The following is a 144,179-nucleotide window of genomic DNA, read 5'->3' on the forward strand; positions in this document are numbered from 1 at the left end:
GTTATAATTTGACTGTCATGTAAACTTATGATTTGAAGTTTAAGAATAGCACAAACAAGCATTAAAAAGTAACAAAGACTTAGAAATGCTAACTAACATTCTTAGTGAAGTCATGGTCTTTAAATATATTCTTAAAACTTTTGAAAATCAAATACAATTACTTAGCGTTCTTCCTTCCCCTTTCTCCTTCCAACTCTTTCCATTTACTTGCTTGTTCTCTTTAAACACATAACCTCTATTTCTTTGTACATATCTGTATATGTATAACATATAATCCAAAAAATATAAATACTACCTGCTCAATCCATATAAAGTTATTTGTGTGTATATGATTTCAGGGTTGACCACTTGATACTAGATAAGTAAGGACCAAACACTTATTATTTCAGTTTGACCAATATTAATTATTATTCTCTAGTATTTCTAATAAAGAATTCATGTTACATTTTTCTAAGGATTTATTATTTATCTATCTACATATCTATCACTTATTTGCAACGTTAAATCAATTTCTGAAAAGTTCCAAGACTAGTTTGTTTCAACGTTTTGATGGTTAGTTCATTTCATGAAGTTACTGCTATGTACAGGTAACTAAAACAACAAAAATGGATCACTGCAACAATTTTGATTTATAGCTAGGAGTAAGTAAACAGTACTGGGCAACTACCACCATTCCCCCCCCCCCCTTCTGAGTTCATGGCAGACAGTGAAGTGGAAGTGTTTCCAACTGGGTATGAATATTGAGACATTTGGGTTTTCACTTGAGTTAAACACATTTATTGGTTTGATGAGAACCACAAATCTCATTTCCAACCCTGGTCAAAATCTTGCTTAGGGGAGAAGTCTAGTAGGGTTTAATGCAGATGAATTGCTACTACTAAGAAATCAATTATGAGAGTAAGTTGTGTGTGTATAGAGTCAGACCTGCAGCTGTGTGTGTAAAGGACACAATATTATTAATGACCCAAGTCTTATCAGAACCTAATGATGCATGAATCTAACTTATAGAAGGCTCTTAGCCAATCACACTCCACTGACATAAGATTATTGGAATGCCAGGGGGCGTGGATTCCTTAATTTCTCACATGAGTTTGCTCAGATTTGAGGCAAGTTATTGAAGTAGAAGAATAAAGAATCTTTAGGTCAACTAAAGAGAATGGTTGAGGTCTTCTAGCTCCAAAATATAATCTGAAATTTCTGCCAATTCACTTATTAGTTAGCACTGTGTTATGATGATTGCTCTAGTTTGTTAGCTGTCTGTGCCTTTGATGTCTGGTACCCCCATCACAGACCAAAGAACAATGGTTTTGCCAACTGTGGACTGAAATATCCAAAGCCAAAAGAAACATTTTATCTCTAGCAGCTATGCTATTGGATATTTTGTTAATTAACAGAATACTGAGGCAGTAACTGCATCATTATGCTTATACTAATTAGCATAACACCATAAACATTAGGTAATTGTTAATGTTTTTAATTTTAGATAAAAAAAACCATAAAACTAATAGCTATCTAAGATTCTGCTACCATTGTATTCCTGTCAAAATGCACTTCTTGGTGAAAACTGTGCCAGTTATCATGTCTGTCTGGATGTTGGCACACTGATTACTTAATGATTAACAGTGAAATGGAGGCTTGAAGGAAATGGGATCTCTGGGCTCCTATTGTCTGTTGCTTTTTTCTTCCCTTAGCAGGAAGTTTCTTTTTTTTAATTTATTTATTTATTTTTTTATTTAATTTTATATAACAAAGTCCAATTAAATGAAAACAAACATTTATACACAATATTTGGGAATTTGGGCGTCGTTCTTTCCAAACTACTTCCTGCTGGTAAGGGGCGCTGTCTTGGGGGATTCGAAGAAGATTCAGATATCCTAGCTGTAGTCTGTAGGGCTGTTTTGTCCAGCTGTTTGGAATGTAGGATCAGCTTGTACTCTGTTTCAGGCGGTCTGGTGTGATCGAACCACATTAGTCTGTAAGGAATCCACATCTTTTCATTTTCTGTGGAAACAAAAATAGAAATACTTTTCCCCAGTAACTTGTTCTTCAACTTAAATTTTGGAGTCAAAGCGTTTTTTTTTTTTTTTTTAATTTATTATTTTACATGTCGATCCCAGTTCCCTCTCCCTCCCTCCCTCCCTCCCTCCCCTCCAGCCCTCCCTCCCTCCTTCCCTCCCTTTTGCCCTCTCTGCCCTCTCCCATGCACTCTAAACATCCTCCCCTCCCAACCCCCCACCACAATACCATATGTAGGGGAATGCCATCCAGTTGGGATCATGTAGATCTGACAGGTCATGTGAAGTAGGGACTAGGGCTTCTCTCCTATCTTTAGAATAAGGCAGTTATCCCTCCATAGGGGATATGTTTGCAAAGTCCTTTTGTGCACCAGGGATACATCCTGGCTCCACTGTCTGAGGTCTCTTAGACTGCTCAGACCTTCTGGCTGAGACCCATATTCAGGGGGATCCGAGTCAGTCCCCTGTTGGCTTCCCAGCTATCAGTCTAGTGACCCTTAGCTCCTCCTTGTTCAGGTAAGCTGTCTCTATGTACTTCTACCGCATGGTCTTGTCCTCTCCATCTGCTTCTGGGTTCTAGTTCGGCTCAGTGTTTATGTATGGATGTTTGCTCCTGTTTTCAACAGGCATTAGTTGAGGACTCCATGGAGAAGTTAGTTGTTGATCTCACTCTCCGGAAAGGGCATTTATGATAGCCTTTCCACGGAAGCTGAGATTGTTAGTTGGGAGCAGTCTTGTAGTTCCCTCGACCTTTCTTTGTGTTCAACTTTATCTTCAAACCAATATTGGCTCCCTCTTTTATGTTCTCTCTCTGTGTCTCTGTCTCTCTCTCACTCTCTCTCTTTCCTATTTTCCATTCCTAACCAGGCTCAATCTCCCTGGTCGCACATGCCTTCTTCTCCTCCCTCTCATTTTCTCCTACTTCTCTCTCCATTAGCTGTCTTCTCCCACCTTACCTGAGGTCTGGGGGACTTGTCCCTTCCCAGTTCTGTGAGGGACTTTATATGAATCTCTTAGAATACAACTTGTATCCTAGTTCCTCTGGTGATGTGAATTATAGGCTGGTGATCATTTGATCTAGTTCTAAAATCCATATATGAGTGAGTACATACTGTGTTTCTCTTTTTGTGACTGGGTTACCTCATTCAGGATGGTTTCTTCAAGTGCCATCCACTTGCCTGCGAATTTCAAGATACCATTATTTTTTTCTGCAGAGTAGTATTCCATTATGTAGATGTGCCACATCTTCATTAACCATTCTTCAATTGAGGGGAATCTAGGTTGCTTCCAGGTTCTTGCCATTACAAATAGTGCTGCTATGAACATAGTTGAACAGATGTCTTTGTTGCATTGATGTGAATCCTTTGGGTATATGCCTAAGAGGGGGATTGCCGGGTCCTGTGGTAAACTAATTCCCATTTTCCTGAGGAACCGCCATACTGATCTCCAAAATGGCTGTATGAGTTTGCACTCCCACCAGCAGGAGGAGTGTTCCACTTTCTCCACATCCTCTCCAACATAAGTTATCACTGGTGTTTCTAATTTTAGCCATTCTGGCAGGGGTAAGATGGTATCTCAAAGTTGTTTTGATTTGCATTTCCCTGATAGCTAAGGATGTGGAGCATTTTCTTAAATGTCTTTCAGCCTTTTTGATTTCCTCCATTGAGAATTCTTTCTTCAGTTCTGTACCCCATTTTTTAATAGGGTTATTTGGTGTTTTGTTGACTAGTTTCTTGAGTTCTTTGTATATTTTGGAGATCAGCCCTTTGTCGGATATAGGATTAGTGAAAATCTTTTCCCAGTCAGTGGGCTGCCGTTTGGTCTTGTCAACTGTGTCCTTTGCCTTACAGAAGCTTCTAAGTTTGAAGAGGTCCCATTTATTAATTGTTTCTTTCAGTGTCTGTGCCCCTGGAGTTATGTTCAAGAAGCGGTCTCCTATACCAATTTGTTCAAGGGTACCTCCTACTTTCTCTTCTAAGAGGTTCAATGTGGCTGGATTGATGTTGAGGTCTTTGATCCATTTGGACTTGAGTTTTGTGCATGGTGACAGACATGGGTCTATCTGCAGTCTTCTACACACCCTCATCCAATTGTGCCAGCACCATTTATTGAAGATGCTGTCTTTGCCCCATTGTATAATTTTAGCTGTTTTGTCGAAAATCAGGTGTTCATAGGTGCGTGGATTAATATCAGGATTTTCAATTAGATTCCATTGGTCTACCTGTCTATTTTTATGCCAATACCAGGCTGTTTTCAGAACTATAGCTCTGTAGTAGAGCTTGAAGTCAGGAATGGTGATGCCTCCTGAAGTTCTTTTATTGTATAGGGTTGTTTTGGCTATCCTGGGTCTTTTGTTTTTCCATATAAAGTTGATTATTATCCTTTCAAGGTCGGTGAAGAATTGTGGTGGGATTTTAATGGGGATTGCATTGAATCTGTAGATTGCTTTTGGTAAGATTGCCATTTTTACTATGTTTATCCTACCTAACCAAGAGCATGGGAGGTCTTTCCATTTTCTGGTATCTTCTTTAATTTCTTTCTTTAGAGTCACAAAGTTCTTATTATATAGATCTTTTACTTGTTTGGTAAGCGTTACACCAAGATACTTTATGTTGTTTGTGGCTATTGTAAAGGGTGATGTTTCTCTGATTTCTTTCTCTGCCTCTTTGTCGTCTGAAAAAAATAGGGCTACTGATTTTTTTGAGTTTATCTTGTATCCTGCTAGTTTGCTGAAGGTGTTTATCAGCTGTAGGAGTTCCCTGGTAGAGTTTATTGGGTCGCTTATGTAAACTATCATATCATCTGCAAATAGAGACAGTTTGACTTCTTCCTTTCCAATTTGGATGCCCTTGATCTCCTTTCGTTGTCTTATAGCATTAGCTAGAACTTCTAGTACAATATTGAAGAGATATGGAGAGAGAGGGCAGCCTTGTCTTGTTCCTGATTTTAGAGGAATTGGCTTAAGTTTCTCTCTATTCAGTTTGATGTTGGCAGTTGGTTTGCTGTATATTGCTCTTATTATGTTTAGGTATGTTCCTGTTATCCCTGACCTCTCTAATACCTTTATCATTAAAGGGTGTTGAATTTTATCAAAGGCTTTTTCCGCATCTAGGGAGATAATCATATGGTTTTTCTTTTTCAGTTTGTTTATATGGTGGATCACGTTGATAGATTTTCGTATGTTAAACCATCCCTGCAATCCAGGTATGAAGGAAGTTTCTTTACAGTCTTTTAGGACAACTAAGCAGGACATTTGCATTATCTATAATCATTAGTTTCTCCCTGATTCGCTGCACATAAATCCCATCACTACATTCAGTTAAATTAAACTGGGGGAGTGAACAGAGTAATGATTGAAAGTATCCAGTGAAGTGATCCAATTAGAGTGAGCAGAGGTTAGGAAGTGAAAGAGAATGGTTTGCACCAAGATCAGCAAGAGGCTTTCTTGTCAAGCACTCATAATTTTTTTTTCCTAAAAAAAAAAAAAAAAATTGCTTAGAAGTTTCCTTTTGTAAGCATTTTTAGAATTGAGTATTTATTATAAAACTGAGTCAAATTGGTTGTGACATCCATTTTTATTGATTTTGACAATAAATGGAGACAAGGCAGATAAAACGACTGTACCGACAAAGGACAGTGTCCCCTGACCAGTCCCCATCATGGTTTCTTTTTTCTTAGTGAAGCGCTCAGATTGCTATAGAAATGCTACCTTTGTTGGATTGGAACTGGTTCACAGAAAATTTACTCAATTGATCCATCTGTCCTTCCAAAGAAATATTAATTATAGAGCACAAGACAAACTTAATAGAGTATGATTTTCTACTTTGTTAATTTTCAGTGCTATTACCAATGTGCTGTATAGGATTGAAGGATATACTGAAGAACTATTTATGATACAAAATATGTATTCTTCCAAATTACCCATTAAACAACCTGCCTTTGCTATTCAGTCCTGCATTGCTTCTGTCTGAAGTTGTGATTGTATAGTAAGCCTCAAGATAGCCAAAGTGTTTTTATCTCTTGCCTTTAATTTTTCTCAACATATGTCTCTAAAAATTATCAGGTATGTTTTTTTATATTTTTATTTATTTATTTTTCTTATTTTACATATCAATCCCAGTTTCCTCTCCCTCCCCTCTCTCTTCCTCTCTCCTTCTCTCTATCCATCCCTCTCTCGCTCCTTCCCATGCCCCTGACCACCCTCCCATCCCACCCTGCCCCCTCCATAGGAGGGTGATGCCTTCCAGAAGGGATTCGACAAAATCTATCAAGTCATTTGGAGTAGAGACTAGGCGCTCCCTCCTGCCTCTAGGTTAAGGGAGTATCCTTCCATGGGGAATGTGTTTCCAGAGTCCTTTTGTGCACCAGGAATACATCCTGATTCCACTGACAGACATCCTTTAGACTGCCCAGGCCTAACGGGGACCCATGTTCAGAGTATGGGTTTTTGTATTGTCCATGGTTCTTTATCTTTCAAGAAGTGGCTCTATCCCAAAGATCAAGATAACTCTATCTGAGTAAATTGGAAAATAAGTATTTGAAATTTGAAAACATCCTGAAATTTGAAGTTCTCCTTCATATTCTTCTGCTTCTAGGATGTGCATTTGGCTCTGAGTTGTGCTGTTTTGAGACTAATAGTAGTCATTTAAGAAGGTAGTTACTGGGATCATTGAAACAATATAGGTGAAAGTGTTTCTGAAGAATTAAGGGTTACTGGTAGCAGCTTAGTAGGCCTTTTGATACAGCACATGCATATTTCCTCAACTAATCCAAGAGGACCGAAAATAATTAATTTATAATTATGTTTAGAGTTTTGTGCAGTTGTTTTAATATGCATATTTACTCAACTAAATCAAGAGGATTCAAAATAATTCATTTATAATTATTTTTAGATTTTGGACAGTTGTTTTAATAGTGGTGAGTTGATTTAAGGTGAGTGTCTTATCAAATAGTCTGATTTCTATATTTATTGACAATTTACTGATTATTCATAAATTGTGTTCCATGAATGGACCCAGAAACAACTGCAAAATTACACACAGCTAAGACTGGTATTCCTCAGCTCTGTGTCGGTTGAGAATACCTCAGTTGAGATGCTCCCTGTTGAACTGGCTATTGAAAATAACAGAATTGTAGATTTAGTTTGGAAAAGAACTGAAAGTCCATCTGTTGCTCTGGTTATGGAGGAGACTGATTCTCATTAGGGTTACAAAAATGCGTATGCATGTGTGTTCACTTTCTGCTCAGAGAAACACACGGGCTTCCCTCTGTCAAAGACGTCTCACTTCTCTTACCAAGGGCACCCAATTATTTCTTCCTCATTCTCTTGCTGCCATGATGTTCTCTAATGGTGCTCTGAAAATAATTTTCCCCATACATTCACTTTTTTAAATGTATTTCCTTTTGCACCCACTAAACTGTGAACACCTCAGGACTGAATGCCGTCTTCTCTTGCCTTTCTGATCCTTTCATGGTATTCATGTTCAAAGGGCTTTCATATACATATTTTAAACACCATTATCTGAGCTCTTCAGAGCCTATGAAATATTTTAATGTTACAGAAATAAATGCTGCCTTCTTTGAAGGCCACTAATCTTGCTTCTTTATGTAAAGAGAAATTTGTGCATTTACTCTGCTCATGAGAAGGTATTATGTGTATTTTAAAGAAATGAGGAATGCAAATGCTCTTATTCCACCCCCTGTGAATAATAAAATTCTATTGTAACTGCTACAAAAAAAAAAAAAAAAAGAAAAAAACCTAACTTTCAAAGGTGAAAGGGGGAATATAGGCCATTGGATAGTCTTCATTTACTATTCTTTATTCTTTGAACTTCAGACAAATGGTACGTATGACAGATACAGATTGTGGGACTCTTTATAAAATTAAGCAGGGTAAAATGAATTTATCTTAATGTCTTTGATTATTGTGTTATAAACATTAACTCTGCACCATTTTCCTATAAATGTGACAGTCAAATTTATTATTTTTTTACTTTATTGATTCTTTGTGGATTTCACATCATGCATTTTGATCCTACTTATCTTGCTGTCCCCTTGTATCTGTCCTCTGCCCTTGCAACTCACCTCCCCCCACCCAAAAAATAAAAATAAAAGAAAAGAAACACCAAAAGCAAACAAACAAAAAAGGAAGAATCTTGTCATGGAAGCCATGGTGTGCCTGCCACACAGTTTATCCTTTAGTCCATTCGTCTTTTCTTATAAGTGTTCATTGACAAGTGTCATTGGTCTGGTTTGAGGCTGGCTTCTGCCATACCACTGATAATGGGCTCTTGCTGGGGCTCCTCTTGAATATCCTGTTGTGTTCTCCTGTAGTTGAACTCCTCCCATTTTGGATCTGTAGGTTTGTTCCCTTCACATGCTCCAACAGTTCATGGATTCAGTGGATGTTGGGGAGGATCAACTCATAGCCCTGGTTCTGGGCCTGGGTGGTAGCTGGGTTGGCCATTTGCCAGACTTCCCTCATCTTCACCACCTGGGCGAACTCTCCAGCCCTGTCCATGCTAGCTCACCCAACTCGTCCTGCAGCAAGGAGCAAAGCCAGTACTCCTGCTCTCAGGGCCTCAGGTCCAAGTCACCCACACTCACACCACCAGGACCAGATCTACTGTTTTGCCCACTGTAGGGGCAGAGTATGTGGGGGATTGGGGGATCAGCTCTCCTGCTTCCATGCCCTCGGGGCTGATCGACTTGAGCATCTGACAATGAGGTCAGCTTTGATGTGAAGTGCAGGTGGGGTGCCTGGCCCATTCTCCTGTGTACTGCACTTGGTGAGAGGCAAGGCCAGTTCTCTCACTCTTGTGACCCTGGGGTCAGCTCTGTCACTTACCACAGGTAGTAAATGGCAGGGGCAGAGGGAAGAGGGCATCATTCCCTCACCCACGCAACCACATGGAAGATGGGGGGGGGTGGGCGATCAGCTCTCCTACTTTTATGCTCTTAGGGTCAGTTCACCTGCATCTGGAACATAATGTCAGCTCTAGTGTACAGCTGATATGAAATGTATGCCTGTGGTGAGGGGTCGGCTCATCTATTCTGAGTGCAGGGGCTAGCTGTCCTTTGAGGGGATAGACCAGCTAATCCAGGGCCAGTTAAGAGCAAGCCTGGATCAGCACAGATGGTTCCAATAACCCCTTCTGCTAACACAGGCCACAGACATCAACATAGTCCATAGCCACCTTCGAACCGTGGACCCAGACATGGTCCTCAGCAGCAGCTCAGTCCAAGATGTCACCATGGCCCTGGTGGCAGCACAGGTACCTAACTCAGTAGGGCCCCAGAGGCAGCATGACCCCTGGGCACCAACATGGTCTCAGATGACTGACCTGGGTCTCTGAGGAGCCAGGAGTAGTAACAGGAGCCATGGGCATCACCCTAGATCCCAGGCACTGTAGGGTCACAGACCCAGACAGGGCTCTTGGCAGCAGTTTGGGACTAGAAGGCACCATGGCACCAGGTGGCAGCATTGGCCACCTGGCTCAGTACTGCCCCAGCAAGACCATAGTCCTCAGGCACTGATATGTTCTCAGATGGCTGACCAGACCCTGGGCATCTGCATTGTCTTTGTTGGTAACAGCAGCAATGAACATCAACTCAGACCCTGGCTGCAGCAGCCCTTGCCTGACTATACCATGGTGTTCTGACATTCTCAGGGGCACAGATTATGGCCCAAGTCCTGGGTATCTGTATGGTCTTTGGTGGCCACATGGGCCATGGACATCAACACGGATCCCAGCTATGTCAGGGCCACAGACCCAGATATGGCCCTTGGCAGCAGCCCTGGTCCCAACAACACCATAGCCACAGGTGACAGCACTGGCCATTCAAATCAGATTGGCCCTAGAGGCAGCAAACCTTCCGACACCAACATGGTCACAAGTTGAAGCCCATATCCTGGGTATCTGCTTGGCCCCTGGTGGCATCACAGGCCAGGAACAAAAACTCAGACCCTGGCTGTGGTAGGACTATGGACATAATCTTCCATAGCAGCCCAGGCCAGGATTTCACTATGACTGTACATGGCCTCTCAGACCACAGGCCTCTGAATGGCTCTCAGTGGAGCCACAGACATCAACACAGGCTCTCTTGGATGCTTCAAGGTCTTAGATGAAGACTTGACCCTTGGCAATAGCCCAGGCCCAGGCATCATCTTGGACTCAAGTAGCCAGCAGGCTATTCATGTCATTATTCCTCACCACACTCACCTCTTCAGATCTGCCTCTCTACTCAGACCATGAGCTATTCTGCTCCTACCTCTCTCTGTTTCATTTTCCCAACCTGTACTAGCATACCATAATAGTGCTTGCCTGGTACCATGACTCTTGGTTGGGTCACAGATGGCACTTGGGAAAGTCCTTCCTGTCCCAGTCACAAACATGATATGGAGCTGTTGCTTTTCTTCTCTCCCATGCCCTAGCCTAGATGGTGTTAGAGGCTTTAGATTGGCCCGGGTTTATTGTAGTCCCCACCCCAGATCAAGGAGTCTGGGGAGCAATATCTGTGTTCTCTATAGGTTCAGGCCTGGAAAGTGCCAAGCTACTTCTTGTTGATTGTAACCCCCCCCCACCAAGAAATCTGGGGTGGAAGGGTAGGGTGATGTGGGTGGTAGTGGTGGTGGGAGCCATCTATGTCCTCTGCTGGTCTCAGACTTGGACAAATTTATTGTTTTGTTTTCAGAATAATAAGTATGATTGAGTTAACCACATACAGCTGCTGGCCTAAGTCACTATGTACGTAATGACTTAAGAGCACACACAGCTTCTCCTATGTGGCAAAAGGTCAGGTATCTACCTCAGGATCATGAACTTTTCTAAGGTAAACAATTTGCATCTCCCTTTGTCTTTTCTGGTTCTGGATCCCCTCATTCCCTTGCTCATTGGCTTGTATCACCTTGCCTCTCTTATCTCAGCTTTCTGCACCCTTCAAGTCCCTGGACCTGCACCTAAGAATAACCTAATACAATCTTACCAACTCCTGACCCTAACTCACATCTGCATACCCTTTCTCCGTGCAAGGCAGATATCCACTTATTCCTGGATTCTTGGTGCAGGTTTCTTTACTGCATGGTAATAAAAATAGTTGTTTATGGAAGATGTTTTAAAAACCTTCTGAAACTCTGTCTTTAAAGAGTAACTGGGACATAAAGAGGATCCCCTTTGCTGAGAGACCATTTTAGACACAGAAAATTTTATTTAAATCAACCCTATCCAGTGAGAGTAGGAAAATGAAGCATAACAGCTCATTTCAAGCTAAGCACACCACCAGGGATGACTCATTACTTCTTTTAGGTTTTTGAAACAGGGATCTCACTTGAATTCCCTCTGTTGTTGAGGCTGTCTTGAACCCATGATTTGCCTGCTTCTGCTTCTTGAGTGCCTGGATTTCAGGTGTTTACTGCTGCTCCTGGTTTTGTGTTAACTATTCCTTTTCTTATTTAAAAATTAATTTTTATTTAAATGAAAAACAGTCTTATTTCACATACTAATTCCAGTTCTCTCTCCCTCCCATCCTTCCATTTATCCCATCATCTCCCCATCCCATCCCCTATTCATTGTTAAGTTTTTAAACAATGACTAGACACAAAGAACATGTAGTTTCCAGGTGTAGAGGAAGTGTATGTGATTGAAGTCCTATAATTCATAGCTTTTATTTCTTACCCTAAGTAAGGCCAGTGAAGATGAACTGTCTTGTTCATGTAGGTAGGATTGCTGTCACCTGATTGATTGCTAAAGGAAGCACTTGCCTTGAGTAATTATGTGAATAAGAAAAAATATCCAGTTCCCTGAAAATCTTCCAGTGACATTTTTAAATGATTCAACTGTATCTTGCAATTTGTATTTTCAGAAACCTTGGATATTCCTGTCATTATGACTCCTTCCAATATTTGTAATGACATTTGGCAGAAGATGATTAATGAGATCTCCCCCCCCCTTGTCTAAAAGTAACATAGCCCAAAGCTCTAAATGTCTCTTTCCCATGAACACTTGCAGAAATGATTCTGTTGTCACTGTTCGGTTTAAAAGTGACATGATACTTGAGAGCAATAAAATAAATATTTCAGTAACTTCAGGTGACCAAATCTGAACAATTTAGCACAGACCTATGAATAAAAATCATAGCAGGGACATAACATTTTAAAAAGTTTAAATGTCTTTATCATAATATTTTAGCTACAAAGGGAGAAAAACAATTCAAGACACTTGAACTACTCTTTTACAGATTTTTGTAAAATCCTGGGATAATACTGGTTCAGTTCAGGGAAAAGAACTTCAGATTAATGTGCAGAGGATGTGAGGTCTATTTTGTTGAAATCAGTTATGTGGAAATTTCCCAGAGAGTGTAACATCTTCTCGCTTATGCACGATAACACCTGATTACACAGCTACTTTGCAGTGTGTTATAGTCTCCTATGTGACAAGAATGTAATTAACTTCACATGCACAAACACACATGAAGCTAATAATTTCTTCATACATATCTGAAGGAAGGTGTGTAAAATTAGAGCGTGGAAGCATCTAGAAGTTTTTCAGATTCGTTTCTCAATGTTTCTTGTATGTAAGTGAATTGAGATGATGCACAAGAAGGAACATTTTCAAAGAAATTTCACATGCCTTCTAATGCACCCCAGCATGCTTGAGTTACATAAAAATCCACTAATTCTCTGTATATTAAGTTTGCACATGTAGAAAACAGATCTTGAAATTTGAAAAGGTGAAATGTGTTTCAAATCATATGGTGGGAACTTGGAGTAAGAACAGTTCAATCACAGCCTTTAAAATGTAGGTGGGTAGGAAGGTGATCATCTGGGAGGTGCTGGGAGAGAAAAAGTATCAAAATATGTTGTGTAGAAAATTTAGTAAGCACAGCACCTAGGAATTCTGCATGTATATATGCATATATATAATATATATATTTGTGTAGCTTGGTCATCTTGTGATATTCTTAACAGTGGGAACATCAGCTGTCTCAGACTCTCTTGCTGGATTTTGGGACCCTATTCCTTGTATTGTGTCACCTTGCCCAGCCTTAATACATGGGGAGGTGTGTAGTCTTACTGCAATTTTATATGTCATGTTTTGTTACTATCCATGGGAGAACTGTCCTTTCCTAAATAGAAACAGAGAGGTAGTGGATTAGCGGATGAGGACAGAAGGGGTTACAGGGGAAGGACTTGGAGGAAAGGAGGGAGGGGAACTGTGGCTGGGATGTAAAATAAATCAATCAATAAATTTATTTTAAGGAAAAGAACTTTAAATAAAGTTTTTAAAGCAGGCAGGATTGTGGCAATGCCTCAGTCCCTTAGTCCTTAGGTAAAATGCTTGCTTTCAAGCATGAAAACTTGAGTTCAGAACCCTGGAACCTGTAGCGGCTGTGCAACAATCTGTTTCATTAATCCGGCAAAAGCCTAGAGATTAAAATAAAAGACAAGACAGCAGGTCATTCGTGCACCTGGAATGCTTAAACCATTTATTGAGAGGATGGAGTGGACTTATATACTGACTTATAGCACAGTGGAAATCAATCAAGGGTCAAGTGTGCAAATTCTCAGGCATAGTTCCTCCCCAGCAAATGTGTGTTAGCAAATCAAGAAGAGTACTAAGAACTACTCTGATGCAAGATGTTCTAGCCAACAGTGTCAGGCTTGCTCAAGGTGCCTCAGGGGTCCATGCAGGGCTCTACAGCTCCCCCTTTCTTTTAATATAAACCAACACCTGTCTTAGGTTGCAGAGGACGTCAGCATAATTCTTTACCCATCATTGGAGAGTTCACTTAGGCCTGTAAACTTCCTGTCTTAGGTTGGGTATTTGCCTCCTTCTGCCTTACCTGTCTCTGGTGATTAGTTTGTCTGTAAGTTCAGCCATACTTGGGCAGAGGCATTCTCTTGAGCTAAAAACAGAATCTGTCTTGTTTGAAAGTTGGCCTGGGCCTATCTAATGCTGTGGCGGTGTTGGCAGATGAGGCAGATAGCACCACGTGCAAGGGCTATGAGCTCGAGTGAGAGAGAACTTGCCCATTTTCTAATCTGACCTCAAGTTGAAGTCCTTGTAAAAGGTCTTCTGCACTGGCAGTTGGTTTGGTTCTCGGGTTTCATTGTTGTTAATGATCTGCATGGCTAAACTGATCACTCTAGGATCCCTGAAGAAACCTAAATACAACTGATGCATTCTCAACTTTAGCAGATATAACAGATATGTGTGAAAGAGAGAGAACAAGAAGCCATGTGGGTCTCCTAAAATAAATCCAATTGTTCCTATAGGAGGCTAGTTTGTACTAGATAATTGAGTGTTTTGGGTGGCTACTGCTTCAGCCAAATCACCTGATAGTTGATCCACTGTGCTTGCAGTATTTACAGATTGGGAGAGGGATATCCTTGAAACTGTTGCTGCAGTGGTGGAGGCAGCACTGGCAGCTGTGATCCCGAAATCTCCTTTCCTCTCTACTGCACAAGTTGGTCATCTGTAGAGGTCTCTGGCATAGGTACCACCTGAGGTACAGGGGCCACAACAGCTGTGACTTCATACATCCAGCAGCTAAACTTGACAGACCTGCTGAGAACAATTGAGACTTCCTCCAAAATTAGTAGCATTAGTTACAACAAAAAAGAAGGGAGCCAGAACACAAGTGCCTGAAATGAGATTGAAATTCTTATCCTTTGGACTAAAGTGTAGATTTATATCTGCTTTACCCAAACTATAATTAGTGGTCAGGAAAAGGGCCACACCTGTGAGCATCTGGGAACCTTCTGAGGAAAGGTAATGGCTAGCACCTGGCCCCCAGTCAGGGTGGCTCTAGAAAGCTACATCCAATCACTAGAGTTGCAAAATGCTGTGAAAGACTCAAAAATTGCCTGAGTGAAAGGAACATGAGGACTGTAAGCAGTGACAGCCTACTTAAGTTGTTTTGAATCCTTGAAATTTAGTAGGTTATGCTCCCTAACCCTGTTACCCTGAGGATCCACTGTCTCAATCATAGGAAAAGCTTATCTTTCCTTTCCTAATGCTTCTACCTTAGTTACTAAATATTTGACTCCCTCCCTCTGCCTCAAGGCACACAGTCTCTACTAAAGGGATCACAAGAAAAGGGGTTGTTTCTCAGTGGATGGCATTTGCACTCATCAGCTTCAATTTCTACTTCGAAAGCATCTTTTTCATCATTTATGGTAGGACTGTCATCTCTTAGGATCCCTCTTGTTCCCTGATTTTACAGTCTAAATCTTATACTTCCTCAAAAGTCCTATCATTCCTGCCATTTGTTCTTTTACTTTGACATTGTTGCTCAGGAGTGCATCTTTAACAAAGGGAAAAGGTGGCAATAGGGAAATTATCAGGCTCTTCTTCTGTATAAGCCTTTTAGAAATCTCCTTTTCTCTGTTCCCAATGGAGGCTGTTTAAGCCTCCAGAGCGTATAAAGCAGGACTAGGTTTTTCTAATACTGCAATGAATGTTTTAGCTGTCTTAATTTTAATCCCGGTGCCCTGTCTTTTCAATTGGGCCACTAATTGCCCACTGAGAATATCCTTAGATTTACTAGCACCCATCCTTCAATACACCCTCATTCATTTACTTTGCCGGCCGGCCTCCAAGGGCGATCTATTAGGTGCTCCTTTCTTTCTGATCTCGGTGGGACCTCCACTTGTAGTGTCCTGCCTGTGCTACAATCTGTTCCACTAATTTGGCAAAGGCCTAGAGATTGAAATAAAAGACAAAACAGTGGGTCATTCATGAAGCTGGAATGCTTAATGCTGAATGCCATTTATTAAGGGGATGGAGTGGGCTTGTATGCTGATTTACAGCATAGTGAAAAATAATCAAGGGTCAAGCATGCAAGTTCTCAGGCTAGTTCCTCCCTATCACTAGCAGATGTGAATGCATCAAGCAGAAATTAAACACTGTTGAATCCAATGAACAGAAGTTAGCACAGTTGTCCTGATGCTGGATTTAGGGTCAGCCTTCTAGTAGCTGTGTAACACCGACAGAACTAACTTTCTACACAGTCATCTGTGAGTTGGAGGTGGAAATATGTCCTCTCTCAGATGGTGGCTTTGAGGAACAAGTGAATTAAAAAGTAAAATTCTTGACAAATGCAAGCTTGAAAAATATTTTCTATAAATGTTTATCATGCATTTCTTCCATGAAAATATGCTAAGCTGAACCCATTGGGATTTCATATACTTATTTTTTCTCTTAAAAATGAGAGAGTAAATGCTAGTGTAGAATTTTAATTACACTATAAATTAAGTGAAATTTTACAATTTGGAATAAAATGCATGTAAAATACTTCTTAGCAATTTTAATAGTATAATAATCACTGAATAGCCAGGGTTGAATAAATTCACCAAATAGTTATCAGAGTTCAACCTTGGGCCATCTTCCTGACATTTGTACTATTCCTTACAATATGAAATTTTATTGGAACAGAATATTCACTTAAGAAATAGGAGAATATGGGCTCATTTTAAGAGTGTTGGGACTCATGTAGAGAACTCTAGTTCCCTAGCACCCAAGTAGGGTAGCTCTCAAACTCTTGAAAATGCAAGTCCAGGGAATCTGACACCTCTGTGGGCACATGTACTGGGGATACAATATTGCAAACATTCATGTAATCTCAGTAGTAATGTTGGCAGTACCTAGGCATATCCTTTCATATTTCTGAAGGCAGTGCTATCTAAACAAAGGAGAAAGTTATGGAGACAGAGGAATTGGTATATTCAGGAACACAGAGGAAGATAATATAGTGAATTCTTTTTATTCTGGCGATGGAGAACCAAATGGGGGTAGATTTGATGGAAGGAGTAAAGCACTAAGGAGAAATGACATTAAAAAGAGGACATTATTACATTTACTCCTAGTGTACGAGTAGACATTGGGAGCCCATTCCCCATAGAGGGATACTTTCTCAGCCTAGATACATGGGGGAGGGCCAAGGCCCTGCCCAAAGTGATATGACAGACATTGATGATCCCCCATGGAAGGCCTCACCTTTTCTATGGAGCAGAACAGGGGTAGGATGTGGTCAGTGATGGACATGGGATGATGGGAAGGAGAGGGAACTGGGATTGGTATAAAAACTATGATTGTTTCTAATTTAAATTTAAACAATAAAACTCTAAGCACAATGACTAGAAAAATTATTTTGATGCAAGATGGAAAGAAACCTAGGATTCATTATGAAAGGAAAGGGAAAAAGACTAATGCTAGGAAAATGTTAGAGTGAATCAAAGAGATGAAGAAATTAGAGAGCACAATTCATAAGGCCATGAAGAGTTTAAGTGTATGGGATTGTACACTGCTGGAGAGGCCATCATTCACATGGACTGTGATTGTATGACACTGCAGAGGGGTCTCAGGGCTCTGCTTTTGAGTAACTGAGAGCTCATTATTTGTCCACTGACTGGAGAAGACTTATACACGTGGTATGGGAGAAAATAAAAATTTCTGTTTGGGATGGGCTAATTATAAATTATCTATATGATGTAAAAACCTGACAACCGTAGGTAATAGAGTGGGAGATATGTGTCTGGAGGTCAGGATATTTTTCTTGGCATTATTTCTCTCTCTCTCTCTCTCTCTCTCTCTCTCTCTGTATGGGTATGGTAGCAATATTAACACATAGACAATAATTAAAGACATGGAGATGGTAGTATATTTTCCATCAGAGTATGTTAAGTATGGTCAGTAGAGGGTCTACATAGTATTTTTTATGTGCAGAAAGGAGGAATAGGAAAAAAAAAACAAACCTGCTACTGAGTTAGGAAGAACTAACTGTACAGAGGGGGACACAACACAATAAAGGAAAGAAAATGTTTAAAAATACATCTGTAAAGGAAAGAGTAGTTAATTGTGATACTTGCTGCCAAGACAAGGAGACTTGAAGTTAAAACCTAATTACAGCATTAGTCAAGAAGACAATTTATAATGAGCTTGATAATGGCTCCGTTTCTTAGAGATTTGCCAAGGTTAGGAGAAAGAACTTGGTGGGTACTTGATGAGAGGTACGGAAATGAGACAGTGTAGAATATGATTTGAAACATTTGGTCTATTAAGTGGGGGCAGACAGTGAGTGAGAGAAGCAGGAATCTAAGAAAAAAAATGTTTCAAGAAGGGTGGAGTTAAGCATATTGAAATATTGATAGGAAAGAATAGTAGGAACAGGAAGCATCTGAGCTGACTCAGTTCCTGAGTGGGTGGAGGGCACAGAACTGGGGGAAAGATTTACCTTCAATAGGAGGAGGCAGCACTTTTTCACTGTGACAGAAGAGAAATGAGATGATGTGAGCATAGACACAAATCTGGTTTGGGCAGCAGAATATTAGGGCAATCTCAAGTGGATGCCTCATTCCTCAGGAAAGACAAAGATAGTCCCCTGTTGAGAGGAGATGGTGGAAGGCACTTTTTGAATTGCATGACTCGGGTGACTTCCTATAACGTTTTATGAGAATTAATTCAGGCGATCCTCAGAACACTATGGCAAACTCGTCATGTGTATTCCAAGTTTAGAGATGAGGATGGGGAGTGGTGTTGTGGAATATTTAACTATATAAAGATGTGTGACATTTGTTTATGCTGTGGAATATCACTTTAACTGTGCAATAGCACATTACTTTTTTTCTGCATTTGTTTAATTATGAAAAGAAGTGTTGCTGTTTCACCTTGCCTGCCTAAAGCACGCGACTGGTCTAATAAAGAGCTGCCTGATCAGTAGCTAGGCAGAAGGGGATAGGTGAGGCTGGCAGGCACAGAGAAATATTAGGAGGAGAAATCCAAGAACAAGAGTAAGGAGAAGAGAAAGGAGAGAGAAAGAGAGGGATACACCCAGGGCCATCCAGCCAAGCAGCTACCAGACATTCTAGACAGAGTAGGACATACAGAAAGAAAAGTTAAAAAAGACTTGAGACAAAATCTAGATGAAGAGAAACAGGTTAAATTAAATTAAGTGGGGGAATTAGCCAGAAATGAGCATAAGCTAAAGATGGACATTTAAAACTAATAAAAAGTCCTCATGTTGTGATTTGGTTGCTGGCCCATAAGAATGTGACTGCTACAGTGTGGGTCTAAACTAGTTTCTGAAATGAGAGTAGGACAGATTGATGTTGACTTTGCTGAGGTCACAAATCTAAAGGATGTCATCTTTTCATGGCAGAAAGAGAAAAAACAAACAAACAAACACAGTAACAAAAGCAAACAACAACTATAATGTGACTTGGAAAAGATCTCTTCATATTTCATGTTAAAATCATCTTTATGCCCAAGTTTTCTGCAGAGGGAGAGACGGTGTATGCCTGGTTCATGCTAATAGTCTCACACCTAATGCATGTGACACGCTCATGGCAAACTTGTTTATGCTGAATCAGATTAAGAGCTTTGCTGTCTCAGTGAAGTATTGTAAATTCCTCTTACTTCATTCCATGATTTTACTCAGAATCTTTGAATGTTTCTGCTGTTTGATTTTAATTATGTGCATGTCTTTGATTTATAATTTCTATTAATGAATTAATACATCAGTAGTAACTGGAAACACCAAACTTTAGATTTTATAGGTAAGAAAACCATTTATTTATAAATTAATGAAAATAACAGCAGTCTATGGAAGTAATGTTTGGATAGTAGGTTATGCTTATTCACAAATATGTCTGTATTAGTTTCTTCTATTGAATTAATAGAAGCTGTTAAGCTTTTAGATGAATTTAACTATCAACAGTAGCATATTACCAATGTTTAGGCTAGATCTGGACCCTTCTGAAATTCAACAACTTCTCTCTTTGTCATCCCCATTAGTTTATAGTTGTTCATAAAAAGAAAACAACTCTCATACTAGCATAATGAATGCAGGAAGAGCTAGTTCTTGCAACAGCTTCACTTGAGCCCAGTGTGACCCATTTCAGAATCCTCACCCCAGGGCTTCTAGATAATAATGTGTGGACTTAGCCACCTAAGTTGTTGCAATTTGCTATAGCAACAAAAGAAATCTAGTAAACAGAAATGCAGTTTGGAATTACAGAATTAAGGACAAAATAGCAAAAATTTTCATAGAGATGACAATTTTATATGAACACTGGGTCACCCATAGAAGCAACTTAACTTTAATGTCTGCATGCCCATTCATCCCTGACAGACTTGGCTTAACTATTCATAGCACATTATCATTGCACAGATTATGAGCTGGTTTGGCAACACTTAGCAGCAAAAACACATGCTCAGAAAAAACGTTGGCTGGCCTGCTTTAAAAATTAAAAAAGAATATTTATTATTGCATATTTGATTTTGTGTGTGTGTGTCTGTGTGTCTGTAAGACATGTGCATGCCTAGTCTACAGCACCAGAAGAGAGTGTCCATATTCCCAAAACTGGAGCTATGCATGGTTGTGATTAACTCCACACAGGTGCTGAAAACTGAATTTGGATGTTCTGAAAAGTAGCAAGTGCTCTTAATCATTGAGACATCTCTCCAGCCTCATAAAAACAAAACAAAACTCAATTTTTATATTAGGTTAATAGAACTTCTATTTAATAGACAAACTTGAAGTTAATTGGCTGCTGTTACGGCTGTAAGACTTTTTAATCATGTAGTCCATGTTTGTCCTCTAGGAGAGTTCTATAATGCTTGAGCTCATCTCTTCAACTTTAAAATAATTGAGTCAGTTGTACCATAAGATATATATGTATATATCTGCATTTCTCCATAAGAATAACCAAAATCTAATTTTTCTTTTCTTTTTTCTTTTCCAGAACATGACCACATCTAGGGAAAATGCCCTTTTTGAAATTTGTACTTTGGACATTGAAATAAAATGGAAAATACAAACAAGGACAAAATGATTCCTGTAGTAAAGGGAGAATTAGATTGGGCATAGGTAAAAAAGAAAAAAAGGAATGAACAAACACATAATGTGGCTGTGAGGATTACTTTTGATTTTACTTTATAATGTAAAACCACCTGGAAGGGAATCTCAAGCAGAAATGTCTAGATCATGCTGGCCTGAATGTGGAGACACTCTCTTAGGGTAGGTGGCCCTAGACTGAATGAAAAGGAAAGAGTGTGCTGAAGACTAGCATTTCTGCATTAATCCAGGACTCCTGCTATTGACTGTGTTTGTAATGTGCTAGCTGCTTCTAGTTCCCATCTTCCTGGTTTCCACACAACAGGCAGTAACCATGATTGCAAGCCAAAGAAACTCTTTCTTTTATTAAGTTGCCTTTATTAGGCAACAGGAAATAAAATGACCAATTCTTTACAGTTTTAAAATAAGTCCGTTTTTTTAAAAGATGATGCTAGTCAAAATAATTATATTTGAGAAAAAAGGTTTTTTTTATTTTCATACAATTATAATTGTCAAAATCTAGATCTGAAAAAAAAAGCCAAAGGTAAGCAAAAGCATGCATGCATTATCCTTGGTACACTCACTAGTCTATTTCATTTCTGCCATACTCTAGGCTCTAGGATATCAAATACAATTATTTTGTTGGTATCTTTTCCCAGTGCTTATTTGTGGTAGAGTACTTTCAATATTGGCTTTCATTGGTTTTGTTTGATTACTAATTGAACCAGAGAAGGAAGAGAAGAAAAAAAAAAATAAGAGACATCAACAAGGTAAGTAGCAACATATCATAGATGACAAATATGGGAACTTAGTTACTAAAGTTTAAAAAGAATAAAACTTACTAAAGTTAGAATGAAATTTCAGAAAGCAGGGACAACTCCTTTTTTTTTTTTTTTTTTTTTTGATCTTGGTTTATGCTTTATCCAGCCTCAGGTTTGATAGTGAAATAAAGCCACAAATCATCATGCTACAATTAGAAAGTATTCTTGTTTCACATTAACTTTAAAGATTAGAAATACTGACCTAATTCCAATTGTATGAGACTTAGGATGTTGTGGCCAGATTTCTAAAATAATTTCTGAGATACCCTGTACTGGATGTGCACACATTTCTCCAAGTTATTATATTATACAATGTAGATGCTAAACTAAAAAGACTTTGTAAATGCAATTAGACCTCCAAGTATTAAAATGCTATTACAATAAAGACATGCCCCAGCTGGGGAAGTCACTCAGTGGGTAAGATCACTTGCTCTGCAGGCATGAGAACCAAAGGTCCCATCATCATCACCCACATAAAAGGCTTGGCATAGCTTCACATGTCAAGGGGTGGGAACTGGGCAGGTAGATTCTAAGAGCACACTGGATGTTTATCCCACCCAAAAGAGTAAGCTTCTTTGATGCAGTAAGGCCCTTATTTGAGGAAATAAGGTAGAATGTAATAGAGAGAGATATGGATGTCTTCTTCTGGCCTCCCCATGATTACACACAGTCATTCCATTTGGCCACTCACATGCTTGCAAACTTTCTACACATACTTGCACACTCACATGCTTGCACAGGGGTGGGGATAAAGAACCCCTGTGCAAGTCAGAGAAAACACAAAGAAAGAAAAAGACACAGAGTGACACACAATCAATCATGTGTGCAGAGATTCTCCACTGTTGGATTGAGGATGAAGAGAGTTATATGGAAGAGAATATGGGTAAGTTCAAGGTGCTGAGAGTGACTGCTAGACTCTAGCCATCAAGACGACTGGAACCTCAACCTTACTGCTAGAAAGAGCAGGGCTTTGGCAGGAATATGAGTGAGCTCTTTTCCAGAGCCCCCAGGTAAATCACAGACTGGCGTTCACCTTGACTGCAGGTCCCTGCCCAGGGAGTCCAGCCAAGCTGCTCCTGTACCTGACTCAGACCAAGGAACAATACATATTTGCCCTAAGCTGTCAATTTTGTGATAACTTGTTACACAACAGAAGAAAGGTAGCATGAATTTTAATAAAACATTGAAAACCTCAATCTTTTGTGTTCATTTTGATGTTCTTAAAAAAATTATGCAGAGAAAAGAGTGATGGTGATTTTCTACTCAAAACATCTTTTATTTTTCAATCCATGTGGTCACCACTTTGGAATTTGGTGAATTATTCATAGCACTCAATATGTTTGTTAAATCTTTGTATCTAGAAACCCAGGAATCCTAATCACACTGGTCTGTTTGAATTCAACAGGGTGCCCATCACCTTGATTATTTTTACTTGCTTTAAAAATACTTTTCCTAAAATGCAGTGATTAGACTTGTATACGAATGAATGTAAAAGACAAATCAAAATTCTGTAGGAAGGCAGGATTATCTTCAGAAGTAGAGACAGTAGACAAGGAGGCTTAGGGAGTTACTTGTTACATGAGAAGCGTCTACTTTGCCTTTATAATTGTGCTTCTGGCAGGAAGTGGTAGCTGTGTAGACTTTCTTCTCTAACCTATAGCATGACTACTTCAAATCAAAGGTTGTCATCAATGACAGATGCTAGAAGCCTCTATGATGGTTAATCTACATTGTCAACTTGACAATATTTAGAATCACTTAGGATCTTCATGAGGCACGTATCAAGTAAGGTGATCTCCAGAGTACCCCAGGGTATATCAGACTGCCATTACCTTGACTGCAGGTAAACTTGACTCACATGCAGTGAGTAGAGGCTTATGACTGTGAGAACATTTCCAGAGAGAGGAGGGACTGACATAGAAGATCTTCTGTGAATATAAGCATCATCACCTCTTGGGCTGGGATCTGCATAGATGGTTACAGAAGATAAAACAAACTGAATATAGCATTCTGCCTCTCTAAGTTGGTGACCACAGTGACACTTTCAAGAAACTTCTTAGTCACACTTTCCTCCCACTGTGATGTTCTGCCCAAACTGTTTCTAAACTGTTAGTGAAAATAAACCTTTCTTCTTCTACACTGTTTATGGTTTTTATTTTAGTCCTAATGACAAGAAAAATAACTAATATAGCCACTATTGAAATCTGTTCACTGTGTAAAACCGATACTGAATCTTGATACTCTTGGCTCTATTAGAGTCTATTCTTTTACTTATTTCTTTCTTTTTTCCCCTTTGTATTTCTGTCACTTGTTCGTGTCTTCCAAATGTTTTCTGATAAGGAGACAGCTCTAAGGAGGGAATCAAAGAACCAAATGCAGGCTGTTCCAGTTTGAGAACAAAACAACAACAAAACACTTTCTATCTTAAAGCAGAGGGAAGTGAGTAAATAAATAAACCTCATCGGCTCATTAAAACTAACCAGCTGTGAGGCACAATGTTAAGCACGAAGTAGAAATGCCCTGACTTCAAATCAGGATCCCTTATGATCCCAGACTTTCAAGGAGAACTCCCATAGCTGAGGACATAGGTATACAAATGGTTAATATTTATTTCAACAAAAGACTCAAAATCTGCATAGAGAAAAGGGACATGGAATGAAATATGGAGGGACCCAGGGACAAGGCAATAGAGTCCTTTTCTGAGTCTCTAATTATCCTAGGAGTGAGTTGTCACACGTGTGTAAACTAATGTTTACCGTTAGCAACTTCGCTCCAAGTAACATAGGCAGCCATTACCTAGAGCTGTAGATTGCAAGAAGGTAAGCCAGTATTCAGTGTCAATTATTGCACAGTTTGAGTGGGCAGGTGAAACAATCACATCACTTAGCTTAGTAAACACTCAGAGAATCCTTCAAAACCCAATTTTCCAAATGACAGTCAAGAACCAACTGCAAACAAACTTTTCTGTGGGTGACAATATTGTATTTATGATGTCAATACTTTTCTGTCTGTTACTAAAGTCAAGGATTAGGAGTTAGTAGCCTGCCCAGTATCTACCTGTCCATTTAACATCCTTGGGAATGTGGCATGTTGATAGAAAATACATCAATCACTTTTCTTATAGCTGTGACAAAGTTTTCTGACAAAAACAACTTTAGGCAGGAAAGGTTTACAGTTTTAGAGTAGGGATGGCAATAAGAATGTGAGGTGGCTGGTCATGTTGGATCTGCAACTAGGAAGTAGAAAGGAATGCATGCTAATACCTCATTTCTTCAATTCAATCTGGCATCTTAGTCACTCTGTCAACCCAGATTCAGGCTAGGTCTTCCCTGATCAGTTAAACACAGTAGTAGAAAAACTCAGAGATACGTTTCCATGGTGAACCTCAGTCTACTCAAGCTGACAATGATGATTAACCACCACAAGCAGCTAGGAAAATATTTTTTGTTTAGCAACCCACAACCAATCTATATATTGTTACATCTGTTTCAAAAGGAAAAACATGTTTTGAACTAGCCCTGTGGTTTCTAAAGACTTGTTCATTAAACTATTCAACACACACTCACACACACACACACACACACACACCAGAAGGCTGTGTGTCAGGCACATTCTTTGTGCAAAGTAAGGCTTATTTCAGAAAAGTATTTCTGTAATCTATAGCTCATATTATACTTGAAAGATGTAGACAAATGAAAAATAATATGCATCAAGAAATGCACATTCAATGGTTTATTGACATGAACGTAAATGCCATGCTCAAGGATAAATAGGTATGCCAAAGTAGCTGAAATAGCTTGAATCCAGGAGAAGAGAAATAAAATGAGGTACAGTGGATGCTAGGTATGACTGTAAATATTTGAGATTTTTATCTTGAATAAGATGAGAGACCAACCAACAGAGGGCTGTTAATCAAAAGGTTGAATAACCAAATTTGCTTTAAAAGACTGCTTTTGTGTAGAGGTAATACTTCAGTGGGTAGTGGTGAAGAATTAGACAGATGTAAATTCAATAAGATGATGACGATTTTGATTGAAGTCATAATTAGCATAAAGGAAGACGCAGTATCACTTTGAATATATGTTGAAAGAAAGGTCAACTTTGGAGATTGATTAAATATGAAATATATAAAGTCAGGAGCTATGTCATGATTTTTGGTGTAAACAACTGGAAGAATGAAGTCACTATTGATTTCGTGGAGAAGAGTGCAATTACACTTTGCATAAACACTTCAAAGTTCAGTTTGAACAGCATAACATGCTTTTAGATACATGTAGGTGGAGTACCAAGTAGGCAGTTAGAAATAAAAGACTGTGATTTGGGAAAATGTCTGAGCAGAGGGTATAATTTTGAGAGTTGTGAGCCAATAAATGAGATCACTAAATGAAGGAATGTAGATTTAACAAAAGACCAATGATCCAACCCTGAGTATTTCTTTTTTTCCATTTAAAGTAATTGAAAAAAAAGCCATTACATTTCCATATACAATCTCTTAGATGTTGATAAATTAATCAAAACAGAGATAAGGTAACCCGACTGCATTGCTTTTTGAACTGGAGTAACAGTGACTATATTATTTTATTTTTATCATTTCTGTGACAAAATATCTAGCAAAAGCTACTTAAGGAAGGAATAGTTTATTTGGCTCAAGGAATGAAAGTAGAGTCCATCAAGGCAGAGAAGGCATAGAGATAGTAGCATGAGAAAAATGGTCACATTGCATCCATAATTGGAAAAAATAAAAGATAAATCCCAGATTTCTATTTACTTTTTAATTTTTCAGGAGCCCAGGTCATGGAGGATGCTGCCTACATTTAGGGTGGGTCTTTTTTACTTCAATTAATCTTATTTAGATACAGGCTCATAGACACAGACAATCTGGCCCTTGGATGATTCAAGATCCCATCAGGTTGACATTAAAATTAAGCATCACAAGTTCACTATTGTCAGCTAACACCCAAACAGATCAGTTTTCAGTTGTAAATAGTTTACTCTGGTCTTTAAAGTCTCATGTTCATCTCATAACACAAAACACATAATAGTCCATCTCTAAAAGCCCCCAAATCTTACAGTTTGAAATTGTTCAAAAGTGTATTGCAGACTCTCTCTTGAGACTTGGGCAATCTTTTGAGAATTCAAGTAAAAATTAAAAAGAAGAAAAATGCAGGTTACACACTTATAATATGAAATAATCCCATGCTAAATGGGAGGAAATTGGACATCATAAGCAAATACTGAACTAAAACAAGACCAAGACCTGGCAAAGCAAGCACCCAATCCTGAAGCTCTGTGTCCCATATCTGGAGCTTTTGGTGATGCCTTGATAAAAGAGCTTTTATAGCTTTTCTACTCTTCTGTGACCTTTGGTGTATGTAACTCTATCTCTTTGGACAAATTCATCCTAACTTTCATCAGTGAACATACCACAGTCCTGGCATACTGAAGTTGCTTTGATTTCTCTATTACAGTTTCATGCATTGACCTGTCAGGGCCATCCTGCAAGGAATCTGACCCTTCCACACACTGCCTGACCTCAGCAGCTTTTTGAAAAGATGGTTGAAAGCATGTGACCTCCACATTCTTGCACTTTATTATTAAACCAAACCAGTATTCCACTTGAGACCATGATGTAGTCAGCCTGGCCTTTCCCCAGTAGTTTTAGTGATATATGCCTTGGCAGCTGAAGCATAGAAAACACTTGACACTTGTCAAGCAATTGCTTTTCATAAAGAACTTCTTCAGCAGTAATCTTAATTCTGTCCCTTCTCTCAAGTCTTCCAAATGGATTTATGTTTTTACAAGCTAGAATTTTTTTTGTTTTTTGTTTTTGTTTTTTTTTTTTTTGTTTTTTTTTTTTTTTTGAGACAGGGTTTCTTTTATTGCTTTGGAGCCTGTTCTGGAACTAGCTCTGCAGATCAGGCTGGCCTTGAACTCACAGAGATCTGCCTGCCTCTGTCTCTGGAGTGCTGCGATTAAAGGCATGGGCTACCAATGCTCAGCTACAACCTGGAAATATTTTAAAATCAGATTTTCATGTTAGCCTTTATTGAAAATCTTTTATGTATACGTATATGTGTGCACATGTGTGTGCACACACCCACACAAACACACACTCAGAGAGAAAGAGAGAGAGCTGATGAGTTAGATTTACATTTCTTTCCCAATGTGGATATTTATAGCTAATTGGATTGATGAGAGAGAGAATTTGGCTCACATACTTAAAACAAACATTTTTTATAAAAAATGGACATGTAAAGTGTACATAGTTGTATATGACAACTTTGAGAGGCATAAGGACAATCCAGGCCATTTATAAATGTTCATTACATGGTTCATATTGCTTGTTAAGCTGAACTGTTGGATAAAAATAACTCCTAATGCTTGCCCTGCCTCCATAATGACTCTGAAATTATAGGGTTGCTATTGATTTACTGATGAATACCATTTGGTTCTGTCCATCTAATCCTAAATTATCTCTGTTCATGTCATATATATTTTCTCAGATGTGGTTGTAGCAGATCTTGAAGGTTAGTAGAGCCTATGGTCTATCTATCACCATTCAGTCCACTTTAATTCAGAAGAGGCAAGAATTATTCACTACAAATATGTATACATAATATTCAAATAGTTTAATTCTTGTCTGAACTACACCAGATTGAAAATATAGCTATTTAGTAGAACTAATCTTCTAAGTTTAAGGATTATGCTGAAATTAACAAAAATGATTTCAACTTTTATGAGGCACAAAATTATAAGATTTTTTTCTTAATCATATATGCAACACAGACAGACATAGCCATGGACAAATGGCTGAAATTATCGGAAATAAGTTTACAGTTCAGTTAGTGATTGGAAGAGACCTAAAGATTTTCTATCTAATTTCATATCATAATAAAAATTTTAATGCTCTAAGAAGCTGTTTAGAAAGAGTTCTTTTTTTTAGTTACATTTATAAACGTTAGTTTTCATTATCAATACTACTTCCCATGCCTTCATTATTGGACTTTAACTGACTATATTATAGGGCTTCCTCTAAACTGTAACCTTTAATTATCACTGGAACATTGATTTCTTTAAGCCTTTAGGCTGTAATTGACCTTTACATTTCAAAGAGAAATTTCTTTACCTCCTAAGTAGAAGGTGATGGAGAAGAATATTAAACCTCGTGATTGAAACTGAAGCTTTAGGTTCATGCTCAGCAAGTACAAAGCGAGTTGCTAACATATGATACTGCATCTTTCTTGTACAGTATGGGCTACTAGCTTTTTTTCTCTTACTAAAGTTCAAAAAAGAAAGTGCTTTAAATATAAATACAGCCTGATCTCAATTTAATCCTAAGATGAAAGAGTCTTTACCTTTAAGGAAGAAATCCAACTATTTTCTGCATAAACATTTTGGATATTGGTCAGTGGAGACCTATCTGTGCCATATGAACAAAAAGCTGCTAGTATATTACGGCCCAGTAAATTGGGAAAGCCAAATAGTCTTTCCAAATTGACTAAACTGACAAACCAATATGACTTCCCATTTAAAGACTGAGCACAATTTAGCATTTCTCCAATAAGCAAATCCTAAATTTGAGGAAAAACATCTTTAATCTGAACAATTATGAACAAACAAGTTATTCCTATACAAGTATTGGATCCAAGCATTTTGGGGTGGAGAAGGCTTCAGAAAACATCTACTTGCTCAATCTCCTCATTTTAATTGGCTAAGTAAAGCCTCAGACCCATAAATTTCTTTTTGTTTTAAGTTAATTTTTTATATACTATTTGACAATTTCATGATGTATTTTAATCATGGTCACTCTGATTTCTCTTCCTTCTTCTCTTCTTGAAATCATTTGTTTCCAACACATTCCCCTCCTATTACACACACACACACACACACACACACACACACACACACACAAAGTGTGTGTGTTAGAGAATTATTGATTTATATTCACCCCCCCCATGCCTGTCTGTTAGCTTCTTTTCTTTCTCCTTTGAACTTCATCCCTCCTCCAAGTTCACTAGTCGCTATAGAGAAAATGATCCTTCAACTCAAGGAGTTTTTGATTTCCTATTTTCTATACTGAGAGTTGGATGCAGAGATTTACAGTACACATTTAGCTCTGACTTTCTATGATAGGGAATGATCACTTTCTTCCTTGTAAGTGTTTGCAGACACAGAACAAGGCAAAGAAAAGCAAACAGTAATGTACACAAAATAATGTGTAAATGTAAAACATTTATGAGGTAGTGGGAAGTTAATCCCAAACATTTGTTTATATTATGAATTTAATGTTATATTTAGTGCTGAAATTGTGGTATTAAAATTGGTCCTTATAGAGAGACAAGCTGAGATATTCACAGAAAAAATTAAAAAGAGATAGAAATAGATATATTGGGCATTTATGAGAAGCTGTTGCAGAAGAGACGCATCACACCTGACTAATAACTTGGCAGTTAGAACTGTATGTGGCTGTGTAGGCAGCGCCTCAAGGGACGTCACTGTCTTGGTGAGCTCAGCGAGAAGCTGGGATCTGGTTGTCAATATTACTCACTTGGAAAGAGATTTTTATATATCAGATTCTGGGGGATTGATTGAAACTAACCAAGCTTGCTGCTTTATTAATTCATGGTGGGGAACTTCATTTCCAATGGTAAAAGTGATTATATCTGCAGCTCAGAGCCACCTAACTCTGGCAATTTCAAGTTACTTGAGAAACTGAATTGGAAATCTGAGTTTCCTAATGAGCATGATGCTACATTCATATGAGTTGACTGGATTGTGGGGTGTGCCATTCATTAAGAAGTGCTGCCTGCTGACTTTCCTTTGTTTCCTCAGTATCTCTTCTCTAAAAGGGAAAGTTCATTTATGACAGTGCTTCAACTTAAAAGGTGCTGAAATACTTTGAAATAATCATACTCTAAATTCTTGACGTATGCTTAATAAATGCCAAGACCTCATGGTGACCTAATGCAAATACTTCAAGGTCACATATTTGATTGGTCCTTTGCAATTTAATCCTTGGTCAGGTAAAATTAATTTGGCATACACCTTAGTCTCAACAGCAGCACCTGTACAAAACTATTTTGCATGGTCTGGTCATCCCAATGCCTGACATGCAAAGGGCCAGATTGTAGTGATATCTTGTTTATACTCTAACAAATAAAGCTTGCCTGGAATTCAGAGGAAGTAGCTAGTCACTAGTTAACCATAGAGGTCTGAAGGTCTGTACAGATGGACAGGAAATGATAAGGCAGGAGCTCAGTCTGTTTTTGACTGGGAAGTTGAGCAGATAAGCTGACTGGTTTTGCTTCTTCATCTCTCATCATTTTCCTCTATATCTGACTCAGGCTTTTATTATTAAGATTAAAACTTGTGTTACACCAGATGGCAGTAGACTAATGTCCCATTCTGAATGTTGCTTACTTTGTATAGCTTGTGTACTATGAATGCAGTTTTTGTACTTTTCAAAGATTGGGGATAAAAATGGAAGAAAACTAATTGCAACGTGTAAAATTTATGTGAAATTCAAATGTCTGTGTATGTAAAGGAACTTGCCTTAGAGCAAGTTTAACACACTCACTTAGGTGAAAGTTGACTAGCTGCAGAAGGCACCATGCCCTAAAAAAGCCCAAGTTTATTCCTCCTTATAAAAGTTTATTAACTTCAAGTATATAATTTATATCTATTAAGTATAGTTAAACTATTTTGAAAGTAGGTTAAATTTCCTAAACAGCTAACTTCATTTAGATATTGATTAACATTTTCTAATTATAGAGTAGATGTATTTTACATTAACCAAAAGACTGCATTACTTGTTTTATTCGTGCATTGATTTAGTTACTTCAATAGTCATTGAATGCTTACCAGGCGTAGTTGTAATGTATTGTACCAGCCAGAGAAATAAAGGTACTAAATTACTTCCTGTATTTTGAAACTCGATGTCAGATATAGAAAAATTTCCCTTTGTAAATCATTCTGAATGTAACTATGAGAGACAGTATTAGGCATTCAGTAGGTTTGACTCTGCTTGCTTGCTTTAACTGGTTGACTGTCTATATTTTGAAAATTCCATGAGGAAACATATATGATTTGCTGTGTTGAGTATACTTTCTCTATTGTGGTTATTTAGGCTAGAGATGGGGTTAAAGGAGAAGTGACAGCCATAAAGCAGTAAGTCTGAGTCTCAGGCCCATCCCAACCATTTCAGTCAGGCCCTTACATCTGTGACAGCCTTAGTGATGCTTAAAGGCCTTTGTGCTAACAAGCTTGGTATTCTTGAACATAACTAGAGTAGTTGATGATTGCATTTTGTTTATACAAGTCAAAGAGAACCTATAATTTTGGCACTTTTTCTCTATATGCTTATCCAAAAAAAAATGTGTCAAGTGCATTTGTTTTAGGGAAAATTTCCAGTCTTGAACTTATTCCTAAATTCTTTAGATTCCTTGCAAATAATCTATTACTTAGAGTATTTGAAAATACCCCCTTTTAATTCTGCTCCATCTCACTGTAGTCCTCAGAGCAGGTGGTTTTATTTAATTATTTAATTGCCAGGTTATCTTTCTCTTCTTCCTGTTTAAAAGTTTCAATTGTTCACATGTAGTAAACTCAAAAATGTCTTTCCAACTGAATCCTCAGGCAGTATACCCCTTGTTGTCTGAACAGTCCAAGACATTTCCAGCCTCAGGCTTTGATGCTATTGTTTCTGCCACCTCAACAAGTCTTCATCAGCAGCTTTCTCACTGTTTCTCAATGTTTATTTTATTTTTAAAATTATTTCCTGAACTTATAAATTACATGATTTCCCCATTCTCCTTCTTCCTCCAGTCCCTCTTTTATACCCTCATTACTCTCTTCCAAATCCATTGCCATCTTTTCATCAACTTGCAATGACAGTTCTTGGAAGCCTTTCCCTAATTCTGTCTAAAATAATGAGGTAGACTTACCCATTCCTCATTCTCAAGGAAGAATTGCATTGGAGAGATTAAACAGGTTAAGAAGGCATGTTTATGATTATGTAATAATGGGAGAAAGTTGAACTTCATGCTGCTAGAAAAACAGAGACTGTTTAAACACTAGATGAACTCATAGAATTTCCCTGGAGGCCATCAGAAGGCAACTGGACATTGTGACAAGGGTTTTCTGTTTAACAGTCCTGTCTATCCTGGAACTTGCTTTGTGGTCCAGTCTGGAATTGGACTCATGGAGATATGCTCACCTCTGCCTCCCATGGGATGGCATTAAGGATATGTGTCACCACATATCCTGCCTGGCCCATTTGCCATTTCTTAATTAGTGGAGTTGGGTACTCATCAGAACCCAAAGACTGGGACATAGAGCCCTTTAATTCTTAGTGGTTACATAAGAAAATGACTGCATAAGGTCTTGAGAAATGTAATCCTGAGCAGTGAAACTTTCAAAGGGCTGGATGTCAAAGGGAGAGAAGGTATTTGTACAACCAGGTAATAAGATAGAAAAAAGAAAGAGAAAATAATAGGAACTCAGAGTCTGGAAGAAATCTATGTGAAGTTTGGTGAGCTGAAGGAAACATGTTGATATTGATCATTACCGTCCTCTATTACAGCATTCCAGTTAGTTCCTTCACAGCACCTGTAATAGTCATTACTAGCTTATTGCATTTATTTTTTTTTTTTTTGTCTGCTACACCAGAACATAAAAGAGATTGGAGTAGGCACTTTGCCTGATTCTTTTTTTTAATCCCCCTCTATCTCTATGATAATGTCTAGAACACAATATGCACTCCAAAAAAAAAAAAAAAAAAAAAAACTGCTTAGGAGAAGAATACATGAAGGCTCATAGGTGCAAAGTGATGGTTTTTCTTTTTCTTTTTTCTTTTTTTCCTTTGATAATGTTTTAATTTAAATTTGAAACAAGCTTGTTTTACATGTCAATCCCAGTTCCCTCACCCTCCCTTTCTCCCCTGTCTCCCTACCAACCCCTATCCCATATGCTTTGCTCCCCAGGATGGTGAGGTCTTCCATGGGGAGTATTCAAAGTCTGTCATATCATTTGGAGCAAGACCTAGGCTGACCCCATGTGTCTACGCTGAGGGAATATCCCTTTATGTGAGATGGGCTCCCAAAATCCATTTGTATTCCAGGGATGAATACTGAGGCCCCATCAACTGCTTAGTCCTCCTATCTAACACCCACATTCAGGGGTGATTGTCTTTCTTATCCTTAAGTGCTTGTAGTCTCACATGGTATTAAAACACACAAATTGTTAGTTGGTGACTGCTAATTGGGAGCTGGCTTAAATAAAAAGCGAGGAGTATAATTTGAATCATATTCAGATGCAAGAACAACCCAAATTTATATTTAATTTGTTCATGTTGTTCCTTCTTGTGCTACTCTATATTCTTCCTTGAGAGATTTGCCTCTCAGAGAGACCTTGTACATTATTTTTTGTTTGTTTGTTTTGTGGTAAATATGGTCCTATTCCAAGAATAATAGAGCATTAGCATAATCAAATATAGCCAAGAAAGTTTCATTCTATTCAGGCATCAGAAGTAAGACCCCTGAAATACTCAGCACATTCTAGATTCATGAAGTCCACAAGGCATTGGTGTGACTTTCATAATTAAGCTAACTTAATTACAACATCCAAGTTGTAATATATTCACTTTATGCAAATACATCAGTCAAGAGCAAAATGTGACAGTACTGGAAAATCATGTTTTTCATGAAAAACAAGGGTGACTCATTAGGCATGCATCCCACAAAATCTGTTTTGTATTCAGAGAGCCAAGCAAATATAGATCAGATTACATTTCTGAAAATTTTACTTTGTTAGAAACACTGGATCTGAGTGACTGGCTCTTGAAAGCTGAGCTAATCAATCAGAAAATGATGACATCCATTCTTTAAGGTTAATTGTACTCTCAATTGCCTTAAAGAGATTATGATTTTATGGTAATGAGGTAATGTTAATGTTCAGAAATTCAGGTCACTTACATTGAAGCTTTTAGCAAGAAACAGAATGCCAGGAAAGACTAAGATTTTCTTTTAAATTAAATGACTCAGGTATCCTACATTGCTTCCTCTGAGAAATACCTTTAAGACCTCAAAAATCCTAATTTTTAAAATAACTGGCAGCTTTTAGTCATGTAGTTGTTAAAGAATATACAAAGGGACTACAAATGGAAATGGACTTGACTTTTCTGTGGAGTGTGTGAGAGCATGTTTATGACCTGTAAAAATTTCTTTCCTGTAAATATTTTAAGGTTTACTAGTTCCCTGGCTATTCTGGGCACTCTGTCTTTATGCACTATTGCTATAGTGAGCCCCACCATCTTTCTTGATTTTGGGAATTATCTGGACAAGTAATTTTTGTTCATATTCTTATCAGAGTTAAAAATCCACTACAAGCAAAATGGATCTAAACATTAGTGCTAGGAATCTGTCAGTAGGAAGCACAGCTATTATTTCTAGAGGACCCACTTACAGCATGGTGGGGGGCGCAGCTGAGTGGAAGCAGACACTATGAAGATATCAAAACAGGCAACCGGGGTAAGAGAAGTAGGGTTGAGGGCACTGCCAGAAGCTATATGCAGAGCAAGGACTTACCTGTTAGTTCTAACAATGAGTTCAGGTTTCTTTATATATCCAAGAACAAATCCATCTAAAATTCCTGAGGATCTCATTAGGTCTTTTGCTGGTGACCACACCTGTCTTACTTAGCCTAGATCCACCCCCCAACCCACCCTCAGTGTTGTATGTGTGTGGCGGGGATGTGGGGTGGGGGTGGGGGATGGAGGAGACAGAGGAGGTCAGAGGTTGATGTTGGTATATGTTGGTATTGTAATCTGTCTCTTACCCCTCTTCCATTTTTATTTAAATTTGAAACAAGGTTGTTTTACATGTTAATCCCAGTTCCCTCTCCCTCCCTTCCTCCCCTGTCCCCCCCCCATCAACCCCCATTCCATCCCCCTTTGCTTCCCAGGAGGGTGAGGCCTTCCATGGGGAGTGTTCAAAGTCTGTCATATCATTTGGAGCAGGGCCTAGGCCCTCCCCCATGTGTCTAGGCTGAGAAAGTATCCCTCTATTTGGGATGGTCTTCCAAAGTCCATTCATATACTAGGGATAAAGAGTGATCTAATACCAGAGGCCCCATAGACTGCCCAGTCCTTCTAAGTAAACCTCCCACTCCACATTCAGGGGGTCTGGGTCAGTCCTATGTTTGTTTCCCAGCTATTAGACCAGGGTGCATGAGGTCAGCTGATTCTCTGGGTTTCTCCAGCCTGGTCTTGATCCCTTTGCTCATTACTCCTCCCTTTCTGCAACTGGATTCTAGGAGTTTGGCTAGTGTTTAGCTGCTTCTGCTTTCATGAGCTACTAGATGAAGGCTCTAAGATGGTAAAAAGTGGGGTACAGAACTAAATAGAGAATTCTCAATGGAGAATCTAAAATGGCTGAAAGACATTTAAGAAAGTACTCAACATCCTTAGCCATCAGGGAAATGCAAATCAAAACAACTCTGAGATACCATCTTATTCCTGTCAGAATGGCTAAAATCAAAAACACCAAAGACAGTATATGTTGGAGAGGATGTGGAGAAAGGAGCACACTCCTCCGCTGCTGGTGGGAGTGCAAACTCATACAGCCACTTTGGAAATCAGTATTGCTGTTCCTGAGGAAATGGGTATTAGTCCACCTCAAGATCCAGTAATTCCACTCTTAGGCGTATACCCAAAAGATGCACATTCATATATCAAGGACATCTGTTCAACTATGTTCATAACACCATTATCTGTAATAGCAAGAACCTGGAAGCAGCCTAGATGCCCCTCAACTGAAGAATGGATAGAGAAAATGTTTTACATTTACACTACTCAGCAGAGAAATGATGGACTCCTGACATTTATAGGGAAATGGATGGAACATGAAGAAATCATCCTGAGTTTGGTGACCCAGTCACAAAAGGAGAAACATGGTATGTACTCACTCACATGTGGATTTTAGACAAAGAGCAAAGGATTACCAGCCTACAATTCACAGGGCCAGAAAAGCTAGGCAACAAGAAGGTCCCCCAGAGAAGGGAAAAGGGATAAGATCTCCTGAGCAAATTGGGAGCATGGAGAGAGGGGAAAGGGAGTTATAACATAATAATAAAATAATAAAAATAATCAAATAAAGGGAGTTAGGAAAAAGAGAAGGGGAGATAGGGTGGCTCAGTGAATACAGACCTCACTGACTGGCTATTCTGCCTGGTCAGTAGGCTCCATGGGTGCTCTTGTTTATACTTCCTCAGAGTTGGGATTCCTGTCATGCATCCCGTTCACAGTGCATACTCTTATATGAGTGTTTGACATTGAACTCAGGTCCTCATTCTTATGTGGCATGCATGTGACTGACACATTGATTTCTCCAGTCTCCTAGACCTCTCTGTTCCAGAGGAACCTAGGCAACTGTACACTAGACATCTGCTCTTGGAAATCTTACAATCTTTTAGATTACTATGATAGATCTCTTGACATCCATCTATCCCATCAGGCCTCCCCCTCCATGTACATCTGATTCTCCCAGCATCACCATATATCTTCCCACATTTGTATTTCAGTTAAATCTGAGATTTCTTAACATCTGCAGTAATGACATTCCAGACTTCAGTACATTCTGCATAATGAATGGTTAAAGTCAATCTTGGATCTGTCTTTTTTCCAAACCCTGGCACATTCACTGATCTTTATTTATTCAATATCTCCTACTAGGACTTATCCTAAGTCAACCCTTTAGAGCAATCAATTTCCCATCTAGAAATGTTCTTAAAATGCAAACTGGGCAATGTTACTTTCTTTTATAACATGTCTGTGCTCTTCTACTGTGTTTACAGAAAACTCCACATTCCTCATCCTACATTCCAAGATTTTCTTCTTTTTCAGCTCATGTATGATCTCTTCTCTTGTGTGTGTGTGTGTGTGTGTATGTGTGTGTGTGTATGCTCACTGGCCTTTACTTGCACAAATGAGTGACCTTGTCAGAGACCTTGCACAATTTCCTTCCTTAGCTTATATACCTGGATAATATCATACAACATACATACACATTTATACTTCTTTTGCACAATTTTATCTTTCTGTCTTTCCACAGTTCTGTTTAATACTTTCACAGAATTCTACTCAAAGGAGGTCCTTCTCTGTTTTTTTTCTATTTCCCTCTTTTTTTTTTATAATGAGCATTAATATCAATGTACTTTTAAGTAATTTGTTACCTTTTTTCTTTTTTTAAAGCCCTTTATGGTTTGTTGTTGTTTGGTTTATATCTAGTATATTATAACCTACAAAAACAACCCATATATTCTATCTTTTGTACCTCACACAGAATCTGGCATATAATAGACAATCAATAAGTTATTTGTATATAAGTGACTTGGGATACAAAGCAAGGTTACTCAGTCTTCCTACATATCTTCCTTTTGTCCTGAGAATGTGTATATGTAGAGTTAAGTCTTCAAGGTGAGGATCCAGGCAAGCCACTATAGGTATGATCTCCCTTTCATAATTATGTTTCAATCCTCTTTGTCCTGAGAAAATTAGGCAGGGAATAGGCAGAAGTTATTTCTAATTTCATTAATTTATTTCATTTTGTAAACTTCACATTTGGTTATCCTTTTCTGCCTCAGAAGGAACATTCTTTCAAATGTTTTCAGGTCTAGTAACTGTAGACACATTTTTTTTTCTTCTGCTTGGGAAATCAGGCAAAACTAAGTCTAATCCCTTAACATTGCTCTTTCCATCTCCCTTGGCTGATATTGCTGATAAACACTAGCAATTGATGGTATAAGTTATGGAATGTTTGTCACCAGTCCAACTGCCTGTACATTTCTCCAAACAGTGTGAGTACACTAGAGAGATCTCCCACTTTAGATATACCAGCTTCCGGGTTTAAGCTTTTGAATTTTGTTCAGTGTTAAGTCCAGAACCTGACTTACTGTTTTTAGACATTTTGAGACTTAGTCACTCTTTTGTTTTGTTTTTTACTTCTCATTTTCTCCTTTAGAGCAAGAGGACCATAGAAAGCCTGAAGTCCTGGGCTGAAAAGAGAATTGAAGATGACAGGCCTAACATGAAATACTTAATGGCCCAAATTCTGGAAGGATAAAGGAAGTTTGAGAAACTCAAAACACAAGAGAACCTTTAAGGCCAATGGGTCTCAAGCTTCCCAACACATTGACTTTTTAATTTCATTTTGCATTTCAATCAAAATTCTCACTCACACCCTTCCTCCTGGCCCCTGGACTCCAGCCCATTCCCCATTCACTTCTCCCCACAGGTAAAGGCTCCCATGGGGAGTTGAGAAAGTCTGGCACATTAAGATGGGGGGGGTAGGACCAAGCCCTCCACTGTAACCTTTCCATACAGTATCTCATCCTGTTGTGATCTTCAACCATACAATTATTTTTGTTGCCATCTCACAGCTATCATTTTGCTACTGTTATGAATCATAAAGCATATATATGATCTGCATGATATCTGATTTTGCAACCCCTGTGAACGGGTTGTTTAATCCTTAAAGGGATCGCAACCTACAGGTTGAGCACTGCTGTTTTAGACTAAAGAGACACAGTGTTTACCTTTTATCAGCCTTCCACAAATACCTTACAAATCTGGAAAACGAAGACATCCTATTTATGACTGAGTGCTCCTGAGGCTCTCAGTGTCTGCACATTGCTGAGAAGTGGGTCTCTGTGCTGATTAGCATCTCCTACAGGAAAGGGTAAGGGTTGGACAATGCACCATCTCAAGACATCACAGCACATCCTTAGGAGACTTAAGTACCTATTCAGAAGAGGTGGTGACAAGACTGTAAGAGTCAGAGGTGTGGGGGGTTGTCCAAGGCAAAAGCATTTTCTAGATATAAATAAGGCTTTGATGTGATTATGAGTGTACAGAAACTGTGACAGCACACACTGGCCCTACACAATTTGAAGCTAGATAAATCTACCATGAAGAAGAGGAAGTGATCACAAAATCCCACCCCTCACCCAGAAGCTATTTGGAATTGCTAGTTGCTGAGAGAGGAAAATCAGTTTCCTCCAAAAGGTGATAAAGTGTATCAATGACACTCGGGGTGGCTCCATGCTCAGAACTAGATGGCCAGTACAGAAAAGACTCCACATTTCCTTCATGTGTGATCATTTTGATTCAGTTTGCTTTGTGTTTTAGGTCTTTATCAGAGAAAGAAAGTAATTAAAATATGGGTTGGTAGAGGGGAACTGAATGAGTTGGGGTAGGAAAGAGAATATGAACAAATACATGAAAAAAAAACTCAAAGTAAATAAAATGAATACATGGCAAGACAAGAGCTAATCTTAACTTAAAAAAATTACAGGACACAAAATAGTGTGAATTTGCTTAGTAGTTGGTAGCTCACTTACATACAAGCTTGCAAGAAATTACATATTATCTATTTCAATTGCTTGCTTAAAAAAATCCCTATTCAAAACTAAGAGAAGAAGTCAATGGTAGCCACTACTTTTCCTGTGGAGGATGAATGTTGCAGTGTCTTGAGAGGCATTATGTCAATAAGCAGGTCTATCATTGCCCAGACTGGCTCACATTGACTTCAGTCTATTTCTCAATCTCAGGACTCTATCAACAGAATTCTTCTGACATTTACCTCTAGGATATCTAGGCTTGATATGTTTTGCAATGGCAAAAGTCATCAACTGTAGGGTTTTGTTTCTAGAACCAGCATCAAATTACATGATGTAAACATTACAGTTTTTCATTATACCTGAAGTAAGAAATGGAAAGGACCCAGAGAGATAATGTATGTAATCACTTCATTTTTTGTAAGATGAGAATAGATATAGCTAAAGGGACTACAAATCCATCTGTTCATGAATTTAAGGTAAGATTAATACTGCTTTTTCTAATGCACATACACACATTCTTTCAGAAATATTTGTTGAGTATCTGTAATGTGCTAAGTCTGCACATGTGAGACCTTGAGCACATTAGTGAAGTGAACAAAATAGATATTTCACCTTAAAATCTTCACATTCAAGAAGAAAAATGAACAATATGTGATGATATGATAGGATATGATAAATGATATATCAGGAAAAGGAAGTTCAGATTTAAAGAGAAGAGAAACAGTGTTTTATTTTCACTATTCATTACATGTTCAACTTTGCCTGTTAAACCTGAAATAACTCCACTATCTTTCCACCAGAAGAACTTCAAGGGGCCTTTGGCATGTTTTTGATCCTCTTGAAAGCTTTGGGGAAGAATTGAGAGCCAGAATGGATGGAGCTGCTGTAGAATTACAAGTTGGTAGTTTATCAGGGAAGGGCATTCAAGGTAGCCTCTCCACTGTTGCTCAGATTATTAGTTGGGGACATCCTTGTAGGTCTCTAGATATTTCTCTAGAGTCAGTTTTCTATTCAAACCTATAATGGCTCCCTCTATTATGGTATTTCTTTTCTTGCTCTTGTCTATTTGTCCCCTAACTTAATCTTCCTGGTCCCACATGTTTTCCTCTTTCCTGATAATGAGATTAGTAACTAAACAGAAGCAGACACCCACAGGTAAACACTGTTACAGCAGATTAGTCCCCTACCAACTCCCCCACTCCCCACCCCCACCGCCTGGTCCCACAGCCATGCCAGCCCCAAATAACGCACAGAGATGCTGTTTTAGATATAAAGCTGTGGGCCTGTTACTGGCATTTCTTATTTGCTAGCTCTGTCTTAAATATTAACCCATTCCCATTAATCTAAGTATCTTACCAGAGAGAGGGCCCAGACCTTTGCTCCCTTGGTCTTACATCTATCTATCCCCGAATCTTCATTGTCTCCTAGTCTCACCTAACTTGCTCTCATATTGGTCAACAGGGATCTATTAATTAGTCAATAAGAAAAACATATTTATAGAAAGACATCTCCCATCAAAACACTGAGCCAAACTCCTGGAATCCAGTTGCAGAAAGGGGACTGAGCTGAATTATTGTTAGCAATATTTACAAGAGAGGTATGCTAGACATCTAAAGAGCCAACAGAGATACAATAATTATATTTGATGAATAATACTAATAACTTAAAAAGTAGAAGTAATAATCTTTTAAATCATCCATTTTCTTTTTATCTTTTTCCTGTTGATGTTATTGTTGTTATTATTGCAGTGCTTAGGATTGAACCCAGGACTTTGGAAATACTAGGCAACAGCTGTACCACTAGACTATCGTCCCAGCATTTTCCTGCCTTGTTGCTCTTTATTAGATTCTTTAGTAAAGATTTTGCTGTACACACTGGTGATCTCAGGTGGTTATTTGCAATGACCTATGTAAAAAAAAAATATGAGAAAAAAAATCTTATATTAGGTATTTTAGAATTAATCTTATGGAAGATTGAAGACCAAATGGATGCCAAGTGGTGAAATTAATAACAGTCTGTGGGTGACAGGATTGAGTATGATATCTGAATAAATCCAATATTCAGGATCCTGGTCTACAATTTCCGAAGAAGACTTCTGCTTTACCAGAGGACAAGTAAGATTAATGGACCACAGGTACAACACCACTCACAACCTGCTAACACTTGTTAATGCCTATCCACTAATCCCAGAGTATATCCCCAATAGAATACAAGAGATGGGAGAGACAATGTCAGGCATTGAAAAGACAATGGAGCAAAGAGATTCATCAATAAAAACAAAACGTTAAATTCAAAAATTCCTAACAAAACACCTAGAAAATATGGAACACCATGAAAATACCAAACATAATAATAATAGGAATAGAAGAATAAAAAGAATCCCAGTTGAAAGGCACAGAAAATAGTCAACAAAATCATGGAAGAAAATCTTCCTAACCTAAAAATGGACATGCTCATAAAGGAACAAGTATCTTACAAAACACCAAATCTACTGGACAACAAAAAATAAAAATAAATAAATAAATAAATTCGTCTCACCCTCACCACATAATAAAACACTAAACTTACAGAATAATAAAAGCTTCCAAGGGTGGGGGGTCAAGGAACATACAAAGGAAGACCTATCAGAATTGCACCCAACTACTCAGTGGAGACTTTCAGAACCGGGAGGGCTGAATAGATGTTTGCATCTAAGAGACTATGGATGCCAGTTTAAACTACTATACCTAGCAAAACTTTTCAATCATCATACATGGAGCAACATGAAGTTTCATGACAAAACCAGACTTAAACAATACCTAACCAGAAATCCAGCCCTACAGAAAGCACTAGAAGGGAAACTTCAACCCAAGGAAATTTGCTGCACACATGAATACACAGCAATAGATATTCTTATACCAGCAAAATTAAAAGAAGGGAAACATATACAACATACACACACTACCACCACTAAAACAAAAAATAAACAGAAATAGCAGTCACTGGCCATTAATATCTCTTAGTATCATCAGACTCAGTTGCCCATAAAAAAGATACAGGCTAACAGAATGGACATGAAAACAGGATCTATAGTTCTTCTGCATACAAAAAAAAAAAAAAAAAAAAAAACACATCTCATCCTCAAAGACAGGCAGTACCTCAGAGTTAAGGGGTGGGAAAAGATTTTCCAATCAAACAAACTTAAGAAGCAAGATGGTATAGCTATACTAATATCTAACAAAATAGACTTCAAACTAAAATTAATCAAAAGAGATGGAGAAGAACATCTCATATTCATCAAATGAAAAAAATCCATCATGTCTCAATTCTGAGCTTCAGTGCCCCAAGTACAAAGGCACCAATATTTTTAAAAGAAAGATTACTAAAGCTTGAATCATACATCAACCCCACCATGAATAGTGGGAGATTTCACCACTGAACTCACACCACTGGTTAGGTACGCCAAATAGAAATTATAGAAATAAGAGAAGTAACAGATGTTATGACTCAAATGGACTTAACAGACATTTACAGAACATTTCATCCAAACACAAAAGAATATACCTTCTTCTTAGCACCTCACCGAACCTTCTCTAAAATTGATCACATACTCAGTCACTGCTAGAGATATCTCTAGTATAGAGCTATGGTATCAAAACACCATTGTATTGGCATTAAAAACAGGTTAATGTTATCTAAATAAGAAGAGACTTACTCTGAGGTGTGGTTACTCTTAACCCTCAAGGCTAGATAACTAGAGATTTAGTCTAAGGCATGTTTACTAAATGTTTGGAGAATTAAGGAAGAAGGTCTGTTTTTTTCCTTGTACATGATAAAGAAGTCTTTTGCTATTTTCCCCTTTTTTGGATGGGGTATATAAGAATGTTGAAGAATAAACTTGGGGCATTCAGTATACACTGGATTGCCATTCTGACTCAAAATAAAATAAAACACAACAAAAACAAACAAACAAACAAACCAAAATAACCAGGTTAATCAATGGATTCAAAGACCCAAGCATAAACCCCCATGTCTGTGGACACCTAATTTTTGACAAAGAAGCTGAAATCACACAATCAACAAATGAAAGCTTCTTCAACAAATGGTGCTAGTCTAACTGGATGTCAGCATGTTGAAGAATACAAATAGATCCATATCTATGGCCCTGTATAAAACTCAAGTCCAAGTGGATCAAACACTTCAACATAAATCTAGATAAACTGAACCTGATAGAAGAGAAAATGGAAAATAGCATTGAACATATTGACGAAAGAGACAGCCTCCTGAATAGGACACAAGGATAGAAACTTTATATATGGGGCCTTATGGTTTCTATAAAGCAAAGAACACCATCAAGAGGACAAAACAGCAGCCTAGAGAATGGGAAAAGATATTCATCAACCCACATCTGATAGAGTTCTGATTTTCAAAATATATAAAGAACTCAAGAAACTAGACATCAATGAACCAAATAATCCAATTTAAAAATCAGGTTCAGATCTAAACAGAGAATTTTCAACACAGAAATCTCTAATGTCCTAGAATCACTTAAAGAAATTCTCAATATCTTTAGCCTTCATGGAAATGCAAATCAAAATATCTTACAACTATCATAATGACTAATATCAAAACCACAAGAGACAGCTTATGCTGGAGAAGATGTGGACCAAGAGGAACACTCCTACATTGCTTGTAGGAGAGTAAACTTTGGAATTCAACATGGCAGTTTCTCAGAAAACTGGGAATCGATCTATCACAAGGCATATATCCAAAGGATGATCAATCATACCACAAGAATACTTGCTCAACTATGTTCATAGCAGCTTTGTTTGTAACAGCTAGAAAATGAAAACAAGCTAGATGTCCCTCAATCAAGGAATGGATAATAGAAATTGTACCTGTACCTAATGGAGTATTGCTCAGCTGTCCAAAAAAATGCCATTATGAAATTTGTGGCACATGGATGGAACTAGAAAATATCATCCTGAGTGAGGTAATCCAAATCAATAAAGACAAACAGGGTATGTACTCACTCCTAAGTGGACATTAGCTGTAAAATAAAGATCTACAGAACGAGAGGGACTAGGTAACAAGGAGTGCTCAGGTAGGGACACTAGGAATTACCTGGGAAGGGGAAATGAAAGAGATTTTTGTGAGCCAATAGTTGGCAAGTAGAGATGAAATATGAGCAACCAGATTGGGGAAGATGACGGGGATTATACTAAAATAGACTACTGGAAAGAGTCAGGTGAAACCTTTCATAAGGGAATCTCTCAGCAATCTATAAGGATTACCTCAGCTAAGATTCCTAGCAATAATGGGTATATAGCCTGAATTGGCTGTCTTCTGTGACCAGGCAAGACTTCAAGAGGAGGGAGTGTGCAACCAACCCATCCACATAACCTTAGACCTATAATGTATTCTGACTCTGGGATATGCTGGTGTAAGGGTAGCCTAGAGATTCAGAAAGTGGCCAACCAATGACTGGTCTAGCCTAAAACCCATGCCAGGAGAATAATTCCACCACTGATCATTGCGTGGCATCAAAGCTTTGTAGTTTATTCCTATTGTGGTTGATTATGGAACAAAACTTCACCATGTCCAGATTATAGTCCCCAATGTCTGCTCCTTGTGCTTCATATCTGCTAGGTAAACTTTATACTGGAAGGGTTTCACAGTCACCCAAAACAGTACCACTAACTGAAAAACAAGGGTTTGCAACACATGAAACTTTAGGTGACACTTTACACTTAAAACTTAACATCTATTGCATTTTTTATTTAATTCTAGAAATATGTTTTATAAACAATATGCCATAATTTTCTTGTATATGCAAGATATGTCTCATATTCTTTCTACAGAAACGATTGATAGTTTTCTGTTATTCTCTTGTAAAGAATGGCAGAGACTGAAGGCAGACTGCTGGTTGACTCTACTTTGGCTGAGACAGTGATAAAGTTTTTAGGTAATGAATAATGTATTGGATACATCCAGCCCCCTTAGCTCATTTCCTCTGGGTAAATCAGCCGAGTGGGTAAGACAGCACTCTACTGGGACATTCTATTCCAAAAGAACACTCCTGCTGTGTTTCTTTGTATTGCCTCCCAGTTTTGTGGGCACTAATTGTAAAAAATGTGAATACAAAACCTTGAAAATATTATTTTCTTCTGTGGTCCACTGGGAAATTGAGATGTCTCATGAAGCATCCAGTAATCATTTTATGAGCTATCTATTATTATTGATTTTTTTAGAATTATATTTTCATTTGGGCAAAACCACACACAATTTTATCCATATCAGTGGAAATGTAAAACAAATGATACATACTCTATCATTGTCTTCAGATTTGCTGCTGACAAAAGAAAGACATTTTTCCAAATAACAGTATCATGTTTTTAATCTTCTTTCAGAGTTTTCATCTTGCCCTTTAAGAAGATAAATAATGCAGAGCCTTTATCATTCTCAGAGAACAAATTTATCTTTGAAACTTTCCCTTAAATATACTAAGTCCAATCAAAGATCAATGCATTACTCTATTCTTTCAAAGTTGCTAAACATTTGCTGAATTCCTGAAATATATATTTCATAAAATCAATTTGAAAGCTATAGATCATATGTGAACAAAGAGCTGGCATTTCCATCCTCTGTCAAAAGCAGAAGCTAAAGCAAGCAAGCAAGCAAACAAACAAACAAAAACAAAAACAACAACAACAAAAGACCCCAAGCAATAAAAGTAAACACAAATAAATCCCCACCAAACAAATGAAACCCTGCTGATCTTGAATTGATGTTCATGAAAAAATTCAGCAGGACTCCCTTAGAGCACAGCATTACTAATTCACAGCCCCAAACCGGACTAGACATATATCACTTTTACTTAAGTTCATCCTCCAAACTACACTTAAATTAAAAAAAAATATTGGGTCAAAATTATAGGTGATCATTCATCACCCCTGCTCCTTCTGAGTGGACAGTCTGGTCCTGAAGGACAAGCAAACAGACACATGTGCTTTTAGGGTGCATTTCTTTGTTTCCTCTTAGAGTCTTGGCTCTATGTCCTTCACTGTTTTTTCCAATGAGCTTGATGAGCTTGGTTCTAGTGGGAGGGCTACTGTCAGGGGAGCAGTTCAGCTGTGTAAAGTTACATCAAATAAAACCTGTTTTGGCAATAGCAGGCAATGCGATTGCTCAACAGTGAGCTTGCCTAAGCATGAGCAGACGGGAGAAAATGGAGCAGACTGTTGCACAGATGATGAAAAGCAACAGTTAGAATCAAAGATGGATGTCTTGATGGGAGGAGAACTGAAGAAGCCTTGTGCATCAGATGCTGTAACGGTTAAGCCGTGCTTCCAGGCAGTGAATGTCATTGGAAGCCACTTTAAATAATGTGATGCAACACATAGATTTTATGTATTTGCAAAGCCAGATGGGATAAGAAATAAAAATTTCAGAGGGAACAAACTGGCAAGACACGTTTTTATAGATTTCACTCTAAACTGATGCATTATGGAAAAGTGTGCTAATCGGAAAGGATGAATTGTTGTGAATATTAAGCAGAAATCTCAGATTTCAATAGAACTTTGTAGTTTATGTACATCCTATTGTCTGTTCAGGAACACCACATTTCTCATCCCTGCCATCTCACAACTACTGGGAAAACTAAAGTATGAGTGTGTGATTATTTTTGTGTCCATGTGTTTCTCTAGGGACAGATGTTGATGTAGACATGTAGACATACACCGGAAAGAAACTTTTGGGGTCATTCTCAATTTACTTTTAAATATGACAATTTAACCAACGTAAGCTTTCAGGGTTATAAATTTGTGTATACATGCATTTGTGTGTGTTTATGTATGTATGAATGTATGTGTGTTCATGCATGCCTCTGTGTGTGTGTGTGTGTGTGTATGTATGTATTTGGTAAGGTCAGAGGTCAACATCAGGAATCTTCCCCAATCACTCTCCATCTTACTTTAGCTACATATTTTCTTTGAGACAGGGTTTTACTGTGCCTGGTACCTCCTCTTTCTACCTGTCAAGCACAGAGATAACAGATCATCACCACCCTTCTTAACATTTTGAAAGTTCTGGGAAACTGAATTCAGGTCCTCATATCACCATACTTGCAGAGCAAGTTCTTTACCACTTTGCCAACTGAATTCTCCCTATTCCCACAAGTCACTTTTAGATCAGAATTCTATTTTGAACTAATTTTAGCAATTATGAAATAGTTGCAAAAATAGCAGGATAATCCTACTTATTCTTCACTCAACTTTCCTTGCAGTTAACATCTTTTAATTTGTGAAAGCTAACAGATGGACATTTGAATGACATTACTGACTAAATTGCTGCTTTTATTTTGATTTCTACAGTTCTGCTAATGTCCTTTCCCTGACTATGCATCATACAATGCATTGAGCATCAGAGACACCATGTTGCCTTCATCTCCTAAGACCCGTGACAGTCTCTTGTTCTTCCTTTATTTTTCATGAGCATGATACTTTTGAAATATCTTGGCCACGTATTTTATAGAATAGACCCACTTCCCTAATTTGAGTTTTTCTGAAATCTTTTCTTGACTGGACTATTTTGTGAAACTTGGGGAAGATCACCACAGAGGTGATGGGCAGTTCTTATCCAACCATGAGGAAAACACTTGGGGTGAGAAGTGACATTATTTGCTTAAGGTAATGGTTTAAGTTGCTCTACCACAAAGTTAATATTTCATGGCTATCTACAAATATATATATATATATTCTATGCAGGAGCTACTTATATGAGGAACTATTATTTTTGTTTATATTCCATTAGTTATTAGTAATAATTAAAAGAGATTCTCTACAATGTCATGGACTGTTATCATCTCTTGGGCTTCCATAGATAAAAGTAAAGATGTGGTTAATGTACAGAGATGAAGATATGAAAAGGAAATAAATTATAAACATATCAATGATTCTATCATTTAGTTACTTTAGAACATTTCTGATACATACTACTAATAAACATGTAGATATACTATAGATACACAATGGTAACTTCTATTCAGTAATTTGAATAATTAAGCAATGAGGCTGAGGTTGTGTGAAACACTTAGAAAACTGATCACTGACTGGCCAATTCTTACCCTTACCACTTTATCTAGGCTAAATTGATGAGGGTAATTAAGGATTGATTGTGGGCTCATTTACATTTGTGGAATTTGATCAAAGACTCTAGGATGGAATACGCATACATGTGTATATTATTATTGTTGTTATTATTATTATTATTATCATAATATCAGGATTATTTTCATATATATTTTTCATACACATTATTGGGATAAAGTGCAACTGACTTAATGGAAGTAATTCTCAAACACCTGAGAGAGGTGTTGATCTGAAAGTCTTTTTTTTTTTTCATTTATTGCAAGCCTTTGCGAGCTACAAGCTGCCCACTGATAGTGCCCACATGAGGCCACTTGAGCCTCATGATGTCCAGGTGACCTTTGTTCTCAAAAGAGATGGCTGGTAAAATGCTCCGCCTGCTTGTCATCAAAGAGTCTGGTTGTAGTGTAATTAAAATGCTTTATTATATTTCAGGAGTAATTTTATGGCATTAAAAACTTTCAAATATATGATGATTAGTCTTACTAACTTTTCCTTCTGTAACATTTACATTATATATGCTATTGCAATACAGAAATTACAAAATAAGGACTATATATCTACCACATGGCATATATATATATATATATATATATATATATATATATATGTCTGTATATTTCCGTTTGGTTTGCTCTCCAAATTATAGGGCTGTTAAACATGGGGTGAAACTACAGAAGGCTGTTTTGGAAGAGCCTCTGGGTTTCTCAGGACCAGAGTTTAAATTCTGACATAGCACCTGTTTTTTGTCATCATTGCTTTAATTTTGAACTCGTCTGTACTTCCTTAGGAAGCATGAAAAAGGCAGTGCTTAGCTTACAAATAAGCAAAATGAGAATCAGAATGATAGTTAGAAGGAATGGAAGCAGAAAAGCATGAGGGGAAGAATGAAGCTGTCTTATTTCTAAGAACAAACTACTTGAAGACTTGGAACTAGATGAAAGACCTGCCTTTACATTCTATACTACCCTCTCCTGTGACCACTTGTTAATGTCTATTGAACCAGGGCTCAGTCTTTACTGTAGTAATTTGAGGTCTGGACATCTTTAAAGTCCCATGAAGAGGGGAGATCTCTAGAGATACCTAAGACCTTTTGAGGTCCATTTTAAGTGAAAAGTCAATGGGCAGCAGGGCAGCTGTAGGTGAGACCAGAATTACTGTATTGTGAACTTAGAGAATGGAGATTCATTAGAAAATTAAAGAAAAAGGGCAGTCTTACCAAAGTCAAGCAAGAGACAAAAGGCATCAGAAACAAATGATACTTGATGATTATGCTGCGAGGTTTGTCAGAGGTGGAAGAGGGAGGACTATTTAAGAACAGGAGGCAGATGGCAGAATAGGAAGCTGGGATTTGATGAAACAGAGAGAGGAACCTGGACACAAACTGTGGTACTTTGGGTTCTGCCATTGGGACCCTTATTAGCAGATACTGCTCCAAAGAGGAAGATTGACTGAGGATGTCTGAACGTCACCTGGTAGTTGCTGAAAACAATACTGTGGACTGACCTGAAGACTCTTTTAGGAACATATGAAAGATTCACAATTTTTCTGGAGGAAATAGGAGCTGAAATGGAGAAATATTTTGTCAATGTTAGTATGAGGTTATTTTATTGGCCATGGCCTGGGTAAAAAAATATGGTATATGACATTTGACTATGTCAGTCTTGAATATTCTGCTATGCTTTCAGACTTTACAAACTCTGTTTTACCCACTTGCAATCAAATGTACAAAAAATATAAAAAACAATCACTAAATTTGGGCTTTTTATATCTACAGAAAAATACTACTAGTTATGCTCTTGAAGGAACCAGGGAGTTTTAAAATTATAGATATAAATTTATGTGACCTAGATTTCCTCTTCGCTTCCAAGTTGAAATGAAGTGTTGGTAAATTGGTTTTAGTGATTACAAAAAAAGGGAAGGAAGAGAGAGGCAGAGAGGCAAGCAGACTAAGATGTTGTTTGACTAAATTAGTTCTAGAACATTTCCAAAGTGTGTAAAACAGATGTGACAGCTAGGAGCATGGTCATGGAAATACCTACAGAAACTAGTTGTGTGGAAAGAAAATTCTAAGACCTCAGGACATCTACCCTCTAGCTTCTGTACTTTTGGGAGAATGAGGCCTGCACAAAGGAATCAGATTTTAGTGGGATTTTCAGATACACAGCCTCAGTTTTAGCTTGTTATGATGAGCTGAAAACCGTGTATGTTAAATGGAGAGGGAGAGAGGTAGGAGTGGTTCCAGGAGACAGGTGGACAAGAGATGTCTGGTGGCACATTTTAAAATTCAAAAAGTGCTAAAATATATATAAGACAAAATTGTAGGGCCCCAGTCTTTCATTGCTAGAGTTATCCCCTTGAAAGAGTGGGTTGCCATAAATCATAGAGAAGGTCAAATTTCGCTTCTGGGCTCTCACTACTCAGAAGGAAGAAAATAGATCTAAGATTAGTTTTAAGATCCAGAAAAAAAAATTAGGAAATTCAGAGACAAAAGAGGCCATGAGAACTTAAGCCCCAGAAAAGTTAAGAAACATAAGGAAGGGTCTGCATTTCACTTTAATTTTTAACAGAAACCTTGAAGGGCCAGGCAGATAGCCCTGTCATTCTGGTCTTGGAAGAAGCACATTATTGATAGTTGTGGAGGCAGGCAGGCCTGAGTGCAGGCAGGCAGATGATAGCTGGATGAGAGGGTAGCTATTCTGCCCTGCTGCTAATCATTTAACTGCATAGAGATGATAACAAGAATTTAGCCAGGGATCACAGCTTGAATCATTTCCTGATTGTAAGTCACTCAGAACATGCTCCTAAAAATATTTTGGTCCCAGAGAAATGAAGAATCAATAACAGCATGCACCCCATGACAGCTCAAGGAAACTCATGGTGACTGGACTGACATGACATTTAATTTTCCTTGTAAAGAGCAGCAGATACCTTGGTTATGAAGACAATGAGATATACCACCACATATCATTAATATCTCATGTTTTGTTTTGTTTTTTTTTCTAGGAAGAAGCCACATGGACTTGTTAACAGTGGGACTGAAAGACAATTAAAGGGAAGTAATTATCTCCTGGTGAATTGCTTGAGAAGAGAGTTGCAGTTGGACACCGACATGGTGGGAGGGAGGCTTCTTTATGAGTACAGAGGCATAGAAAAGTTTTTCCTTAAACAAATGAATCAGTGAGTTGACACCTCTATTATGTATTGATATTACTAACACTGCCAAGTTAAGGATAAAAATTGATCATTTTATCTACACTGAAAAGATGTCTTGAAATTACTTCTCAGACTGAGAGTTTAATTGAACTACCCATGCTTACATCTCCCTAGTGATAACGTTTAGCTAGGTGGTATCTCTGTTCTTTGAAATTGGCTTTGTTCTACCTAATAAAGCAAGACATGCATTTGTCATCTTTTGAAAATTGCCCCAACAATAAGTAATGCTTTCCTGTTTAGCGGGATGTGTTATAGCAGTTGTATTAGGAAGGCAGCTTCAGTACCACACACGAAAGGCAGGAGAAGAGGATGCATGTTTTGATCTAATGCATCGTCTTGAAGTACTATGTAGTCACCTTGTGATTACGGTTATATTCATTAACTTGTAAGGTTCCAGGACAACATTCAACAAAGACAAAAGCAACATAGCCATCTCACAGATGATATTGCTCCAGAAGAATAGAGGTCCCTTTATTCTTAAGGTAGATATATGTGTTTTGTTTTTCATCAGTCAAGTATTCCATGAGGCTCTTATCAGTCTTTTTTCATGTAACACGTTCCCTATTGAAACTCATGGTTGTTCTTAACAGTCCAGTTAAGGTGCTGAGACCTCTTCAGTGAGTGAGCATGCATCCTGTCAAAGCTATTCAGACTGCATAAATGTTGACACAGATCTGGCTTCTTTAAAAGTCATCTTTCCACCATTTGTATACATATCTGGAAGGCTCAAGTCCTTACCCGGTCCCTCGATTTGACAATTCTTCAGCCATGACAGGCTGCAGAAAAGATTCTGTGCGATAAAGGTCCCTGACTAAGCAGAACGTGCTGTGCCCTGACCTTGCCAGACCTTTCCCTAGTTACTGAAAACAACCAAACAAAGATGTCTCCCCTGTTGTAAGGAAGCAATCAAAGGCTAGTCTAAAAGGCTCTGGATGAGCTTTACTGGTAAGGATGGAATGCAGTAACCAAAATAAGTCTCACCAGATGTAGCAAGTTTCCCACTGCTGTAGTTAACCAATCAAATTAGCCACAGTCTGGAGGTACACCAAGGCTGAGACTGAGACTGTTACTATGCAACTCCTAGACCCCCAGATCCTCCCTTGCTCTACCCCTAATAAATGCTTTGCCCCACTGCAGCTTGGTGTCTCTCCTGTTCCACCACTGCATACGGGACAATAGACCGAGTTCGAACTTGAAATTATAAAGATTCTGAGTTGGTCCAATGCTGGTTTCCCAGCTATCAGTCTGGGGGGGGGGGTCCATTAGCTCCTCCTTGTTCAGGACAACTGTCTCTGTGGGTTTCTGTAGCCTGGTCTTGTCCCCATTTTCTTATCATTCCTCTCTCTCTCTGCATCTGGATTCCAGGAGATGGGCTCAGTGTTTAGCTGTTGGTGTCTGCTTCTGTTTCATTGATCTCAATTAGAAGGTCTGGGAAGTCTAAGGGACCTCTGACAGTGGAACCAGGATGTTATCCCTGGTGCACAAAAGGACTTTGGGAGCACATTCCCCATGGAGGGATACTCCCTTAACCTAGGGGCAGGAGGGAGGGCCTAGTCCCTACTCCAAATTACTTGACAGATTTTTTTGATCCCTCCTAGAAAACATCACCCTCCCTGTGGAGTGGGGTGGTGGTGGGATAGGAAGGTGGTCAGGGGCCATGGGAGGGAGGGAGAATGGGAAGGAGGAAGAGAGAGAGAACTAGGATCAACATATAAAATAAGAAAAAAAATTAAATAAAAGTAATTATAAAGACTCTTTGCTTTTGCATTAGATCTAGTCTCTTGGTAGTCTTTGGGGTTTGAACACTGGGTACAACAATACCTCATGGAATTTGATTGTGTGTGTGTGTGTGTGTGTGTGTGTGTGTGTGTGTGTGTGTGTTTATAGAAGAAACCCAAGGCGTCATCCTCAGAAACACCATTCATCTCCTTTGACACATGACTCTCACTGGCTGAGATCTCATGAATAAACTTAACTGGTTGGCCATGGAGCATCACAGAGCTCCTATCTCCCTTGGTTTTTGTACAGGGCTTGGGATTGGAGTGAAGTCTTAATGTTTGTAGGGAAGCACCTGGTTGAGTTATAGATGTGGCTGACAAATTTGTTTTTGGATGTTGCTAAGGTTTTTTTCCCCCCTCACTTGAGAACTTAGCCTTCTCTTTGGCTACAACATTGCCCTGAAATAATCACACTAATTCTCTTTGAATTATGTTTAAGCAAATGATACAGCACTATGTACCAGTCATTATTGTAAGCCTTTATAAATATTATCACACTTATGCCTTCATCATAAACCTTTCAGAGAGAAACTTGAGTTTAACCTTGTGATAAATTGAGAAACTGAGCCATAACTGTTTGGGGTTTATATAAACACAATTGTTTATGTAAAAAGGCTGTCTGGCTCCAAAGTTCACAAGATCCAGTAGAATGTTCCTTTGTATACAGTGTCATCTAATTTTTCTATCAAATATGTGCAGTTATTATGTGTACTTATGTGTCTGTGTACTGAATGTACATGTGGGCATGTGTATGCATATATATAACAAAGTATGTATGTAAAGGCTAGAGACTGAATTAGGTGATTTCTACTGTTGCTTTCTATCACCCTTACACTTTGAGACAACCAAGGACTAAATGGATTTGCAGATCACTAACTGGGCCAGAATAGCTGACCAGTGAGTGGCAGAAATTATTTTGTCTCCCTAAGCATACACCTACTGTGGTGACTTGAAGGAGAATCCCCACCCCCAATTAGACTCTTAGATTTGAATACATGGTCACCGGGATGTGGTGTTACTTGAAATGGTTGGAAGGTGTGGCCTTGTTGGAGAACATGTGTCTTGGGGATGGGGATTAAAGTTTCATAAAGCCCATTCAAAATCCACAGTTTCTTTCTTCCCGATTCTTGGGGATCCAGATTACATTTCCCTGCATGCTACCATCTTCCCTGCCATGATGCTAATGGACTAAACCTATGAAACTGTAAGGAAGCTTCTGTTAAATGCTTTCTTAAGAGTTGCTGTGGTCATGGTGTCTTTTCACAGCAATAGAATGACTAAGCCACTGACTAAGTGTTGGAATTATAGGCACACAACACCATGCTCTACTTTTTATCATGTGGCTATTGGGAAGCTGAACTCAAGTCCTCATGCATTTCAGTGAGTTAGCCCAGTCTTCAAAGATGTGGCATTCTTTAGTTTCAAAATTCGGCTTTCACATAAACAGCCATTTGTTTGTTTGACATCTTGCATTTTCTTCACTTTTGTTACAAAAAAGACTTTTAGGAGTTAGCAGACATGGTCTTCTTTGTATTGTGGCGGCAGTATTATTGCACATATACACAGTAGCCTAGCCAAGTGCTGCTTGAATGCCTACAGCAACGTTTAAACATGTGGATTTTAAAATGCAGTGCAACTCATCAGAATGAGAGGTTACAGTGTGATGTTGTCCCAGGTACTCTACAATGGTTAAAACTATGAATGTGAAGATTTCTCTACAGTATCATGACAAAAATGTTTTCTCTCTCTCTCTTTTGCTCTCTCTCTCTCTCTCTCTTCAAGACAGGATTTTTCTGTGTATCCCTGGGTGTCCTAGAACTCATTCCATAGACCAGGCTGACATAAATTATAGCTTTGTCTCCTTCTGTCTCCAAGTGCCTGAATTAAAGGTAAACACTACCTCACCTTGATATTAAGAAGGGAATTTCAAATTTACATTAATTCTTTTTTAACAAGGGTAAAGGTTGTCATTTTACTATGTTCTCCATATGTAGATATTTGCAAGAAATTCTGTGACCATGAAAATAATGGGAGATATTGTAAAGAAGCTATTTAAGTTTAATAGAATTGTAAGTGTGTAAGTCTTATACAAAGTTCATTGAATGGGATGTGAGGAGAATCAGGGGGGGCACGGGAGGGAGGGAGAGGGAACTGGTATAGATATGTAAAATATGAAAAAATAGTACATATATATAATAAAAAAATAAAAAGTTCATTGAAAGTTTATTACATTTCCACTGAGCCAGAAAATCCTCAATTTAATGTGAACTAGAAATAAGTACTTGCATAGTGTTCACTGTGTACTCAACACTCTTGAAGATGTTTAACAAAAGCTAGGTTTCAACTCCGGAGAAGGTTAATTAGTTTTCTGTTTTGCTTCATAGCTGGCACCTGGGAAGATCATCTGGGAAATGTAGTTTCAGGGTTAACAAATCTAACATGAAAATGTCAACTCATTCTCCTTCCTGCTGGAGTTTCAGATTCCAGAGCATAACTTTAGCCTTCTATTTTAAGATGTTAATCTCTAGCAAAATTCAAATCCTCTCAGGATTTAGCATGCTTGAAATCTGATGCTTCCTGAGAAGTCCCTACTGGAGGACAGTTAGATGTTCCTCTAGTGTCTAATGAAGAAGGAGGGGCTACCGGGCAGAATAGGTTTCAATAAAAATGCTTTCTACATTCAGAAAGAATACAAGATAATTCATTGAAATAGCAGAGGTGCATGCCATCAACAGGGGAGAGAATGAACATAGGAACAAAAGACTGGTTATTTTATATTTGTCTAAGGGCTGTTGACCTTCTACTATAGTCAGTAACTTCCTAAGTAAGGGTGGCTCTGCTTATATACATCTCTTTTTGTCCCATTTCATTTTTTTCTGCTGTCAAAATAAAACCAAAAACATGGTAGAAATCAACTCAAAACTTTTGGTTAGATCAAAAGAAAATATATAATAATGATGCTGAATTAATTTTATTATACCTACAGAATTATTAATAAAGACAAAAAACTAATACATGAAATGCAAATATGTTGCATATAAGCAAATTCTAGAGGAAAAACAAAGAATACAAGAGTATGAATAGAGTTGGGGTATAGTAGTTGGTGGGTTATGCTATATAGAGTGATCAGAGAAGGTTTTTACAATACACTGACACAACCTTGTAGATACAAATTAAACAAAATATTTTGATGCACAAATATATGAATAAAGAGCCTGTCAGGCAAGAGAATTAGAAGTGGAAAGGCCTTGAAGCAAATGTGTAATGGGTGTTTTGCTGTAATGAGGCCAATGGCAGTGAGGTCCAGACTGGTAAGATTTTAGTGACCATCACCCGATTTGCTTTGAAAAGGATGGGAAGATTTGGCTACATAACATATGAGTCCTGTTCTGTCTCTAGAGCTAGATAGGGAAGGCAGTTGAATATGGAGAGCAGTCAGGAGGTAGTGATAATTTGGATAAAGGTAAAGTAATAGACTGGTCAATATTTCAGTGAACTCCTTTAGTATTTAAGTTATTACATTGGATATTAGCAAGCAGGTACATGAAACAGCAGTGTGTTCCATGCTCAAGAAATGGCATCTACAATGATGTCCATGCTTACTATAAGTCTGTACCACATACTGGAGGCAGACATGGAAACAAATACTTTTGAATTTTGATATTACAACTGAAGTACAAAAGAAAGACTAAATACTTTTGCTCATGGTTCTGCCAGTATTGTTTAAAACTACGAATAAAAGTGCTTGAGCTGGGTCATAAAATTTGGCAGGAGGCAAAATATGGCAAAGTGAGAGCCTCCTAGACAGGAAATGACTCAATCTTAGGCACAGGACATGAGCATGTGTCATTTTGTGGAGTGGTGAATAGTGTAGATAAAGCTTGAATATGGCTTGGGAAGAGAAACATGACAGGAAAACTTGTGTATTATGAAGTCTGTACAATTTTTTATGAAATTATAGGAAATCATGCAGAATTCAAGGCCAAGGGAGAATCATTTTGTCAATATAGCAAGCCTCTATTGGTAAAATTATTTCTACTGAACATGAATTACACAGTCATATATTGTGAATAGAGAACCATAAATTGAAAACATGATAAAAAGCAATCATTTGTTGATCACTTGGAGTGTGTCAGGAACTGGGCAGAGAGCATTGTTCATCTTAATTCATCAGGCCCTCATTAAAGCTTGGTGAAGTAATTATTAATGTTGTAACTCCTTTTTAAAAATAGAGAAGCAAATACTTACTGAATTTCTGCCCTCCACCTGAGTTCACACATTGCTGGTGCTAGGTTGGGCTGAGCTTCCAATGAGTTGCCCTGTGACACATAACCATTCCTAGCATGCTTTGGTGTTCTCTAAAGAGTGGCAGACCTTGAGGGACAGACCTCTTCTAATGACTGCTTGCCTTTAGTCACATGCCTTTGCATCAGGCTGGTCAAAATTATAATTTGATTATGTACAAGTTGTTTTTTTATGTTCTCATTTTTTATTATATTATTTCATTATTTTATTTTTATTTTACATATGGATCCCAGTTCTCTTTCCTTCCTTCCCTCCCTCCCTCCCTCCGTTCCTCCCTTCCTCCTTCTTTCCTTCTCTCCCACCCTCACATGTACCCTGACCACCCTCCCCACCCATCCCCCCCACTCCACATGTAGGGTGATGCCATCCAGGAGGGGTCATCTAAATGTGTCACAGGACCTGGCAATCCCCCTCTTAGGCATATACCCAAATGATCCACATCCATGCATCAAAGACATCTGCTCAACTATGTTCATAGCAGCACTATTTGTAATAGCAAGAACCTGGAAGCAACCTAGATGCCCCTCAAATGAAGAATGGATAAGGAAGATGTGGCACATCTACACAATGGAAAACTACTCTGCAGAAAAAAATAATGGAATCTTAAAATTTACAGGCAAATGGATGGAACTTGAAGAAACTATCCTGAATGAGGTAACCTAGTCACAAAAAGAAGAAAATGGTATGTACTTGCTCATATATGGATTTTAGACATAGAGCAAGGATCACCAGCCTATAATTCACACCACCAGAGGAACTAGGATACAAGTTTCTAAGAGATTCATATAAGGTCCCTCACAGAAGGGGGAAGGGACAAGTTCTCCAGAGTACATGAAGAGTGTGGGGGGGCAGTGAGTGGAGAGGGAACTAGGAGAAAGAGAAGGGGAAGAGAGGAAAGTACATGGGACTAAGAAGATTGAGTCAGGGGAGGAATAGAAGAGAGGAGAAAGAGAGAGAACATAAAAAGGGAGCCATTATAGGACTGAAAAAAAAAACTGAACCTAAAGAAATGTTCAGAGACCTACAAGACTGACCTCAACTAACAATTTGAGCAACCGTGGAAAGGATATACCATAAATGCCCTTCCCTGATAATGAGATCAACGACTAACTTATCTACCATCATGGAGCCCTCATCTAGTACCTGATGGACATAGAGGCAAATACCCACAACTAAACACTGAGACGAAATACGAGTTTTAAAAGGTAAATGATGCCCTAGATATTGGGAGACCAATTACTTAATGTTTGAACTGAAATTACACATAAGTTTTCTGAGTGGCACAGTTTTCACTCACTGCTTTTTTTTTTTTTAACATTGAGTTTTACTTGTAAATACCAGCACCCCAATCTGTGTTGCATGGCTGTGTCATGCCAGGAAGGAACATTTTACTTGAATGATGAAAACTAATTATTCTGTATTATTTGGCTTCAGGAAGACCATATGCAATACTTGTTGTTCAGTACAAATGGACTTTCTAACCTGGAGATATCCAAGGAAGAAAAACCTGGGCTTAGAGAGTGGGGCCCCGAGAGAACAGGATCCTCAGGTTTTTGAACCCAGAGGCTGGTTTCAAATACAGTCTTCATTATCAAAAAGAGGGGGGGGGGGAAACTAAAGAATCACAGGGTTTTGTAGAGAACTCTGGAATGAAATAAAAACGAAGTTAGTTAGGAATAGAATGAGAAGTGAGGCGATAGGAAACCTCTTGCAGCAAAACTTTCAACACAACTAGCAACCAGTTAAAACCGTTTTTCCCTGCCCAGCTGCAAACATTTAATGTTCCGGAAGTGTCACCAAACACCCATTTGTAGGGGAAGGACTTGCAATTCTAGTGGTTTCTGGTTTGACCTTTTGGGATTGTAATTCTCCTGCTGCCCTATAATCTCACTAATCCGAGAGACAGCGGGGACTCTGTATTCTTTCAATATGTAACATGGCAGCCACAAAATGTTATATGATTCATGTAAGACAACTAACTGTGACTCTCCCTAGAGAAGACCATACTGCAAGTATGTCTTTATGAGAACCACTCTTTCTCCTAACCCTCTTGCTTAAAATCCTTATTAAAATATCTTTAGTGAAAACTCAAACTCTGCTTCATACTTGCTAGGCTGAAATTCTTTTCTATAATGAAGCTAGGAATCCTGGTTTTTCCCCAGTTAGGGTCTCTAAAGGATATGACAACTCTTCTGGCTCCTAAGGGCTACAGTGTGGAAGTGAATTCTGTTCCCTTGATGCTGACAAAAGGTCAAGTCTAAATATTGCTGGGGCACATTTTCTAAATCAGGCTTGCTGATACAGTAAGAATTCACATAAAAACACAAAAATACCCAATCTCCTGGCAAATGTCTCTGAAAATGAATCTTCTAGATAAATTTCCTTGAACATCTAAAAAATAACAGAATAAAATTATTTAGATTACTTAGAAATATTTGTGGAAAAGAATTGGTGAAAATACCCAGAGAAAGTCCAGTTAGGACTTGCGAGAAATGAGAGTTAAAGGTATTGTTTGGATAAATTATTTTTTATATTACAGAAAAATAAATAAGAACAAAACTGTTTTAAAATGTCATTTTATTTATGTATCACTGTATAATTTATAATACTACATCCAAGGAAAGATATATAATTGATGAAACAGGTAATTTAACAATATGTGTAAGTTACCAATATGTTAACTTACTGTTTACTGGTAATATTGTCTCATCTTTCATAGAATTTATACTGCAATTGTGTCATATTTAAAGCTCACTCTACCCATTGTTGTTGAGCTAGTTAGCTCAATCCTTTGGCATTTTCAGCAAATCTGTCCATGGATTAAAGTCCTTAGTCTTCAAAGGGAAATTATTTTTTCTGATGTTCAGACATCAGCTGTAGTTGGCTCTCTATTGCTCTGAAGTTAAAGCTGCTTCTGTCGAGGTGGCTGGAAAGTGTCCCCTTGTAAGTGTTCTCTGTTATTATGGAGTTGGAAATCATACTGTTAGTCTCCATCTTACTTTATCATGTTTCATATACAACAGCACAATGAACAACCAATTAGGAGACCTACTTAGGTCCTCTAGCGTGAAATCAACAGACTTTATTGTTTAAGATGTTTGATTATTTGAATCTCCTCCTGTGGTCTAGCTTTTCATTTCTATTATCATATTTTCAGTGTTGTTAAATGGATTTGTTTTGTCTAAATTTTGTTCAGTGCCTTCTGTGAAGAAGTAGTAGACTGGGCACTTGGTGAATTTTAGATTTATCACTATCATCACAATCCCCAAAGCCATAGTAATTCTAGAACACAAATTAGTGAAGCATGTCAGACAGTGTGATAGCTTTGCAGGGACACAAAACATTGCTTCTCACAAACCTGAGCAGTCCAAAGAACCAAAGGCTTCAGGGAATAAATTTGTCCAGAATTGTCAGATTTTGCTTCTATTTCAGGTTTTTGTTGGACGACAATACATATTTTGAAGTCTGAATTCGTGGGTTCAGTGCTTGACTCCATGGAATATGCCATGGCTGCTCTGCCCAGGACCACATTACAGGGCTGATGCTCCACTACCACAAGATTCTGCTATTGTGTCTTTAATTAGCACTTTAAAGTAAAACTTTCCTTCCTTACAGTGATTTTGTCAAGTGCTTTTTTTACAGTAGCAATAACTAATACAGATTCCTGAAAGCAGCCTCATACAGAAAGTTATGCCTCTCCTCAGCACCAGATGGCCCACATCCAAGGACCGATTAATGTGAGCTCAGTACTTTTTGCAAATTGGGAGGCCAGTCAGTACTGCAATTTGGTTTTTGTTCTAAAACCCTCATGGATCAAGTTGAGTTTAGATTTTCCCATAACCACTGCCTCGGCTGGGCCGCTTCTATTTCCTTGCTTCCTTCATTCAGACATATAAGAGTGTTCTCAGAGCTTCCCCTCAGTGATCATCCTCTCTCAGTGAACTTGAGGTCACCTGGTTTCCTATCTCAGTTTTGACTTTTCAGAAGGCTGGCCTAAGACTTGTCTTGATGCTAATTACCTTGAAATGTAAACCAGGTGCTCAAACTTTGTTAGTTTTATGTGCTTCTTAGTGAAAGGTTGGTAGAGGGTGATCAGAGACATTTGTGGTTTTGTTGTTGTTTGTTTTTTCCTTCCAACTTTAAAATTCTACTTTCTTTGAGGCAGGAGTCAATCAAGATCATTGCATCATCTTCTATCAGTAAGTCTGTCCTTCCTGATTCAAAAGTTCCATGGGATTTTAATATACTAGGTATCTTTGATATTAGAAGTAGAATGACAATGACTATCACTCTGAAATTCCAATTTTTACCTTAGTTTATTTTTCCTTTGGCTTTTAGTAATCCTTGTCTGGAATGTGGAGACCTGTTGTTGAAAGCAAGTAGGTATAGGTGTACTGATGACTTGTGCTGATTTATTATGTGAGCATTAATATTGCACTGTTACTGGCAGGGGTAGGGATATTTCTGATTTTACCTGAACTTAAAAATAAAAACTAATTAATTTACTCTTTCTTCTTATTGTACTGGTGGTCTAAAAATGAAGCACAACAGACAATATATAAGACTTGAGCAGCATAGGGATGTCTTCAAGCCCTCAAGACAATATAATAGATAAAGATATATGTAGGATAAAAGATAACTAATTGCATGCACACAAGCCTATCTTTTAGGTAGTTGGATTAAAAATATTTAAATTGCCTTGGTGTTTCATCGGCATTTGAATTTTTAATAAATGGAATCTTATTGACTACTCACATGTAACATTCTTAGATAGTTATTTGGTTCTTGTTAACTACTGCTGTTGTAATTGCTTCTGAAGTCAAAACCCAGTAAAATATTCATGAAACACAGGCTCATAGGTTGTGCTAGTTTCTGCTTGACTTTCTTCCAGCTCTGATCTAATTCCCACTGTTCTCGGTAGCTGAGAATGTGGAATTCAACAGAATAAGGCATTTTCTGGCTTTATATGGGAGGTTTTGATGAAAGATATGGGAAAAATAATGCCAGGTTTTGAATCCCCTGAAATACAGATTCCTTATGTTTAGACTCTGTCAAAATAATTTAGGAGCTCTTGGTTTTCATCAAATGCTGGAAATCAAGGTCAGAGTACATAGCATAGAAGAAAAGAGAGTGGATCTTTCTTGTAATGGAGAGCATCCTTCTGTCTTTGCATGCATCCCTTTCCAAGCACCAGGCCCACATTTTTACTTATACTTCCTCTGAAATAAGAACTCCTCTGCCTCAGATCTTCATGCTTGTCATTTTAGATATTTGTCTTAAGTAAATTTTTGAGGACTATCTAATTTGCCTTCTTATGTCTCCAGGACTATGTCCATAGTCATTTCCATAAAGAACTTTTTTTCTTTTCTCAGTACAATTTCAAATCTCTATCCATATACCTAAACTTCTAATTTCTTTCTTTCTTATTTCAGTATAGCATTATTGTGATGGATAATTATCACTGTAAACTTGACTAGATTCAGAATTCCCCGTCATGTGGTGAGGCATAGTTCTGGATGTGTCTTTTAGACATTTCCAGAGAGGAGTAATATTTGAGGCATAGCTGAGGGTAGAAGTCCTGCCAAGGATTTTAAAAGCATCATCTGACAGATTGGTGGCTTGTGTGGAAAAACACTGGAAGAAAAAAAGCCAGTGTTCAACCTTCCACCTCCCTGAACAAGTGCCTAATGCAGCTTCCATCACCCAAAGTCATTAAACTCTATCTTCTTTGGTCTTTCTGTATGGACATTCAGTAATTCAATGACACAGGGTTCTAAACCTTCAACGTTTGGCCAGAACCAATGAGGTTTATAGTTACACAAAATGATCCTCTATAGCACACAGTATTTATTTTTGTACTACCAATCCCTTTTTGTGAAAACCCACCAAATAAACTCCATATGTATGTGTATGTATATATTTATGCATATATTCTATTGGTTCTGTTGCTCTATGGAAGATTAACTAACAAAATAAAATAAAACATTCCTCCATGGCACTGCTTTTAGCATCTATACAGTCTCTTGTACAAATTATCTACGTGTGCATAACATGTAATATATACCTATATGACTGAATGAGTGAATAATGAGTCGACAGTATATATAAGATCCAATGAAATATCTATCTCAGCAATTCTCAACCTTTCTAAGCCTATAAATCTTTAATGCAATTCCACATGTTGTGGTAACCTCCAATCATAAAATTATTTTTGTTGCTAGTTCATAACTATAATTTTTCTACTGCTACAAATTGTAATGTAAACATCTGTGTCTTCTAGTGGTCTTAGACAACCTCTATAAAAGGTTTGTTTGATCCCAAAAGGTTCATGACCCACAGGTTGAAATCCACTGTTCTATAAACACATTATAAGAATTTCAGTGTCTTCCATGGTTGAATATGAATTTTAGAGTTTTGTTTTCAACTTCTCTGAAAGACAAAATTAGCATTGATGAAGATCACAAATTTCTGAGTATTGTGGCGATTTCAAGACTATAAAGGTACCCTATGTTCTCAATCTTGAAGACAAATCTTGTAGATTTTTACCATTGGCTATGATGCTTATTGTGAGTTTTTATATGTGTCCTTTGTTCTTTTGTGGTGTATGTCTTGCATTAATAGAATATGGAATATTTTCATTGTGTAACTTCTTAGGTCTTGTTTTTACTTTCCATTCTACTCACACTTTTCATTTCCATTCACTGAGCCACCCTGCTTCCAATATATTAATTCAACTGTATTAGATATGCTTTTAAGTTTTCTTTGAGTTATGATCATGGGTGTTATTACCTGCTATTTTCTTTTCCTGAATTCAGGAATAAGATAATCTAGTCTTGTGAAATAAGTTTAGAAGTTTTCAATCTTTTCCAACTTAAAAAGATTAGCATTTAGTCTTTAAATATATGATACACTGACCAATTAAGTCATTGTCTTGGACTATTCCTAGCTGACAGGGGTTTTGGTAACTGATGCATTACTCCTTGTTGTTCTGGTCTCATACAAATATCTTTGATTCAAGTTCCGAGCCACAAAATACTTTATAATATGTAAGAAATCTGATACTTGGTTTACCTCTGACTAGAAGTGAACACACCATTCTCAAAACCTTTATAGAATAGCTCTAAAATAATTTTCATCTTTAAAATCATTTGGGAGATTTAAAGAAAATTTACACTCAGGGGCCATTGCCTGGGAAATTAATATACTTTGTCTGGAATAGTGCTGAATATTAGTGTTCAAATAAAAATCAAATTTTCCTGTTATATTTTTGAAGGTTTTAACATAGTATTTGTATTACTGACTTAGAAGATCTATGCTTCTGGATTCATTTTTACATTAACTCAAAATAAACCATTTCATCTTAAAAGACTTTTGACACTGAGACCCTAGGGGCAGATAAAATTGCAGATGGCTTTATGCTTTTCCAGTTATCTTAAATCTTTGTCTTATAGATGCAGCTTAATTTTATCTTCCAACAAGCAGGATTAGCTGGAAAAGATATGAACATGTTTATCTCAATCGGAGTGGGAGGAATTACACAATTGCCAGAGTCTATCTTCTGCTCTCTGAAGAACAGGTCACAGAGTTTTAAGCAAGCCTTGCAGCAGAGACTAAAACATCAGACAGCGTGCTTATCTGACATAGCCTTAGTCATTTAACATACCATGCTGTTCCCAGTTCTGCTGTTCATTTGCATTGTGAAACATGGTAAGCAAACAAAGATAGGGATACTGTTAACATTTATATAGTACAATACCTCCTGATCTATATCATCTATTTCCTCTCCATCTAACATTATTTTCTAAATTTACCCTCTTTCATTATGTCTCCCTCCATCCATCATATAGGACTTTAGTATAGCAAGGTTTATTTTTTATTTTAAGCAAGTGACACTGTGATGGATTCTCCTGAATATTGCATATAAGTATGCATTGACTTATTCACATTCTTAATTTAAATTGATCATGAATATTAATTTACTGAAACATCTCAGATTTTGAATTTGTTGCTAAGGAAAATCATAAACATGTAACAGGAAAATCATTGAACAAGGATTTGTCTGAGCCACAGACCATAATGAATTTCGCTTGTATTTGATAATTTTATGTAAGAGTACATTTAGGACCCTTTGGAAGACTTCATAGGATTTATTTCCAAATCTCTCACTAGATAAAAACTACAACTAAGCCATTTTTTTCTAGATATAAAACACCGTTTTAATTATATCTATACAGAGGAAAGAGTATTCTATCTCATTGAAATTTAATGTGCATTTTAAGTGTAATTTCACAAATATAAAACTATTTATGCAATGACATTTCATAACTGATCTCAAGAAATAAGCGGAAAACTGTCAGGGTCAGTATTTTAAGACACAAACCCCTGTTTTCACCTGCCCTTACTGCCCATCTTCTAATCAATGATCCAGAATCTAGACATGATCATCATTCAGTAGTGAAAAAGGCAACTGGCCCATATTCAAAACAAACAAGCAAACAAACAAAAAACTCAAAAAAAAAAAAAAAACAGAACAAGAAAAATCTAAATGCAAATACATTTAAAAATGAAAATAATAACTAAATCTTGCTGAATGTATCTCATTCTCAGGTCAGATAATTTAAACACTAATGAAGAAGGAAGGTGTTCCCAGCTCTGATGTTCTGTATAAAATACAAAAGTCAAGACTAAATTCTTGGTTGCATTTTGCTTGTGCCCTTTAGTCAAACTAAAAGTTCTAGTGAGTTCTGGAGAGGAGTCAATTTGGCTGATTATTGGGTAACTCAATCAAAATGAATGATCTAGGAGTCAATTAGATGGACCCTAACAATCTGACACATGGACAGATTAATCAAGGACTCCTCTGCTTGGCTACATCAACACCATAATCATCATCAAACAGGAATTGATGTTTAAATGAAGTGGCAATCACTGATTTAGGGAATGGTAATGAAGAGCATAAGACATATCAGAGGAGGACGTGAGTAAGAGGATGGCATTTTACCCTTCATCAAGGAAGAAACAAATATTCAAAGTAGCAGAAGGAAAGATGCTTCTGAGTGACAAGAATTCTATGCTCTATCATTCCATTTTCAGATCTAAATAGGGAACACTCCTTTCAGAATTAACCTTCAGATTTGCCACCCCTCTCATGCACATGCCAAGGGGGATGGACTTCTGCATATTATACTGAAGGTACCTTTTGGTTCACATTTTATAAGAAAGGTGGATTACCCATTGGAAGAACATGATGTCATGCAAGAGTATTTGAATTTTCACATTCCTGTGACTTGGCAAAAGAAAGAGATCACACTTTGCCTAAAACAAAAGAAAGAATTTAGGGTGAATATTTCAATTACTTTGTTGTCTTGAATGGGAAAGTCAGTATTGTTTCATATATTAATGGGAATGCTGAAGACAGAAGCAAAGTATAGAAGCAACAAATACTATGCATCCAGTGACTATTATTTGCATAATAACTGGTGTAAGATTTTGTATCAATTATTTTAGGTAATTTTCACTATAATCTATGCAGCCGGCACTATTACTTTTATCATTTTGGAGAACTAAGTGAGATATTAAAGAAGTAGGTCAGATTTATATAGGAGGCAAATGGCAGAGCTGACATTTGAACCTAGAATGCTAGGATCCAGGGTATAAGCAAAAATTATTACAGTAGAGTATGTTTATATACCAAATTAGTGGGTTTTAGTTTTATTTTTCTTATGACAAGAATTCTATTTCTACAATATTCAGTGAGTTCTCACTACCTGTATTTCAGATGAAAAGTTCCATGAGTACAGTGACAATCTGACCAAACAAAACAAAACAAAACAAAACAAAACAAAACAAAACAAAAAAAACCAACTACTGAGATGATCATGACAGGGTGCGTTTATGTTTGGTGCTGGGAGCCTATGGAGAGAGGCAGCAAGTAGAACATGTGGCCTTCCTCCACTTTCCAGGCCAGCATGGCCCACACAAATAGTGCTAACCTAATAAAAGTTTTATTTCTCAAGATTATCTGAATGAAGTAACTTAATGGAGAAATAGTTTAATTTAGCTTATTTCAGGTTGTACAGTCATCGGGCTGCAGAAGGGATAAAGACAAATTGGGGAGCATAAAGGGATTGAATAAGAGACTGAATATGTTTCTTTAGAATATGAAAATGACTGTTATCGCCTGGCTAGGATCTCAACCCTTTGTGTTGGTGGGCTGCTCTGGCTACCCTGCTATATATCAACTTGATATAAACTAAAGTCATCTCGAAGGAGGGAACCACAATTAAGAAGCAGCCTCCATAAGATCTGGCTGTAGTGGAAATCCTGAAGCTTTGGGTCTGCAGAACAGCCTCATCATATGCTCCCACAGACCATATGTGGTTGGAGTGGATGTTTGTTTGAATGGGCCAGCTTATAACCCTGGCTCTGGGCCTCGGTAGCTGTAGAGTTAGTCAGCCCACCAGCTCTCCCTTGTTCTCACCACCAGAATGGGATCTCCTGCATTACCCTGGTGAATTCTTGCAGTGATGAGCAAGAGGCTGGAACAGTTTTTCTGCTTTGAAGCCCTCTGGGTGAGATCTCCTACACCTGCTTCTTCAGGGTAAGCTCTACTGTATCGCTCAGGCATGGCATAGACCCCTCTACCTAAGCAGTACTGAAGCTGGTGATGGATAGAGCCATCTCTCCCATTCTTAGGACCTCAGGGACAACTTTCCTGCAATGAACATTTGCAAGTAAAGCTAAATGGATAAAAAGGATTTACTGTGTGACTCACTTTGTCACACTATAACTTCTGTGACAAGATTAATTTTTTCATTCCCTCTTTTTTCTCGTAAATTTTATTCTATGTTATTGCGGGGGGGGTGGTTTGCATGAGCACAGGGTGGATATAATGGAATGGAGACAGATGATGTGAAAAACACATAGAGTAAATAAAACAGAGGGGAAAAAGAGATGAAGCTGTAGGCAAGCCTGTGGGGCATTTTCTTAGTGAGTTAATGAAGTGGGAATGCCCTGCCCATTGTAGGCAAAGCCCTCCTTACTCTGGTTGGTGAATCTGGGTTCTAAAAGGCAGCAGGCTGAGTAATTAAAAGGGAGCAAGTCAGTGAGCATCATCGTCCCATGGCCTCTGCTTCAGTTGCTGCCTCCAGGTCCGTACCTGTTCGAGTCCCTGTCCTGACTTCCTTTGATCATGAACAGTGATATGAAAGTGTGCACCAAATAAGCCCCTCGTCCCCAACTTGTTTTTGGTCACAGATTTTCATTGGAGCAATAGAAACCTAAACTAAACCAATGGGTAATCTCAGAAGACCATAGTGATTAAGGTCTTTGTGTCATTGTTGAAAGTATGAACAGGGTGAGTCAATGTTTAGAATAATTCTATGGGGAACTCACTATAAGTTCTCCAAATTAATATCATCAAGACTCTCCAGATAGGAGATGTCTCAAATTCAGGAAATAATTATTTTTTCCAGTGTCCAGACAATTATCCTTTTAAGATAAATGTTTTGTAATGCATCCCTTTTCACTCTAACACTAAGTTTTACATACTTTGTCACATTTACAATGTAATAGAGGTAACTATTTCTTGGTTGTTTTCTTATTCTCAAACTCTTCAAATTAAACACATTAAATATATGCAGCTCTTTGGATACCAAAAGCTTTTATATTGTATGGATGTGGAAGTATTTTAGCTAAAGTATTTTTACTGTTAAAGAAAAGTAAATGAAACATGCTTAGATTAGTAAAAAGAAAGGCTTCTTCAGTCAATGTAAATTTCAAAAGGGAAAAAGAAAGTAGAAAAAAGTAACAATAGAGACCAGCACAGATATTTTGAGTAGTAAAGAAATGAAAACTGTTTATTTTATCAAGACTATAAGCACAATTGCAGAGGAAGGGCCAGTAGCTTCAGTCACTCATATAGGGTTATGCAATCAAGTCTAGTTAGTATGAATCGAGGAACAAAAAACATCAATATTACATATGTCCTGTCACAATGACCCACACATAATCTTTTACCTGCCAGATATATTGATAATACAGCTAGACATTAATGTCTCACAGATAAGGATGCCACATTTTTTTTTGTGTGACATCTATAGATTATTCTAGACAGGAACAAATTCTTAAAGGAAAAAGTAGTAGTAAGAAAAAGAAGTTGAAGTATACACTAATGAACAGTGGAAATTTTTTTACATTGTTTGTAAAAGTGCAGATTTAGCAAATTTTTTGTCAAAAAAATTACAAAACTCACATTATCCATGACAACAATATCAGAACTATATATGGGATTGAGGATACACTTTTGCTTCAGAACCTAGCAATGCTCAGATATCTGGGCAATATCTAAACAGATGAGAACTGGGTAAGAAACAAATGAAGCATATTCTAAGTATCTTAATTCCTTGAAAGGTATTGCTATTATTAAGAAATCTCAGACCACAGGTAAAATTTTTAAAGAATAAAGATGTATAGACTTGGGCTGGAGAGATGGCTCAGCCATTAAAGGCTAGGCTCACAACCAAAAATAGAAAAGGTATATAGACCCTCTCAATATATCATAATGTCATTTATCTTGTGTATCATAGTATGTCATTTATATTTAGCCTAGTAAATGTGGTTTCCAAAGTCAAAACATGCATTATTTTTACATTTATTATATGTTAAAATATGAAAAAGCAAGACTCTTACACAGTGTAAGCATGGAGAGTACCATTGAATTACCTTGTGAAATATGGAGGTAATGAAGATTTTAAAACTTAACCCCTGCAGTTAAAACCACTTTCAATGCTGTCCATCCCCAAATGTATATCTTGGCAATAGTGGTAGACGACTGACTGAAAATAAGAGCCTTAAATTTGGGACTTGCTGTTTCATTTATAGTGATGTGACAAAATCCAGAACAAGCCTCTTACAAGAAATTTGCACAGTGTTTGTTGAATAAATGTTGCATTTGTCATCAAACATCAGCTATTCCCCTGAGCTCCAGTGACATTAAGTGCATAGTGCAGTGGAAAATAAGATACACATATTATTAGACTCAAGTGAGCAGCCAAACATAAAAGTGATTCATAACCTCTACCCATCGTGTGGCTTTATTGCCATGTGGTATAATCTTTGCCATTCAAAATTAATTCCCATGAATTAGTCAATAAATGAACAAAAGCCAACAGAGACTTTTACTTTTCAGTAACAATACCTTTTTGGAAATGTATCTTTGTTCCTTACATCTTAAATCCCAGGGGTTTTCTGGCCACTTTCTCCCAGTCACTCTCCCTTAATTGAGAAATGTCTCCCAAAGGCTGAAATTTCAACATCTGTTCACAATTGTTGCTATGGAGGTTCAGTATCTGTAGCCATGCTGGAGAAAGTACATCACATTTCCAGTTTGCTCTTTCTGCTTCATATTTGTGACTGAGGATGTGAGGTTTCAGCTTTCTCCTCTAGCTGCCACATTTGGTTGCTATTGTACCTCAATGCAGTGATAGATTCTTACCCATCTGGAACTCAGGCCTGACTAAACCCTTCCTTCTGTAAGTCATCTTGGTCATGATGTCTTATCACAACAGAAAAGTAACTAATACACACTCTTTATTTTGTGGCAATGCTCCTTTTCAGCCCTTCAGATATCATCTATGGCTTAAAGACTTGTCAAGTTTTTTTCTATCCTAACTTTCTCTTCATATCTATACTTAACTACTCAGCTAGTGTTTCAAGTAGGCTGTCTTTAGGCATCTGCTGATTGAAATACATGCAGCTGAATTTCAAAGCTGCTTATGGTTTCACCCCATTTCCATTCAAACCTACTGTTTCAGTCTCAGTAAACAACAGCAGTGTGTAGTTAGATTCAGTTTGTGATTATCCATAAGTGACTTTTTTCTGATATTCTCCTTCTTAAGGGTGACCTAGGGCCTCTATCTTCTTGTTCCTTACCAGTGTTCTGCTACAGTGCACCAACCCTCCTTTCAGGGAAAACAGCAATAGTGACCAAGGAAACTTCCTTACTCCATGCTATATTTAGTTGCCCAGGGAAACAGTTAACCCTCACATCATTTGCATTCCTTTTCATGCCATCTCATTGTACTTTGGATGTAATACATACGCACTGGCATTTCTTCCAAGGTTCTGGTTATCTGTCAGCTGTCTGTTATGTATATCTATGTGTCTTATTCCTCTTCCTACCTTTCTTTCAACTTCTTTGGCTTCATATATGACCTTAGATTGATCCAGTACCTCCTCCTCTATTTTTTGGACTTTACCCATGCTTTTGTCTATACACAGTAGCACTTCTGCATTTTTTTTTCAATTTATCAATAGCAGAAGTTTATTTCCAACAGTGCTGGGAATTTCAAGTTCAAAGTACCTTAGTACTAGGGGAGGCCCAGAGAGACATGATATATATATATATATATATATATATATATATATATATATATATATATATATCACTGCCAGTTCCCTCTACCTCCCATCCTCCCATACCCAGTTTCATTCACCACCCACTCCACAGGGAGGGTGAGGCCTTCCAGGAAGGATCATGAAAACCTGTGAAGTCATTTGGAGTAGGGTGTAGGCCCTCTTTCCTGCTTCCCCACTGTGATAGTGATGGAATATTATTCTACTGGAATTATAAGCTCCAAATAAACCATTGCTTTTATAAGTTCCTTAATAATTCCTTTATCATTGTTACAGAAAATTAACAGATACAAAAGTTGGTACCAGGGAATGGTCTAATTCTATGACAGGCCTGACCGATTACATTGCTTTTATGGATGAATATGGGAAATTTGGGAGTTCAAAGTAGAAAAATAGTTGAACACTATAAGCAGTGCTTAATGAGCTGTGCTAGAAGGATCTTGGAATTAGTTCTGAGAGTCAGGAGCTTTCAGAGGAGAAGAATAAAATTAGGCTTGAGGCCATTTCTCTGTAAAATTTTGACAAAAAAATAATAAAAAAATGTACCTGTGTTTTGACCTTGACCCATGGCTATATTGAAAGTTAATGGACAAAAGGGGATTTTAGAGAAGTCTAATATTGACTCTGTTACACAGTTGTTAGTAATCACTCTTACACAGGTGCAAGATGATAAGAATCAAGTAGGAGAAAGAAATACAAAGCATATATTGCAAAGATAAAACAAAACAAAACAAACAACAACAACAAAAACATCAGTAAACTTAGTCATATAGCCAAGTCTTGTCCTGAAAAAAGTAAGATTAAAGAGAGACCTGATCCACACTGGAATACAGGGAAGACTACCTTCTGAGTGGATGCCACAAGCTAATTTCCAGTCTGTGAAAGAAAAAGTCTTAGGGATTTTCTCCTACTGGAAAGAATGAATAAAACCTGCTGCAACTGAGATTCAAGGCAGCCAAAGTCTGTCCCAAGGTATTTAATATGTGGATGACTTTAGCTCATGAAACAGAATTAAGTCATCATGGAATATAATTCTTACCTGAGGTTTAAAAAAAAAATCCTTGATGTCAAGCATGTAAGTCCCTGCATTCCCTGCATCAAGAAAATAGAGACTTTTGGATTTTTGACAAAATTATTATTATATGGCCATGTACCTAGTGTGGGTGGGGCAGGAAGTAGAATATGGTTAATTGAATGAGATGTCCCCCATAGACTCAGAGGTTTCAATACTTGGTCCCTAGTTACTAGTGCTGTTTGAGGAGGCTTTGGGTGTATATCCTCTCAGGAGGAAGTGTGTCACTAGGGATGAGCTTTGAGGTTTCAAAATGACTGTCACTATTTGTAGGTCAATCTCTACTCCAGTTCTCAGTTTCCAGCTCCATTTCCAATCACTGCCTATTGACATGCTTCTCCATGATGATGGTGATGAACTCTTGCCCCGCTGGAATGGTGGTTCCAAATAAACGTTTCTGTAAGTTGCCTTGGTCATGATGCTTTATCACAACAGAACAGTAACTAATATAGTGAGTGTATACTAAATATCAAATGCATACTTGTACTGCTCAAAATCAAATCTTCCTTATTGTCATGATTGAGTTTTGATTGTCAGTTGTACCAAATTAAGGCAAAGCCTTATAGCTGAGAAGGTATTTTAATTTAAGTCATTTGCATGTACAATTTGACTGTATTTCTATTTCACCAGCATCATGGAACTTTGTCTTGCATCTAATATCTATAATATTTAAGTGATATGTGAAATAATATGTTAATAACCTTGCATATAAATCTGTACTATAATTATGATCATTATAATATTTTCATGAAATTAAAGCAGGCCAAATGGCAAATGTAATTAAAAGCTGGAAAGTTGTAGAACTTACATTTATTCCCCATGCCTATAGAGAAAAAAATAATATAGTTTGTATTTACAAATTTCTATGGGGCCTCTGGCAGTGGAACCAGTATTATCCCTAGTGCACGGACTTTGGGAGCACATTCCCTATAAAGGGATACTCTCTCAGTCTAGATACACAGGGGAGGACCTAGGCCCTGCCCCAAATGATGCCACAGACTTTGATGATCCCCCATGGGAGGCATCACCCTCCATGGGCAGTGAATGGGGTATGTTTTGGGGGTTTGGTAGGGGGGGTTGGGGGTGGGAGGAAGAAGGAACTGGAATTGATATGTGCAATAAGATTTTTTTAAAATTGAAATAAAAAAACAATGAATTTCATTCTGAATTATAATGTATTTTTGAAGACTGGTCCTTTTCATAAAAGAAGAGGAGGTTGTTAGCTTATTGGTCCCACATTTCTAAATATTTTCTGGGGATGGAATATTTTCAGATTTAAACACTACAGCCAGTATTTAAGAAGTAGACCTCAGTAATAATGAAATTTATGAAGTATGTGTTCAAATTAGTCAGTGAAGGATTAAAGCTACATGCTAATCTCAGTTCTCACAGGAAAAGATGTCACACCTTGTATACCTTGTATTTCAATCAACTGTGCGCTTTCCCCCATTTTACAGACTAAAAATTCAAGCTTCCTTTGCCCTATATGTCCACTGACTTCATGACTTCATCTTAAGTCCACACACCTGAGTCACCAAGTTAGTGGTAAGTGTGACACAGCAATTCTGTTGTATTACTTTTGGTCACTGAACTCCATAAATAGTGAAATTTGATGGAATTCTTAATAACTGGTGACATATGTAGAAGTAACAGGAGAAGGGGAAAAAAAGCTTGTATTTGTAAAAGGCCATGAATTACAGGCCAGGGAAATTTTGACCCACAGTTTTCAGAGGGAACTTGTGGTAAAGAGGTAGAAAGAAAAGCTGTCTATGTAAGAAGGTCATAAATTACCTTGGAAACCTTCTGAGGGTGTTTGACCTTGGCTTAGAGATGATAGGATGCCCTTGAAGATTATGAAGCAGATAGAAAAGTATTTCAAATCATCTAGACTGTTCTCCTATTATTTCTGGTATTCACTTATAGGTCCTGAGTTGAAAATTATTAGGGTTTTTGATCTGATAATGATTGTTAAAAAAGTAATGCTTTGTACGAGGTGATTCTACATTCAAAACAGCTGGACAAAGCAGCCTTACAGACTACAGCCAGGATTTCTGAATCTTCTTCGAATCCCCCATGACAGCGCCCCTTACCAGCAGGGAGTAGTTTGGAAAGAACAACGCCCAAATTCCCAAATATTGTCTATAAATGTTTGTTTTCATTTAAATGGACTGTGTTATATAAAATAAATTTAAAAAATTAAAAAAATACTATGAATAAATAAAGAAAAAGTCATGCTTTATAGAAACAATACACACATTGGATTCTGAGTAGATAGTCAACAAGAATATTAGCTTCCACACTTCCTCTTGAAGCCTTTAGTACTTAATGCTGCATTATTCTTCTACTGATCACATTTTCCAAAAGTATAACAGGTACAAAACAATATTTGCCTTTTTGCTGTCTTACAAAAGCCTGTGATGAAAGAAAGCAGCCAGACATGGATGCTGCCATAGACCAGTCTCTATTGCTATAAGAAAATTTACAAAGCTCAGTAATCTGTAAAGAAAAGAAGCTTATTTTAGCATGTGGTTTTCTGTGTGTGTGTGTGTGTGTGTGTGTGTGTGTGTGTGTGTGTGTGTGTGAGTGGGGAAGTGCCAACTCCACTCAGGGCTCTATGCTGTTCCATTCACAGTGGGGAAGCAGAAGTATAATCACATGTACACAAGAAATTGTCATGTGGTAAGCTAGAGAGAGTAAGAACAAGCCAGGGAAGCTGTACTTGGTTTATAACAATCCTCTCTTATGGCAGCTCACCCACACTGTAGGATCTATGTTAACCTCTACATGAGGGTGGGAACACTCATGAGCTATTTGCTTCTTCAAGATCCCAGCACCTCTCAGGACTACCATCTGTGGAATCAAATTTTAGCATGTATTCTGGTAGGGACAAACCATATCTAAACCACAGCAGATAAGGCCAGAAATTCTCAAAGGCAGTGTTGCCAAGAGAAATGCACTTTATACAACTATTAACTTTATACCAACAGATGGTGGGTAAGTCTACACCCAACACATTTAAGAGAAAGTTGAATAATTCATGAAAATATAAGCATAATTAAGACTTAGATATTCACTTGTGGTTCAGCTATAGTTAAGAAACACTAAGATTTAAGGGTTTTTCAATGGTAAATAACTGTTTACTGAAGCCTCTCTTTCAGGTCTAGCATTTAGGGTCCTCAACTTGTATATTATTTAACTTTCATCCCTGAAGGACCATCTCAGTTAAGATGGATGTGATGATACATCAATGCAATCACAGCACTCAGGATCAAGTAGGAGGGTTGAAGCCACTCTGGGCTTTATAGCTGACCTGTATCAAAAAAAAAAAAAAAAAAAAAAAAAAAAAAAAGAAAGAAAAAAGAAAAAAGATGCAGAAAACTTGGAGGTTGAGAGAAATTAATATCTTTGCTGACAAAAACTTTAAAGTCTTCTGTTATATTCCTAGTTTTTCTAGAATTAACTGTGCAGACGTGGATAAAGAATATTTTCTTGGTAGTGAATGAACTAAGACATACAAATGCATTTAGGGATCCACAAAGACCAATTCAAATTGTATTTTGTTATACATCTTGAAATTGTAATCTAATTACATCATTTTCCACTTCCTTTTCTCCCTCCTAACCCTCCTATATATCCCATCTTGCACATTGTTAAATTCCTGGCCTCTTGTTTTTTACAAACCTAAATATATCAGTGCAACCCAATCAGGATATACAATGTTACATGTGTGTGAAGTGTGTCTGAGTGTGTGTGTGTGTGTGTGTGTGTGTGTGTGATTACTGAAGACAAGGGGAAACAGTCTTTCTCAGGGATGACCACACAAATTGTCTTCAGTAATCAGCATCCCATACTTGCCTGTAGTCTCCTGTGTGTGGTGGAGACCGTGAGCTTTCCTTAATTCACATTATCATGTCTATTATTCTTGTTCAGCTGATGTTCAGGCATTCATGTTGGTGAGATATTATAGGTACAGCTTATGGAATTTCTAGGAGACACACTCTTATAGCTAACTCCCTGTTCCACTTGGACTTAGTCCTTCCACCCAATCTTTCATAATAATCCCTGAGCCTTAGGTACAGATGGTGTGTCATTCATGTATTCCTTGGGGCAGAGCTCTGCAACTTGACATTTTCATTGATTGTTTTTGTATGATCTATTGCAAAAAGAAGCTTCCTTAATGTGGACTGAGGACTACACATTTCTGTGTATATAAGAACATATATTTAGAATGTAGTTAGGGATTATATTGATTTAGTAAGGTGGCAGCTTTAGGTTCTCCTCCAAAAACCATGACTACACTAACCATAAACAGTTCACTAACACTTGCTACTAGGTCTCCAGTACAAGGAATGGTTTACCTCTCTTTGAGCAATTTTTAAGTCCAATTATAGAGATGTTGGTTACTGCCAAGATATGCATGGCACGACTGACCCCTCAGTGCTATCATGCTATTCTGGTTATTCTTGAGTGCATAGGCATCCTATCTGGGTAGGACCATTGATTGTTTATCTTCTTTGGAAAATTAAATCATGCCTTCTGGTACCATGAAAGCTAGTCCTCAGGAATGATGCATTTGGGTTATATCCAGCTCAGGGGCATCTAGACCCTGTGTCTGAAATGTATGGTGTCTTCAGTAATGGGGACTTACCTTCCACCTAGGTGGGGCAACCAAGGGAAATAGCAACAGTAATGTTTTGGGAATCTCTTAGACAGTCCTGATCAACAACTCAAAAGAAGGATTTCTCATGCCTTTTGTTCAGGTTTTAGTTCGATGGTCTTTGGCTCTTGGAGGAGCATTGTCTTCCCAGATGGGAAATGTTCACTTAAACTAGATTTGTATATTTATACACTGATGTATGTATATTACAACTATTTATAAGTTGGTAGTGAATAATATGATTACTTATTACTTTAATAGACATCCTTACTAATATTTTAGTTTCCTTCTCCCTGTTCTATATTTATCCCCCTCGCCCCTCCCAATTATACCCCTCCACATGTATTTTCATTTTCTCATCAAATCACTTCTACCTTGCTATGTATTTCCTTCTCTATTGCTCCCTCTACCTCCACCCCATTCCCTGGCAATGGACCCTATTTACTTTTCTGGTTTCTGTAGTTACTCCACACTTTGTACTCATATCTGAAGATTTGAAGCAAGAAGCCTTTGATGAAAAAGCCCTGCAATGTTTCTCTTTCTGGATCCAGATTACCTCATTCAACAAGACCTTTTGTAGCTATAACCATATCCCTGAAATTCTCGTATTTTCATTTTTATTCATGGTTTAATAATCTTCCATTGCACACATGTACCACATATCTTCATCCATTTTTCAGTTGAAGGGCATTCAGGTTGTTTCCATTTCCTAGTTAATGTGACTAGTGCAGCAATGAACATGGCTGAACAAGTGTCTGTGGAATGGAATGTCGCGTCCTTTGGGCATATATTAAAAAGTAATATATGTTGGTCATGTGACAGATTTACTTTTAGCTTTTTAAGTATTCTCCACGCTGATTTCCAGAGGGGCTGGATCAGATGGAAATCCTACCGAGTGTGAATGAGGATTCTCTATCCCAAACAACCCCTCCAGTAGCTGGTGGTTTCTTTCTTTTTTTATTACTATTATTTTTTTCTTATTTTGTTGATCCCTTCTGGAAGGCATCACCTTCCAGAAGGGATCAACAAAATCACAAAATCTGTCAAATCATTTGGAGTAGGAACTAGGCCCTCCCTCCTGCCTCTAGGTTAAGGAAGTATCCCTCCATGGGGAATGTGCTCCCAATGTCCTGGTTCCACTGTCAGAGGTCCCTTAGAGTGCCCAGGCCTTCTAACTGAGACCCATGTTCAGGGGTCTGAGTCAGTCTCATGTTGGTTTCCCACCTATCAGTCTGGTGGGTTCATTAGCTCCCCGTTGTTCAGGTCAGCTGTCTCTGTGGGTTTCTGTAGCCTGATCTTGTCTCCATTTTCTTACCACTCCTCCCTCTCTGCATCTGCATTCCAGTTTGGCTCATTGTTTAGTTGTGGGTGTCTTCTTCTGTTTCCATCAGCTACAGATGAGGGCTTTTTGATGGTAGATAAGTTAGTCATCAATCTCATTCTTTACTGATCTTTTCCCATTCAGATTGGAATAAGATAAAAATCTCCAAGCTTTTAATTTGAATTCCCCTGATTGCTAGAAGAGATGATTGATGAATATTTCTTAGCCATTACCCCCTTTTCCTCCCGCCCCTTTGTTTTGGATTCTTTGTTCATGTCCCAGGTTTACTTTGTTTTTTGATGAGTCATTTGTTTTTATGACTTTTTTATATTTTGAGTACTTTATACATTCTGGATATTAATCTTCTGTCAGATGTAGAGCTGGCAAAGATTCTCTTATTCTATGGGCTTCCTCTTCATTGACAGCTTTTTCCTTCCCTTTCCCCACCCCTCCATTTCCTTTACTGGCCACAATTCCTCTCAGGTGTAATATTATACCCTGCTCTCAAGAGCACCTGTTCATTGCAGCCCTTCATATCCACTTATGTCCAGTTTGGAAAGCAGAACTTGTCAAGGCAGCTTTGCAGAGAAGGGGACATAAGAGAAATGTGAAGTTCCTGAGATTTCCTGGAAAGTCCTACTACCTAAATGAAGATCAACTAAAAAATCTGATCTAATTTTACCATTGTGAATGAGGGCTAAATTCTCTCTTCAAGGTTCTGAGGGTGTCTGCTGATGTTTGCATCTGTGATTTAGAACTGTTACCCTTCCTGACACCTCATGATGAGATGGTAAGGCATTTTCACTCTAGTCTCAGAAGAGCTTATTTCCTAGCTTGCTAACATTATGACCAATATAAAACTGTGTGTGCCATCATCAATGAGATAGAGCTGAACCATTAACACCAACAACTTTAGCTCTGCACAGTGGAATATGATTCCCAATGACTCATTTATTGACAAGTACTAATTGTTTATCTCCTAAAAGCCACCAGAAAAGTAAATCCACATTACTCCACAAGCCCAGTGCTTAAAACTTTGAGCTCTTCAAAGGTCATTGACAGTATTTGAGAACTGTAAAAACAAAACAGAAAGAAACAGTGTATCAAACTTATAAAAGGAAATAGCCCTGAAACAAGTTTTCAAAACCAATCATTTAAATGACTACAAATGGAACATTTCATTATTGTTATTAATTGTTACATTTCATGGCCACTTCCAACAGTTTATTTAGATTATTTAACTCTGGAAGAATTCCCAGGTGTATATTTTGAGGCTCAGATTATAGGAAAAAAATGACTAATATTAAAGCATTTGGCTCATGATCAAAATTGAAAATCAAATTACAAATACCTTTAAATTTTTATAGTCAAAATCATCCTCTAATGAGATGTGATATGCCTGCTAAAAATTAATATGCTTCAAGTTACACAGATAGGGCCTCAAGAGAGTGTCAAAGCTCTGTATGGTTCATAACTCTGTATACCATGCTTGGTTGTACAGAACAGAAGGCTCTTGGGTTAACCCATTGTCAAAGAGCCCAGAGTCACAGTAAAGGAGCATCAGGCAGTGAAGCAAATACATGGAACACAGTGCAACAACAGCTAAAATGTGTAGTTGGACTTGGAAGATTGTTTACTAGGTTGTTTTTGCTCTGTAAGAAGAGAACTTCAGTTGAGATTTCCCAGCACTCACATAAATGCTAGATATGACAATGTGTATCTGTAACCCCAGAGCTGGTGAAATAAAGACTGTTCCTGCAAGCTTGTTTACCAGCCAATGTACCTGAAGCAGCAACCTTGGCTCCTGGTTGAACGGTGTGATTCTTCTGAGTAGAGGGTAACTGAGAAAGACACGTGACATCTAACACTCCCTCACAATTGCATGCAGACAAATATATACATGGATATATGCACTCTCTCTCCCTATCACACACACACACACACACACACACACACACACACACACACACACTCATACACACATGGGCAGATATATAATCTATCAGAGAGGATATTCAGATATATATTTTATTTGTTATCTAGCTTCCTTAGTTTTGTTGGCATTCTCAAATAAGCAGACAGCATCATTTATGTTTGCTATCAGACATTGCTTAACAACAGCAACTGCATTCTGCAAATTTGTTAAGTGATCCATAGTTTATGAGTACATCAGAGTATGCTTGCTTATACAATGATAGTTAAGATATCAACCTGTGACAAAACCTTATGGCATTGATTTATAATGTGGTCCAAAGTAATCAGAATTTCGTTGCTATGCATGGATTTGTGGGTGTATTATATGTGGGAGCATTATCGTGAATTGTCTCATGTGATATGGAGGCTGAGAATCTGAGGTCTGTAACCTGGGGAACCACCAAAGATGCTGAGGTCAGTCCATCTAGCACCAAAGGCTGAGAACAATGGAAACCATTCTCCAGTAGTAACAGAGGATGAGATGAGACAATTCAGCTTAAGCATTGATGCAGGTGAAGATAATAAAAGGCAAATTTCCTTCTCTTTTATCTTTTGTTCTATTAGCTCCTTAATGGATTGAATGAAAGGTCACACAGTATGAAATTAACATACTGATACACAGATTCAAATGCTAGCCTCCCCCTGAGGCTAGTCTTGCACGCACACAAGAAATAATGTTTAGTTTGGAGTCCTTATGACCCAGTTAATTGGATGCATAAAGTTAACAGGCTGATACCCAAAAGTTCTGAGTCCCTTGCAGTCTACCTCTTGTGGGGATACTTACAGATTTATGGACACTAAAACAGAATTTTCTGAGAAAGGCAGATTTATGATACAAAATGAAAGAACATACAATACTTTAACTTGGACACAAAGTCATACATATGAAGTAAATCTTATAAATTCTGGAATGCATTTTCCATTTTCTTTTCAAAGGAACTAATCTTAACTATAATTACCATGCATATTGCCATTGTCTTTTCACAATCATATTTTTTGATTCTCATGTTATTTTTGTCCTGTAGTATTCTAGACATGAAGCTTTCTTTTCTCAGTTTTAGTTTCTGTTTCTATGTGAATACCAGCCTATTCTATTTCTCCTGTTAGCATCAACAATAATAAGGTACCAAACCATCTCTTCTGAATGTCTACCCTAGGCTATACACATATATTTCATATACAGTATCTTTATCTCTGTTTGACAGATGGAAACACTTTCTTAGCAAAACCACTATGGTCACAAAAGCAAATACTTTTACTAACTCCATGGTGCTAACTCCAGCCATCTTTTCCCTGCAGGACGTCCTTCTCAAATAATTATCACTTGTATATTCCATAAGATTCTGTGGCATATGGTGATTTACAATAACTGCATATTAGGTCACCTTCTATTATTATTTCTGTCTGTTGGGTTTTTGGCCATAATCAAAGTTCTTCATGTTTATAAATTTTCTCCATCATGTATTTAACACATAGCCATAGTTGTGTGGAAGTTCTTTTTGTAAAAAAAAAAAAAAAAAAAGTCACCTACTTGCTTATGTCTCAGCTGGAGAATTTTTTCTCTCTTGTATAATGACAGAACATATTCTGCTTAATGTCATTGCATTACCTCTCACAACAGCAGGCCATAAGTCCCAGTGTCATAGTGTTTCTTTTCCATTGTTGAATAAAATGCTGGCTCACAGAAACAGGTCCAAAATACTATGGGTACACAAAGAAGGACTGCTGATCCATGTGTTCTTTTTGTGGTGGCATCCTTAGTCTTATTTATAAATTATTCTAATGGCTTGCTGATATAATTGCTCAAAGTTTAATTTTTTTTTCTTAGCAAGTCATCAGTTGGATGTTACATCTGTCTGTGTCCTTTTAAGTGCCCTGCCACGTGCCTGCTTCTGTTTGTCAGTATAGGAGGGGACTGTTTCTCTATAATGTGCTCTGTTGTTTCTCTTTCTGTATAATCAGCAATCTGTTTGCTGTTTACTGGTAATAGAAAGTGTTATAATTTGCTCCCTTCAGAAGGAAGAGAAACTTGCTGATTGAGATTGTGGTTGAATAGGAATCTCTTGTAGAGCAGAAATGTGTACGACATGTTCACTAATTAATATTCCAGAAGAAGTTGCCTGGTTTCCCTATTTTGTATTCAAAATCATGTCTATTGCAGTTTGTTTGATGTTAAGAACATAATGAGTGCAATACTTTCTTTCAAGAAGCTAGAAAAATGTTTGTTTCAACATCTCTAAAATAAAAATCTTTATAGAAAAAAAGTATACCTTTTTCCTGTTCCTAAGTATTTTTTGAACTACAACATAATGTAAAGTTTAATTAGCATATGTTGCACTGGTGATAATTTACTACTCAATTAATTAGCTGACTTTATTCTTAAGCATATCTAATTGAATGTAGGTGAAAACAAATGCTTATCATCCTTGTTATCTGATTATTCTGGAGGAATTAATCAAAGCCTAAAAGTATAATAATGAGAGACAGAAATGTGAGCTCACTCACATTGACACATGGCATAATTATGTACAAAGAAGCAGAAAAGAGTGAACTGAAAAACATAAAAATTAACAAACTTGGAGTTTCTGTCCCTCCCATTTTCATAGTCATTTAGTCCCAAATAAACACACACAGGCTTATATTAATTATAAATACTTTGGCCTATTGCTCAGGCTTCTTATTGGCTAGCTCTCTCTTAATTATTAAACAATTTCTATCAATCTGTGACTCTCCACTTCATCTTGGCTTACCTATGTTGTCTGGACCTTTTGCTTTCCTCAGCAATTACATAATGTCTCCCTGGTAACTCACTCTCTGCCTTTCTTTTCCCATACTTCTTTTAGTCTGATAGCCCTGCCTATACTTCCTGCCTAGCTAACGGCCAATCCTTTTTTTATTAACATCTTTCATCACTAACTATTGAAGAATTAAGTGTACTGATGCAAGGAAGATGTGCAGTCTTTATCCCGCTCATTGGACAGAAGCCCTACCCAGGCTATCCTTTTTCCTATCACTATAGCAGAGTCTCCCCACCAGCTATTCCCTTACTCTTTCTGAAGATGATCCACATAGACCCCCATCCTAAGTTCCAAGGCAGATTGTGAACTTCTATCCTGTGACCCCTTCATTAAAGTTGTAATCATCACCCAAGACCATGGCAATCTATCAGATTCAACTAAGAAAACTCAGACAATGTGAATGGAAAATAGTGGCTTGATATTTCTGTAGTCATCGATGCATTTTATACAATGTGAAAAGTAAGCATGTTCACAATTCAATCTACATTTATTCTCCTTGATATTAAAAATATTCTTTGAAATTTTGCACACTTATAGAATAAATTTTAATCATATTAATCTATCATTACCTACATCTACCTTTCTTTGGTGCCACCTACCCAGTTTTCCCCTGCATTTCATGCCATCAGGTAGTTTATTTCTATTGTTATTGAAAACCACCTAAGTCAAATTGGTGTTGTCTATATGTGCATGAGGTGAAGCTATGGACATCCTATTAGCTTCAGTGCACCAAAGGAGAGTGGTTCATCCTCAGTAAACATCCATTATTTATAGCTCTCTTGCCAAGAATAGGGCCTGGGGATGGGGGGAACCTCTCCCATTCGTGATTGTCATTCATCAATTGTCTTAATATCGTGCCATCAATGTGCAAGTAACCACAATTTCTATGAGTAGATATGTAGAACAGCATCAGCATGTCCAAAAATGTCCTAATCTGCTACATCTTACTTTTTTTTTTTACTACACTTATTTGGAGCTGTTCCTTAAACTTAGAAGAAAGATGATTAATATAGATGATTCACAGATGAGCATGTATAGTCACTTACACTTGGATTTTGATTATAGACACTTTTGAAAGTGGTTGGTTATTTTCATGATCATCCTTTCATTATTATATCAGTGGGAACATCTTGACAAGCAGGCCAGTAATTATAGCCCACAAGGGCCAGGCTTAGGTAAAACTATTGTTATCTTTTCTTCCTTAGCAGTCTGCATAGCACCCTCTGATATAACATGGACTAGCCAGGAAGGGGAGACTTTTCTTGTAAATGAAGTTTGGTTTCCCCATGTCCTGAATTCAAATGAGTGGTATCTTCAGTGTTAAGCTCTTACTGTCTAGTTATATGAATTAAGAGAATAACAATAACCTGTGTTGTTTTCCTGACTCTAATTATTAACTCATTTGGAGGTATGTGGCACTGAGATTTTCACTTAATGGTTCACATCATCTGGGGAAAATATTGCCTGTCTACCCCTGTAGTGTACTTATGATAAAAACCCTACTAAAATGTAATGCATTTTTAAAATTATTTTACAACCTAGTAGATTTACATAAGGCTTCTTCATGTATCTTTACTTTTGGTTAATCTACACTATAAAACCTGCCTTCCCATATCTACCCCTCTCAGTCACCAGTTAGACTCTTAACCCAGGGTACTATGTACATTCCCTGTTTACCACTTTCACCTCTGATGATATTTTTCATGTGGATTGCAAGATTATAGGTATATGCATTACTTTTCACACACTCTTCATTTTGCTTAAACTCTTACCATCCCCCTGTTTTCTCTGACACTTCTGACACTAATAGCAGCACTATGTCAAGAGGTAAAATCTGAGGGCACAGATCTCAAACTAGGAATTGCTAGACTTGTCAGTGAAAATGACAAAGAGTATACTATATAAATAAATCAATTGTGTTCACAGTTGCATCAAAAAACAGAAACACTGAGGAGTCTATATTTCTGGGTTCTTCCATTTTGGAGAACACTGAACTGAAAAACAGTGATTATAAGGAACTTAATGTGAATCTCAGAAGCAATAGGTAAAAAGAACAGGATGAGACGCTCTAGATTAAGAACTATAGTGACATCTCAGCTACTGCTTTACTCACATCTTCTTCATCTTAGGGCTTCTTTCTCTATTGTAATCACAACAATACTCACTTTTTAGAAATACATACAAAACGTAGGACAAGGGATTGAAGGACAAACCATGTCTTGAAGTCTAAATTTATCCCGTGTAAAATAAACAAATGACTAATAGAGGATGACTTGGAGATCTTGTCACCCTTTAAACATTTATTTTCGTATGCATGCATGTGCATGGTAGGTTGAATAAAAATATCTTTCCATAGGCTCATAGATTTGAACACTTGGTCATCAGGGAGTGGTGATATTAGGAGGTATAGCCTTGTTGGAGGAAGTATGGTCATGCTGAAAAAAGTGTGTAACTAAGGTGGATTTTGACGATTTGAAAGTCTCTCTCTCCCTCCCTCCATTCCTCTCCTCTCCTCTCCCTCCCTCCCTCCCTCCCTCCCTCTCTCTCTCTTTCTCTCTCTCTCTCTCTCTCTCACTCTCACTCTCCTTACTGCCTTCAGATTTGGATTTAGAATTTTCAGTCACCATGTCTGTCTGTGTGCTACCATGCTCCCTACCATGAAAATAATGCACCAAACCTCTAAGACTGAAAGTAAGCTCCAATTAAATGTTTTCCTTTAAAAGAGTTGCCAAGGTCATAGTGTCTCTTCACAGCAAAATAACACTAAGACAGAAACTGGTACCAGGGAGCTGTATTGAGATATTCACTTTGGCCGCAGCTGTGGCACTGACCATGCCCATTGGGGTGAAGACAGTGGCGGACTTTACCTGGGGGAATTAGGTCTGGGGAAGGGCCCCTCCACGGGAAATATTGCTTGCAGTACGGGGACAGAAGAGTGTCCAGAGGCATCCTTGGGACCAGGAACCTGCTGGTCTCTAGTGCAAGTTATTTCTCCCTGAATAAATATCTTTTTAGCCTATTTGTTTTTCCTGATCATTATTTGTTGGTGTGACAAACCTGAATATGTTATTTCTTAGTGGATTGTAGACTTCTAAGAAAAGCAGTTGAATGATTTAAATGGGGCCATATTAATAGGAACCTGGAAGACAGTGGTACTGGGAACAATGTAGGTAATGACAGCCCAGCTCAAGAGGATTTAGAGGAGAACCCTTATGGTGGTTTGAATAGGTATGGTCCCCTTCTCTCATGTGTTTGAATACTTGGCCCACAGAGAGTGATACTAGTAAGAGGTACGGCCTTGTTGAAATCATGAAGGCAGGCTTTGAGGCCTTATATGTTCAAGTTATTTCCAATGTGACACATAGCCCATGGGTCAAGATGTACAACTCTCAGATCCTTCTCCAGCACCATGTCTACCTGCATACAGCCATGCTTCTTGCCATGGCGATAATGGCTACAACTCTGACCCTCTAAATTTGTCTCAATTAAAAGTTTTCCCTTATAAGAGTTGTCTTGGTCATAGTATCTCTTCACAGCAATACTCTAATAATTAAGACAAGCCTAGAGAGCATTATTATGAAGTTTTTGTGAATAATGTAACTGGCTGACTTTTGCTTTTATATTAAAAATCTCACTAAGGCTAAATTGAAGAATTTTGGGTTAATGGCACTGACAGAGGATATTTCAAAACAGCCTAGTATTGATTGTGTCATGTGGTTATCAGTGGCCAGGCTTATGCAGATCTATGACAAAAAGGAGCAAGGAAAAATATGAAATGTATAGTCTAAGGGAAAAGGGGGCACCAGGAAGTGTAATGAAGCTAAATTAAGTGTTCAAAGAGATTAAAAGTTTAAAGAAAGGCTGACCCTAAATGTAATAAAGGGAGTGATGTCTTCAGGGTAAGATCCCACCCAGCTAAGCTTCCAAATTGTGTAGAGGAATTAAAGAAATGTTTAGGAATAGGCACAACACTAATGCCAGCACATGGCAGACAGAGGCAGGTGGACTTCTGTATTCCAATCCAGCCTGGACTACAGAGCCAGCTCCAGGGAAGTTAACCCTAGGCAGTGAGGGAAACCACTGAAAATAGAAAGCTGGTGAAAATGTATTTGAATGAGGAGACCATTTTGCAGCCTCAGAAAGAAGCAGAACTTGGCATCTTTTGACATGGGGTTCTGACTTCAGAGTCAAGGTTACAAGAAGGAGTTATTGAATCTCCTTCTGCAACTAGAGAAATCAGTGGAGGTAAGGCATGTGTCAGGGGTGTCCCTGAATGGAAGGAAGTCTGAGGCCAGGCATGTGTCAGGGGTGTCTCTGAACGGAAGGGAGCCTGTTTGTGTGAGACTATGAAGATGAAGCCTAGATTGCCTTGGAGACCCTAAGATGATGGGAATGCCAGAGCTGTGGGTTACCTACTAAACAAAGCTGCTAGCAGGGTATGGAACCAGCCCAAGAGAGAAATGGAAGTGTGCTGCAGTCAACAAAGTTGAAAAGAGTTGGAGATCTGAAGAGTCCTTTGACATCAGTTACAGAGATGCAAAATTTTGAGTTTACTTTGCTGGTTTTTGGTTTTGCTTTGGTCCACTATTTCCTCACTATGGTCCCTTTCCTCCCTTTTGAAATGCCTATGTATTTTGGAAACATGTGATCTTGTTTTTTAATTTTTATTTTAAAGAGGGTTACAGTTAAGAAATTGGCATGAGTTTCAAAAGACTTTGAACTTTTGACTTTTAAACAGTGTTGAGACTGTTACTGCCTATGCAGACTTTTGAATTTGGACTGAATGCAGCTTTATATTATGATATAGCCACAAGCCTATGGTGACCTGGGAGTGAAATGTGCTTGTTTGAATAGGCTCATAGATATGAAGGCTTACTCACCAGGGAATGACACTATTAGGAGGGGTGGATTTGTTGGTGTAGGTATGGCTTTGTTGGAACAAGTGTGTCACTGGGGATGGGTTTTGAGGTTTCAAAAGCTCAAGCAAGGTTCAATAAATCTCTCTCTCTCTCTCTCTCTCTCTCTCTCTCTCTCTCTCTCTCTCTCATTTGGCTGTTTTCAGATCTGGATACAGAACACTCAGCTTCCATGTATGCCTATATGCTACTAAACTCCCTTTCATAAAGATAATACAAAAACCTCAGAAACTGTAAGGAAGCCCCAGTTAATGGTTTCCTTTATAAGAGTTGTCATGATCATGGTGTCTCTTTCATAGCACTATGACACTAAGACATGTCAAACACACAAGTGTATGTTTGTGGATGGAGATCAACTCCTTGTGCAATTACACAGATTACACAGGAGTCATCCACTTTGGTTTTTTTGTTTGTTTGTTTGTTTGTTTGTTTTGAGGCAAGTTCCCTTAATAAGATCTGGCTCAGTGATTAGTTTAGGGTAACTGACTGGCAAGCACCAGGAATCCTTCTGACTTCAGTTCTATACCATTGAGATCACAACTGATGCACTATATTCAGTATTTTAACATGGATATAGGTGATAAAATTTAAGTCCTTATACTACAAGCTTTCTCCCCTAACTTACATGTTTCTATAAACTCCTACTCATATTTAGCTAGCCATCATCATTCATATAGCTTAAAATGTGCAATAAATCATTTGAGCAGATTTGGAGTGGGAGGATGGAGATTTTATTGAACATTGTGGAAAGCTTCAAACAGTACTACTGTTGTGGAATATTATGAAAGTGGCTTGTATAATATGTATGCCTTGGTCATGCTGATGGAGTATCAGGGTATTTTTCCATGTCCACTGGTACTGGTTCCTGGAAGGCTAGATAGAGGCATAGTGCAGAATGTTACAGCCTCCCAAGATGAATTCATTACACTTCTTATTGTCTTCAGAGTTTTCTTCTCAAGCTTTTGCTGAGCCACTAATTTTTATAAGATGGATTAAACAGATTAAATGAGAATAATTCTATTTGGACAAAATGGCATGTAGTAGTACTAAAAGATTAAGTGGTGTGATTGAGTTAGGCATCACAAGGAAATCTGGCAATTATACATTCTCATAAATGGAACCAAGCAAGTTGTGGCTGGTTCCATTTGTAATCATTAACTCTTATTGTGATATGTGTAATTCATTTCATTTAATGTTTCTTATTTTTACAGAACTAGAATTAATGCTTTGGAATTAATACATTTTAACAATAGAGGGATACATATGGAAGTAGTGTGTTACAGACAGATATTTTAAGTTACTAATATTTAAGTATTTTTCATGCACTGTACATGGGTGTGTTTGTAGTACCCATGTGCAATGACATGTGTGGAAGTAGGGAGACATTTATGGATATGGAGCTCAGGTCATCAGACTTGGCAGCATAGTCCTTTCCCACTGATCCATTTATCTGGTCCTGTGGGAATCATATTTAAATATCATTTCTAATCATCCTAAAATCTAAGCTACAAGGTAACATAATTTTTAAAATGTAACTTGTGTAATGTATACTTTAATACTGAATCAGAAAATTTGATACTGGTTCAAGAACAAAGGTGCATATCATACGAAAAAGATGAACTATGTTTACCAATCATTCCCAAACCAATTAACTTGGTGAAAAAATAATTGTTTGTCTAAAATGAACAAAGTGTTTCTCAAGCAATGAAGTTTCTAAAAGTAAGTATGCAATGAAGTTTCTATGCCAGAGTACTAACCCTTTAGATTATCAAAATGTCTCAAAAATGTGGACAGCATCAAGGCAGAACAACCAGTGGGAGGCTCCAGAGATTCTCCATTTATGATATAATTTAACATGTGTTATGCAGTATACTGTAAGTTACCATGAAAAGAAAAATTATAAACAGGTTTAATAAAACTAGGTCACTTTGTTGTGATAACATTGCTTATGTTACAAGGCAAAAATTAATCCCAGAAAAGGTGTAGAACTAAATGTTTGCCCTCTCCTCCAACATGTAGTTATTGGCAGGCTCTGCTCTTGGCACTTGGGATAAGGATATCCTCTGCTCTCAAGATCAGCAGCAAAAAACAAACAAACAACAACAAAAACAAACAAACAAACAAAACCCAAAGAAATAAACATTAATTGCAATTCAAAGTATTGCAAATTAAGAGGCAAAAATAAAGCAAGAAAACAACAAATGCTAATGTAAACTTGGACAGATTATGGTGACACACATTGTCTTATTTAGGGTTTCTGTTGCTGTGAAAAGACACCATGACCACAGCAATTCTTATAAAGGAAAACATTTAATTGGGACTGGCTTACAGTTCAGAGGTTTAGTCTACTATCTTCACGGTAGATGACAATGGCAGCATGCAGGAAGACATGGTGTTGGAGAAGCAGCTGAGAGTTCTACGCCTTGATTCAGAGGTAGTGGAAGCAACTGTGTCCCACTGAGTGTAGCTTGAACAAAAGAGACCTTAAAGCCTACCCCCACAGTGGCACACTTCCTCCAAGGAACACCTACTCAAACACAGTCACACCTCCTAATAGTGTCTCTCCTGTGAGCCTATGGGGGTTGTTTTCTTTCAAACCACCACACATACCTATAATTACAATAATCATAATTGTCTTTCATTAATACCTATGTTAGATTGAAAATGCATACATACCATTTGAATTATTGGTGAGGAATTAAGTGGGATCATTTAATTCTACTTATCAGTGGGGAGAAAAATGGAAAAGTGTTAGAATGAATGGATCTTTTTTAGCCAGCCATACTAGACCTTAGAAACTTGAAATCAGTTAATGATTTTCATACAGAATTCCTCTGGCCTGTATGAAGAGGGCAAGGATCACTTGCATGTGGATTCTTCAATAATGTAGTTTTAGCTAACATTATCTAGATTTAAACACTCTAATTTTTCAATACTGAATATACCAGATAGGAAAAATGGTTTCCATATGCAAGGTTACAATTTGGAAGTCTCACTGCATTGCTTGCTTTGTTCTGTTGTAATGAGAGCATATTCCAGATGGATAAATGCCCCAGTTTTTATTGTATAATTCTCCTTTGTTGTTCTCTTTGCTTAATGAAAAGTAATTGGGATGGGGGGAGGACAGTAAGGGGTTTTGCATATAAGGAAATTTATGCTCTTGTTTGGGTATGCTCATTATATTTGTATTCTTTTATCTCCTTTTAAAGCAGAGCAAGATTTTATTAAAAATAATTTAGCTTTAAGCATTAGAGATGCTTAAAAAGATACCCAAGAGAATGAATATATATTCAAATGTGGGCATAGGCTTCTTAAGGGGAGACACATGCTTTTTCTTTAGGTAAAAGATTTTTGCCATGAAAAAAGTATTATTTCTAAAGATATTCTCATGTATTTGCACATATTACATGTTCACACCATCCTTTTGAATACTCTAACTTAACTTGTGTTTTTAATATCTTCCCTACATCACTCCCGTTCCACCCAATAATAGGTGTATGCATTCTAGTCACCACAGAGTAATTCAGTTTAACCATGTCAGCTGGGAGAGTTTCCTCAGTTTCTCTTCCTCCACTTCTTCCGTGAGAGGCATGGAAACTACAGGGCCACCTGGAGTCATGATGTTGAGTAATGTCTCTGGTGCTTCAGCACTTTAATCCTTGGAGAAGGCAACCACAGGTGGCAGGCCTTAATTAAGATGGCTGGATTCCCCCACTGTGCAGTAGTCCATGCTGCCATCTGCTGGCCTTTCCTCTTGTTACAGCCATGAGAACTAAGGTCCCCCAGATCACTATCACAGCTTTCCATGGTGTACTTTTCAGGATAGTTTCATCTTTCACTTAGTTACTCTGATGTACCATGATTGCACCACATCAGTCACAAAGCCGTTATATTCGGTTTCCTGTTGCTATGATGGCAGCGGGACTCTCCGAAAGAGTCCACTCTTTTCAAGTTCTCCAGAAGATGCAAGGTGCAAGTCTTGACACAGGTTTTAAACTTTTCTTGCTCTTGAGAGAAGTGTCATTCCTTTCTTTAGACAAAATACAGGCAAGAATTTTTCTCCCATATTCATTTGCCTTGAAACTGGGCTACAAAGGAGCCAAGACACTGACATGATTGTTGTTAGTATTGCCCTCTTCCTATCAATGAATATTTGATGCATTACGGAAGGCAGGGGGGGCAGAGGGAGGGAGAGACAGAGACAGAGAGAGAAAACAAGCTGTCATCCACCTGTTATAACGTGAGGATGCTATCCTACACTACCTGCTGGGCACTGGGATCTCTCCATCCCCTTGCTCTAATTTTGGTTTTAATCCTTGGGTATTTTAAGTCCCTTTTCACATCTAGAGTTTCCAAAAATTATGAATATCTATAACTCTACAAAAGCTCTTTTAAATATTTTATTTTTTGACTTGTCTGGTATTTATGCTGCTGTATAAAGTGGGGGAGAAATGCAGACTACTAACGTCTCAAAATAACATTATAGATCCCTATTAAAGTTCTTAAAGAAAGATTTAACCTAAAGTCCTTTGAGACTCTAGACACATTAGATAATTTTTTGATGGGCTTATGACTTATCTTTTAATTCAAAACTAATGGTTTGGTCCTTGATGTTGACTGTGCACCTCAACAAGGAGAGTGTCAGAGGGCTTTAAAAAGGGCCTTGATAATTGGTCCCTACCTGTTACAAACTTTATGAGCTACATTTTAGGTATCATAATTTAAAAAATTTCATCAATTTTACTGTACAGTCAAGGTGGAAACTTGTAAATTTAAGCCTTTTTTGTTTTTTTGGGGGGGTAAGGGTGGGCTGAATAAAATCCATGCAATACTTTTCTATGGGAAGATGTGAAGGGAACATCCTTCATGATGTTGTGGGGCTGTTATCACCCAGAATTTTTGGGTTCCTTCTGCAGATTTTCTAATTTGTTAAACCTGCTGCTGTGATGCCTAAGACTTTACATTTCTAAAATATTTCTAGTGTTTCTGATACTGCCAGGCTAGAGTTCACCCTTTAAGAAACCTGCCATGAGTACATAATAGACGTTTAGGCAAATATAAACCTGGGCTTTTAATTTGGGCATGGGTTTAAAAAAAAAACATGAGTTTACTAATCTTCACAATTTTTCCACGGGTTTTCAAGCAGGTAGTAAATTACACATAGTATACACAGGATTTATTACTCATATGCACTGATTCTTGTTTTTAATATCATTTATAGTAAAATGAAACAGTAAAGGGAAGAAAGTTTAGAAAATTAGAACAGGTAAAGTGATATTTAGGAAGATGAATCCAAAATGACGTGCTCTAGGATCGTTAAGTCTGACTAGCTTTTTACCAGTGATCATTAAATGGAGAAATAAAATCCTTGGAAAGTTTAAAATTCTCCTCAAACAAAAGCAATTAACATGTTTCAAATAAAACCCAACCATGTCCTGGCACTATATGAGTCAACCTCTTACACCCTTATTTCAAAGATTTATGTCATGCCTAATTTACCACTTTAGGAATAAGAATATCTTGTAATATTTTGCAATGCATATGAATGTGCCACTGCTAACAGTGATATCTGTTAATGAGCTTAATATATGAAGTTATTTATTCACTATAATTTGAAATTTAGCTGTTTGTTGTTAATTAACTTTCAAAGTGTATTTATTTGAATTGTTATCCATTTCCCAATGTGAATCATTGCTGGCCATCAAGTTACAGTTAGAAGCGACTATAGAGAAATCAATTATGATGCTATTCCTATCACTCGACATACTCTGTTTCCTTTGCGAATGCTAACCTTTAAATTATCTATGTCCTTGATTCTGACCCAGGAATTGGAAGGCACAGATTATTGTTTTAGTACCTGATAGATAAGTAAACTTCTTCTCCTCAGAAAATAGGGCACAACTGATTCTCTTGACTTCTCAGATCCTGAGATTGTAAGTTAATCTACTGTGAAAAATGTATTGGGACCCCAAAGTCAGTACTCTGGGACTTTTTCTTCTCTGATGTGCAAATATGCACAGCATGGTAAAGTAGAAGGTGCTTGATGCACAATTTCCAGGCAAAGGTAGAAAAGGGCAACTGTTTGTTTCAGTTCTCATGCTGCAAGTAAGGATCACTTTCATGGTGCATTTAATGCCATTATTTCTATATTATGTGTTTTTGTTTGTTTCTTTGTGCATATAATACTCCCTACACATTCTGACTTAAATGACTGCAATGGGTCTTGTGGGGAAAATATTAGTAGGTATGCCTTATTCAAGCATGATTTAGAAATGTTCTGGGCATGAACTTCATGCAGGTGAGCAAATAACATGTAATATAAGTATCTTTAAACAAAAATGCACAAAGCAAGTCTACAGATCAATCAGCCTTGGAAAAGTGTTATATCTATAATGATTTTTTTTTAGTTTTCCCGGGAAACCAAATTTCTATAAGGATTCAGTTTCACTACTTATGTGTTTCTAGTGCTTTATAAAACCAAACTGCTATTAACAAGCAAGAATTGACTGTGTTTTTCAAAATTTACCATCAGATGCATGGGTTATATGATATCCTATATATTAACATATCATAATTTAGACATAAGTACTTAATATATTAAAGATATTTAGTGCTGTCTTAAGTGATTATTTTTAGCTCTATGAGATGTTTACACACACACACACACACACACACACACACACACGATATATATCATGGTTATTGGCTCCATTGCCAAATAGCTACGGTTCAAGCCTTGTTTTTTCACCTGGCTAATAGTGTGACCTTACCCGTATTTTAGAAGCCAAGCTTCCTCGTCTTTAAAATAGGAGAAGGAAGGAAAAGTTTGGAAGAAGAAGCTATTTTTATGGTATTTCTAAGTTTGAACTGTTTGACTGAATGTTGACCAGAGAATAATTAAAATTCATATCATTCATTAGGGAGAGTTTATCTAGGGAATAACAGACACAAATATTAGATAAAATTAAGCAGTTCTATTTTAATACTTCAGTGAGTATAAAACTTCTCAATTGAGTTGTTTACCATTAAGCTGTGCGTGGTCTTTCTCACTAATTAATTTTGTGGGAACTTATAACTAACAGTCTAGCCCACAAAATGAAAAGTTTTCATTCCCCATATTTTGGCTGAAACTGTTGGGCTTTAAAATGAAGAAAAGGCATAGACAGCTAATGAGATTAAAGAATATGAATATAAGGTTAAGACAAAAGGCTATAAGGAAAAAAATGAGAAGTTAAGATTATAGGAAAGAAGTAAGAAATAAGAAAAATGCAGAATGCAATGAAAGCTTGTGTGTGCCCAAGACAAATAACACATTATGCTCAATGTTTTGTAGGGCTGGGCTCTTATACACTTCATTGGATATATATAAAATACAAGATACAATTTAAATCCTACAGACACATTAGGTCATATCTTTTAAAGTATATATGTTCCCATGGACAATTCTAATTAAGCCAACAATAATATTCAAAATGAATAACAAAGCTATAAAATAAAATGAAGGGCCTCGGAGTTGTGGAGTTGTTTACACTCAGTTACTTTCTTAAGTTAACCTACAAAAATCAAGGATGGGAGTTACTTCCATTGTCAGGGTTGTTTTTCAATTTCTTTCTTCATTGTCTTACAGTTTTCATTGTACATCTCTTCCCTCAGTATAGAATTCAGGATTTTAAAAGACCATATATCTTTACTTCCAATAATTTTCAGTCTCATTCTAATCAACAATCCTACCTTCACCTTCTTCACTCTTCCAAACTCCATCAGAGATATATATTGTGCCCATTCTCTTACCAGGTTGTATATACATGTACACACACATTTTATTATTATTTACTAATTCTGTTGATGATTAGAGTGCTTCTAGCTTTCAAGAGTATTAATGTAGTAAACAGTGTTGAAAAATGAAATAGTGTCATCCCCTGGAACAAAACTCATGGCCTATTATAGAAAATGATTTTAAATGCAGAAGGCTGATTAGGGTTTCTTTCCTGTAATGAAGCCCACATCCTTCACAAGCTTCAACTCCATAGGAGCCCATCAATATCATTAGGAAGGAGGTGGGAACAAAGTAAATAGGAAACTATGTCTACTATAGAAATGTCTCCTGGTTTTTATATCAGTGTAATGCATTATAGAAAGGAAACTCAGTAGGCTTGAAACAACCACAATAAAAATCTCAAAAATACCACAGTGCTATGATGGGATTACTGTTCTATAATTTCCATTGTTAGAATGCTGTTCTGAGGTTAAGGTAAAATAAAGAATGGTTTGCTCCCACATCTTTAATTTTCTGAATGTATATAAGAGTTCATTAAATGTTTGATGAAACTCTTCTGAAAAACCAATTGGAATTAGACTTTTTTATTCATGACAAGATTTGGTGAACTTCAAACACGTGTGTGTGTGTGTGTGTGTGTGTGTGTCTGTGTGTGTGTGTTAGATAAAAGCCAAGTCAAATTTTTTGCTGTTTTTTTAATATCAGTTTTGTTCATTTTTAATTTCTAAGATTCTCATTTGTGTTGTTAAATGTGTTTATTAGCTTTATATAATATTTACAATTATTTTTTAGTATCTGTAATCCTTATAGTGCCTTATTTTCCTCAAGTCCTTGCTTCAATATATATTTTGTTTTCTATTTTTCTTTGTTGTTAATGTTGCTAGGACTTTATAATTTTTTAAAAAAATATTTTTATGGAAGTAAAAATTTGGCTTCTACTGTTATAATTTGTCATTTTTCCTGTTTTTTCTTGTTATCCATAATCTTGGTTGTTAACTTGATTGCATCTGGAATCAACTAAAACCCATGCATCTGGATGCCTGGGAAGGATTTTCTTGATTGGATCATTTGAGATGGAAGACATACTGTAAATATGTACGGCATCTTCTAGTGATGGCCAACATAAAAAGTTATGGAAGTAGGGTATATTTTTCTCCTTTTTTTCCTGCTTGCTCTCACTCTTTTCAGCTGAGCCTGTCTTAAACCTCCCAACCCAGCGTGGCCCACAACTTAATGAGTCTTCCAAAGGCTGCTTTGAAGTTCATCTCTCAATTAACAAATCACAATGTCACCTTAATCACAACCTCAATGCATTCTAATTCAGGCCCTATAGGTTCTGCTCCTCATTTCTTTTCCTTTCTATGGTTTTCTTTGCGTTCTCTTAAGATTTAAAGTCAAGGACAGATTTCTACTTGTACATGTTGCAAAAACTAGCTAAGTTTAAATAGAGAAACATTTCCCATTCCAATTTCTCATTCCTTTCCCTGATATTGGGTATCCTTCTGAGTGCTGAGAATATGTGTTGCTGTTATTTGTTAATAAAATGCAAATAGACTAAAAAAAAAAAGAAAAAGAAAAAAAAAAAAAAAAAAAAAAGAAAGTTCATCTACCCTGTGGCTAATGCATTCTTTCCCTGGTATTAGAAGTATTAGAATCTACTTATTGAGGATTCCAACATAGACTGAAAATTCGATGATTTCTAGGACTATTTCAGCAATCCACGCCCAGATCAGGATTGATTAGACAGCCAATCTTGTGACTTAAACAGCTACCATGTCCTTGACCTTACCCAGAAAGTCAACCTTTGTTGAAAAAACATGGATGATAGTATGTCATCTCCTTTAGTAAATAGTAAATCCTCTTTAATATTCTAACACTTCTGCTCCTTTAGAGAACACTAATATATTTACTTTACCTTTATTATTTTTTGCTGCTCTTAATGTAAACCTTCATGTAATATTGAGTTTAACCCTTTAGGTCATTTTTATTTTCAACATCCAAAGCAATAAATTTATAACTAAAGCTATAAAGGCTTTGTTTTAAAATTTTGTATACTCTATTCTATTATTTTTCCTTTCTACATATTTATTTCTTCCTGCATATCCAGAGTTCAATATTGGAATCATTTCCAGTAATCTGAATAAATTTGTCTTATTTTTTAGGTTCATAAATAATTTTAAAAAATAGGTCAGAAAGACTGTAAAAACCAGAGGACCAGAGAGTTTTATGTGTCTGTATCTTCTAAGAATGTTAGAGGCTATGCCCATCGAGTGTTTTCAACATGGCTGCCTAAACATGAGCTGAACAAGGAAATGAACAGCAGACAACCTTGGTGTAAGTGGGTGAAAGCCCAGGAGACTCCAATCCTACACAAAGAGCTACAGATGACTGAGAAATGTTCAGAGCAGGGGCAATAGGCTTTCCAAGGAAGTATACCTCAGTTGGTCATCTGATACCAAATGGTCAGCCTTGAAAACATGCATACAAAGATGACATTACACTGATGGACAAGACTGTATTTATGCATTTAGAAATGCATATGTATGTAACAATTAGTGAAAGCAAAGAGGCCATGGCTTTAAAAAAAAAAAAAGCAAGAGGCTTGTATGTGAGGGGTTGGAGAAGGGGAAGGGATGGGGAAAAGGTAGTTATACTATTGTATTAAAAAATGAAACAAACAATTAAGAAAATGAACACATTTTATAAAATATAATACTTTAAACATTAAATTGGAATAATACACCAAATATCTCCAGTGGTTTTCTTGATCTGTAATAAATTGTTTTGTTTCATATCTTTTTAATTTCCAATATGATTTTCAATGCTCATATACCACATTTATTTTTATACAGCTATTATAGATTTGGAAAGTATTTCTCATTTATATATATTCTATTTTAAAAAACAGCATGAATAATATCAAAAGCTAAGATTTAAAGTGCTTTTCTTAAAAGAATAGCTATCAACAGCTAATATTAAATAAATCTATAAAAATAACGAATTAAAGATTATTTTCTGTTATTTTAATGTGTTCTTAATAGAAAAAGCTTACCACAAAAAAAAAATTATGGGTGATGATATGAACTGGTTACATTTGCTCAGATTGATGGCAAGTCATAGATAAACATGAAACATAAGTTTTATCTTGGAAATTCCTGAAACTAACTATAGTAAACATACATTACAAATTGTCAAATTTTCTTACTGTTATAAACAACATTGTAAAATTTGTGTAGAATGTTCTGTAAATAGGGCATTTGCATTCATTTTAAGACTTTTTTTTTTTAGTTCTGATACATTTTCATTGTTGACTATAAAGCTTTTCTTGAGTCCCTGTAGTAATTTTTTTTCTTTCCTCCATCTCAAATGCCCTACATTCTGTCCACACCAGAGCACTTGTCATTTGCTGAACATTTCTCCATACCGGTTTCTTTGCCCCAGATGTCTTTCCTCTGTGTCTCCACCTGTCAAAATTTTACCCATCTTCAAGAACTGTCTCATGTCACTTGCTCCACAAAGCTGTCTCTAATTTTAGATTATGCTCATTATTCAGATGTCTCAAGGTATTTAAAATATGTTTCACGGTTAGACAGAACTTTGCTAAGTGATGACAATGACCTCTATGTTGATAACATCCCTTCAGTCTATTCGCTTAGCGCACAAATGTCAGTGAAGTACATGAAACAATATTTATTTTTCATCCATTTGAAATAATTCATCACTTTGTTACAGTGATGTTGTCTATAAGCATGGATGCTATTTTTTAATTTACTAGAATGTGTATATTAAATGAGGCAAAGAAGTGGAAATCAACCATGTGGCTAGGTCATAAAAGACAAGATCCATAAATGAAATAGAATTATGGCTATAAACTAGGAGCATTATTGTGACTATGATGTACCATTCTTCTAGCAGCAATTCAGGGGAGGATTTAGGAAAGGACTGAGCTATCAAAATTCCTCACAGTATTCAAAATCAGCAATGAAAAAATCACACAGTTTGGCACCTGAGCATTCACATTCTTCATGATAATCATTTTACTTTACTTTTCTTTTTTTCTGAAAGGGAATAGCTATTGTCAATTATTGCGGTAAATAAGGATCAGGATAAACAAATAGGCCGAATAGATGTTTATTCAGGGAGAAATAACTTACAACCTAGACAGATGAACACCAGGAAATTCAACCCGATCCTCTCCTGTCCGAGTCACGCCAGAAAGAGAGCACCTTTCCTGGCCCCCTCCGACATCCTTCCACAGGTCACTTCCGCCCATGGCTCCACCCCCCAATGGGTGTGGTCAGTGCCACAGAAGGACTATCTCACTACAATTATGGTATAGATATGCATAGTTTGTTTTGGAATGGATTTTCATTTATTGATACAATTTAAGGTCAATGTTGTGATATGTATATTTCTCTCCTTGTTTATGTATTGTGTTTATATAGCTCATTTAGAAATGTAATTTATAATTTAGTACAGATTTTAGAGAGTTACCTATAATAGTCAAAACTTATAGCTAGGTGAGTTAGGTTTTCTAGATATGCAGAGATGTATTTGAGATAGATAACCATTCTTCAAACCTTTCAAAGACCTACAGAATATGGCATTTAAAATGGTTTAGGGTTTTTCTCGACAATGAGACATAAATGCTCCTGGCAACACCACCTGAGTCAGAAAGGAAGATGAAGATGAACATTGAAGAAACTCATTATGAAGTTTGCTTCCAATATGGCAAGACTAGCCATTTGGACAAGATACTGCTCTTGTCTGGACTGTTTGACTTTATGCTGTATAAACTGGACATGTAGGGCCCAAAGAAAAGTGACTGCTGATTCAAGATGGACATTGCTACAACAGTCCTGCTTCATGGAAGAGTCTGCGAGACAGTATGCAGGACACAGAGAAAAGTGACTGATAAACTGCCAATACAAGAAGACAGTTTAAAGTTTCCTGCTTTGCTGAAGAGTCAGCTAGACCCACTTATGGCCTATGGGCTGAGGATGAAAGATTACAAAAGAACTTCGGGTGACCAGGCAGTGAGTTGTCTCTGTCATTTCTAGAGCTTATATATTATCCTTCTGTGGTCTTTGAAGGAGTTGAAGACAGGTAGTTATGGTTATAGTTTTCATTAGTTAGGATTAAAGATAAGTTACTTAGACTTTAGACACACAAAGATAGAATAGATGATCAAATATTTTCTTCAAATCTTGCTAAATGTTAATGGACTAAATATTGTTAACTATGATTCTTACTTGATAACTGTTGTATAATATATTTTGCTATGTTAAGGTTAAAACTCTTTTTATTTAGACAGAAAAGAGGAGATGATGGGAGATGTCATTCTGTATATGTTTCTCATACTGGTTAATAATAAAGCACTGTTGGCCAATAGGAAAGGAAGATAGGAGGGACTAGGAGACAAGGAGGAAATAGGAAGTAGTAAGGAGGGTCAAGATGGAGAGTCTGGAGAGAGCTGGACGCCAGCCGCCTCCCCGGTAAGAGAAGGCCATGTGAAAATACATAGATCAGCAAAAATGGGTTAATAATTAAAGGCAGAGCTAGCCGATAAGAAACAAGTAACCTGGCCAACAGTATTGTACCAAATACAGAGTCTCTGTGTATTATTTGGGGCTGGCGCGGTAGCAGGACAAGACCGGGCGGCGGGTGGAAAAACAGTACTCGTTACAGTCAATAGATCTCTCTGGTTTGGAGGCAATCTGAAATAACTTCTGGATCCCAGACATCCTTCGGCTTGAGGTGGGTTCCTTGACTCAAACATGACTTATAAAGGCTGGGCGAGGGTGAGCCTTTCCATGCATTCTTCAGTGAGTACAAGATCTCTGCACTTCCCAGTTCTACCTCCAGTTTATGCCAGGCAACTGGCTTGTAATGAAAATAGTTCTAAATGCTTGGTCTGGGGATTTCTACTCTCCAGCCCCTCTCTACCTTAAATATTCAGTATTAATGAGAAATCTCTGATGATACATCTGTACTTTATGGTTGATCCCATTCTGCACACCATTCAGGACTTTAAAATTCATGACAATAAAAAAATTAAGACTTTTAGTTTCCTGATGACATTATTAGGTATGCTATGAACTAACTGATTTATGATGGTTGTATTATACTACATGTGAACTGTTCATTTGTTCAGAGAGTAGAAAGGTATTCATTCTATTATAATTGTTACTTTCGGGCTCCATCAGTGATTCAAAGTATGGCTCTTACAATTAAAATGTTTATATATTTCTGTATAGTTTTAAAAACAAAATATATCTTGTAGCAACTAGAATATTTTAAAGAGAAGAAAAACGCCAAATAGAAAAACTATCAGAATGTTAAAAAACAAGTTATTTAAAATATGCAGAAAATTACTATTTTCATTTTCATAAAAATAGAAAATTAAATCAGCATAATCATGTATAGTTAGAATGCTATTTTCATTGTAACACTTTTCAAGTATATATTGAGCATTGTTTTGAATTTCTGCTTCATTTTCCAAGATGGATGGACAATGCTTGGCAATTAGAGTAGAGAATCACAAAAATTTACTGCCAGCCTAGAAAAGCTGCATCCTCTGCTATCCAGAGACAATGATGTGATGATGGTAGAGTTATTGGAGAGTTAAAGGAAGCTGAGAATTCATACTTCATGGATTACGATTACACAAAGTGTTTCCATGAAGAATAAGAATTCTATATGTGTCTTACTGATTTTATTAGGGATACAAAACTCACTTTACTAATACATTTTAATGCACAGTTTGGCCTGAGAGGCTAAGGCAGGAGGATTGCTGCAAGTTGAAGCCCATCTTTGACTTTATCGTGTGTTCCAGACTAGCTTGTGTTTATAGAGTGAGACATTGCCTCAAAATACAAAGGAGGAGGAGAAAGAGAAAAGAGAGAGAAACAAACTTTCAGTTTTACCCATTTGACAAACTTATAGTTCTGGTGGCCTAAGGTTTATTTGGAAGTTTTTTGTAGGCACTGACCTTACATTGTAACACAAGAAGAGGTATATTTTGTGTGACTTCTAAAGTCTTAGAGGGCTGTTGGTTGGAGACTATCTTGAGAGGGGACCTATTGTTTAAGTTTCAGCTAATCTTGAGGCCATATAGAAAGGAAAAGTAAACTATCATGGAGCCTAGACTCACTTGGCCACAGACGAATGCTGAGAAACAGCTCAATGAGAGGTAGACATAGAGAGGGAAAAGTTCAGCTACAGAATTTCAGGTTAAAGCTTAACTTTGGTGTGGTTGATTCATAGGAGTTGAGTCTATCTAAAATTAACTGTAGAATCAAATAGCCTGAAACTTGAGACAATCCTCTAAAACCACTCATCAGCCTCAATGTTTACTTCTGTAGAGAATGAAAGCTCCATCAGCACCATTGGGCATCCAGTGCTTCATTTAACAAGCAGGCTATTTAATGCATTTACTTGCCCTATTGCTGATGCACACTTAGCCTAACCCTAACTAGAAGACTAACACACCCAGGATGCATAAACTAGGGAGCCTCAGGAATGTAAGGTAACAGGCCAGCACCACATGCTACAAAGACCCATGCTGCCCACAGAACCTCCTGATATGTCAAGGAAGATGCTTCTAAAGGAAAAGCAGCTAATTGGAACATCTTGTAGCTGATAGTTTGAGTTCTTTTGCTATGGTAAAACATTATGTCCACAAGTAATTTGGAAAAGGAAGGACACTTTTCACCTTGCAGCTTGTAGTCCATCATCCAGGGAAATCTGGATAGGAACTCAAGGCAGGAACCTGGACACATGGACTCATGCAGAGGCCCTAGAATATTACCTGCTTGCTTCTTATGGCTTGCTCAGCTTGGTTTATTATGGCACTCAGAACCAGCATCCCAGGAGTGACACTACCCACCCACAGAGATTTGGGTTCTTCCACATCAATCATCAATTAAGAAAATGCATGATGGGCTCACTGCAGACCAATTTGGTAGAGGCATTTTCTCAATTGAAATACCTGCTTTCAAAATATCTTTACCTTGTGTCAAAGCAAAACTAGTCAGCCCAGCTTGTTAGGAAAGATGAACTCTAGTTTCAATCAACCTTCTCTCTACGAGGCAGACTCCAGTTTTAGGAGGCTCTGAAAGAAAGCACTCTCATCAAATGCCTTTGAAATCACTGAAGACAAAGACTATTGCTTGAGGTCACGAGATTTAATGCCAGAGAGAATGTGTTGGGTCTGAAAGAAGAGGAATGTTTGGAGCATTAAAAAGGGCAGCGAGGAAGTGATCTTCAGAGCCTTCACCAGATGGGCAAAGCACATGCCCTGGCAGTACTGCATTTAAGTTCCTAGGCATCTGTCATTTGCATACAAATTCAAACAGGCAGTTTACCTTTGCTAATCAGGGAACCTAGAGTCAACTTTGAAAGCTGGCAGAGATAAATAGAGATAGCTGCCTGAATCTCTGGCATGTAATGTTTGCTGAAGTGAGTTGGAGGCCAGAGACCATCAAAGACTCCCATACATATTCCAGGTGGCCCATTTACTAGTATTCATGAGATTGTAGGGATATGTGGTCTAATTAGCCCAGGTGTTAAAACCTAACAATGCTTTATTTTTTATTACTATAAATTATTAATTATTATTATTGCTAGCATATATCCATTGTATATAAATGGATATGTGTACATATAATGTGTCTGGAGCCGTACAGCCTAGTCTTGGATATGCATATGAGTGGGTTTCCTTGGGGCAAGGCACCCATGGAAACAGACTATCACTTGGCAAGGATCCATAGGACAGTGCAGGAATTTTCAAAATTTGTGCATCTTGCAGGCTCTTTTCTCTCTCATCATGTTGGTGATTTTTTTTGGGTGGTGTTTAGTTTTACTTTCTCAGTCACACATGCAATAACTGTAATTTTTCTGGACATTCTGCCCTTTATTGAATATTTCCCCCTAAGTTTCAGCATGAGGTTAATGCTTCCCAAATTTCTTAGCAGAAATTACTAACTACAAATCCTAGTCCTGGGAACTTTTCTGACTCATTAGAGATAGTTAGGTACATATGCGAAAACAATACTTGGAACATTAACCATGTCTCACAGTTCTGGAGAGGAGAGTAAGGCACTAACTGTTGAGAATAAGTTCCCTGGACGCTAAGCATATAGAGTCAATGATGGACTCTAGTATGACCCAATGGGGGAACAGTATAATCTAAAATATGGATGGATAGATCCATTGTTACCATACACAGGAACTTACATGAGTAGATGTATGCTATAGTGGGATGAGAAAGGAGTACCCTATCTAAGTCCACCTTCTACAGAGAGATTGAGACATGGGACCCTCTTGTAGAAAGGCGAACTGTAAAAACGCATATCTCGCAGACATGAAAGAATTGCTTGGATACGGTTGTCCTTAAAGCGTTATGCCCACATCTATTGCTTTTTAACTTTGTAACCGCCAGTAGCTGCCAGCTGACATAAGCGCTGCCAGAGCAGGATGTGTCTGGCACAATATTTAATTAAGCCTGCAAAAATGCTGAACTCTATGTCCAGAATAAGGTTATGTAGGGTGGGAGGAAGTGTATTTGGGGAGGCATAAAGGAGAACAATGGGGGATTTCATAATGATTTTAATGTGTTTCTTAAAAGTCAAAAAATAGGAGCCAACAATAAAGCTGTCCATGTAACCATGGTAAGAAAAACTCTGATTAAGTATAAATAAAGAAGGCTCAAGCTATTCAGAGCCACTTGAGTACAATCCACCTGGTGGTCAGAATTTTTTTTTGCACTGACACCCTTCCTGGTCTTAAGACTTGAACCTGAGCCAAGGCTGGACCCCAGCAATAATGTATATTTTACTTTTATAAAATTCACCTGAATTATCTTATTCTGTTCCATTCACTTTCCTTCCTTTTTCTCTCCTTCCTCCCTTCATTCTTTCCTTCCTTTTTTCCTTCCATCCTCCCTCTTTTCTTCCCTCCCTCCTTTTCTTTATTCTATGAATTAATACATTTTGTTGGGGTTACTTACAGAATCCTGAATGAGAATTTATTTACATGTATTTCTTATCCATAGCTGCTTTATAGAATTAAATGTATCTTCCTTCCTCCAGTGACCATCTACTCTCGTATATAATCAAAGAGGCAAGGGGCCTCATGATTTCACCTGCCTATAGGCCCTCATGAGTGGTGGGTGGGGCTTCATAACTCTATCCCCCCCAAGCCTCTATGAAAGGATGTTGACAAGCCCAATCTTGAGCAGATCTCATGACAGTAATATTATGAGGACAATGTACTACCTTGCTCCACTTCATCCTCTGCCTTGAATTTTTTTCTACCTTGTCTTCTTTTTTTATTTAATATTTTTTTTATTTAAGTTTGAAACAAGCTTGTTTTACATGTAAATCCCAGTTTCTGCACCCTCCCATCCTCCCCTGTCCCCCGGATCAACCCACACCCCATGCCCTTTCTGCTCCCCAGGGAGAGTGATGCCTTCCATGGAGGGTCTTCGAAGTCTGTCGACTTCCTAGGCCCTTCCCCATTCGTCTAGACTGAGACAGTATCCCTCTATGACAAATGGGCTCCCAAAGTCCATTTATATACTAGGGGAAAACCCTGTCTTCTATGATGTTTCCTAATATCCAGGGGAAGTTCCATTTGTGACAGAACATTTGATAGGCCCTTATACATAGCACATTGACTACAAAAAGGAACTTTTCTCACTGAAGCTGATAATAGCACTAATCTGTGCATATAATCATAGTTATTCATGTGGTGATTTTTATGAACATGTCATATTTGTGAAACAAACAGTAGCAGTAGCTTTTACCCTAAGAGGGATAGCCTTCCAAGCTACAGGCTTTGTGGTATACCCCAAATCCGATCAGAGAGCAGTTGATAGACATTGATTACTGACTTACTGCTATTCTGCCTGTGGGAACCTCTTTCATGGCTGGTCAATTTTGTAACACATAAGTGTCCACAGCTAGGCAAGAATTTTGGTGACAATTCCTCCCACAGTAACCTGCATAAATAGCATCCTTAGGCATGATGGCAACTAGTCATTAAGGAGGAAGCTTCCATCCTGGCTCCAGCTTAATTTCTGTTGTGTTCTCTTGAGGCATAAGTACTTACCACATAGCTCTGGTCTGGTGAGCATCTAGCAGCCATGGAAAATAATAGTACCATGTAGGGGCCTTATAGGCCTTGACCTCATAGGTGGTAGCTGATGCTTGGTACTGGGATTTTCACTTATTAGTCCACTTGTTTCCTTTTTCCCATTTACTAAACTTTCAGCACTATTGTTTTATTTTTTAAAGTTTTGACTGCCACTTTATTCTTTTTGTAAATTTGTAGAATTTGTTTGCATATTTTAAATCTCCCATCTCTTTTCATTCTGCTGTTCTTATCAACATTTTTCACCATGATTCTTTTCCTGTGTTTTTTAAATTTTTCTTTTACCTTTCTTTGCCTCTTTTTCTCTCTTTTTTATTTCCTACACTTACTGCTACCACCTTTACATTAAATACGTTTTAACTTTATAGATAATTCCAAGTTATTTTCATCAGGTTTTATTCTCTTGCCATCTGTGGACTAATAGCCTTAACCACCTTAAAATCTTGTTCAATGTAGAGTGATGCTGATACAATGGTTGGTTTTCTTCTGTTTGGATGTCAGATAGAGGCAAGGAAACAAGAGTAACCTGATCACTTAGGAAGATCTCCAAATCAGACTTGGGAAGAAACCCAAACCAATGCTTACCCAAACTGTAATGTAGAAACTCCAGAGTGTGAAAAATCAAGGCAATCCAATGCTTCCAAAGACATTCAGGTTCTAAATGCAAACATAAAGAAATAATTGAAGTTCTGGACAGGAAATTTTAAAATCTACTGAAAAAAATGATCAATGACCCCCAAATTAAAAAAAAAAAAAAGACAGGCAGAATGAATAAAGTAAGGAAATCAATGATGGACATGGATAAGAAACTTACGCAGAAAAAAGCAGCCACCATGAATGGGAAATTCAGTAAAGCAACAACCTCCTAAGGAGAATAGAGGAGAAAGAAAAGAACCAACCAGCAGTAGAACACTGACTAAGACATAGACAACACAGAGTTCAATTCTTATACACATGTGACATGTCAAAATCAAATTAGGAATATGTAAAGAACATTGTACTGCAGTGACAAAGTCTCCCAAAAAAGAAAATTCCACAAAATTTACAAGCAAACTTCATTAAAATTTTATAGGAAAGAATAACACTGAACTTCTCTGTAATATAGAAAAGAATAGGACAAAACTACTCTCAAATTAGGAATCTCATATTATCTTGGTGTCAATTCCACATAAATGAAACAGAAGTCCACAAGGGAATAGAAAAGTATATTGTACTTTTTCTTTAATTTTTTATTTTACATGTCAATCCCAGTTCCCTCTCTCTTCCTCCCTCCCTTTCTCCCTCCTTCTTCTCCCTCTTACCATCTCTGCCCCCTCACATGCACCCTGAGCACCCTCTCTCCTATGCCCCCACCCCAATTCCACATGTAGGGCAATGCCATCCAGGTGGGGTAATGTCAAGTCATTTGAAGTAAGGGCTAGGACTTCTCTCCTGTCTCTAGGTTAAGGCAGTATCCCTCCATTGGGGATATGCTTGCAAGGTCCTTTTGTGAACCAGGAATACATCATGGTTCCACTGTCTGAGGTCCCTTAGACTGCTCAGTCCTTTTGGCTGAGATCCATTTTCAGGAGGTCCTGAGTCAGTCCCATGCTGGATTCCCAGCTATCAGTCTGGGGGCCAATTAGCTCCTCCTTGTTCAGGCCAGCTGTCTCTATGTGTTTCTGCAACATGGTCTTGTCCTCTATCTCTGCATCTGGATTCTAGTTCAACTCAGTGTTTAGTTTTGGGTGTTTGCTCCATGATCGTGGATAAGTTAGCTGTTGATCTCACTCTCCAGGAAGGGCATTTATGGTAGCCTTTCCACGGTAGCTCAAATTGTTAGTTGGCAGCAGTCTTTTATGTCTCTAGACCTTTCTTAAGTTCAGTTTTCTCTTCAAACCAATAATGGCTTCCTCTTTTATGTTCATTCTCTCTCTCTCTCTCTCTCTCTCTCTCTCTCTCTCTCTCTCTCTCTCTCTCTCTCTCTCTCTCGTCTTCTATTCCTACCCTGACTCAATCTTCCTAGTCACACGTGCTTTTCTCTCCTCCCCTTCTCTTTCTCCTACTTCTCTCTCCATTCACTGCCCCCCCTTCCCATGTGCTCTGGGGGACTAGTCCCTTCCCCCTTCTGTGAGGGACTCTATCTGAATCTCTTAGAATACACCTTGTATCCTAGTTCCTCTGATGGTGTGAATTATAGGCTGGTGATCCTTTGCTCTAGGTCTTAAATCTATATATGAGTGAATACATACTATGTTCCTCTTTTTGTGACTGTGTTACCTCATTCAGGATGGTTTCTTCAAGTACCATCCACTTGCCTGTGAATTTCAAGATTCCATTATTTTTTCTGCAGAGTAGTTTTCCATTGTGTAGATGTGCCACATCTTCATTATCCATTCTTCAGTTGAGGGGCATCTAGGTTACTTCTAGGTTCTTGCTGTTACATATTGTACTTTCTTGACAAACATAGATGAAAAATAATAATAAATGCTTGTAAAAATAAGTATTTTATGAAATAGATCATAACAATATTACAGTTACTTTCATTCCATGAATATAAGGATTTCCTTTAAACATAAATCAATGTAACTCAGCACATTAATAGTCTAAAGTATCAAAATATTGTATGATTTCAATAGACAGAAAGGGTTCTTGAATTTTTTCAACATCCTTTTATAATAAAGTTACAAAAAGAAACTAAAAATAGAAAGAACATACCTCAACTTAATGAAGGTTGTATGTCACAAACCTGTGGGCAAAATTATCCTAAATATGGAAAATTGGAAATGTTTTTACTATATTGTCAGACATGACAACACTATTATAATGACTTGAAAAGTTACCCAGAGCACTAAGAGAAGAGGAAAACATAAGAGTGCAAATAAGAAAAGAAAATTGCAAACTATCCCTAATTTGAAAAATTATGAATACAGGATCCACAGGAAAATATTTCAATCTGATCAGCAATCTAGCAGCAAATAAAACTGTCATATAAAATGCAGTGAATTTCCTATATGTCAATAACAATTTTCTGAGATAAAATAGGAGGGCCAACAAAATGGCCCAGTGGGTAAAAGAACTTGCCATCATGCCCAATGACCTGAGTTTAGTCCTTCAGATTCACATGATGACAGGAGAAAGCCAACTCCCACAAGTTGTCCTTTTACCTCCATATGTAAGCTGTGCCTCCATACATAAAAATTCAATAAAGTAAAGTAAATCATTCCTTAAGAAAAACACACAACCAAAACGCCTATTCAAAAACCTTCAGTTGTTTTTTTTCCTTCCTTCCTTCCTTCCTTCCTTCTTTCCTTCCTTCCTTCCTTCCTTCCTTCCTTCTTTCCTTCCTTCCTTCCTTCCTTCCTTTCTTCCTTCCTTCCTTCCTTCCTTCCTTTCCTTTCTTTCAGAAAACACCCAAGAGAGGAATGAAATCAAAGAAGACGGGAGAAGATGGAAAGGCCTCCTGGCTTATGAATCAGCAGATAACGTTGTGGGAATGATTTCATTACAAAGAAATCTAAAGGTTTAATGTATTCCTCCATAACAATTCCAGTGACACTCTTGACAGAACTAGAAATAAAAACAATAAAAATTTGCATAAAATCACAAAAGACCTTAAAAAACAAACAGTCTTGAGTAAGAATGATTATTCTAGAAAGATCACAATGTATACCTCAAATACCTCAGAACTGCAGTAATAACAACAGCATGGTTGATACACATTTGGTACAAAACATAAAAAGTAACACAAACACATACACACACACACACACACACACACACAACTCACAGTGATAGAAAGGAATAGAGAACTCAGCAATGAACTCATAAACTTCAACCATCTGAACTTTGACCTAGATTGCAAAGACAAAAGTTGGAAAAAAGAAAGTCTGCTTAACAAGTAATGCTAGAAAAAAACAAAAAACTGGATATTCACATGAAAAATAAAATGAGGTCCCTTTTGCTAAGTGTGTATAAAATCAATTCAAAATGAATCAAAGATGTTACTGTAAGACTTGGAACATTTTGCAAGGCTAACAAATTTTTAATTATTTATTAAATTTGGTCTTTGAAATTTTATACTCGTATAACATGCATTCTAATTAGTCTCACCTCTCAACCCTGCCTTTTAATGACTAGTGGAAAACTTTGTAAGAAACAGACGTCTACAATGGCTTCTTGAAAATGTCTCCAGTAACTCTAAAAACAGTATCAACATTGACAAACGGGATTTTATGAAACTTGAAAGCTTCCATAGAGCAGATAAAAGAAACAGCCTAGGAAGCTCATAAAATCTCTTCCCACTTTATGTCTGAGAGGAGAATATATATAGAACTCAGAAATTTAAACACCAGAAAACAAATCAAGTCAATAAACATACAAATGAGCTGAACAAATATCTAATAAATATATGAGAAAATATTCAGTATCGTTATCAGGGAAATGCAAACTGAAATTACATTGAGATTGCAACTTGTTGGTCTGAATGGCTATCTTTAAGAAAAATAACAGCATATGTTAGTAAATATGTAGAACACACACACACACACACACACACACACACACACACACTTTATGTAATATGGAAGAAGGTAAGTCATTTGTGGGCAGAAAAGGGACCAGTGGGAATTGAAAGGAGAGAAAAAGCAGGGTAGTATGGATAATAAATATGTTATATACCCACTATTAAAATGACACGTATTGAAACCCACAATTTTTTATACAAATTAAAAAGCATTCATGAGAATATCCCTAGTGCCAGATTTCTCGTTCCCTCTATCAAGGTATCTCCTTGTTCTCCTTCCCTGTTCTTCCCCCAAGTTGACCTTCTTGATCCCTCATATTCTCCTCCCCTCTTCTCTCCTCCTCTTTCTCTTACCTTTCTCCCCCCCCCCATACCCCATGCTCCCAATTTACTCAGATCTTGTCACTTCCCCTTTCTCAGGGTGACCATGTATGTCTCTCTTAGAGTCCTCCTTGTTTCCTAGTTTCTCTGGGGTGGTGGATTGTAAGCTGGTTGGGAAATTCCCAGGAATACATAAGGATGACAATAGTGGAGAGGCTACCTTAAATGCCCTTCCCCTATAATGAGATTGATGACTACCTTAAATGCCATCCTGGAGCCTTCATCCAATAGCAGAAGCAGAGATCCACAGCTAAGCACTGAGCTCAACTTCTGGAATCCAGTTGTAGAGAGGGAAGAGTGATGAACAAAGGGGTCAAGATTTCTATTTTTGTTTCCACAGAAAATGAAAAGATGTGGATTCCTTCCAGACTAATGTGGTTTGATCACTCCAGACTGCCTGAAACAGAGTACAAGCTGATCCTACATTCAAAACAGCTGGACAAAACAGCCCTACAGACTACAGCTAGGATATCTGAATCTTCTTCGAATCCCCCAAGACAGCACCCCTTACCAGCAGGAAGTAGTTTGGAAAGAACGACGCCCAAATTCCCAAATATTGTGTATAAATGTTTGTTTTCATTTAATTTGACTTTGTTATATAAAATTAAATAAAAAAATATAAATAAATAAAAAAAGACTATGCTTGGGAAACCCCACAGTAACAGCTGATCTGAGCAAGTGGGAGCTCAAGGATCCAGTCTGATATTTGGGGAACCTGCATAGGATCAAACTAGCCCTTCTATGCGTGTCATTTGGGGAGTTGGGCAGTCTATGGAGCTGCTGGCAGTGGAATTCTTAGCATATGAACTGGCTCTTTGGTGCCTATTCCCAATAGAAGGATGCTCTCTCAGCTTCGACATGGAGGGTTGGGGAGTGGTCTTGGTCCTGCCCCAAATGATGTGACAGACTTTGATGATCACCCATGGAGGGCCTCACCCCCTCTGAGGAGTGGAGAGGGAGCTGGATGGGGAGGTGACGGGCTTAATGACGGGAGAATGATAGGAGGGAGAGGGAAATGGGATTGGTTTATAAAATAAGATTTTTTTATTTAAATAAAAATGGATTTAAAAACACACTCAAGAGAAGATTTTTAAAATTACACTAACTATAAGATGGTACAAATTAAAAAGTTTGGGAGCACTGATATAGGGCATTTGTATTTATAAAGTACCCCCAAAGTCCCACTGTAAATCTGTGTAAGCAAAAGTAATTAGTGAAAAAGATAATTTCAATATATAGTTAAGTAGACTTTATCTTTATGACTTGCTTTGTCCTAGGAAAACTGTCCTTTCTAATATTTTCTGGAGGGAACACAAATAAGCATTAATGCAGCAACTGCTTTCATTTGTTAAGCAGTCTGGATGGATAGAAGCATTCTGAGCATATATTAGAAGAGAACAGCATTGCAGAATTATGTAAACTTTTTTTTTCCATATATGGTCTGGCTAGCAAGGAAATGAAGTAAAAGACCTGGTAATCCAATTCTGTTCACAAGCTTTATTTCATTAACATCATTTCTCTTTCTTCCACTTTGCATATTTTTGTCCCTTTCACTCTTAAGTGTTGTAGCACCCTGACTGTCCAGGCTGCAGCAGGACAGCAGGTCTCCATGGCTGGGGGGTCTTCTGGTGTTTACAGGTCTCGAGTATGTTTCTCCTTTGCTTGTGCTCTGATGAGCCTGTCATCATGCACATAAAAATAAGAATCAGTCTCCACATCTGATCTGGTCTTCACTGCTTGTTTGGTTCTCATGAATGCTGTGTGCTCACTGAATCTCTGCCACTGTCCTGACTTAACACTCTTAGCTCAGCCAGCCCATAGTGGACCTGAGTACTCTCAGCTGATTCTTCAGGATGACCAGTACCTGCCAAAGCCTGTCTTCAAAAGAAGGAACCAAGAAAAGCACAAGGAAATTGACTACCTGCCCTTCATATGAATCTGCATATATATTACTTTCCATCTCTTTCACTGCTATTTTAATTCCTTGCACCAGAAGTGGACTTTGTGTTTATCATATCCATATAGTACCATTCAAGTTATAATCTCAGAGCACTAGATAATGTAAGGCAGATATCAGGGCAAGGAAGAGAAGGATAAACATGCACATGCATAATCTTAAATAAGGAGATATTTAAGTGAAAGTTCATCACAAATCCAAGGGAAAAAGGAATGGTTGTACATCACTTTTCCGCCTCTTCCCATGTCCTTCCTGTAGATACTAGTGTGTCCATGGATGCCATGTGCTATGATCAAAGTTGACTGCTTTAAGTTTTGACACAAAACAGTATAACCTATTGTCTTGGTTAGTGTGGGGGGGGGGGAGAAAGAGAGAGAGAGAGAGAACCTGACACACTTTACAATGAGGAATCTCAATGAAAAAATACCTCCATTGAATTGTCTGTAAGCAAATTTGTAGGGCATTCTTGAATAATGAATAATGTGGGAAGGCCCAGTCCATTGAGAAAGTACCAACCTTGGCTGGTGGTCCTTGGTGTAAGAAAACAAGCTGTGTAAGCCATTGGGTGCAAGCTAGCGAGTAGTATTTCTCCATGTTTTATGCTTCAGTTCCTGTATTGAGTTCATGCCTTGTCCTTCTAGTCTAGATGAAATGAACTCCTATTCAAAGTTTCTTTTGGTTATGGCCTTTATCACAGCAATAGAAAGAGAACTGAAATGCCTATCTAGATACTGTGTCCCCAAGATACATTCTGTCATAGAATATAAACAAATATGACTATTAACTGGAATTTTTTCCAATAATGTCCTAATCTTTTAAAGTGACTAATATGATGGCATAATCATAAGTCACAATAGCTATCAAAAATAAAGCTTTGGTATATGAGCTCCTCAATAACTTTCAAAACATACTTTTCAGGAACTGCATATTTAACTTTAAGGGAGACTGTTTACTTGTTCGGTTTTTTTTTTTCTTTATATGTCAGTTTATATGCAAATGGGACTTCAGGAGAGAGATTAGAGCTCCGGCAAACATTGCATTTCAAAGTCTGCCACTAACTTGCACAGGACAGGCAATGGTGTGTGAGAGAAAGAACAATGGTTGAAGAATTAAATGGAGTTCTATACAACTGCCTGCACACACTTGGATAAGCCCATTCCTCTTTTGGAGTGACATTTTCTTCACTTGCATTAGAGTTTAACTGGATGGTGGTGTTTTTATTTGAACAACAATCCTACTGAAGAATATTTTAACCACATTTTAATGTTTTTAAGAACACAGTATAATCTGTTGTATTATATATAATATAATTATAAGAATTCAGTTAATAAATTGTATACTAATGGGATGTAGTCATAATAATGTATCTGAATACTTCCATTTATAAAGATGAAAGGAACTATTCACTGGGTGAATATCCTTCATCGTTTCTGAACCCGACAAACCACTGAACAATGCAATTCTTAGCATTTGGTCAAATCAATAAATCATTTGAAACTGAGAACTGAGATGTCTTGACAATTTTTAGACATGACTTTTTTTTATTTTAAAGTAATCTTTTCTCCACATCCCCCATGGAGGGATAACTGCCTTAATCTAGAGACAGGAGAGAAGCCCTAGTCCCTACTTCACATGACCTGTCAGATCTACATGACCCCAACTGGATGGCATTCCCCTACATATGGAATTGGGGTAGGGGGAGGGGAGGGTGGTTAGAGTGCATGTGAGAGGGCAGAGAAGGTAAAAGGGAGGGAAGGAGGGAGACATGGAGGGAGGGAGGGAGGGAGAGGGAACTGGGATCGACATGTAAAATAATAAATTAAATTAAAAAAAGTAACCTTTTCTCATTTTGCATTCCAATCCCAGTTTCCACTCCCTCCCCTCCCTCTGTTGTTCCCACCTGTCCCCCAACATACCCTATCTACTCCTATGATAAGGTACAGCTTCCCATGGTCAGTCAATGAAGTCTTTTAATAGTTCAAGGTATAATACATGTCTCTCCTGTGTGTATCTTGATCTGATTGTTTTGTAGTTCTTGCTAGTGGTGAATTGATGTGTGTAAATAACATAGTCTGGTTAGGGGTTAGCAGAGGACATAGCTCACAACCTCTGTCCTGTTTTCAGTGACCTGGAAAGTAAAATGGGAATAATATCACAAGAATAGTCTTGCTGGTATATTTGAGGTCAGCTTTGTCTCTTTAGTTCCACCACCTTACAATTAAAGATATATTACTTCTTCCAAGAAAATCATTATAGAAAGGAGCAATGTAACATTATTTTTTTACTTTTTAAATTTTTTATTATAACTTAATTATAACATTTCTTCCTTTCCTTTATCCTTCTAACACTTCTTATACTGTCATATAACAAACCTTGCTCTTTTTCAAATTTATGGCCTCCTTTTTCATTAATTGTTTATATATATGCACACACACACATATATACACATATACATTCCTGCTCAGATTATATAATGTAGCACACACACACACACACACACACACACACACATATACACACACACACACACACACACACACACACATATATTCAAGGCTGACCATGTGGTACTGGATAACAAATTGATGAGTTCTTCCCTGTGGTAAACTATTTCTCCTCCTCTTAGCATTCCTTAATTGCTTATCGTTCTTTGTGTAGGCCTTGCTGTCTTTCCCTCCTGGTTTGGCATATCTCTTGGTGTCACCGTATTCAACTCATGTTTGGATGGTCATAATAGTGAGACTTTATCTCCTAGTTATTTCAGAAGCATTGTTTTGATTTTTTCATGAACAATTCAGTTAAGCTGAGGAAGCTGATGGATGTGTGTAAATCTGAGGAAAAACTGGTTTACATAATGAGTGCTAGGGTGGTTAGAACTACATAGTGAGTTGCTGTTTAAAACAAGCAAGTAGGCAAAAACAAAACAAAATGCTATTTTATTTAATTGAATTTTTAATGAAATAGTTTTCTTCATCAAGCTCATTCAACTACTGGAGTGAGTACCTGTGTCCCTTAGATTTTTGTCAACATGACAAAGGTTAGGGTCACCTGGGAAGAGGCAGCTTCAATTGAGGAAATGCCTTCAGAAGATTGGCTGGTAGGCAAGTCTATGGGAAATTTTTCTTGATTCGTTTGAGGGCTAAATTGATGCCAATTTGGGTGGCACCATATATGGGCAGATGGTCCTGCCTTGTTTAAAAAAGCCATTGGAGCAAGGCAGTAAGCTGCTTTCTTTCTTGATTCTGCTTCTGTTCCTGCTTCCAGGTTACTGTTTGGATTCTTGCCTGGGCCTTCCTCAGTGATGGATTGTGATGGGGAAATGCAAATGTAAATGTCAGCCAAATAAACCTTTCCTCCTCAAGCCATTTAGTACTGTTACTTTTCACAGCAATAAAAGCAAACTAGGACAGTACTTCTCCTTTTTACAAGTAGTAAAACAAACATATAAACCCAAAAGTATTCAATGATTTTATTGACTGTTTAATAAATAACAGAGGGAAATCTTATTGAAACATATTTGCAAGATAAAATAGGTTTATGGGAATCATTTTCCAGAACTTTTATTACATACACATTAATAATGTAATACAACTATGTAATTATCTTTTTTAACTCATGAAAAGTAAAAACTCATTTAAAAAGTTTTAGTCTGTTTTTTTAAGTTAAGACTGCATTTAGCTTTTGTTTTGTTGTACCATTGCATCTATTTTTAAATTGCAGATTCTACTGGATTTCTTCTTGTAACATCAGGCATACTGGAGTGCACCTATAGCAAACAAAAATTTCTATATTTAGAAACTAATAAACGATATTCAATTATAAATAACTATATTAGAAATCCAGAGTGAGGACTCAGATTTATATATCTAAATTAGCAAAGGAAAGAAAGAAATCTTAACCTGGGGTCTAAAGCCAATCAACTCTCTTGTTTAAAACTATTGTTTCAATACAGTTTTAAGCTCTTAGCTTGATATTTTACAATAAACACTGGAATTTCTAGTTTTTTAGCAATTGTACGTGTACTCAAAGGAATTACCTTAATTTTTACTTCTGTGATAATTTTTAAATTATATTTAAAATACAATTATATTATTTCTCTCCTGACTCTCCTCTCTTCTACCAACCTTTGTCCAGCTACTGCTGGTAATTCATGGCCTGTTCTTCTTTAACAATTGTTGTCCCACATAAATGGGTAAACCAATGTATAGATATAATGTACTCAATTCATTCCTGTGGTTTCTAGGACTCATCACTCTTATTAGCTAACCAATCGTCACTGAAGCACACAAATCCCCCTGTCTTATTATTGTTAGTTGCCTGTAACTCTTCATCTTGGATTGGGAGCCTGTCAAATTTTCGTCATCCACCTTGGGGTAGCCACTGTTGGTGGAATTGTTTGAGTCTTCTCTAGGGAGTCATGTTGTTGAGATTTTGTGGGTGTGACTTCCCTGTTATAGCTATACATCACAATCTCACAGGAGATTTTCTGATTCTCTGACTCTAATAATTTTTCTATGTTCGCTTCTGAGATATTACCTGAGTCTTGGGTGTCAGAGTTGTGTTGAAGCTATATCAGCAGAAGTTGGAAACCCTATAGTCATTTGTTCACAGCATTTTAATTAATTGTGGAGTTTTGTAATGGTCTCCTTCTGCTACAATACTAGTATCCATTTTTATCAAATAAAGTTATATCTTCTGTGTTCTTAAATTTCACTAATACTTAAAAATCTAGTGTGGATTCATTTTTGTTCTCTCTAATATTGTATCTCTATAAATATTCATCTGTATTTTAAATGTACTTGAGGTGATCATCAAGGGTTGCCTATTTAGCAAGTCAGTCAACTTAGGAACAATGCTTATTTAAATGACATAAATTAGCCTCCGTGGAGAAAAAAAAGGCAAAAAGTCCACCTGTCCCTTTTAATTTTGTTTCTTTTCAAGGAGATGACAAAGACACGTTTACCATATAGCTGTTAAACCCACATGTATAGTAAACCAAGTGCACTCTCATGACTACTCATTTCCCCATAAAGTCCCACCAAGTGGAACACTTAAGATGACTGACAGGACGGAACTCAGGTTCTTCACTTTCAGCTTCTATTTCAAAAGCAACAACCCCAAGCCAGAAAGCTTCAGTGAGTCCCTTGTCCTTCTCCACTGCTCCAGGACTAAGAGCTACACTATTAGTGCCGACCTGCCCTGCTGGGATATTGCACAGCCCCTTCATGCATGAAATTAATTCTGTGGTACAGGCAAAATAAAGGCTCATGAAACTCACTGTTATTTCCAAAGAATGAAGACAGAAAATATTTGAGAGAGAAAAGTCTTTGTTTATAGATTTTATTGGTCATGAAAAAATAATTTCAGAAATGTTCTATCTCTGCTTTGCTGCAACATGTAAAATTGTCCAAGGGTAATGTACTTTTCCACCAGGTAATAGAATCATGTGTTTACATAAGTATCTGTCTGCAGCATCAGGGCACACTGACCTTGCCTTATTTTGTGACAGGGAGAAAAAAATTTGAAAAAATCTTTTCTGGCAGTTTTCTCTTGATATTGATACTTATCAATAATGTTTAGCCATATAAAACTCAGACCTCTAGCCCCTGTTCACACTCATATTAATCTCATTCTCAACAATTCACTTGATTATCGGTGTATAATTTTAGATGTGAAAAACTTAAAAGTGCTTTATCTCTCATATCTGCATAGAAAACTCCCAGTTCTCAAATAATGCATAAAATAAGGATACACAGAGAGAAAGAGTTGTTACTGTTTGATTTTCCCTGAAGTTTCCATTCAAGTCATTTTGTAAAGAAAGGCAGGACTATTTCTGATCATGTGAGTAGCTGGCAGTTTGTTTAGAAAGCATTTGCTCATACTTGGCTTCTACAAGCAAGCTTTTGTTCATTCAAAAAATCATTTGGTGTAGGAAAAAGATAAGTGACATAAGACACGATTTTGCTTAGAAACAACCTCAACCAAAGTATTTTCTCAAAATGTTATTATATGAACATTATCAAACTTATTTTTAGATTCTCATGGCAAGGGGATAATATTTACAATGACAACCACAATACTCAAAGGGAAAAAAAAAAAAAAAACAACAAAAAACGGAAAGAGTAACCCAAATGAACTTATGACATACTACACAGCAATACTAGTCAATTACGACTGTAGGGCTGGGGAAAGAAAAGACAAATAGAGAAACAAGACAGGAGAGAGAGCCTAGGAATAAAACCACATAACTATGTTCAGTTGTTCTCTGAGAAAAATGAGTACAAGAAACACAAGGAAGCAGAAAAGTGGAATTGGATACCTGTCTCACACTGAGCATAAACTCAACTCCAAATCGACAAGTACTCCAGAATAAGACCTGATTCTTTGAACATCATAGATGAAAAAGTGCAAAGTGTACTTTTCCATATAGGCACAAGGAAGGAAATTCCTAATGAGACTGTTATTACAGGAAATGTTCTCATATAACTAAAAAGCTTCTGCATAGAAAAGAGAAAGAAAAAATAAAGCAACAAGCAGCCCACGGGACGAGCAAAAACTATTGACAGCTGTTCACCTGACAAAGGATTAGCATCTAAAATGTACAAAGAATTCAAGATAATAAACATTAGAAATAAACAATCAGGCCGGGCATTGGTGGCAAACACATTTAGTCCTAGCATTCAGGAGGCAGAGGCAGAGGCAGAGACAAAGGCAGAGGCAGAGGCAGAGACAGAGACAGAGGCAGAGACAGAGGCAGAGACAGAGGCAGATAGATCTCTATGAGTCCAAGGTCTGCCTGGTCCAAAGACCTAGTTCCAGGACAGGTTCCAAAGCAATACAAGAGAGACCCTGTCTCAAAAACAATAAACAAACAAACAAAAAAGAAACAAAGAAACAATCAAATTAAAAATGAGCTATGGAACTCAACACAAAATTCTCAAGAAAAGAAATGTAAATAAATGGCTAGAAAACAACTTAAAAACACTCAACCACCTTAGGTAATAAAGGTGAAAGGAAAATAAAGGTGAAAACAAGAATACATCTCACTCTGGTAAGAATAGCTATCATCAGGAATACAAATAGCAACAAATTCTTGCCGTGATATGACAACAGAGAAGCTACTATACAGGGTTAAGTGGAATGTGATCTCATATTGGGAAACAGAACTGGAGGTTTCTCAATAAACTACAAGTAGAACTATAGTATGAACTACCTGTACCACTCCTGGGCATGTGTATTCAACACTCTTTATATCCTACTCTAGATATACTTGTTCATCCACGTGCTTCGCTGTCCTACTCACAACTGCTGTACAGTCAGCCTAGATCCTTCATTTGAAATGCCGAACTTAACGCACAACTGGAAGCCATTAAAGAAGAAAGAAGGAAAGATTGATAGTAGATTACAGCGAAAATGGAAATAGAGATGTGGGGGTCTGGAGAGAAGGCTCAGTGGTTAAGAGCACTGCATATTTTTCCAAGTGACCGCGGATCAATTCCCAGCACCCACATGACAGCGCCCAGCTGTCTATAACTCTAGTTCCGGCGGATCTGACACCCTCACACAGGAATACATGCTGAAACATATCAATGCACATAAAATAAAAATAAATATTTTTTTTTTTAAAAAAGAAGGAAAGCAGAGATGTGGAATATTGGGCCCAGAGTGAAAAAACATGGGAGGCATGGGGACATAGGTAAAATCAGGGGTTAAACTTAGGGATAACCCAATTGAAGGGAATATGAAAAACCATTTGGACACCAACTACCCAAGAACACCATTTAAAATGGCAGTTGGGGATAGAGGAAAAATTGAACATGAAAAAGAGGCTGTAATACTTGGAGAGTTAAATAATTAAGTGGGGATGGAATTAGGGGATGAAGGCATTACTGGGTGAGTTAGCCAAAATAAAGAATATATTAAAAGCCTAATAGAAACCCACTAGTGAATAAGCTAATTTCTAAGTACAACAACAACAAAAGTGTTCAAAAGTAATTACCCTACATGTGTGGGTAGACAATGATATTCCCAGAAAACACGAAATGAAAATTACAGTACTTGGGAGATGTCCTTAGGTGTTCTTTGTTAATCCAGACTCAGATGGCTCCAAAAAACAAGGCAGGTGATTGTCATTGCTCCTCTTTACTCACAATAACTACCTAGTAATACCCTAATACTGAAGACATCATTCACTTTTACTAGGTCATAGAGAAACCAATTTCAACATGTCAAGGCAATTTCTTCTTTGCTGTCTACCTTTCATAGTACCATATGGTAGGTAGTCTGCAAGCTATGGGAAATGAAAGACACAGATAGGTTTGTTTGTTTGTTTGTTTGTTTTGGCACTACTGACCTGGCAGCCAAGAAATGGCCACTGGCAAAATACTGGCTTTTTATCTGGATTACAGGGCTTTTTCACAGAGGGAATCTCATATCTGCTAATGTATGTATGTCACATCAAAAGCCTGTGCTGGGGAGGTCATAAGCCCCAGTACAAAACTTTCTATAGTCATTTTTGCTAAAAGCTCTTGTTGTAAAATGGCTTCTAAACATTTAAGCTTATATTGGTAGGCCTGGGCCACTCCCAGCCTGGACAGATATGCTTCTCTTTTGTAAACAAAAGTCTATGGAAAAAATGAATAACTAGCCAAAGTGTTGAGAATCAGGGGCCAAATATCTGTCCCTACATAGGGGATCTATAGTAAACAACCTTCCCACCATGGCTAAGCAAACATTGTGAAAGATGAAACAAAAAGAATATAAGAGCTAGAGAATGGATGAGGTGCTTTGATGTACTATGTTCTGAACATGACATAGACATCTCACTCATGAACTAATAGCCACACAAGACCCACACAAGATCAAGGCAACCAAAATCCTACAACAAAAGTGGGACACTTTCTAGAGTGCATGCTTTGATGGGTGACTATTGGCAGTGGATAGCTGCTGGAGTACAAAAAATCATAAGAATCATTCTTTCTTGAGGGTGTGGCCACTGTTTTTCCAGTTCCAAATGAATGGTCACACATTAATATAAAAATGGGCAGAACTAACTGGATTTAGTAATGTATCTAAAAAACAGATATGAATTTGGGAGGGATCAGTCATACTAGAGGGGATGTGGAGGGAGCAGCAAGGAAGAAATATGGGATAAATATAATTCAGTTTCATTGTGTACATGTGTGGAATTCTTAATAATAAAAAAAATTAAGATGTCTCTTTTCAGGTTCTAGAGCATCTTGATATTATGCACAGGAAAAAGAAAGAACACGTATATAGTTTTTTACATACCACACAAAGATAACTCAGAATATATCAAATAACTAAGTGTAAAATACTTAGCTATCAGACTCTCAAAAAGAAAACTCAGGTAAATTTGATTGTCTTGTGGATTTTTGACATCTTCAACAACAAAGGCACAATCCATGAAATAATAGAAAAGAAATGATAGATAAGCTGGAAATTAAAGCTTTTGCCTTGCAAAGGCACTCGAAAGACCAAAGAAACTGGCGAGAAGCCACAGACTAGAAGGAATATTTGTGGAACAAATGACTATTATGTAAAATATAGAAGGAATTCCTATAATTCAACAATAAGAAAATAAATTATAAATTCAATACGCTGTCACCAGGAAATGCAAAACACTTAGTTACCATTGCACACCAACTGCAGAGTAAAATGTAGTTTCTGACATTAGAGGCTGAAAAGGAACAAAAGGACCATTCAGTCAGAATTGCTAATAATGAAAACATACCAATATTTTGGAAAGCTTGAGGCTTCCTTTAAGAAAATAAATATATTCTTAGTAAATAATTCAACAGCTGTGTTCCTTGGTATTCTTACAAATAAGTTAAAAGCCTATGTCTATACAGAAATTTGAACACAGATGCTTATAGAAACCTCCATAATTGTCAAAACCTAGAAACAACCAAGATGATGGCATTTTCTATTTGCTGGGTAAATGGCACACACACACACACACACACACACACTTATATGAATCTCTATATATGTATATATGTATATTCATTCATTTAAATACTATTATGCAGCATTAAAAGAGATGTATGTTAACAAGCTATAGAAACTAGGGTTTTTTCCAAATAAATTATATAAATAAAGTGTATCGTTATTTGTGATAGAAAGCTTTAATCCAGATTATTCATTAATAATGCCAAACTAAAAGGGTTCTTGCACAGTAGTTCAAACTAGATGATGTTTTGGAAAAAGGAAGATAGATGAGGGGTATGATAAAAAGACAGTTGACTGCTAAGGAGAACGGGAAGAATGAGGTTTACCGCACAGCATTTTGTAGGGCAGCAAAAGCCCTCTGTGTGGCACTACAATGATGAGGCCATTTAGTTCCACATTTATTCAGCCTATAGAATATACATCCAACAGCAGGTACTTTGGAATTTAAATGAGGCTAATGACCAAAAAAAAAAAAAAAAAACTCCATCAATTTGAACAAATGTATTTTATAGCAAGGAAGGTTATAGGAAGACCACACATGTAATCTGGGAGGACATGCGGAATATTAGCCACCTACCTCAATTTTCTGTGACTCTATATTACTCTAAAGATAAAGTAATAAATGAAAAGTTTCCATTCCCATCTTCCTTGTTAAGTAAGAAACTGAAATCTTGTTTGTTTATCAACAAAGGTCACATTCTTAACAGCTACAGCAGAATCCAGCTCCCTTCTATTTTAACATCAGAGACACTCTCAAGTTTATCTGTTATTGCCTACTTGCATTTGACACTTACATTGTTACACCAAGTAGAAAGAAATGCTAAGGATTCACTAAAAATTAACATCCAGAATATATCTTATTAGAAAATTAGTGACTTATGGCTAAATTAGTGAAAATTGGCCAAATGTTCAGAGAAAAAGGTAGTAGGACATTCAAACAAACAGTTTAAAAGGTGGTGTCCTGCACTGGACCAACTCAGACCCCCTGAACATGGTTCTCAGTTAGAAGGCCTGGGCAGAATCCCTGGTGCACAAAAGGACTTTGGGAGCACATTCCCCATGGAGGGATACTCCCTTAACCAAGAGGCAGGAGGGAGGGCCCAGTCCCTACTCCAAACTTGACAGATTTTGTTGACCCTTCCTGGAAGGCATCACTCTCCCTGAGGAGTAGGGTGGAGTAGGATGGGAGGATTGTCAGGGGGCCTGAGAGGGAGGGAGGGAGAGAAGGAGGGAGGAAAGAAGGGAGGGAGGGAGAAGGAACTGGGATTGATGTAAAATAATAATAAAAAAAAAAACTATCAAAAAAAAAAAAAAAAGTAGTGTCCTGTGTTCCTGTGTTCCACTATTTCCCTTGAACTATCTTTTAAAATGGTTATGGCCTCTTATTACAACCTGCTTTTTTGCACCCCCCACTCCTTTTTGATGTTATGACTTTGGTGATGGGTTTCTCTTTCTATTGACCTTGAACTACAAAGTCAGTGTTGAGTGCTACAGTTAAGCATAATTATGCAAGAGTCACATGCTTGAGTCTCTGTTTTGGTTTTTTTCCCTCTGTTTTTGCATTCACATTTTAAGGAATCTCAGAGGGACAGTATTGCCACAGGAAAACTGAGAACATTTGGGGCAACATAAGGAAATAGACGGATTTACAAATTCAGTGAGTATATATTTATCACCTTTCTTTATAAAATCTCTTTAAAAGGAAAACATGTACCATGTGAAAAAATTATAGGACTCAGGACTTAATTTTCTAGATTTTGCAGAAGTGACTTAGTCTAGACACACACACACACACTCACACACACACACACACACACACACACACACACACACACAAACACACAGACACTTGAGTTTGAAGTGATGTTTTTCAGGTTTGATTTTGAGATCCTCTTCAAGTTTTAAGGTGTTATATCTATTCTTTTTCCTTTTGATAAGTTTTTTTTTCTATTTCTCTTAAGAATGGGCCTTAAAAGTTAAGACAGAATAAATAGTGGTTATAATGAAGAATAATATTTCAGCAAAGTCCTTCTCTATTTACAAATGCACACTGGTCATGATTCCCAGAGAAAACACAAGTCATAATTTTAGTACACTTACATTTTTATCCACTGTCTTATCAGTTTAAGCTTTAATCATCTATCACCTAAATGACAGATATTGAAGTGACTCAGTGAATTACTCTTTTCATAAGTGTTATTTAGCTCATTCATTTGTTGACACGGCAATATTTAAACTCCACTTATTGTCTGACAATATCAAACTTGGACAAGACTCTATTTACAACACCCTACCTGTGTTGGTTTGAAAGAAAATGGCCCCCAAAGGGAGTACCATTAAGAAGTGTGGCTTTGTTGGAGTAGATTTGCCTTGTTCTGGGAATTGGAGACAGGCTTTGAGGTCTCATATATGCTCAAGCCATGCCCAGTGTCTCAGACCACTTTCTGTTGCTTGTGAGTAAAGATCTAGTAACTCTCAGCTCCTTCTCTAGCACCATGTCTCTCTCTAGCACCATGTCTGCCTGCATGCTTCCTTGCTTCTTGACATAACAAAAATGGATCAAACCTCTGAACTGTAAGCAAGCCAGCACAATTAAATGTTTTCCTTTGTAAGAGTTGCTATGGTCATGGTTTCTCTTCAGCAATAGAAAGCCTAAGGTACTACCTCACCCAACTACCTAAAGAGATTTTCAGATTTTTACCTGCTCCCTCTTACATCTCTGCTCTGTCTTCCTTCCAATTTTCAGTCAGGTTTTTCTTATATCTCTGCAGCTTTATGGCTGAAAACATTGGTGTTCTACTTTATAAAGATCCTTAAGTTCTTTGTTAGTGTGTTCACTGCCATTGACTCTTGAATGGTTTTCTTCCTAGTATAGAGCATATATTCAATCTGAAATAAAGTAAATAAAATGATGGGTTACCTTTGCTGTCTACAGAGTTTAAGTTTTTATTAAGCATTACTTCTTGATAAATTGTTAAGCTAAAACTACTTATGGCAAATTTTATTAGAAGGAAAGATAATAATCTGGGCATCACTGTTGTTTTTAATCATCTGTAGAAGAAATTTGTCAGGGTAGAGGAGCCTGTTTATAGTTTTTATTGATCCTTTGGTGGCTTTTAACAGACAATTCTATGATCAGATTGCAGCTAAAATCAAGAGTTCACACGGACTTTAGTGTTTAATGTAATCCACACTGAAAAACAGCCTCCTGATAACAATACTCAGCAGATAAAAGTGAGGTGTATACCGACCTGTCTCCTGTGCATGTGATGATGCATGTGATGATGATCATTGTGATGAACTAATGATTCATGTCCGAGAGCTTGATACAGACTCATACTGGTTATTCAGCAACAAAAACAGAACAGCCATCCTTGCTGTGTGCACTGTGAGTCTACATCACTGTCCCACATCTAGCTGATTTTAGGAGTGCTATCTAATTACTGTCAGACAGAATAGCTAAATTTCAACAACTGTAAAAAATAGGGTAATGGTTTTGGGGTAATAAGCATCTGGCCCTCATGTAGTTGCTTGTGAGCAGCACTCCGTGAATGTGGGTGTTTGGGAGTCATTTAGGAGCATCTTAGGTGCACAGTCTCTGAGGAGATTCTCTGGATATCTTAGGCATGTTCTGAGCAATGGAATTCAGAAAAATTTTCAGTTGATTAAAAAGAAAATTCCAGATTTTTTACTCAATATAGAGTCAACCAGTTTATGTTAGAATACCACTGAGAGGTTATTTAAATGTAAACATTAAAATTGTTATAGATTTTTTTTGTAACCAGTCTTTAATAGCACCTAATAGAAACATTTCCCCTTTTATGAAGCATCACATTCATCCTCATTGTATTTGTTGTAGCTTCTTTTCCTATTGTTGTGAAGAAGATGCAATTTAAGGGAGGAAGAATTTATTTGGGACCAGTTCCAGGTTCCAGTCCACCATGAGAGTGAATATTAGCTTCAGGATCTTGAGGTCCCCGCTAATATTTTGTTGGTGCTCAAAAGAAAAAAAATCATGGTTGGAGGAGGTGAAAGAATGCAATGTATAAGGGGCTGAGCTGGTTTTCTTCACTTTGCATCATTCAGAATTCCCTGCCCAGGGAATAGTCCCACCCTTAATCAAGTTGGATCTCCTCACATCAGTTAATTAACCCAGATAGTCTCCCATAGGCATGTCTGGAGACCCTTCTCTCATGTGATTCTAGATTCTGTCAAGTAGAGATTCTGTCAAGTGGATATCTTTGCTCTGCTCATGGCTACCCATGCTGCCATTTAGAGTAAAATGAGATTTCTGTTTGCCTTGCCTCCTACAAGAATTAGTGTGGCCTTTCTAGGAACATAAATTTTGTTTGCTAGGTTCTACTAACCCAAGTTTCTACGTAAAATTTGTCTACCACTGTATATAAATAATCTCGTATAGTGATACAATAAGCTACAGAAACAATTTGTGATAGTATAGCCTTCATTAATGGATTTTGTTTGTTTAATTGTTGATTTGATATAGGGTCTCACTATGCAGTCCTGGCTGTCCTGGAATTCACAATGTAGACCAAACAGACTGGCCTTGAACTCACAGATATCTAGCTTAGCTAGCTGCCTCTGCCTCCTAAGTCCATGGATTAAAGGCATGTACCACTAAACCCAGATTACTATTAGTGCTATAAAGCAATTACATTTCAGATTCTTGTCAGGTAAGAACATCTAACTGTCTAACGTCATGTACTTATCAGGATTTCTTTTATAATAATAGTTTTGAAGGACTTTGAAATATGTGCATTGTAATCCATAAGGGGGGAACATATTATTCGATCAAGTCAGGGCAAAGAAATTTTCTGTATTTCTCCCTTATGAGTTGCTTTCAGTAACATTAAACCACCAACCACCCTGGAGAGAGTAAACATAGACATGCAGTTAAATTCAGCTATTGTTAGATTTTTCTTGCTAGTCATTTAAATGAATAGAAAAATACAGAAAGCACTAAGGATGTATAACTGAAAAATGATATGTTTTTATATGTTTTAATATATGTATTTAAGGATATAATTTTAGTTGTAGAAAGAGTAATTTTTATATTACAGGTTATTTTTTTCTTTCTAGTATGACATGCATGTCATACACACATACTGCATAATTACTGTAAATAAATATTGATTACCCCCTTTTAATAAAAATAGATTCATTCCTCATACAATATATCCTGGTTACCATCTACCCTCTTTCTACTCCACCCAGTTCCTCCCCCTCCTACCCTCATTCCCCTATGATCCAAATCTACTCCCTGCCTGCTTGTCATTAGAAATAAATACCATCTAGGAGATAACAACCATACATAACAAAATAAATTATAGTAAGATAATAAAGTCACATTGAAATTGGACAAGGAAAACCAACAGAAGAAAAGAACTCTCCCAGAGGCATAAGAATTGAAGACCTACTCACTTATACATTCAAGGATCCCATAAAATACTAGACAAAAAGCTATAATATATATGCAGAAGATCTGGTGCAGAGCCATGTAGGGCATATGCTTGCTACTTGAATCTCTGTGAGTTCATATGAACTTTTCTCAGTTGAGTTAGATAGTTTTGTTCTCTTAGTGTCCTCTATCTCCTCTGGCTCTTACAGCCTGTGTGCCTCCTCTGGGGTTCCATGAAATCTGAAGGGAGTGATTTGATTGAGACATCTCATTTAGAGCTGCCTCACAAAGGGTAAAAGATTAAGAAAACAAAACAACCCTATGATGGTCTTTTCATTCTGTCTATGCTTTCCTATGTGATAAAATGGCCATAGAGTTAAGCTATATGCCTCTCAAGTAGCCATAAGTTCATGCCAGTGACTATGAAAGGACAAAACACATCCCTTAATGAAAGAGAGGCAGTGCCCTCTCTCCTTTCTTTTTGTATTTGATATGTTTGGTGTGCATATTTGTATGTCTGTGGATACACATGTGTACACACGTGCTTGCATGCACATGCACATGCACATGCACATGCACATGCACATGCACATGCACATATAGTGGTATTCCTCCTGGTTTCAAAATAACCATTGTGCCTTCTTCCCAACTCAGTGCTGCCTTTTAAGAACAAGAAACTATTTTGTGAAGTAAACATTGGAAGCCTTTTCTCATGAAGAATTCTTTGGTTTGTATGTCAGAGACACTGAAACGGTTCTTGTCTGATTAGCCAGCCCCCTTTCCATCCTTTCCATTCTTCTAGCTTCCATTCCTGTCATTTCCCTTGAGCATGTTTTACCAGTACACAGTTTGTCTTATGCCTCAGCCTTTTCTTTCCTGTCTAGAGATTTCCATCAAGCCATTTTCTTCTTTTTTGGGTGATCCCCTGCATTTCTGCTTACCTAAATTATTCACAATCATTTTTCAGATGTTTCTAATTTGTCAGAGAAAAACTTTCTATGGAACTAAATTAGGTGACCTTTGTGTCCTGACCTCTTCATGACTGACCTTAAATACTGAAGGAAATATGTAGGTCTATTTTCAAGCAGTTTCCCTTCTCGTTTTAAGAAAAAGGTATACTTTGTTCTTTTCTTTCCCCTTTGTTTCTCCTTCGACCTGGCTATTCTGCTTAGCTAGCTCTGTGCTAACTAGTTCTCCTTGCTGGAGTTTTCTCAAGGCTGAGTTCTTGGCCCAATTTTTGTTTCTTACTTTAGTCTTTCTTTAGGTAACATCATCCAGTTTCATGACTTCAAATGCCAGATAGGAATCTTTGACTCTGGACATGTAGTCTAAGAGCTGGAATTGCAAGTACAGTTTCCTACATGACACCTGCATTTGGATACATCAGATGTGCAAACTTAACATTTGAAACTACTTTTATTTTAGTTCTCTGCCAGGGAAGCTGCCATCTCTCAGTCTTTCCAAGCTCTGAAAATGGCACTACCATCCACCTTGTAACTAAAGCAGAAGCCCAGGACTCCCATTTATAGACTTTTCTCTCTTTTAATTTTTTTTTATGGTGACCTTCTCTATAACTTCTTCAAGACTGACCTATATACTGGACTTTTGGCTCTCTCCTATACGTTGTGTATGCAGAAACCACATTGACTTTATTAAAACCATATTCAGATTACATCATTGCTCTTAAAAATCTTCAATACATTTCCCCATTACAATGAGAGATCTACTCTTTCTGTGACCTACAAAGGGCATACCTTCTGACATTTCATGATAGTATTTTTTTTCTGTCACTTTTTCACTGTACTGATATTGCTGCTCTCTCTCTCAATTTTCAGAGGTGATCATACCCAGGGGCCTTGGCCCTTGCTTCTTCGAGAGGCAATAAGTCACCTTTTTAATTTTCAGCTTAGAGTTTGTTCTTTTACAGAAATCTCTCATGGCTATCTATCTTAGGTCCTATATTTTCCTTATCATATATTTGCATGTTAAGTTGTGGTAGTTAGCACATTAATTATAGCTTCACAGGTGCCACAAAAATAATGCACAGGTATTGCCTTAAGGAAACAAACAAGATTTCTCTTGGATTAATTTGACTAAGAGCAAGTCAAATGTTAAATTTCTGGATCTTGTCTTTATCTGTAGTTTGTGGTTACTGGGCTATTTGTGGTGTGTGTGTGTGTGTGTGTGTGTGTGTGTGTGTGTGTGTGTGTGTGAAGCCTGTGAATAGTATATCTGTATTTGTTCTGTATCTGCATCTGTTATATCTCTATATCTGTTCTTTATTTATATCCATGCAAGTAATTCGGAATAATATGTGTGTGTATATGTCATAGAAATCATTTGCTACAAATACATGTTGAAAGCAACCTTAAAACAAATATTCAATGTTACCAGCAGCATTTATGATGAGTGTACAACTTAATATTAAATATATATTTCTCTTAGGTTGTAAAAGTCAATTACATGGGAAATCCAAGTTATAGTGATGTTGGCTACATTGTTCTCTTTTCTGAATACACAGTAGAATAAGAGACTAAGACTTAAATGACCTCATGGTGTATTATTAATTTGAACACAAGGTCCAGGTGAAGTTCTCTAACTTTGGAGTCAAGAGAGATTTTCATTGAAATGAGTTAGGCTGTTCAGTACTTATGTTTTTTAGTTATTGACTTACATTTGTCATTTGACCAAGTTGTAAGCTCTATAAAGTCTGCTTTATTTTATGTGGCATATCCAATTAAGATGGTACACAATAGATATGAGATAAATGAATCACCCTTTCAGTTTTGAATATCATATGAAGCCTATGATGCTCCAGAATATTGTAGATTTATTTAGTACACTGTCCTACCTATATTTCTTTATACTTCTCACAAATACAATTATAAAGTTTGTCTTCAATATTAGTAAATTGTAACATAAGACCCTTCTTCCCCTTCATCTTTCATCAAGGTTATAAATGGACAAATAGCTTACAAATGTTTTAGAAGTAAAAGATCAACTTGTATACTCTAAAATATTGCTAATGTTTTGTTTGTTGACTGAACATATTGACTGAAATTGATTGAAATTCCTGAAGGTGGCTTAAAGATTTTTAAACGGTGGAAATAAATTATTTTAAAATTTAATAGGAGATATCATGTTGCAATGTGGTTTAGGGCACATTATAATGATTATGTTAAAATGGGTACAGAAAAATATAATTCTATAAAAGCACTTTGGTTGCCTTCATAAAAGGCAAATTTTGGTTCAGACAACATAAGAAAGCAGAATACCTGTGTATAAACAATGTTTTTAAATGAAGTATAAGAACACAGAAGAAGCTAAACATAGGTGACAAACTCATCATCAATGGTAGGGCATATGACATTGTCTTTCGAGAGCAGAAAATTCAGAGAGTTGGATAAAACATGATGGCGCGCACACACACACACACACACACACACACACGAGGTATGTGTACACAAACAAAACACATGAAGAAGAATAAATCTAGAAAAAAGGTTCTCTGGTGTGTTTTTATACAATGACATGGAAAATTGTGGCAGAGAGTAAGTCCCCAGCAGAAATCTGGATAAACAAAATTGTAGCTCAGTTTTCCTGAGACTTCCTCAAATCTTCTAAATTTTATGTTACCTTTCAACTCATCAAGATAATTATATAGAACTATTTTTTCCTTAAATTATTTGTTCAACATGTAGTTTTGGACAGAATATGAAGTGGTATTGATCTAAGATTGTTAAATCTCAGCCCACGGGTCTGGGGAGACAGGTCAATAGTTGAGAATACTGTTGCTCTTTCAGTGGACTCAGGCTTCAGTTCCCAGCACCCACATACTGGCTTCCAACCATCTGTTACTCCAGTTCCATGGGATCTGGTGCCCTCTTTTGGACTTTCTGAGGACCAGGAATGCACATGGCACACATACATACACACAGATGTAATAGTTATATACCTAAAATTAAATGAATACATTTAATAAATAATGGTCTTGAAAGTACCTCTAATAGCAAAAGGTCTAGTTAAATTTGACAATGATAAGCACAAATATTTATTTTTACATTGCTAATAGTTGAATTTGTACATTTTTACACACATTTCCTGTTGTCACAAATGAAGAAAGCCAGAGTGTCCTGAGTTGATTCTTGACAGCCTAATTCATACATTCTGTGTATTCCTAGACTATGGTAAAATAATTGAGGCTTCATGATCTGGTGACCTTATTACATCATTGAAAGATCACATTTTGGCCTTCAAATGGCAGATTTCTTCCCAGTGATTCACAGTACCCAGAAATCCGTGGCTTACTGGAATTGTTAATAAAAATTACAAATGTCCCTGCAATAAATGTCAGATGTTGGTTCTTGATAACTTGAAATACAGTTGGCTGTTAAACTGGCCCATTATCAATTACTGATTACCTCCCATTTTTCTTCACTTCTTCATCTCAGGGAAAGTTTCACATTCTTTTCAGTGATCTTGAAGATGAAGATGCCTACTTCTGCATTCTGGCTTCACTTTCTTCAACTGTCCCTTACATCAGCTATATATCACATCCCTCTTTCTATTTTTGAGATTGTTTCATAACATTATGGAACTCTGGTGGACAGTGACATTGGCTATATTCACATCCTTCTCTGGTCTCAGATTATCTGCTATGACATCATTGTCTTTTATTATTTTTTCCTTGGCCCCCTCTACAGTCCTTAGTTATCTTCACCTAAAACTGAATAGTATCAGAAACATGCCTTAAATATTATAAATCCATTTTCTTCCACAGTTTCCTCTGGGAAGAGCCAAAGTATCAAGTAGTACCAAGTTACAATTTCTAGTTGCCTTCTTTGAAAATCACTTTAAATTTTTAAAATGAAAAAAAAATTCCCCTTTTTTTGTTTTTGTTGTTGCAGTGGATACTTTGTAACTATTTCAGTGTTTTAGTTACCACTGTTCATTTTGCGGCTTCTCATCTGGAAAATTCCATGAGTTGCATTTCCACACATTTTCTACTCTTGCCTTTGTGTCTGTACTTCAACGCTCAAATTATTGCATCTAAAACACAAGAACAAAATTATATTAACTACAAGCCACTTCTCCATTTTGTTATATTCATTTTTAAACAGCAAAACAAGTTTTATAAAATGTTTAAGGCTACATATTTTGTATACAGTATCAAATATATTCTTATTTGATGGGAGATGTCATTCTGTATATATGTTTCTCATACTGGTTTAATGAATAAAGCACTGTTGCCCAATAGGAAAGCAAGATAGGCGGGACTCGGAGACAAGGAGGAAAGAGAAAGTAGTAAGGAGGCGTCAAGATGGAGAGTCTGGAGACAGCTGGACGCCAGCCGGCTCTCCGAGGGTAGGAGCAGACCACGTGGAAATACATAGATTAGCAGAAATGGTTTAATACTTAAGACAAAGCTAGCCGATAAGAAACTAGTACCTGGCCAACAGCATTATATCAAATACAGAATCACAGTGTGTTAATTGGGGCTGGCGCAGTGGTGGGACAAGTCCAGCAGCAGGAGAAAAAACCTTACTCCTTACATATGGCACCCACATGGCTAATAAGAACTTCCACTTAAAATTTAACAAATGCTTAAAAGGGGGTTTTACAAACAAAAGAACAGAGAAAAGCAAGGTTTCTTGGTAGCAGCATTTTTCTCAGTTGGACTCTGGCGGTAAAATAGCCGCCACCATCTTTGATAAACCGCAGCAGAAACTACTATGACTTTCATTTTAGCAATGTTGTTGTTTACCAGATAAAAGACTCATGGCCAGAAAAAGATAAACATTTACAGTAAAGACAGATTCATATTAAGAAAAACCTCTAAAGGTTTACAGTGTGTTTTAAAATATATATAAACATGGAAATAAAAGAATAAAATGGTTTTAAAAAGACAAAGAGGAACTGGGTGTGGTTAATCTCAGCACTTGAGAGACAAAGGCAAGCAGATCTCTTGTGATTTTAAAGTAAACCTAGTATGTAGAGTGAATTCCAGGACAGATAAAATTTACACAGAGAAACTCTGTCTCAAAAAAATGAAAAAAAAAAATAGAAAGAGAGTAATAATAAAGCAACATAAAAATGAAAAGCTCAGAGAGAATCTGTATACTGTATGGCATTATATTGTCTTTATATCGTTTGACTGCTAAGGAAAAAACTGTTAAAGGAAATACTGCTGGATTAATTCAATTTATATATTTTAAAAATGCTTTGACTCAAATTTAAGTCTAAGGGCAAGTTACTAGGGAAAAGGATTTCTATTTTTGTTTCCACAGAAAATGAAAAGCTGTGGATTCCTTCCAGACTAATGTGGTTTGATCAAGCCAGACCCCCTGAAACAGCATTCCTGGTGATCAACATTCAAAACAGCTTAAACAAGGCAGCCTTGCAGACTACAGCCAGGATTTCATCTTCTTAGGATCCCCCATGACAGCGCCCCCTATCAGCAGGAAGTAGTTTGGAAAGACCGATGCCCAAATTCCCAAATATTGTTTATAAATGTTTGTTTTCATTTAAATGGGGTTGCTTATAAATGGTTAATGACAACAACCAATCTCCTTTTAAAGGTAAAAAGGAGATTATCGTATAGATATGAATACTTTGTTTTGGAATGGATTTTCATTTATTGATACAATTTAAGGACAATTTTGTGATATCTATATTTCTCCTCTTGTTTAGTTATTGTTTAGAAATGTAATGTATAATTCAATACAGATTATAGATAGTACCGATGCTAGTCATATCTTATAGTTAAGTTAGTTAAGATTTCTAGATATATAGACATGTATTTGAGATAGTCATTCAAAGACCTATAGAATATGGCATTTAAAATGGTTTAGGGTTTTTCTTGACAATGAGACATAACTGCTCCTGGAAACACCACCTGTGTCAGAAAGAAGGATGGACATTAAAGAAACACATATGGAGTTTGCTTCCATTATGGCAAGACTAGCCATTTGGGCAAGATACTGCTCTTGTCTAGACTGTTTGACTGTATGCTGTATAAACTGGTCATGCAGGACCCACAGAAATGTGACTGCTGATTCAAGATGGACATTGCTACAGAGTTCCTGCTTCATGGAAGAGTCTGCCAGACAGTTTGCAGGACACAGAAAAAAATGACTGACAAACTGCCAATACAAGAAGACAGTTTAAAGTTTCCTGCTTTGCTAAAGAGTCTGCCAGACACACTATGGCCTATGGGCTGAAGATGGAAGATTACAGAAGAACTTTAGGTGACTGCCAAGGCAAGATGTCTCTGTCATTTATAGAGTTTATATACTATCCTTCTGTGGTCTTTGAAGGAGTTGAAGACAGATAGTTATGGTTATAGTTTTCCTTAGGCTTAAAGATAAGTTACATATGGGACTTTAGACTCACAAATATAGGATAAATAATAGAATAGTTTCTTTTAATCTTGCTAAATGTTAATGAACTAAATATTGTTAACTGTGATTCTTACTTGATAACTGTTGTGTTTTATATTTTGCTATGTTAAAGTTAAAACCCTTCTTTTTATTTAGACAGAAAAAAAGAGATGATGGGAGATGTCATTCTGTATATATGTTTCTCATACTGGTTAATGAATAAAGCACTGTTGGCCAATAGGAAAGGAAGATAGGAGGGACTAGGAGATAAGGAGGAAAGAGGAAGTAGTAAGGAGGAGTCAAGATGGAGATACTGGGGAGACAAGACGCCTGCCCTATTTCCTGGTAAGATGAGACTACGTGGATCAACAGAAATGGGCTAATACTTAAGACAGAGGTAGCCAATAAGAAACTAGTACCTGGCCAACAACATTATATCAAATACAGAGTCTTGGTGTGTTATTTGGGGCTGGCACGGCAGTAGGACAAGTAAGGTAGGACTCCATATGTTCTGTTACTACATGTGGTAATTATGATTTCCTGGTTGGAGTTTCCTTATTCATTCAAGAATGAAGGAAAGATGATACTTTCTCCTCTCTTATAAAAAATATTTTGCTTGTTTGTTTGTCTTAGGAGGGGGTACTGTGATCAATTTTTCTAGGCACAGGAATCCTTTTTTCTTACCAAACGTGTGTTCAGGGAGAACACATTTTGTACAAGAAATTTCAAGGAAAGTTCAACTTCATGATCAAAGATTTTAGAAAACAAGATATGAACACCTTCGTTGGCAAGTGACAAAGGATATGCTCGCAGTGCTTATGTGACAAAAAGTATCAATTTAATGTAGTCCATGTTTTTCTACCTCTGAGGTTATTTGACTGAAAGAAAAAAAAAAAAAAAACAATTGTTTTTTTGTCAAGTTCATTCGTATTTTATGAAACATGCTCCTTAGAAATTATTTGGCTCCTTAGAAGTTACTTGGTTCAGGCCGTCACTCTGTCTAGGCTTGGAAACTATCTGCAGCTATGATGAATACTGTAAATTAGATATATTAAAGCAACTGTAATGGCAGAATCATTTTCACCAAAGTGCTAGATCCTTTCCTTTCACTTGCTTGAGTACCACTGTGATGCAAACTTGAATGTGGCCTTTCTTAAACAGATAAAAAGATGTTTACTATGTCTAAGTCCATGATAAAGTGAGTGCTGTTATAATAAAATTTCTGCTTCCTATTAGATGACAAATGATGCATACTGCAAAAGGAAGAAAGAAAGGAAGGAAGAAAGGCAATGTTAAAACATGCCAAAGCATGGCATTGTAGGTGAAAAGATGCTATTGATCATCAAGGCAGTCTGAGTTTTAATAGACTACCTGCAGCGAAAAATGTATTTTACTTGCTGGATTACTGTAAAAAAACTTAGTTAACATTTATGTGTAAACAACCAAGTATTTTTTCATTATAATTTTAATATGCCTTTGAAAAAAATAGATCCTTGAATTTATTACAATGTCATTCTAAATTTGAATAGCACTCATTTGGTTTTCCTTCCTGTTCATCATTTAGTAACCTATTATCTTATCCCCTCATTTTGCTCTGTCATCTTTGGCTCCAATTTGGCCAGAATTCAGTGAGTATTGGCTTCTAGCTTCAGGCAAGAGAAGGAAGAGAAAAATAGATGAGGAGGAAAAGATAAATATAGTAGGGAAACTGTTTCAAGGTTTGAAGCAAAGTTCTCTAGGACACTGCTGCTTCTAAGCACTGTCACACGCATTATAAATGGATGTGAGGGAGGAGAGGTGAGTTAGGGAACTTCAGCGCTAATTGGTGGCATAACTGGTGGTCCAGTGGTCATAGGCACGGAAAGCTATCTTGATCTTTCCTACTTCCTGTACAATACAATGTGTTCTTTACTAAGAGAAAATTCCTTTTTATGGGTCACACTAGTTATTCTTTAATACAGAATGAAACAAGATAGATTCTATGTGCAGAACATAACACTACAAACATTACAAGTTATAATTTCTGTACATTAGCTTTAAGACCTTGAACAAGACAATGTACATAAGTTTTCCCACACCTAACTGGGACTAATAAAGTACAATTTGTTATTTGTTATTTGGATGCATGCACATTAATCTTAGCTTGTCTGACACATATTGAATATTTAACAAATCTTACTACTAGTTAAGAAGATCCCTGAACCATGTTCAGCTTTGAATCATCTGAAAGTGTCATATTTTTTACATTTATTTATTTATCTTGAGAATTTTTATATGTGAGTACAATGAATTTTGATACGATTCCCCTCTCTTGCCCACTAACTTCTTCTATGTGCCCCATATATCTCTCTCAAATTCATATCCTCTTCTTTACTGAGTTCAATTAGGGCTTCTCATATGCACATGACTGTAGCATTATTTACTGGTACATGGACAACTTATCAGTCTCTAAGGAAAAATGACCCTTCCTCCCTCAGAAACCTTCCACTGCCTGTCACTCCTCAATTAGGAGTGAGGCCTTGTAAGTCATTTCTCTAACCCACACTGGAGTCTTGTGTAGGCAACCAAAGCTTTTGATGACATCATTATCTTCAAAAGCAAAACAGAAACAATGGTTTTCTCTAAGCTTTTAGTAAACTTACTATGGGTTAAAGAACTGAGAACATTTGTCTCTTTTTAACTTTCTCTAAATGAAGACCCTAGGTGATTCTTTAAAATGGGCATAGCTATGTAGTAGAATACTCAATGACCACTGGTAGGGAAGGTCAATACAATTAGTGTGACCAAACTCACATGACCTTGATATGCAAGGCATATTTAAAATGCACATTTTGCATTAAGCTCCAACCTCATTGCTACTTCAGCAGTCAATATACATGTACATGCCTTTAAACTGGAAGTTCCACCTTGCATTGACCTTTCTGGCTTTTCTTATATGATTTCAAAGGTAGAGACTGCATTCTCATTATTTCCATCTGTAGGTAAAAGCACATCTACATCTAATATTTGTACAGCCAATATTTGTATTAAAGATAGTGGAGGCAGGCAAAGAGGACCAAGAGGTAAGTGGCCAGCCTCATATCTGCACCAAACAGCCTCTAGGCCGTAGGTAAAACTCCAGCCCCTTTTCCACCCATCTCAGGCAGAAGAGCAGTTCTGTAGGAAAGGCTCCTGTAGGCAGGCTGCACCAGCAACCCCCCCCCCACACACACACACACTCACCATACCCTGTAATCTACAAATCTCACTCCTCCCATGAAGTCACACAACTGCCAATACCTCAGAGGCTCCTTGAGGCACAGGTAGTGACTGCACAGAACTGACCAAGAGAGGATCCCTGAAACATAAACACTGACTGCAAGGATCAGACAGAGGCAAACATACTGCCTTCACCTACTGAAGGAAGAGATGCGTGATGGGAGGAATAGGAGGTCCTGTTACAGGGCAATTTTCCCTGCCAGCCTGGTCCCACTGCCAAATCAGCCCCAAATAACACACAGAGATGCTGTAGTATATATAAAGCTTTTGGCCTATTACCAGTATTTCTTATTGGCTAGCTGTGCCTTAAATAATAAGTCGTTTCTATGAATCTAAGTGTTTCCATGTGGTCTTATCTTACCGGAGAGTCAGAACTTCTTCTCTCAAGTACCTACATCTTGAATGTCCTCTACTACATCCTTGTCTCCTAGACCTACCTATCTTGCTTTCCTATTGGCTTTATTCATTAACCAATAAGAGAAACATTTTTACAGAATTACGTCTCCTATCAAGCTCCAGACTCTCTCCAGTAAGACCTCGAGGAAATACTTAGATTGATAGAAATGACTTAACATTTAAGACAGAGCTAGCCAATAAGAAACACTAGTAACCGTCCAACAGTTTCATAATTAATACAGGGTCTCTGTGTGTTATTTTGGGACTACGCTGGCAGGGAGGTAACAAAATGGAGCCTACAATGTAGGTGCTAAGAACTTTCATTTAAAACTTGACAAAAGCTTAAAAAGGAATTTTAGAAGCAAAAGAACAGAGAGAAGCAAGGCTTCTTTGCAGCAGCATTTTTCTCGGTTTGGGCTCTGTCTTGATAGAGAGAAACTTTGACTCCCACAGCTCCTTTAAGGGAGGTTTCCTGACAGCACAATCAGAAAAAACCTCAGGCCTCTTTTAAGTGGACCTGATAACAACTAATTTTATCAATGTTTGTTGTTTGGCATATAAAAGACTCATGGCCAGGAAAAGATAAAGATTTACAGTAAAGACAGATTGAGAGAAAGAAAAATCTCTAAAGGTTTATGTGTGTTTTAAAATATTACATAGTCTTGAGAGAGAAAAAGAAACAGGATAAAGTGGTTTAAAGAAAAGAGAAAGAAAGAGAGTAGCTGGGTGTGGTGGCACACCCTTTTAATCCCAGCACTCGCAAGGCAGAGGCAAGGAGACCTCTGTGATTTCAAGGCCAGTCTGATGTACAGAGTGAGTTCAAGGGCAGCCAAAGTTACACAAAGAAACCCTGTCTCAAAAAAAGGAAAAAATAAAAGTAAAATGGATAGAGTAATATAGAAGCCATGTAAAGATTAAAAATACACACAGACTCTGGATACTGTGTGCTATCGTGTTGTCTTTGAAGTGTTTGACTGCTGAGGAAATAGCAACAACTGCTAAAAGAAATGCTGCTGGATCAATCCAATTTATATATTTTAAAAATGTTTTGACTTCAAAATTTAAGTTTAAGAACAGGTTACTGGGGGAAAGGATTTCTATTTTTGTTTCCACAGAAAATGAAAAGCTGTGGATTCCTTCCAGATTAACATGGTTTCATCAAGCAAGACCCCCTGAAACAGTGCCCCAGGTGATCCAACATTTGAAACAGCTGGGACAAGGCAGCCTTGCAGACCACTGCAGCCAGGATTTCTGCATCTTCTTAGTATTCCCATTGTATTACAGCATTTCAAACAACAAAAAGCAGTTTGGAAAGAATGAAACTCAAATTCCCAAATATTCTTTATAAATTTTGTTTTCATTCAATTGGGGTTGGTTATAAATTGTTAATGATCACAGTCAATCTCTTTTTTAAAGGAAAAAAGGTGGAATAGGATATAGAAATTCATACTTTATTTTGAAATGGATTTTCATCTTTGATACAAATTTAAGGTCAATTTTGTGATATGTATACTTCTCTTATTTGAGTATTGTGTTTATATAGCTCATTGAAAAATGTAATGTATAATTTAATACAAATTATAGATAGTTATTTATAATAGTCAAAACTTATAGTTAGGTTTGTTAGGGATTTATAGATATATATAGAGATATACTCCAAATGGATAGACATTCTTCAAATCTTTCAAATAACCACAAAATATGGAATTTAAAATGGTTTAGGGTTTTTCTTGACAGTGAGACATAACTGCTCCTGGCAACACTATCTGTGTCAGAAAGGACAGTGAACATTGAAGAAACTCATTATGGACTTTGGTTCCAGTATGGCAAGATTAGCCATTTGGGCAAAATGCTGCTCTTGTCTGGACTGTTTGACTTTATTCTGTAAAAACTAGACATGCAGGGCCCACATAAAAGTGACTACTGATACAAGATGGACAGTACTACAGGGTTCCTGTTTCATGGAAGAGTTTTCCAGACATTCTGCAGGACACAGAGAAACGTGACTGACAAACTTCCAACACAGGTGGACAGTTTAAAGTTTCCTTCTTTGCTGTGGAGTCTGACAGACACACAATGGCCTATAGGCTGACCAGGCATCAAGCTGTCTCTGTCATTTCTAGAGTTTATATACTATCCTTCTGTGTTCTTTGATGGAGTTGAAAACATGTAGTTATGGTTATAGTTTTCCTCAGTTAAAGATAAGTTACATATAAGACTTTAGACTCACAAAGATAGGATAAATGACAGAATATTTTGTTTAATTCCTGATAATGTTAATGAACTAAATATTGTTATCTATAGTTCTTATTTGATAACTGTTTTGTTATATATTTTACTGTGTT

Source organism: Phodopus roborovskii, unplaced genomic scaffold, assembly GCF_943737965.1.
Source record: "Phodopus roborovskii unplaced genomic scaffold, PHOROB, whole genome shotgun sequence".
In the NCBI taxonomy this organism is placed as follows: Eukaryota; Metazoa; Chordata; class Mammalia; order Rodentia; family Cricetidae; genus Phodopus; species Phodopus roborovskii.